This window comes from Balaenoptera borealis, assembly GCF_965194805.1.
Source record: "Balaenoptera borealis genome assembly, chromosome: 6".
Classification (NCBI taxonomy): domain Eukaryota; kingdom Metazoa; phylum Chordata; class Mammalia; order Artiodactyla; family Balaenopteridae; genus Balaenoptera; species Balaenoptera borealis.
Genome location: NC_138863.1, coordinates 18,063,954 through 18,200,644, shown reverse-complemented (window position 1 = coordinate 18,200,644; position 136,691 = coordinate 18,063,954). Strand labels below are relative to the sequence as shown.

Sequence of the window (136,691 nt, the reverse complement as noted above, 5' to 3'; positions counted from 1 at the left end):
GACATTCCCTAACCATTCGCTGCAATGCCATTATGTATAAAGTTTCACTGCTGAGTGGAACATGGAGAGAACATTCTTGTTCTCTGAGGAGCCAGAGGCTGGCTGCTGGGGAAGGGACACACTCAAGGACGGTGACAAGAGCTAAAACAGGGATACAAACAGCGGTAAGGGAGAGGGACTTAAAAATCTTTAACATTCTGATCACAAAAAAGAGTACATGTTCACAGCATTGCAAATCAACTATATTTCAATAAAAAAATAAGTGAAAATAAAACTTAATTCAAATAAAAATAAAAGTGCATTGTCTGGTAGTTAAAAAAAGAGTACATGTTAATGTGAGCAATTCAACTATCAACAAAATGCAAAACTTAGAAAGTGAAACTAAATGTTTGAAAAATGGAACAGCCGGTCTTAATAAAAACAAAACCAGGAATTCCCTGACAGTTTAGTGGTTAGGACTCCGAGCTTTCACTGCCAAGGGGGCAGGTTCAAGCGTGCCAAAACAAAAACAAAACAAACAAAAAAACCCCAAATCCTCTTAAGAAACCAGAAATCTACAGCAGACATTAGTAGGGAAATATAAAAGTGTCCCTGTTCAAATCAGAAGCAAGGTACTGATGAGCTATTATCACTGGTAGTCAGTGTGGACCTGCAGTCAGAGCCAGTGTCACAAAACAAACAATTATATATAGAAAAGCACAGTCTGTCACTATTTGTAGATTATTTGATTAGCAAGAAAATAAACAGACAAGCTGTTAGAACTGGAAGAAGGGGTGGCCTGATTGGAAAAATCATCGGCTTTCCTGTACAGTAATCAACCAGAAAATATAATAGTAAAAAGGTCTTATTTACAAGAACAAGAAATACTATTAAATTCCTAGGAATGAGCACATGCATGACCCAATCTCACTGTAACCAGGGAAATGCAAGTTAAAAATGAGATACCATTTTTGATTTGTCAGATTAGCAAAAATGAAAAAGATTGGTAATATCAAATGTCGGAGAAGGCTTGGAGTAATGGAGTATGCTTTTCTACCCAATTTCTGTGGTGTGAACTCTACCCGTGGCTGATTCTAAGCTGCCAACGTGAACTGAATGTGGAGTTGGGAAGGAATGTGGAAAGGTACACCATTGTGTAGATTTCCACCAAACAGATGTAATAGACACAAATAACCTTAGGAACATAGATTTATAGTAAAATAATTAGGAAAGTGATGATTTTTGAGTATTTATTATCTGTTTGTAATATAATTTATTTAATTGTAAGCTTAAATAATTTCATTTTTAATGATTGCTGTGTTTCACAATAGGACCACAAAATTCCTGGAAATTTGACAATCAGTTCTTATGAGCTGGTCCAAGTCAGTTCTACCACACAACTTCACCCATACTCCACACCTTTGTTCCTCAAGTTGTGATTCGTTGACCCGGGAATTTTTCAGAGATTCAGAATCTCAAGGTTTACCCCAGACCTACCGAATCAGAATCTGCATGTTAACAAGATCCCTAGATGATCTGAATTCACATTAAAGTTTGAGACACAGTGTTTCAGAGTACTGTATGGCAGTAAAAAACAATGTGAGGTCAATCTTTATGTATTATCATAGGAAAAAGGGCCAAATTTATTGAGTGAAAAAAAAAAGTAATTTCCAGAATAATATTTATAGGACAAGAGTATTTTGGTAAAACTCTCACAGTGAGCTAAATTCCTAGATTTTATATAAATATGTATGTAAATTCATGGAAACGGGTTTGGAAGGAGAGTGGTCATCTCTGGATAAGGAAATGGTATTGGGTATGAAGTGAAGAGTCAAGGAGGGACCTCGGCTATCCAAAAAAAAGTCTCTGAGAATCATTCTTGCCCTCAGCCTCCAGAGAAAACCTTCCCTACCAGCCCTTAGTTGGTGTTTACAATGCTACCATTATTCATTTATCTTCTTGGTTTAACAACTATTAAAGTGCAAATGCCTGTGAGTTAACATAGCAGTAGGTTACACATTTCAGTGTGAGTTGATTTGATATGTGGGTCCTTTCTGATCCATCAGTTTATGAGAGAAGGTTCCTAAGTAGTAATTTGTCACATAATGCATTTGGGATACAGAAGACCAAAGCAAAGCTGCAAGGAAGAGATGGCATGTGGAGTGTGTGTGTGTGTGTGTGTGTGTGTGTGTGTGTGTGTGTCCTGCCCTGTCTGCTAAAATGGATACAGTGAGGAGCTGAATCACATGATCTTGATTTCCTGATGCCAAAACAGCCTTGGGTATCTCATCGCTGGTAGATATCTTGGTTGTTTCAATAAGTAAATAATTTGCTTCTGGGTAGAATGATAGGGTCTTGCATAACACGGTACAGTTTGTTCTCTTACGTTGTTGTTGGAAGGGTAGTTTAGTTTCCAAAACGTGTCTTCTGCTCAGGTCCTGTTTTCCAAGTAAGACTCAGCTGAGTAAGAACTGCAAATCCCAGGATGCCTTGAGATGAGTAGCTCAGGCAATATTATAATTTTCAACCAATCATGTTCTAGGAGGGAGGTTTGAAAAGCATTTTATATAGTTACAAAGAATGAAGTGCCTCTACAGGTACAATTTCCAAGATATATTACTAAGTGAAAAAACAAGGTGGTGCAGAATAGCTGTTATGGTATGTTGTCATTTGTGAGTATAAATACACAGATACACACATATTCTTATGTGTTTAATGTATGTCAGGAGCCACAAAAAATGGTAACTGACTCTGGAAAGGAGAAATGGGGTAGCTGAGGGCTGGGGAGGTGGGTAGAAGAAACACTTCCTTTATCCTATAAAAAGGATTCCTATGAATCCTATGAACACTTTTGCACTTTTTGAATTTTTTTCCTATGTGTGTATGTAGAAAAACTTTAAAAAACTAAATAAGTAAAAACTAAATAAAAAGTTTTGAAAACTAAAACTTTAAAATACTAAACTAAAAAGTAACAGGTGGAAAGATGATCTTTAAATACTTTCTGTGACCATCATTTTTGTTTTCTTCTGTACCCTGATTGAGTTGGTAAGCATTTGTTGGTTAGCATTTAACCCTAAAGGCTTCAGTTTAAAAATACCTACTTAGGGGGTTCCCAGGAACTGAGATCCCACAAGCGTGCTGCATGGCCAAAAATAAAAAATAAAAAACCCCACTTAAAGCTGTATTATCGGGACTTCCCTGGTAGTCCAGTGCTTAAGACTCCGTGCTCCCAATGCAGGGGGCCTGGGTTTGATCCCTGGTCAGGGAACTAGATCCCACATGCCGCAACTAAGACCCGGCGCAGACAAATAAATAAATTTTTTTAAAAAGTTACATTGTTTATTTTTTTAAAAATCCATATTATCCTCTGATATAGAAATTGTGTCGTTTGTGTTGGATGGAATATTTCTTTTGATATTGATATTTTAAACAAAAAGTAAACTGCGAATGAGGTAGGGAAACCCTCAGAAAAAGGTACCCAACTCTATTAATTCCTCACCTACACAAAAACTACAAAGTATTGATCCTACCTCTTCCCTGTTCCTCACTCTTCTCGTCTCCACTCCCCTCTGACCCATCATAACTCATCTGTTCCATCTATAATCACTCCTTTGCACACACGTCCACGTTCCTTGCTTGCTCTAGGTTTGCTTACTTGTCTGGAGAAAACCCAAACCCTGACAGCAACCAGCTCCCCATGCCTCATGTCTGCACCTGGCCCATGGTAGATATACAATGAATATTTATTGAATGGATGAAATTTTTTAAAGTGATTGTTATTTGTGAGAAATGGCCCTTGTAGAATACTCCCCAGCAATAAAAAGGAACAAACTATTGATAACCGCAGCAACTTGGATGGATCTCATAGGCATTATGCTAAGTGAAGAAAATGACAAAATTATAGACGTGGAGAACAGAGGAGTGGTTGCCAAGGGCCAGGGAAGGTGGGGGAAGGGATGGGTGTGACTCTAAAAGAGCAGCGCAGGGAACATCTTTATGGTGGTGGAATGGTTCTGTATATTGATTTTTTTTTAAACTCTTTTTAGATCAGACTATTTTTTAACAAATATTTATTTATTTATTTATTTGGTTGCACTGGGTCTTAGTTGAGGCAGGCGGGCTCCTTAGTTGTGGCATGTGAACTCTTAGTTGCAGCATGCATGCAGGATCTAGTTCCCTGAGCAGGAATCGAACCCGGGCCCCGTGCATTGGGAGTGCGGAGTCTTAACCACTGCGCCACCGGGGAAGTCCCTGTATCTTGATTATAATAGTGGTTGTGTGACTACACATGTGATAAAGTTAGGGATGCCTGTTAAAACACAGGACACCCAGGTAAGTTTGAATTTCAGATAAACAAAGGATAATTTCTTAATATATGTGTGTCCCAAATATTGCATGGGATATACTTACACTAAAACCAAAATTTAACTGAGTGTCCTTTTTTATTTGCTAAGTCTGACAATCCTGGATAATATGGCATAGAACTGTACACACACATTTCACCAATGTCACTGGCCTGGTTGTGATACTGTACTGTAGTTGTGTAAGATGTAACCATTGGGGGAAACCAGGTGAAGGGTACACAGGACCTCTCTGTACTATTTTTGCAACCTCCTGTGAATGTATAATTATTTCAAGATAAAAAGTTTTTTTTTTTTTTTTTAAAGGCCCTCAAAAGAAAACCAACTGTTCCTGTGATAAAAGCAGAGATATAGGGAAGTGCTGGTGATTAACCTTGGGAGTTTTATGGAGCATTGTAAAACCAGCATGTCACATAGGTCTTAAGATGTTTCCCTCTCAAATGTCAATGACCTTGTGTAGTTATTGACAGTATAACAAAGTGGTTAAGCACGTGGGCTCAGGATCAGACACCCCTGGGTTTAAGTTCTGGCTCCTTCATTGACTGGCCATTTGCAGTGCTGTGACGGAGCCAGCTCACACTCTCACCCCTTCCAGCTCCACATTCAGTGACTTCAGGCTGGTGGCTTGAGACCGGCCTGGGAGTATTTACACCACCGCAATTGGCACATCCTACAAATCAGGGCTTTGTTCTTTTCCTCCAGAGAGCTGACTGTTAAACATTTACCATCATACCACAGACACTGAGCCTCAGTTTCCTCACCTGTAAAATGGGGGAAGATAACAGTAATAACCTTATAATGCTAGGAGGATTAAATGACATAATGCATGTGAAGTGCTTATCATTGTTTGTCAAATAATAAATGATCAGTAAATGTTAGCTATGATTACACACTACTATATAGAAAATAGGTAAACAACAAGGACCTACTGTATAGCACAGGGAACTATATTCAATATCTTGTAATAACCTATAAGGGGAAAGAATCTGAGAAAGAATATATATATATATATCTGAATCACTTTGCTGTACACCTGAAACTTAACACAACATAGTAAATTAACTATACTTCAATTAAAAAAAAAGGTTAAGAAAAAGTTAGCTATTATCATCTCTGAATCTTATCTCTCATAGTAAACTGTGAGTAACTTGAGGGCAGGTTTATGCCTTACTTTGATACCTTTAGTGATTGGCACAGGGCCTGAAACACAGTTAGTGCTAAACAAATGTTTAGGAAATTAATGAATAAACCACAAGTAGTAATGACTTGAGGGGCTACACCTCCAGAAAATGCACATTTCATCAGAGGTGTTTTAGGGCACACTTCTTGATCTTTAATCTTGGAGGTTTCAGGCCCTGTAGCAGGCAGCTGGGGAGTTCTGGGGAGCACTCACACCCCCAAGGCTAGTGGCTGCCCTTGCAGGCCTGGCCCTGACCTCCTAATGTGCCTCTGCAAAGCCGGCTCATGCCCCCAGGTGGCAGGGAAAGACCCTCACCTCATCTTCTAGGAGCCAAGATGGGGCGCTTCTGGCTCCGAACCTCTCTGACTAGAGGTCATTTAATCCTCGCTGGATTTGTCCTGTTTATTTTGGTGAACAGGGCTGTTTAATTTCAGTTCGTATTTCTAGGTGTGCCTGCTCATTTTTCTTCCCTATTATGTACTCTTTGCAAGCACTTGGGTTTGAGTAAATATGTCTATAAAGATCCAGGGACTGGCTTATTCTTTGTCTGGTATTTTAATGGCCTTTAAACAGTGTCTGCTCAGGTAAGCATTTTATAGATGAATTGAAAGTTAGAGAATTCTGTTCTCAATGGCTACTGACTCCTTCCAAGCTGACAGCTGGCCACCAGCAGCCTCTGAATCACAGCTTTTCATCAGTAATAAAGTATCAAAAGCCGACACCCATCTCTGGACAGAGAAACCAACCAACCCTGGTCAGCCAGATATGGGACCTGGGGACCATGGTAGGTATTTCCACTCCAGGGCAGTGTTTAGGATAAGAATACCTAGAGTGCTTTTTAAAGTGCAGATTCACGAGCCCCACACTTGAAAATTCTTCTTCGGAAGATTTGCACGAAGGCCCAGGGGATGTGCATTTTTAACCATGCTGCAAATAATTCTATCTTTAGACCATTCTGAGAAACACTAATCTAGATTCCCCAAACCACGAGTGCCAATGGGTGGGCTGCCCTTGAGCTCAGTGCCCTGTTGTGGGGTGACACGGAGAGAAGTTAGGGAGCTAGATTGGGCTGTTTGGAGCATTTCCTTTTTTTTGGCCTCGCTGTGTGGCTTTCAGGACCTTAGTTCCCCAACCAGAGATTGAACCTGCGCCCTCAGCAGTGAGAGTGTGGAGTCCTAACCACTGGACCGCCAGGGAATTCCCTGTGTGGAGTATTTCCATCACCACTTAGCACACTGTTCTGCCAAAGTTAACCAAGAGGATGATGAATATGTTCCGGTGAGCCACTTGCTCAGGGTCTAAGTTGTCAGCAACTTGAGGACAGGAACGAAGTCTTGTTCGTCTTTTTATCCCCCCAGTCCCCGAGCCAGTGCATGGCTCACAGCTGGGCGCTCTGCGCTGGCTGGGACCTTCCCGCAGGAGAATACAGGCCTAGAATGCAGCCCTGGTTACCTCAGGGTAGCCTGGGAGCCAGTTGTCGGGAATGGACGTGGCGGAGAGGCTGAGCGCCGTGGTCACCTGCTGGCCTCCTCCCGAGCTGAGCCCGGGTCTGTCAGAGGCTGAATGGGCACCACCAGCCCCTCCCCTGTCTTGACCCCTCTGCTCTGAACTGCAGGGTCCTGGTCTATCCCACAGGGCCCATTTTGATATCATCAATGCAATTTGAAACAGTAAGGTCCTCACAGCACCCAAGGGTCAGTCTAGCCTACTGTGGCCAAGGGTCTAAATGATGACCCTTGACCTGGGGAAGGCTGTCCTGTATTCCAGGAGGCTACAGAGGTCTGTTTCCCCTGCTCAGACTGTGAGCTCCAGGAGGGCACAGCCCACGTCGGCCTTGTTCATGCTGAGTCCTTAGTGTCTAGCACAGTGCCTGACAAGTAGTAAGTGCTCAAAGGTGTTTTTGGGTGCATGAGTACATGAATGAGAGGCTTGGCTGGCTCCAGCCATCCATTCGTTTATTCATTTGACAAATATGTTTTGTGCACCTGTTGCGGGTCAGGCTCTTGTCGATCTGAATAAAACTCCTTTTCTGTCCCGAGGAGCTCCCAGCCTGGTGGTGGGATGCCAGAGACAATTCCTTTGTGTAATGGTCCCTGACAAGGGCTCTATCCGAGGTCTAACGGAGGTGGGGTTGCAGGGAGGAGCACACGATGGCAACGACAGGCTCTTAAGCCAGAGAAATGGTACGTGGTCTGGCAGGATTTCCCCGGCCTGGGTAGGCGAGCCCCATCGGCCCCAGGGCTCTGCCCGTGCGGACGACCAGGCTGCTTGTTTCTGCTAATACTGCAGCAGGGTGCATCTATAGAAGCAATCTATAGCACACCATTTACAGCCATAACGAAAACACAAAAATCAATCCCCAGCGCTCACTCCCATCAACAAACGTGCTTGCAGAGCCTTGTGAGTGTGGCGCACAGCTTTAAGGTGCCACGGGAGATACGGGGATGAAAAAGTGAGGACTCTGACACAGGGGACTTTGAATCTCCCTGGGGAGACAGGACACATGGAAATGAGATGATCAGTCACACAGAGCGAAAGAGTGTATGCCAAGTAGTGAATGCAGGTTCTGGAACTGCACTGCCCAATACACTAGCCACCAGCCGCCTGAGCAGCTTGAAATGTGGTTAGTCCGAATTGAGAGGTGCTGTACATATAAAATAATGTATACATCAGATTATGACAAAATATTCATATATCTCAATTTTTGACCATTGCTTACATGTTGAAATAATAATATTTTGGATACATTGGGTTAAATATATTGATCTCACTTGTTTCTTTTACCGTTTTAAAAGGTGGCTACTAGAACATTTGAAATGACATATGTGGCTCCTGGTTACATTTCTGTTGGACAGCACTGGTCTAGGAGTTGAGGGGACCCAGCGAGGGCCCAATAGCCTGTGCTACTACAGTTGGGAAGAAGTCTGAGGAAATGAAACAATTAGGAGCAAGCAACAGAACACTGAGGAAGGGTGTGGGAAGACATTTGAGAAGTTTGATCATGAAGGGAAGGAGGGGAGATGGCAGCTTAAGGAGGCAACAGAGTCCCAGGAACCATGTACACATCACCGACCCAGCCCTTCCTCCCGTTCCTGACGTCTTCCAAAAACATGGTGGTACCTCCAGTCACCCTCCCATGCAATGACTCTGGAGGAAGGCTCCTTCCTCTCAGTCCTGGACAATGGGGAGTTGGCCTGTGAGCTGGGTTTAGATGCTAAGTATTGGCTGATTCTCAGCCCCGGAGAAAGGGAAGTGGTGGGGGAAGGGAAGGGAGCTCAGGGACCCCCGTGCTGTTGGAGTTAGGAGTTTGGTCAGTGTTTGAAATGGGGAGGACTTCTCAGAGGAGCAGAGTGGGAGGAGGAAGCCAGCCCTCAAACCTGGTCAGACAAAGCATCCACTGTGGACACATTTCATCAGGAGAAATCAGGCAGCCTGGACCTGATGTTCCTGCCCCTGCCCTCCCACTCAGCCACACGGAGAAGCCGTAAACACTCAGATACAAGGATTAACTCTGCGTGTGGTGTCTGGGACATTGTGAACAACTCTTGGTAGCTGTGTTAAAATTGATCTTTCTAACCCCCAGCACCTAGGATGTGGGGCCTGGTACACAGCCAGTGTTCAACAAATATCGATAGATGGAGGAAGGAAGGAAGGAAGGAAGAGAGGGAGGCCCTGGGCCCACAAGCTTTGAGAGACAGTGTCTGTCCAGGCTGTAGCCTTCCTGGGTTAAAGCTCTGCTCCTAGTCTCTTATCCTATTAAGTACTTTTTAAAAGCCTCTTACGGCCTCTGTAAAAGGAAAGATAATGTGAAGAATTCCAGGAGGGTTGGACGAGCCTGTACCGGGCTGGGGGTGGCTGAGTTAGTTCCTGGACCAGCAAAGGAAAGACTCCCGAAGCACATCAGAAGCCTGCAGTTTTCCGATATGGCCACTGGAGGGCACTTCAACCAAGTAATACCAGCTCTCCTCCACCTCTCTTGTCCTTGGAGAGCCCAGATTTCAACAAAAGTTTAAAAATCATCACAATAATGATAGCTGTCCTGGTTGAATATCCAATAAGGGGCTAAACGCCTTAAACATATATCATCTCATTTAATATTCACTACAATTGTGAATTATTTTAGCTATTTAGGAAAAACTGAGGCTTAAAGGAGCCGAAGAATTTACTGAAAACCCCCTAGCTAAATACAATTTGGGAGTAAGAACCTGAAACCAAGCCCTTGGGCACCGACCATAAACAATGAACACACAAGAAGCTGAAAAGGAGACTGGATAGAAGCAGAGAGTCTGCTACACAAATATTGTTACTGAACAACTTACACATATATGAAATTGGAAGACGGCTTACAGATAATTTGTACGTTTCATACAGTAATGTTTCTTTTCTTCCCCCGAAATGATGTAATTAAATAAATGAAGTGTTTCACAGTTCATGGTGTCTTAACTTGGAGGAAATAAAGTCATTGTAATACAAGGCAGGAAAAGATATTTTCGTTTAACACTTAAATAGCACTTACCATGTACCCAGAACTGTTCTCAGCACTCTATGTAAAGTAACTCAATCCTCGTAGCCACCCTCTGAGGGATGCACTATTATGATCCCCATTTACAGATGAGGAAATGGACACTTGGAGAGGGAAGCGACCTGCTCAAGGTCACATGGCTGGTGTGAGGCAGACCTGGGATTAGGGGCCCAGGCAATCTCTGGAATTTGGGAAACCAGGCTGAAGCTGGCCCTTGAGAGGGGAGAGGGTAAGAGTTTCAAAGGAAGAAGTGCACTGTGGAGATGAGGGTATTCCAGACAGAGGGAATTAGCATGGGCAAAGGCTCTGAGGAGGTGGGAAAAGACGAGGTGAGGAATCAGGATCGTGTCAGGCCTGGGCTACAGAGTCCACATGGCAGAGACTTGTGCAGCCAGAGCTCCCTGGGGCCTCCTAGGGGTGGGGAAAAGAAGAGGGGAACAGCAGGAGTGCCCGGGATGGGGCTGGGTGGGGCGGTGCTCCAGTGCAGGGAAGAGCGGAGGCCACCCTGCCTCCACCCCACCCCTCTCCAGGGACTGGCAGTTTGGGAAGTGCAGTGTGTGCTCAGGAAGCAGTCGGACTGGATTACAGGGAAGATTAAAGGAGCTAAATTGGGCCTGAGGCTGGGGGAGGTGTGCGAGAAGGGAGCAGCAAAGGGCCAGCAGCTGGAGGACCAGGAGAGGCTGCCGGGAGCCGGGGTGGGGGCGGGGATCCCACATCGGGCAGGAAGCCCTCCTGACCCCAGTAAGGCTGGAATGTGGGGTCACCAAGCAAGGGCATCCTCACTTAGAGGGAGCTGGGGGAGGGATGGGGGCAGAGACCCAGCAAACCCGGCTGGGGGTTGGGGGACAGGGGCCCTGGGGGAGGTGGAGACAGACCTGGAGGGGGAGGGGGAGGGGAAGAGGAGTGACCTGGAGAGGAGGGGAAGCTGTGGGCAGAGACTCAGCCGGAGCCCCGTCCTGAGAGGGTGTCTGGCACTGCAAGGCCGTCCAGGCTGTGGAGTGGGGACACAGGCTGCCTGTCGGGTGTTGGTGGGGAGCCCGTTGCACTACACTGGGAAGCAGCTGGAAGTGGCCTGGGGCCCTGGAGCACCCTCCTGCAGCCCCAGCTCCCCCTTCCCAATCCCCTCCCCCAGCCTGAGTGGCAGCGCCGGCTGTGGCCCCTCCCAGCCCCCAGGGCAGGTGGTCAGTGGTCTATTCTGGTACCCAGGATGGCTGGGGAGCCTGGGGAAAGGCAGAGGGAGAGCCTGGCCCATCTTTTTGAGGCTGGATGGGGAGGGGGCAATGGGGGAGGCTCTCTGGGACAGTTGGGGAGATAGAGTTCTGAGCACTGTGGGTGGGGAAACAAAAATTCCAGTGTTCTCCGTTTTCAACAAATCGTATCTCTCAGGACCTTTAAAATTGGGAAGAGGAGTGTATCTGGGATGTCTTTAGGCTCTGGGGCCTGGGAGCAAGGCAGTGGGAATCCCCAGCAGCTGACAGTGGACCCCAGAGTTTCTTTAGAACCTTGAGGCCACAGGACCAAGCCCAGCCCCCAGTCCCAGTCTTCCAGGCAGCCTCTTCAGGACAGGATTGTGGGTGCTGTTGCCTGAGGCCTCCTCCCAGGCCTGTTGGGGGCAGTCTGGGGCCAGGGTGCCCTGAAGGGAGCCTCTCCAGCCTGAGGGGGAGCCCCAGTGCCTGACTGGCCTGACGGTGGTACAGGGCAGAGTGGCCCCTATATTCCCCAGACAGGAAATCTTCAGTGCCCCCCAGCTCCTGTGGGATGAAGGCCAGATCCCTCTGCTGCTGGTCCCTAACTCCCTAAAACCTGCCCCTTCCAAGCCCAGCCCCCTCTCTGGAGGGCAGTGGAGTTGGAGACAGGAGCAGGGCAGATTGTCAGGAGGGATTTGTCCACTACTGGACAAAGGACTTTTCAGTGGAGATCCCCGGGTAAGGCCAAGTTAAAAGGGGAAGGACCTAGAGCTGAGCCTGCCAAGTCAGTCTATGGCAAGGCCTTAGCGACCACACAGAGAAATGAGCTGGGTTTCTAGGAGCCATGGACTAAGGCTCAAAACCAGACTTTGTTTTTACTTGCTGTGCAACCTTAGGGAACTTACCTAACCTCTCTGAGCCTAGTATCCATAACTGTAAAATGAGGTTAATAGTTACTTCCCAGTGTTGTGAAGATCAGAGATGCAGTGATTTTATGTGGCAGGTGTCCAGAATACCATGCCTAGTATACAGTAAGTGGTAGCTACGTTATTATCAGAGGCAGCATAGCCTGTGATAGATTTGGAGTTAGGCAGTCTCGGCTATGAAACTTGGCCCTCTATCTGCTGTCCTAAAGCAAGGACTCAAGCTAGTTCCTGGACCTCTGTGAAACAGTTTCCTTATCGGTCCAAAGGGGATAAAATATTTTAGTAACGGCTGGCACTTACTGAACGCTCACTGTGTGCCGGGCACTGTGCTAAGTGCTTTACGGACAATTTCTCATTTAACCTTCCCCAAATCCTATGCTGCTTTATCATTTTACAGGTGAGGAAACCGAGGCTCAGAGGGGTGAAGCAACTCACTGAAGAGTGGTAGATCCAGTTTGAACCCAGGCAGCGGCCCAGCAGCTGCTCCCCAAATTCCTTCCCTTGTCCTTACCTCCGCAGAGTCAAATGGAACTTAGACCATTGACTGTCTATCTGGACAGGTGTGAGAGGGTAGACGACTGGGGCTATAAAAACACTGAAAGACTGGGGGCTTCCCTGGTGGCACAGTGGTTGAGAATCTGCCTGCTAATGCATGGGACATGGGTTCGAGCCCTGGTCTGGGAAGATCCCACATGCCGTGGAGCAACTGGGCCCGTGAGCCACAATTACTGAGCCTGCGCGTCTGGAGCCTGTGCTCCGCAACAAGAGAGGCCGCGATAGTGAGAGGCCCGCGCACCGCGATGAAGAGTGGCCCCCACTTGCCGCAACTAGAGAAAGGCCTCACACAGAAACGAAGACCCAATACAGCCAAAAATAAATAAATAAAAATAAATTAAAAAAAAAACAAACACTGAGAGACCAAGAATAGGTGTCTTCTGGAACCCAAGACTCACTTTCACTGTGTATTTGGATGATTCAGAGAATAAGCATTTGAGCCAGCAGTAAGAACAGCCCAGGGTGCTGTCATGGGCTGTGGTCTGGAGTGGCAGAGAAGACCCTGGGGTCTGAGTGGACTCCGAGCTGACTGTGACTCAGTTGGCTGGAGGAAGAGGAGGGTGAGCCTATAAGGCTATAGATAGCAACTGTGCATAGCGGCCCTGTGAGGTCATTGCCAGCGTGCTCAGCCCCTGTTTAAAGCACTCTACAGCCTCAGAGGGATGTAGAAAACCTGGAAAGCACCCAAGACAGCAGGGATATGACCAAACTGGAGGGGCTGAAACCAAAAAAAGCCTATGAAGAAAGATGAAAGGAATGGGGATAAAGCAGGGAGAAGAGAGGGCTGAGTGATGGCACTAAGAACCTGGCAGAGAATTCCAGGGAAGAAAGGAAGCTGCTTTTCTCTATCTGGGTTAAGGTCTAAGAAGGAAAGAAGGGGCTTACATTTCAGCAGAGGGATTAGAGTTAAGCCTTGAGCGACTCTCTAGGGTGTGAGTCTGTGGGCAGGTAGAGAAGCCCATGAAATCCCCTTCCACGGAGGTGGGAGCAGGTCTCAGTGCCACCTTACACCTTCTCAGCTGCTCCCAACTCACCCTGACACCTTCCCACTCCAATTCTCACACCCCTGCCCCTCTTCCACCCAGATATACCCTGGTCTGGTCAAAGAGAGTTTTCTCTTGTTCTTCTTGGGGGTTTCAGCTGAGGGGAGGGTGCGTGTTTGTGCTGGGGAGAGTGGGCTCCCCTGCCTCTTTAGGAAATGGCTCAGGACTGGGGGGATTTGGAGAAGTTCAGGGGTATCCTCCACAGATAGCTGGGAATTGTGGGGAGGTGGCTGGATGTGGTGGGGGGAGAGATGTGCGGGGACAACTGAGACTCCAAGAGCCCAGGAGGGGGTGGGGGGCTGCATCCATTTTGTTGGGCAGGACCGAACGCTCACACAGTCAGGGTGGGGCCCAGGGGAGAGGGAGGAGGAGAGGCCGGCCGGTCAGGGGGAACCTGGGGGGAGGGAGAACGTGTGTCTATGGAGGAGGCTGATTCCATTTCTGCTGGCAGGTGTAGCCACGTCTCATCAACACAGGGTGGGACTGGGTCTGTTCTGGGGATGCGCCAGTGTCTGGGTTTGGCTTGATGATGAGTCTATCTGAGCAAAAAGGCTTCAGAGAAGGCAGCCCAGGGAGGCAACTTTACAGAAGAAAGGGCCTCTCTCACTCCTCTTTTGGGGGTCAGAATTGGGGGGGGGGGATGTCCAGGATATTTCATTTTAAGCAAGGAGAAACTGAAACCCAGAGAGGGGATGCAACCAGTCCAAGGTCACTCAGCTTATCCAGGGTTGCCCAGGACTCCGGCCTCCTGACTCCCAGCCATATGCTGCTTCCAATGCACCAGGATGTCTTCCTGGGGACCTTCCCTTCATGCTAGCAAAGCCCCCTCCTCTGCCTTCAACCTGACTTCCGTCTCCATCCTCCCCACCTCAAACCTCTTACTGATTCAAATAACACCTGAAATTTACAGGATGCTCGGAGTCCACAAAGCACTTTCATCTCCACCATCTCGTTAGCTCCTCCCCTTGAGGCTCAGCTTCCCCCCCCCCTCCTCCCCCCCCTCCTCCTCCCCAGTGTGCAAGGCATCCTATTTGGTAGAAGTTGGGAGCTGGGAGGAGGTGAGATTAGCCTCAGACTTCTCCTACTTTGGCAGAAAACCTGCAGCGCTCCATGTCTGTAAAAGGAGTGTGGGGCTGGAGGGTGTTGGAGCCGGGGCTGCGGAGCCTACCCAGAGAACGAGCTAGGTCAGGGGGGTGGGGTGCCGTGAAGGAAGGGGCCCAGGAGAGGGTCTGGGGTCAGGAGGTGGAGAAAATTGGGAGAGGGAGGCTAGGAGGCCTTAAGCCAATGAGATGTGGACGGTGGCAGATGAGAGGGGGTGGATTGCTGGCTGAGCGCGTGGCAGGGGGGCCAGTGCAGCGCGGGGGGGATGAGATTCAGGGATAATCCTGACGCCACCCTTCCAGCTGGGCCCCCCAACTCAACCTCCCCCTGGTGATATCAGGATGAAACAATTGCCTCTGGACATTCCTTCCCTTTTACAGTCACTCCCGGCTCCTCAGCCGCCTGTGGAGCTGAGAGGAAGATGGGGGTGGGGCGGGCAGCACGGAAGGGGACCGTCATGGGGAGGGGCTCTGGGAGCACTGAGCCAGGGAGGGCTCAGCCAGGGACCGCTCCATGTCCCACCCTCTGAGCCCAAAGACTCAGGATGTCAGAAGCTGTGAGGGCTCCAGAGATGACCCAGCCTGATCCCCTTTCACATCTAGGCATGACAGGGCCAGAGAGGAAACAGGAATTGCCCAGGTAGTTCAGATGGTTAGTTGGTGAACTTCCAGGATAAGCACCCACATCTTAGCCTCTGGCTGACCACCCCACCTCCACACCCCCTTGCTTGGGCCTCCTACCTCCCAACAAAGCTGAGGCAAGAGCCAGGTCTCAGAGTTCATACCTGCTACACTGTCCCCAAGGCTCTCACGCAATGGCTGTCTCCTGGCCCAACCCAGCTTGGGATGGAAGCATGAGGATGCTGGGAAACAGAAAGAGGAGGAGGATGGGCCCTGGACAAAGGGACAAAGGCAGAAAGAGGAGGATGGGCTCTTGATAAAGGGACAAAGGCAACCCTGGAGGTGGGGGTCAGTCAGTGGAAGGAGGGCGCACCGTGGGGAGGCATCAGCCCCGTCTCACATCTGGGATCCTGGAGCAGACCAGGGGTGGATGTGATACTCCCTGACAGTGCAAGGTGGAAAAGTTACTTCTGGTTCTCTCCTTTTTGACCTCTTTCAGTTTTTTCCTCAATCCAAATGCCCTGTGCTGGCCAAGTCCGTGTCCCCATCCCAGCGATCTACCCAAAACAGCCACCTGCCCCCTATCCATGCCATCTATGGGGTCTGGGAGGTCCTTTGGGTAGCCAGAGCCCTTGTCTTCTAGGGAGCCCTCTGTGAGGTTCAGAGATCTGCCCAGGCATCCACAGCCCTCTAGTCACTGAGCTTAGGGGAAGGCAAGGGAGAGCTTGGCAGTGTCACCCAGCAGAAAAGAGGCTGTGTGGCTGAAGTGAGGTGAACCCAAAGGAGAGGTGAGTGAGCTGAGGTTGGCAGGATGGGCAGGGCCAGTTCTGTGGGGCCTTGGAGGCTATGATGAGTTTGGGTTTTGCTGGTTCATTAGTTCAGGGAAGGGAGAGAAATTGGGAATGGTGAAACAGGCAAAGTCTCCAAAAGGCGTGAGCACTGCCCCCAAATATTTGAAGAGTGGATCTCTGAAAGCAGTTTCTTCTTGCTCTATTTGGCTCCCAGGGCGAAATAATAGGCATAGCAGAGACATCTCCTGGGTTCAAATATAAGGAAATGTTTTCTAACAGCCAAGCTGTCCGCTGTCCCATAACAGAGGCTTGTTAGGTACCCAATACTCTTTGTGGAATGGAATGGGCTGCCTGGAGTTCCCAGGCAGTAGAGGGGTTCAAACTAGAGCAGTGCTTGCTGGAGTCACAGTAGAAACTAGTTAAGCCTTAACTGAGAAGTGGGGGTGTGGGATTGGTCGACCTCATGACCTATGAAGTTACCTCCAACCTTAAGTTTCCAAGATTCTCCAAGGTCAGAGTAATCTGGGAAGATTTCAAGCAAACAACAGGACTGACTTCCTTCTATAATTGATTCAACAAAATATATTGGTAACATCCATTGTACAAGGGACCATACCATGTGCACACATTTATGAATTGTCCCCTTTTCCCAGCAAACCCTGAATGAAATGGTTTGTCTTGGTGGACCTTCCTGTTTCCAATATTATTTAGCTCAGGTGAGAGGTGTGACCATAAAATAATGTGAGTGCTACATTTTTTTTTTTTAGACACCTTACCAAAATTTATATGTTCAAAAGTTTATCCCAAGGATGTTCATATCAGCATTGTTTATAATAGCAAAAGAGTGGAAAAAATATAAATGTCTATCAGTAAAAAATTGGCCAATTGGCCAAATAAATTATGGTAAATCCATTCAGTGAAATACAAATGAGGAGGGACTTCCCTGGTGGTCCAGTGGTTAAGACTCCGTGCTTCCACTGCAGGGGCCACGGGTTCCATCCCTGGTCAGGGAACTAAGATCCTGCATGTTGTGCGGCATGGCCAAAAAAAAAGGAAAATAGATACAAATGAGGATATTAAGAAGAATGACTCAATACCTCCCAATAAAGAAAAAAGTAGGACAAGACAGCTCTCTTGGTGAAGTCTACCAAACATTTCAGAATTAACACCAACCCTTCTCAAACTCTTCTAAAAATTTGAAAAGGAAGGAATATTTCTTAACTCATTCTATGAGGTCAGCATTAGCCTGATACCAAAGCCAGACAAAGACGTACAAGAAAATAAAGCTACAGATCTATATTCTTTATAAATATTGATGCTAAAATTCTCAACAAAATATTAGCAAACCAAATTCAACAGCATATTAAAAGGATTATACACATGATGACATGGGATTTTTTTCCTGGAATGCAGGGATGGTTCAACATATGACAATCAATCAGTATAATATACCACATTAACAGAATAAAGGGAAAACCCCTCATGATCAACTTCATTTACAATAGCAACAAAAAGAATAAAATACTTAGAAATAAACATAACCAAGGAAACATAAGATTTGTACATTGAAAGCTACAAAATATTGCTGAAATAAAGAAGACACAAAAATATTGAAAGACATCCAGTATTCACTGATTGGAAGACTTAATATTGTTAAGCTGTCAATAATACCCAAAGTGATCTGCAGATTCAGTGCAATGCCTATCAAAACCCCACCAATGTTTTTTGAAGAAATAGAAAAACTCCTTCTATCTAAAATTCATACGGAATCTCAAGGGACCCTACATAGCCAAAACATCTTGAAAAAGAACAAACTTAGAGGATTCACACTTCCTGATTCCAAAACTTACTATGAAGCTAGAGTAATCAAAACAGTGTGGTACTGGTGTGAGGACAGATATATAGGTCAATGGAATAGAATAGAGAGCCCAGAAAAAAATCTTCACATATATGGCTAAATTGTTTTCAACAAGGGGAAAAGGACAGTCTTTTCCACAAATGGTGCTGGGAAAACTAGATATTCACATGCAAAAGAGTGAAGTTGGACCCTTACCTTATACTATACATGAAAATTAATTCATAATGGATCAAAGACATAAAACTGTAAAGCTCTTAGAAGAAAACACAGGGGATAACATTCATCACATTGGATTTGGCAGTGATTTCTTGGATATGACACCAAAAGCACAGGCAATAAAAGAATACATAGATAAACTGGAGTTCATCAAAATTTAAAACTTTTGTGCATCAAAGGATACTATCAAGAGAGTGAAAAGGCAACCCACAGAATAGGACCTCTTGAATTATGTGCTAAGTACATTACCCATCCAGATAAATTATCATTATTTTTAGCAAGTCCAGTTCTAAGCAGTCCTCAGGGGAGTCTAAAATCTTACTCCAGTGGTGCTCCCTGCCTGGTTCAGAACATAGTTTGGAATGCTCCTCTTTCACCTGCCTTCCAAGCCTCAGAGTGTTGTTTTGCTGCCCTCCATGGCAGCAAATCCTCAGGGGTGGAACCAAATTTTGGAAGTAGCTCCAAGTGGTTCAGAGCCAAGTCTGGTAAATGTTGATTTTGACTAGAGAATAGATGGCGTAATTTATTTATTTGTTTTCTACCTCATTTCACTAAGGAACTGAGGCCTTGGGCTTGTCCGAAGGGCAATTTCCTTTTGTGGTCTGGAGACTATTCACAGAGAAGAGTCCCAAATATGTTCTGTCCTCCCTAGTGTTGTGGAAATGGTTGCACAGTCTCCTACAGAATATTAGCCAGGATTGTTCTGGTTACAAGTGACAGTAGCCATTACCAAGTGTCTCAAGGAAAAATAAAGGAAAAGTTTATTGGCCCCAAAGCCAGGAAGGACACTGGGGAAGCTCACAATATTGAGGGGAGAACTGCAGAACCAGGGCCCCAGGGGATGGAATTTAGGACTTCTAGCCCTGCGTTCTCCTCCTCTCTGGGTGTCTCTGTTTCTCCTGACATGCTGACCTCTCTTTCTTCCTATGCCAGAAAGAACTCCCCAGTGGGCAGGAAACATGGTTACCACAGGCTCCAGTTTAGTAATTCCAGTTCCATCTATAAATTCCAGGGTAGATCTCTGATTGGCCCCACTCAGGTCTAGGCTTGCCCCTTGAGCCAATCACTGCAGTCAGAGGGATGCAGTTATAAGACTGACTGGGAGCTGAGTCACCTGTCCACTCATGGGGTGTGTGTGTGTGTGTGTGTGTGTGTGTGTGTGTGTGTGTGTGTGCAGCAAAATAAGAGGATGGGAAAGAAAGCTGCCTGAACTAAAACAAGGACAGTGCTGCCTGGGATGTGCTAAGGATTCACATGATCTCCAAAATTCTCCAGGAGCCTACAGTCTACTTTGGGAGACGAGACACAAAAATAACCAGAACACAACAGATTGCACCGACTCTAAGGCTGGATAAGAATACCTGGAACTCCCCACCCACCTCATAAGCTCGTCTCTAGGATAAAAATTAGAAACTGAATGTGAAAGGGCTTTGCAAATACAGCAGCAACAAAGCCCATTGCAGTTCACCTGGCACCTTCACACCCACTCTGGGGTCAGACTGCCTCAGCCTCCTGAGCTATAAAATGGGAATGGTACTACTTCCTACCTCATAGGGTTGTCAGAGAATTGGGGATCATGGGTGGGGAGTGCTTAGCAGAGTGGCACACAATGGGTGCTCAGAATACATAAGGTGTTATTATCTGCATATTGTTACCTGAGCCCCTTCAAAGCCCTAGACGGTAGACACAGCCAGGCTGACCACTCCCACTTTATAGTTGAGGACACAGAGAAGTGAAGGACCTGCCTGCTTGTAATTACATCTGCTGGTAATGGCAGAGCTAGGGTAAGACCAGTCCTCTATTTCCAAGCTTTGCCTTCCAAAAGGGTCAGGCCTGAGAGAGGCCTGTAGAGTGCCAGGTGAAGGTACAGAGAGACAGCCAGCATTCATGGAGGAGTAGGGATGTCCTTAGGGGTCAGCCAGGGCCTTGTACTAAGGAGGAGGCCTGTGAAGGGATGGACAAGCCCTCTGCAGGGCTCCATTCCTGCTGGGGGCTTGGAGCATTATGGGGGTGGGAAGTGATTGGGGCTCATCACCCCAAGCCTTCCTCCACCATCTGACACCCTTGTCTCCTCAAGTACTCGGCCCCCACCCCCCAGAGCTCCTCTCCTGTGCGCTTGTTTCCCGGACTGATGCATTCTCCTCTATAAATACCAGCTCTGGTATTCGGGGTTGGCAGCTGTTGCTGCCAGGGAGATGGCTGGGTTGACATGAGGCTCCTGACAAAACACAAACCCCTGGTGTGTGTGGGCGTGGGTGGTGTGAGGAGGGGTATGAATCAGAGAGGGGGTGGGGGAGGGCTCAAGGGGGGCAGAAGGCAGGCGAAGCTGGTGGTGCAGGGTTGAGAGTGTGCAGTTATGTTATAATTGTTATAATTGGAAACTGAGAGCCTACCAGACCCTTTCTGGAAATCACCCTGTTGTTTATAAACTTGAGGCCCTGCCCTCACCCGTAGGGGGGAGGAAAAGGGCCTTCACTAGTTCAGAGGGAAACTGAGGCTGGGAGCTGGAACCCAGGGGCTAGTGGACACACCTGAGCAGGCGGGCTCTGGCGGGGATGGCTGAGTGCCCCGGGCTGGTCCCCCCCATCCTCCCTGCCTGTCTAGAGACCCTCCCCATCTAGGCCTGGCTAGTGGGCTCCTGGTCTTTGCCTGAGCCCTCCTAAATGTTCGTCACTTTCAGAGACTCTTTAGAAAAAAAGGTGATTTGGAGCCTTTCTTGGAAATAGGCCTTGTCCCTTCAGGAAATGACCCAAAGTATCTGCTTGCAGCAAAAAGGAGCCCCTCAAACTACATGGAAGCCTCTCCCCTGCTCTCTCCCCTGCCCGCAGGCAGGCGGGCCTACCTGGGGGCTCCAGACATGCTTGAGCCCTGGTGAGGCGGTTGGCAGGCCTGCCCATCTTCTGCCCCCCTAGGTCCACCAGCCTCTCCCACGCCCCTCAGGGGTCCCGCACCCGCCGGCTGAGGGGCTCAGGCTTCTTGCGGGGGAGCTGGCCTCCCTGCCCCCACGCCAGAGGCCGCCCTTTCCTGGCAGGACAGCGGGATCCTGCAGCTGTCAGGGGAGGGGCGGCGGGGGCTGATGTCAGGACGCATACAAATAGTGCCGACGGCCTGGGGCCCTGTCTCCCCTCGCCGCAGCCACTCTCCGGCCGGCCGCCCGCCGCTTCCTCCTCCGCGCCGCGCCGCCCAGCCTCGCCCTCGCCGCCACCATGAGCCAGGCCTACTCGTCCAGCCAGCGCGTGTCCTCCTACCGCCGCACCTTCGGCGGGGCCCCGGGCTTCCCGCTCGGCTCCCCGCTGAGCTCGCCGGTGTTCCCGCGTGCGGGCTTCGGCACCAAGGGCTCCTCGAGCTCGGTGACATCCCGCGTGTACCAGGTGTCGCGCACGTCGGGCGGGGCCGGGGGCCTGGGGTCGCTGCGGGCCAGCCGGCTGGGGTCAACCCGCGCGCCCTCCTCCTACGGCGCGGGCGAGCTGCTAGACTTCTCGCTGGCCGACGCCGTGAACCAGGAGTTCCTGACCACGCGCACCAACGAGAAGGTGGAGCTTCAGGAGCTCAACGATCGCTTCGCCAACTACATTGAGAAGGTGCGCTTCCTGGAGCAGCAGAACGCGGCGCTCGCTGCCGAGGTGAACCGGCTCAAGGGCCGGGAGCCGACGCGGGTGGCCGAGATCTACGAGGAGGAGCTGCGCGAGCTGCGGCGCCAGGTGGAGGTGCTCACCAACCAGCGCGCCCGCGTCGACGTCGAGCGGGACAACCTGCTGGACGACCTGCAGCGGCTCAAGGCCAAGTGAGGACCCAGCGCTCCCAGAACCCCCCTCTCCATGGGCTGGGCGCGGGAGGCTAGGCCTGGGGCTGGGTCCAGCTGTCAGCACCCTGTCGTACCCAGGGAGAGGGTCGTCTACCTGTGTCCCCCCAGGAGGGGAGAGGGACGCCAGGTCTCTCCCCTGTGCCCGCAGTCTGCAAACGAGGAATTTTCTTGGGGACATCATGGGGTGGAAACGGGAGACCTTGGGAGACCAGGTGCTTCTTAAAAAAGCATCTTAAGTTGCTGGGGGTTGGGCAGGCACATGGATGGAGAAAGGAGGCCCATGTGCAGTCAGAGGGAGAGGGGAGGTTGGTAGGAGACAAGGAAATCTGGGGCCAGCAGTAGTTCTCAGCTCATCTGTGATGAGGCCCTGCGGATGGGGGTAGAGAGGGGATCTTGGCCCCTGGGCCCGGCTGAAGCTTTCCAGGGGGGACCGATAAGCTAGAGGAAAGTGGAGAGTGGGTGGGGGCCGCAGCCCTCAGAAAGCTTGGAGGACCAGATGGTGGGCTCCACCAGGCTCCCAGTACGTACAGGCAGCAGGTGTAGTGAGCCGAGTCACTGGCCCACTACCCAGGTCACAAATGTTAAATGAGCACCTGCATGGGCCAGGCTGGGGCTGGGGCCTGGGAACGCAGAGGTGGATAAAATAGACATGGTTCTTGGACCTCCCTGGTGGCGCAGTGGTTGGGAGTCCGCCTGCCAGTGCAGGGAACAGGGGTTCGAGCCCTGGTCCGGGAAGATTCCGCATGCCGTGGAGCAACTGGGCCTGTGCGCCACAACTACTGAGGCTGTGCTCTAAAGCCCGCAAGCCACAACTACTGAAACCCGCAACAAGAGAAGCGGCCACCTCAATGAGAGGCCCGTGCACCACAACGAAGGGTAGCCCCCGCTCACCGCAACTAGAGAAAGCCCATGTGCAGCAACGAAGACCCAATGCAGCTAAAATTAAATAAATTAATAAATATTAAAAACAAACAAACAAAAAATAGACATGGTTCTTAATCCCAGGGAAGTCACAATCTGGTGGGGACATAGACTTCCAGGGTGTGGCTCCAGGGCAGAGATTGGGCCACTTCCTGTTCCCTCCCTGTGTGGGCGGGGCCTCCTGTCTCTATCCAGCAGCCAGGCCTCCTCTCTCTGTCCTGAGCCCACTCCCTGGGCAGCCCCCAGTCAGTCTTCTCCACTGCCAGTTTTATCCCCACCAACTGTCTGTCCTTCTGCCTGTCTCTGCCAGGATGCAAGAGGAAATTCAGCTGAAAGAAGAAGCGGAGAACAATTTGGCTGCCTTCCGAGCGGTGAGCCCTCTTTGGTCCCCCAGCAGCCTTACCCCTTCTGTCCCCTCTGTGTCGCCCTTGGTCTCCCTCTGCCCTGACCGGGTGATCAGTGACCCTCTCCCTCTCACTTGACCTTTACCAGGATGTGGATGCAGCCACTCTAGCTCGAATTGACCTGGAGCGCAGGATCGAATCTCTCAACGAGGAAATTGCGTTCCTTAAGAAAGTGCACGAAGAGGTATGCCCTTGTGAAAGCAGCTGGAAGGGGGGTGGTGGTGCTGGGCTCCGGGAATGGGGGTGTGAGGATACGTGCGGGGCCTGGTCGGGGACTGAAGCCCAGCTGTACCCTGCAGGAGATACGTGAGCTGCAAGCCCAGCTTCAGGAACAGCAGGTCCAGGTGGAGATGGACATGTCCAAGCCAGACCTCACGGCCGCCCTCAGGGACATACGGGCTCAGTATGAGACCATCGCAGCTAAGAACATCTCGGAAGCTGAGGAGTGGTACAAGTCAAAGGTGGGACTCTGGCCCCTCTGTCCCCCTCAATCCCAGTTTGGAGGTACTTCCTATGGCTCGCTCCATCTTTGGGGAGGAGGGTGATCCTGGGGTCTCCATGCTCCCTTGCCCACCCCTACCTGTGTCCTGGTCATCTCAGGGCCCCTCTCTTTGCCCTTAGGTGTCTGACCTGACCCAGGCAGCCAACAAGAACAATGATGCGCTGCGCCAGGCCAAACAGGAGATGATGGAGTACCGCCACCAGATCCAGTCCTACACTTGCGAGATCGATGCCCTCAAGGGCACTGTGAGTCCCTGCCCACCTTGCCTGGTCTAGCCCTTCCTGTCTGCAGCTCACACTCTGTGACCTCGGGCCCATCAGAGTCTCTGTCTGCTCAAATGTACCACAGGGATAAAAAAAGATAGGTGGATTCCCAATGGGGCTCTCAGGAATCATGGGACTCCTGCATGGAGGCGAGGAGGCCAAACAGTCATGCTCCCTTGTATCAGTTCTGTTCTATGAGTTTCCACATGAGACTTCATTTGAATTTAGAGTTTCCTGGCTCAGAAGAGTTTGACAAGCCCTAGACTTGGCCATCTGGGGTTGTCTCCCAGCCCCGAGGCTGTGCCTCTCTCCATCCTGGGCCCCGAGTGTCCCCACCCCCCACCACCACCGCAGCCTGTCCTTGACCCGGGCGCCCCTCCCCTGCAGAACGACTCGCTGATGAGGCAGATGCGGGAGCTGGAGGACCGCTTTGCTAGTGAGGCCAGCGGCTACCAGGACAACATCACTCGCCTGGAGGAGGAGATCCGACACCTCAAGGATGAGATGGCCCGCCACCTGCGCGAGTACCAGGACCTGCTCAATGTCAAGATGGCCTTGGACGTGGAGATTGCCACCTACCGGAAGCTGCTGGAGGGCGAGGAGAGCCGGTGAGGGGCAAGGCAGGGGCTGGCCGTGGGCTCCTGGGGGGTGCTGGGGGCCCATTCCTGCCCTAAAGCAGGGCTCAGGATCACCTTCACAAGATCTGGAAACAATATTATATGAGTCCACCACTCTGCTAATTGCAGAGAATTAACCAAGGCCACCTGGGTAAAAAGTGATTTAATTAATAGCTTTTATAAAAAGAGAAGTATAAGTATTCCCACATCCATCTTCAGAATTAAGAACCAGCAGCATAAAACCATATTCAGCAACCAGTAATAAAACATTACTGCCAGTCAAGAGAAAGATGGAAGCAGAGCGGGGAATGATGAGGAAGGAAAGGGAGGGGGCAGATAGAGACAAACAGAGACAGAGGGGCTTGGACACGATAGGCTAAGAGAGAAGGTGCAGAGACTTGTGCTCAGAGGGTGCACACATACGCACATGCACATGTATACACACACATATGCTCATAGGAGAAGACACAATGATACGCTCAGGGCAAATCACCTCTAGACACAGAAAACAACATACAACCAGAAAGGGACACGAGGGAACCTTCTTGATTGATGGAAATGTTCTATATCTTGATTTCAACTGGTGGTTACATGGTTGTAGACACTGATCAAAACTCACTGGATTGCACACTAGAAATCTATGCATTTCACTATGTAGACTTTTTTTATATAAATTTATTTAATTTATTTTTGGCTGCGTCGGTTCTTCATTGCTGCACGCGGGCTTTCTCTAGTTGCGGCGAGCGGGGGTTATTCTTCGTTGTGGTGCGTGGGCTTCTCATTGCGGTGGCTTCTCTTGTTGTGGAACACAGGCTGTAGTAGGCGCATGGGCTTCAGTAGTTGTGGCACGTAGGCTCAGTAGTTGTGGCACGCAGGCTCAGTAGCTGTGGCACACGGGCTTAGTTGCTCCATGGCATGTGGGATCTTCCCAGACCAGGGCTCGAACCAGTGTCCCTTGCATTGGCAGGCGTATTCTTAACCACTGTGCCACCAGGGAAGCCCCTTCACTATGTAAATTTATCATCAATTAATAACAGGTCAATTACTCAACAAAATGATGCCCATTGATACTCACAAAAATGATAAAATCTGAAGTTTAAAAAACTCGGCAGACATATTTAGATACAGATTTATACAAAGAAAGATTTCAGATATTGTAGAATAACATCTGCATATAATGACCCCTTAAGTGGCATTGCATTTTCCCAGCACTAGGCATAAATGGGGGTGGCAGCTCCTGGAACTTGCCCTCAAGTGAATAATGGGCTAGAGGTTCCCAGCCTGACTGGAGGGTGGGCACACACAGTGGATGTCACCCACAGCTGCCGTTGATACACCCTGCAGTGCCAAGGGCAAGAAGCAAATCCTGGTACAATGGAGGGTGCAGTGGTGTCGGGGGTTCTGGTGTCACACCAGCAGGTCAGAGATGGAATGGGTGATCCTTCCAGAAGGGAAGGTTCCTGGGACAGCTGGAGTTGGCCTTTGGCCCCATGCCCCGAGCAGTGTTGAAGTCAGTGGGACTGGGACAGCTGAGGATGGTGTTTACAGAGGACCAGGGCAAGCTTTGAGGGGTGGTCACAGAGAGAGATGGAGGGTTCTAACCCTTTGGGGGCTTGGTCTCTCCCCTTTCAGGATCAACCTCCCTATCCAGACCTTCTCTGCCCTCAACTTCCGAGGTGAGTGCATGTTGGCAAGTGGAGGCTGGGGTGGCAGGGGATAGGAGTCCAGCGTGGGCACTGCCCAAGGCCAGCCAGGAGGGGAGGATAGAACCGTAGGGACAGGGCTGGGGTCTGGGGAAGAGAAAGGGGGCTGCTACAGGAGGACGGGGGAGTTTAGATAGAGGCGCCTTCTAACAGAGGGAGCTTTTAATTTTATTTTATTTCATGGTATTGTATTGCATGACCATGCCCCCTGCACCTTCTGGGAGTATTGAATGGCCAGTAGTTTCTGTTTCCTAATATGCCCAAACTCCAAGGTACCAGGGGTGTCCTTGGAGACCAGGCAGCAGGAGCATCTAGAACCATATATCCTGGGCTACAAGGCACCCACCACTCATTGTCCGTTTGGCAAGTTGCCAAGCACTCCCCCCCGCCCCCCCACCCCCAGCTGCTTGTTGAACACCTCCAGTTTGCTGGAGCAAGGTGTTGGGTGCATGTTTTAAAAAATGAAGCCAAACCTTAGCAAAGCCAAACAATTAAAAGAACGAACTCCTAGGGCATTCTGCCATTCTGATGTTAGTAATATGCACATAGAGTGGTTTCCAAACCCCGGAGAGCAGAAAAACATGCTATAATGATACATTAGGAAAGCAAGCTGGAGCCCTTGGCAGCTTCGCCTTTCCTAGATCAAACCTTTTATATATTCGATGTTCATTTTCATCAGGAAAAAATACACGCTGTGCTCCACCGAGTTACAATGTTCATCACAGGCTGGTTGCCTGCTAAGGAGATTCACCAACACCAAACTCATAATACCAAGGACCTAAATTTGACCCTTCCTATAAAACTCAGAACGTCTCTTTTCAGTTAGTAGTTAATCCAGACACCAAGTGTGAGCCTTGCATTTAAAATCGCTTAATGCTTTTACAAGCCAATAGTTCTGGGCCATTATAGGGAAAGTACCATTGTTACCATTTAATAGTGGGGAAACTGAGGCACAGAGGGACAAGTGACTGGCCAAGGGCACAATGAATCAGTGACTGACTCCTCTCCATCTCTCTTTTATTAAGACATCAAACTGCTCATCTGGGGTCTTAAGGGGGCTGGGCACCATGAGGTCCTCCAAAAGAGTATCTTGGTTCTGGGCTTTGGAGTCCTGTCAGGGTACAAATTCATGCAGGGCTCTCCTGCAGCCAGGGGTGTAGAGGGAGCGAGGAGGTGTGTGTGGGGGTGGTGGTGGGAATGCTGGGCGGCCTGGGCCTCGGGGATCCCCTGCCGTCCTGAACCCGCCGGCACCTGGAGCGCATCTGTTGGCTCCTGATCTTATCCCAGCCCTGGGACAGGTCCCTGGGTCTGCAGAGCCACCTGTTGGGTGCTGGGCTTAAGGACAGGTGAGGACATTTTGCTGAAAAAGTAACAGGCCCATCTTGAGGGGGTGGGCGTCTTCCGGGCTCTGCCGGGTGGGACCAGGGAAGGACTCCCAGCCACAGGAAGAGCCCAGGTGTGGCCTTGGTCAGTCTGAGTATGTGGATGGATCTGTTATAGAAACAAGCCCTGAGCAAAGGGGTTCTGAGGTCCATACCAAGAAGACAGTGATGATCAAGACCATCGAGACCCGGGACGGGGAGGTGAGTGGCCTGCCTGGTCCCCTTACCCTTGACGGGGGCCTCTGGGGTGTGTCCGGGGGGCTGTCAGCCAGGTGCTTTCCACCAGCTGTGCTGGTTCAGGCTCCTGCCTGGGGGCAGAGGGGATCCTGCTGTGCTGGGGTGGAGGTGGCCCGGGGCCATGGCTCCATTCTCTGGCCAGCACTGGGTTAGACTGGGTTTCTCTTCCTCTCCAGGTCGTCAGTGAGGCCACACAGCAGCAACACGAGGTGCTCTAAAGCCAGAGACCCCTCTGCCATCAGAGACCGTCCTCACCCCTGTCCTCACTGCCTCCTAAAGCCAGCCTCCTTCTATCCCAGGACACCGCACCCAGCCACAGTGCTCCCCTCACGGCCTCTGACCCCTGCTCACCGACCACCCCTCATGGTCCCCACAGGGGACGTGGCTGAACCCTCCCAGGCACAGGGAGCCCCCTGCTGTGTGAGGTGTGGATGTTGGAAGTGAGTGAGCCTGGCCCTTGGCTGCCCTTGTAGTGTGCTGGGCAGAGCCGGGATGGAGCCAAGGCACAGCAGTGGCCCTGCCCCTCCCACATCCGTGACCTCAGGCTCTAGCCTCTGGCTTTGGAGAGGACTCCAGAGCAGGGTGTAGGGACCCCGCAGGGTCAGGCTCAAGCCCCATGGACCTCCCCCACCCCCTCTCCCCAGCCTGAGTCAGAAAGGGCAGCATCCTCAGCAAGCCAGGCAGGTAACTAGGGACAGAGCCCTCTGTGGAGACTGTGGGGCTTGAAACTGACCCCATGGTCCATTACTTTCCCAGGGTGGGCTTAGAAAGCAGGGGCTGCAAGAGGGAACCCCCGAAGGTGCCAGATGTGGGAGCAGGAGATTCAGAAGGAGAGAGGGTGGGCGAGATGCTAGAGAGAAGAGAGGAGAGAGGCAGAGAGCGGTCTCAGGCAGGTGGCCGGGGTGCCCACTTCCCTGTGCCTGCCCCTCCCTTGCTGCAGAGGCTCTGGACAGAAACAATAAAAAGATAAGCACAAGCCTAGCATGGCCCCTGCTGTCTTGACTGCCAGGTCTCCTCTGGGGAACCCCAGGGCCCTGTCGCACCACCTCTTGAGATGGACTGTGTGCTGCCTTCCTGCCCAGCTAGACCGTCCTCCAGGGCCTGTCACCCCTTCTGTCCCCAGAGCCTCCCAGCCTTGCTGTATGTGTGTGGCATATGGGGGAGGGGGCTGGGCAGGGGGCTTTGGTTGGGGAATCACAGATACCTCTCGTTAGGCCCCAGTTCCAGGACTGACCCCACAGACTGGCTCTGAAGTAGGGCTCCCTCAGTCCCTTCCCTAAAGAAGCTTACACTTTCTTTCCACTAAACCTGCATCTTTTAAGCTCAAAGCCAGATTCAGGAAAAATAACAATGTTGAGAAAAATAGAAAGCTCTATCTTGTTCTTGGAGAAGAAAACTCAGTACTCTGAAGATGTGATGTCAAGTCATCCTATGTTAATTTATAATTTCAGTGCAATACAATCTCAATTAAAATACCAAAGGGAAATTTAGGGAGAATTTGGGAAGATGGGAGGGGAAGGTAGGACATATTAAAAAAAAAAGGAAATCATGGAATGAAACATTAACACAGGTACGTTAAAGGTTTCTGTGGGGAAACCTTAATTATTCAATATAGGGCGTGGGGGCGTTTGGGTAGCCATGGGCAAGAGCAGGAGTGAAAGCTGGCTGTCTTATCACTCCTTCCAAAAAATAAATTCCAGGTGGATCAGAGATTTAGGAAGCTTGATGGATCCACATAGGTCTCAGCCTTCCAGCCACTCCTCAGATTTAAGGGATTACACTTCAGAGGTGGGGAGAGGGTAGAGATCACAAACATGATAAATTCGGACAGTCTGTAGGTGAAATAACTCTAATGCGGTTTTACTCTTAAAGTCCCTAGTGTGCCATTCCTAACTGGCTTTTTCCAGAAGCTTCCAAAGCCTTTCTGGTGTCACTTTCTCCCCCTCTTTGGATGTGGCCTTGGCTCACCAGTTGCCAGGCTCCCCCTCTAGCTTGTGTGGTCCCTCCCTCCAGGAAGGACCCCTTCTTCGATGTATGCTATCCTTCACCTTGCCCTGGGAGCATCTGGGGCTACACCCCATGTCCACACCCTCTGCCACTGGTGACTAATGTCCCTTTCTTTCCCCCAAATTCTCCAACGGAGTGAACCCTGCAGGCCCCAGAATGCCCCCAATCAACTGGTGGTGGAACTCCAAATGAAATTAGAAGTAGCATTTTCTGTGTCTTCACATTGGGATCAAGGAGGAGGGATGGGTGAGAGGCTTCTTAACCTCGAGCTTGTTGGGGGCACTGGAATCAGAGCTAGTCTCTCTGTGAGAGAAACACCTGGGTGAGGTGGGCCCGAGTGGATAAGTGGTGGTGTGTGTGTATCTGTGAGTAATCTCCGGAGCCTCTCGCCTCTTTCTTCTTTCCCCTGAATGAGTTCCATGCGCTCACCTACCCCACAAAGGATAAAGGGACCACAGAGGTCAGAGAAGGTCTTAGAGTCATCCCTACCTTCCCATAAAAGGCTTAGGTGCAGGGACTTCGCTGGTGGCGCAGTGGATAAGAATCTGCCTGCCAATGCAGAGGACACCGGTTCGATCCCTGGTCCGGAAAGATCCCACATGCCGCAGAGCAACTAAGCCCGTGAGCCACAACTACTGAAGCCCGTGTGCCTAGAGCCTGTGCTCTGCAACAAGAGAAGTCACCGCAAGGAGAAGCCCGCGCACCACAAAGAAGAGTAGCCCCGGCTCACCACATCTAGAGAAAGCCCGTGCGCAGCAACGAAGACCCAACACAGCCAAAAATAAATAAAATTAAATCCTTAAAAAAAAAAAAAAAAGCTTATGTGCAGACTGGTCACTAAGAAGGAGGGAGTGTAGGACTTTTAGACTCTCAGATCCAGACCTCAGAGTCCCCCAAGCAATGACCTCCACAATGTGGAAATCCCCTCCCCGGCCTTGTCCCACACCTTGATGAGCAGTCCTCAGGCTCTGCTTGAATGTCTCTGGGTCCGAGAACACAGTGCCTCCTCGGTAGCCCCTTCTAGCTGGGACAGCTCTGAAGGTCAGAAAGTCCTTCCTTCTCGGCACACATCTGCCCCTGTGACGGCTATCCACCTGTCCTCAGAGAAGAGGGGAGGCCCAGGGGAAAGCATTCTCTGAGCAGAGCCTTGCTGGGACTGGAGATTCTGGAGATTCTAAGCCCTCTGCTTTGTCTTTCTCCTTAGGAGCTGAGCAGTGACCCAGGAATCTAGGGCAGAGGAGATGGATGTGGGGTTCCCAGAGAATGGACAAAAATAAACCAAAAAAGATCTGGGTCTCATGTGGTCATACACATACACCCAGACCTTCAGTGTGCCCTCACCCCATGCCCACACATACACGCCATCACCTCCATGGCAAAACCTCTCCCTGCTCCTTGGGACACTGGCATCTTCTCCTTCAAGACTCTGCAACCACCAGGTGTTAATTCACCCTTGGCATTGCTGGGTTTTACCTCCTTCAGCCATGAGTCATGGGGGAGGGGGAAGGGAGTTAGAAGGTCAAAGTAGTGGTGCTCTAGTGAGAGCATATGAGGGGGGTTGAGCCCTCGGTCCTGTCTTCTGCTCCTCTGTACCCTACCCACAGCACCTCTGGACCTTCTGCCCTCCTGAGCCTAACCAGAAGACAGTGGGGTGTGTGACAAAACCATAAATCGTGCAGTTGGAAGTATTTTATTTTTACTTTTGAATACAAGCAACAAAAGGTTTAATGCTGCATGATGTTTGTTTAATTGTAGAGTACAACCGTATAAATAGAAGGTAACAGATGAGGTCTTAATATGTGTTTGATTCAGTATTTTTTTTTTAAAATTATTTATTTATTTATTTATTTATGGCTGTGTTGGGTCTTCGTTTCTGTGCGAGGGCTTTCTCTAGTTGTGGCAAGCGGGGACCACTCTTCATCTCGGTGCGCGGGCCTCTCACCATCGCGGCCTCTCTTGTTGCGGAGCACAGGCTCCAGACGCGCAGGCTCAGTAATTGTGGCTCACGGGCCCAGTTGCTCCGTGGCATGTGGGATCTTCCCAGACCAGGGCTCGAACCCGTGTCCCCTGCATTGGAAGGCAGACTCTCAACCACTGCGCCACCAGGGAAGCCCTGATTCAGTATTTTTTGAGCATATAGACTGTTTTCTAAAGTACTGTGGAGGAAAGTTAAGCTAAATAAAATACACCCTGCCCTCTAGCAGCTCAGAGTCAAATACTTAATACAGTTCTTATGGAACAGAACCCAGTTGTTACTTGTGTTGTTAAAAAAATGTGAAACTCCATGAGAAAAGCAAATAAAAATGCAATATCAGCATGATTATTTTTAAATCTGTAATCAGAATATTGCAAACTGTTCTTAGAAAATCTAGGAAATACAAAATTTATTAAAAGAAAACCAAAATCACCCTACTCAGAGATAAAAAAAAAAAAAAAAAAAAAAAGACTCTAAATACTGGGAAATGAGAGGACTCAGAGAGGGCTAACCAGCTTCGCACTGGACCGGTGGGACCAGTTCCAGACCAAATCAGGCCCCACTTGAGGAGGTGGAGTGGGAAGGATTGTGGAGGCAAATAGGTCCCTAAGCCAAGAACTGAGGCCTCAGTGGGTACTTTCCTACCCTGTCTGTCCACTCTGGCTACCCTGCCACCCCTCTCCCTGGAGACAAATCATTCCACCCATTCACCGCCTCCCTCATTCCTCCTCTGACCACAAGCCTGACCAGGACACATATGCAAATATATCATAGACCTTTAATTTGACACCTAAAATGTCAGCTACCCAAGGGCAAGGTTTTCATTCATTTTATTCACTACTACATTCCTGGTGCCCAGAAAAGGGCTTGGTCCACAGAAGGTGCCCATCAAATATTTAAATACTTGTTGAGTGAATACCCAACTGGGCCCTTTTATTTACTTTTCTCTAAATTAAATATTTATCAGAAAGGCTGATGGTCCCCACTTCATTCACTGATTCAACAAACAGTGAGCTTTTACCATGTGCCAAGCACATGGTGCATCATTATGACTTGGAGGAAACTCCCCATGGCCCAGAGAGGTGGAGTGAGCTGTCAAGGTCACTCAGCGTATCAATGGCAGAGGAGTACCGGGGCCCCTGCTCCTTGGCCTCCAGAGCGCAGATTTCTTTCCATGACACCACAGGCTTGTGACTGCAAGGCAGGGCAGACTGGCAGTACACACCAGCCCGGTGCCAGGCCGCAGGGCACTGTGGGGCCATTCTGAGGGACAGATGAGCGCCTTGCAGCCAGCTGCTCTGGGTGAGGGCCCTGGTTAGGGCCTGAGGGCTTCCAGTGTCACAGCTAGTTCAGGCTCCTCCAGGAGAGGGCGTCCGCGACTTGCAAGGGCCTGTACCCTCCCTACCCAGGCCCACACACTCCTGCCCACACTTCAGTGAATGCCCCCATAATGGACATTCAAACCGAAGAGGCACAATCCATGTTCCAGGCTCTGTGCCAGGCCCTTTTAAATAGTTAATATTCATTTTAATATTTAATATACTAATTTAAAGCCATCACAACAACCTACGTCAGATCATGTGATTCCTTGGCTCACAAAATCCTCTGAGATGACTTCTGTTTTCACTAGGAATAAAAAAGCCATGGCCAGGCTTCCCTGGTGGCACAGTGGTTAAGACTCTGCCTGCCAATGCAGGGGACATGGGTTCGAGCCCTACTCTGGGAAGATCCCACATGCTGTAGAGCAACTAAGCCCGTGAGCCACAACTAGTGAGCCCGCGAGCCACAACTACTGAAGCCCGTGTGCCACGAGAAGCCACCTTAATGAGAGGCCTGTGCACCGCAAGGAAGAGTAGCCCCTGCTCGTTGCAACTAAAAAGAAAGCCCGCGTGCAGCAACGAAGACCCAATGCAGCCATAAATAAATAAATAAATAAATTTATTAAAAAAAAAAAAAAAAAAAGCCATGGCCTACAAGATTCTAGGTTACCTGGCCCCTGCTGCTTGTCCAACCTCTTGTCCCTCCAGTCTCCCCCCTCACTCCCTCCAGCCCTGCTGGCCTCCTGGCTCTTCTGGAGCCCACAAGGCATATCCCACCTCTGTCTGAAGCAGTCCTGCCCAGATTTCTACCCCGTTTGCCTCCCTACTCCTTCAAGATTGTCTCAACTGCTCCTAGCGAGGCCAATTCCCACCATCACCCTGTTTGAAAGTGCAAGCCCCCACTACACTCCCATCTCCCTTATCCTGCTCCATTTTCCCACAATACTCATCTTCTTCTAATGATTTCTATCATTTCTTTATTTCTTTATAGTTGTCTCCTTCTTCGAATATAAGCAACATGGGGGCAGGAACCCTCATCTGTTTTGTTTGCTGCTATTTCCCTAGTGGCTAGCACAGCACCAGGCACACAGTAGGAACTCAAAAATGTTTGTTGAATGAATGAGTAAACCCTGAGTTGGGCTACCCCCAATTTATAGATGAGGAAGCTGAGGCTTAGAGATGTTAGGTGACTTGATCAAGACCATACAGTTCATTTATTCAACCAACCAGCCAACCAGCCAACATTTATTTGCAGACCACCTACCATTTTCCATGCAAATTGTTGAGGCACAGTGGTAGGAAGTTTTGGATTATTGGTTTTTAAAAACAGTCTTGAATCCTTTGGTCTTTTTTTTTTAAATTTATTTATTTATTTATGGCTGTGTTGGGTCTTCGTTTCTGTGCGAGGGCTTTCTCTAGTTGTGGCAAGTGGGGGCCACTCTTCATCGCGGTGCGCGGGCCTCTCACTATTGAGGTGCGCGGGCCTCTCACTATTGCGGCCTCTCTTGTTGCGGAGCACAGGCTCCAGATGCTCAGGCTCAGTAATCGTGGCACACGGGCCTAGTCGCTCCGTGGCATGTGGGATCTTCCCAGACCAGGGCTCGAACCCGTGTCCCCTGCATTGGCAGGCAGATTCTCAACCACTGCGCCACAGGGAAGTCCCAAATCCTTTGGTCTTGGTGTTCCATCTGCTTACAATGTCTTCCCCCACATTTTTACTTTTTAGAATTCAATTTACATTTAAGAATTCAATTCAGCATCAGTGGGTGCCTCGGTTGGGGAGGGGGCGAGGTTGACTACAAAGGGGAGGCTCCAGACGATCTTTAGGGTGAAGAGACTGTCCTGTACGGTCCTGGGGTAGCAGATGCACAGTTGTCTGCATGTGTCAAAACCAGGAGAACTGTACATCGCAAAGAGTAAGCTTTAATGTATGTAAGCTAAAACCAAAGGTTTTATTCCTCAAGGCTCTTGGTCCCTGTAGGCATAATTCAGAATTTAAATTGTTTCTTCTCTGACCTCTCCATGCACACACAGACACAAGCACACTTTGACTTGGGCCTCCCAGAATGACGGGGTGGGGGGCATGGGGGGTGAATAAGAGTACCTTTCTCCATCTAATGACTCCCGGCTCCTCCTTTGGCTCCTCCCTGCCTTTCCCAGGCTTCATCCCTCAGGGCTCAAGGTCAGGCCTGCGTCTCTCACCTAAACATCTTTTTTTTTTTTATTTAATTTTTTATTTATTTATTTATTTTTATTTTTGGCTGTGTTGGGTCTTCGTTTCTGTGTGAGGGCTTTCTCTAGTTGCGGCGAGCGGGGGCCACTCTTCATCGCGGTGCGCGGGCCTTTCACTGTCGCGGCCTCTCTTGTTGCGGGGCACAGGCTCCAGACGCGCAGGCTCAGTAGCTGTGGTGCACGGGCCTAGTTGCTCCACGGCATGTGGGATCCTCCCAGACCAGGGCTTGAACCCGTGTCTCCTGCATTGGCAGACAGATTCTCAACCACTGCGCCACCAGGGAAGCCCCTAAACATCTTTTTAAACTTTTTGTGATAATTGTAGATTCACATGCAGTTATGTGAACTAGAAACAATACAGAGGGACTTCCCTGGTGGCCCAGTGATTAAGGCTCCACACTCCCAATGCAGGGGGCCCAGGTTTGATCCCTGGTCAGGGAACTAGATCCCACATGACGCAACTAAGAGGTCGTATGCTACAACTAAAAGATCCCACATCTGCAACTAAGGCCTCGCGCAGCCAAATAAAAAAATACTTTTTAAAAAACCCAATACAGAGAGATCCTGTATATCATTCATCTGTTTTCCCCCAATGGTTTCCCCCATCTGTTTTCACAACCAGGAAACTGCCATTGATATAGCCCACCTTCTTCAGGTTTTACCAATTTGTGCACTCAGTGTGTGTGTGTGTGTGTGTGTGTGTGTGTGTGTTTGCGTGTGTGTGTGCGCACGTGCATTTAGTTCTGTGCAATTTTATTGCATGTGTAGATTCATATGACTACCACCAGAGTCAAGATACAGACTGTCTCATCACAAAAGTCTCACTTAGACTTTTAAAAGCAGTAATGTCCTATCTTGATGTTTCTCAAGGTACAACTCTTAGATGCATCAGAGTCACTGGGCTACTGATGTACCAGTTCCTGAGCCCTCCCAGCGCCCCACATTGAACCTGCACCTGTGGGAGTGGAGCCTGGAAATCTGTATTTTTAACAGAGGCCATATTTTGAGAACCATGGGTCTAACTGCCTTCCACATCTCCCATCTCGAATCCACCCTCCACACTGTGGCTGCTAGAGGGATCCTTCTAAAACACACCTCTGACCACATTCTCCTACTGTTTAACGCCCTGCAGTGGCCCCCATCAGCCATCAGGATAGAGACCTTAGCAAGCAAATGTCCTCTTGTCAGACCCCACCTCTCACCTCTACTCACCTCACCCCACTGCGGTTCAATCCCTCCAAACTCCTCTGATTCTTTTTTTGGCTTCGCCATGGGGCTTGAGGGATCTTAGTCCCCCGACTAGGGTTCAAACCCTGCGCCCTCGGAAATGAAACCGCCGAGTCCTAACCACTGGACCGCCAGGGAAGTCCCCAAACTCCTCTGATCCTTAGCACACGTCATCTACATTCATCATGCTCTGATTTTGGTCACGCTCTTCCCTCTGCCTGGAACATCCTTCCCACTCTTCTCTGCCTGTTGCAACTCTATACAACTACTCATTTTTTACAAATGAGGACTTGGAGGTTGAGAGAAGTTTGATGTCACCCAGTAAGTAAGGGCAGGACTAGCTGGGAGCCAGTCCACCTGACTCCTGCTCCAGGTCTTACTGTTCACCACGGCTGTCCTGGAGGCTGTGGGAGGCCACTGGTCCCTCTTCCCCAGGGTCTGCTCACCTCCGCTTGGGCCTGCCTGCCCATCTGCCTCTCAGAGGTCTCACCCAGGACCTCCTCTCCCTCTCCCGCAGCCGCGTGGGGCTGGGAATCAGGGGCCTGAGAGGAGGGAGGCAGGGAAATGGGATTGAGCCCAAGGGTAACCTGACTCCATGAGTGGGTGGCTGGGGGGTGGGGCACACCACGGGGGAGGGGGCTTGGAACACGTCCTCGGGGACCCCCTTAAGCCAAGGCGGGCGATGGGGGCTCCTAGAGGGGGAGAAGGAGCAGAGTGGAGTCCAAGTCCCCTCCTCTGCTGCCCCCTCCCTCCACAGCTCCCTCGGCAACCCGAGACGGGGGGCCTAAAAATAGCCCCCGAGGCGCAACCGCGGCCGCCCTGGTGACCTTCTGGGTAGCACAGGCCGAAGGCGGGCGGGCAGCAGGAAGGCAGGGCGCCGGTCCCCCAGGACTCATCTCCCAGGGCAACAATCCCCCGGGTGCCCCCGTGGCCGTCCGGTTCCAGCGTCCCCCCAGCCCAACTCGCAGAGACCATGCAGAAAGCCCGGGGCACGCGAGGCGAGGACGCGGGCACGAGGGCACCCCCCAGCCCCGGGGTGCCCCCGAAGAGGGCCAAAGTGGGGGCCGGCGGAGGGGCGGGGGCCGGGGCGCCCTTCTTCCTGCGGCCCCTGAAGGACGCGGCGGTGTCTGCGGGCAGCGACGTGCAGCTCCGGGTGGTGGTGAGCGGGACGCCCCAGCCCAGCCTCAGCTGGTTCCGGGATGGGCAGCTCCTGCCCGCGCCGGCCCCTGAGCCCAGCTGCCTGTGGCTGCGGAGCTGCGGGGCGCGGGATGCCGGCGTGTACAGCTGCAGGGCGCAGAACCAGCGGGGCCAGGCCTCCTGCGAGGCTGTTCTCACAGTGCTGCCGGTCGGAGGTAATGGGGAGGTGGGGGCCAAGCCTGGCAGGGAGGGGTGCCCACAGGTAGAGAAGGGTTACCTGGGCCACACCAGGGAGGTACCTGTTCATCCAGCCTTCTTCCCGCATTTCTGGCTTGTCAGCTGTGCTGACCCAGGAGTGCCCATCAAGAGGAACGTGCAGGGAAAGGGGTGTCAAGGTAGAGAGGCTCCCCACAGAAGGTCAGAGGTTAAGGGTCAGCATTTGGTAAGCAAAGCCTGAGCCCCACCCAGGCGTTTCTGGGAATTCCATAGTGGGAACCCTCCTAGTTTCCCTGTAGAGGGAGGCTTCCTGGGGAAATTGTTTTCATCGGCTCTGATAATTTAGACTGGAGACTCCTAATCAGCCTCTTACAGGTGCGTGCATGTCTGAAGGACGAGGCCAGCTCCCCTGGTCTGCTGCGATGTTGAGGGGATGGGTCAGAACTCCTCACAGGCCATTGCTAGGGCAGGTTGGTGTGGTCAGCACCAGGCCGGTTGGAGGAGGCCAGTGGGTGGACACGTACGAAAAGGGTGCAGAGCATCAGGGAGTAGAGCTAGGGCTGGGGGCTCCTAGGCATGTATGGAGGTGAGTGCTTGAAAATCCACATGCAAGCACGCCTGTGTGCATATGCGTGTGCACGTACAGGCTGTGCGGGGGTCTGGTGGTACCAGCAGTTGAGGGGTTTGTGGAATTGGTATAGAAAGTGCATGGGCCATGTCTGTCTGAAGTTCAGAGGGCATGGAAGGGGGATGCTTAGGCCGCTGTTGGGGCCCCTGCCTGTGTGGGTGAAGGGGTGGATGATCCCCACATTCCAAGGCAGAAGGGGAGGGGTATGAGACTGGGCCTGGTGCTCAGGGTCCTGCTGGGGCTGATGTGGGTGCAGGCCAGGATGGAATCTCCTTGGGTCAGTGTTTGGGCTTTCTTTTTGACTTCCTCAGCCCCAAGCCAGTTCTTCTCTAGGCTGAAGACATAGCCTCAGCAGACTGAGTCTTAAGAAATAGAATTCTGAGGAAGTAGGCTGCAGCTGGAGGAGATGGCAAAGAGCTCGGGGTCACTGAGTCTGCCCTGGATATTTTCAAGAGGGAATTCTCACTCCAGCTGGGTAGTGTCATATAGGGTACATCCTTGGGGGCTGAGGGGGAGGCATACCATGCCACCTGGGTTACAGTGGGACTTGGGGGCTCTAGCATCCTGAAGGAACTCAGCAGCTGGAGGGAAAAGAAGGCCGCAGGGTGCAGCTGTGTCAGGAGCTGGAGCAGGGGCTCAGCCTCCCTCTGTCAGCATCTCCACTGTCTCCCTAGCCCTGCCCTGCCCACCTTCCTCTTCAATGACAGAGAGGGCCAAGGCTGGCTTCTCTTGGCTGCCTTCGCACTTGGCCAGGTAAAGGCTTTCCTTGCACCCTTCTGGGGTCAGGGGCTGGGGCCCATCCTGGCAGAGCTCTGAGCTGGGGAAGGATTGGACTCCTTGGGGGTCTTTGCTCTGATGCCCTCAGGGGCAAAGGGGACTGAAAATAGAACATAAATAAAGGCAGAATAGATAGATTGATGAGAATACAACTTGGAGGAGAGAGATGTTGGGCAGAGAGAGGAAGCGCTGAGAAGGAGCTTGGTGTCATAACGTTTGTTTAGAGTCAGAAAGGACCACAGAGAACCGCAGGTGCAAAGGCTGCCTTTTACAGGTGAGGACACTGTGGTCCAGAGCAGAGGGAGAGGCCATCACTAGCTAACTAGCTGAAAGACAAACAGCTAGTTATGTCCATCCCAGAACTCAGAACCCAGTCCTTTTGGCTTGGGCTCTGGGGGCATTTTACCTCTTAAGTTCTGGAGGGAGGAGAGAGAAAAGGGAGGGGGAGCTGTCCATTGTATGGAGAGTAGTAGCCCAGCCCTGGCCTTTCTGAAGATGAGAGGCTCCTAACCTGTCCTTGTCCCCCAAAGTGGGGAGAGTGACATCATGCTAGAGCTCCCCAGACCCTCTGTAATCCGGGTGGCATGGTCGGTAGAGCTGAGCTGTGGCTGGGCATACCTAGCCAGAGGCTGGGAGGACGGTCTCCAGGCTGCTCTGGCAGAACAGCATGTTTGAAAGGCTGAGGTGAGGAAAAGACCCTGGGTGCTGGGGAACTGGATTGGGGGCCTTTTGCCAGTCATGTTAAAACAAGAAGAGGGTTGGGCTTCAGCAAGTCACATTTGAGAACTTTTTCATGCTGGTAAAATCTTTGCCCCAAGAGCAGGTTTATAATTATGATTAATTGGTAATAATTCTTAGTAGTATTGATAATTCATAATAATATGAATAGCTACTATGCTGCTGTGTGGTAGGCAATATGCTATTGTATCCTTTGATATATCATTTAAGTCCCAGAGCAACCCTAGGGAAACTGAGGCCCAGAGGGATTAAATGAAGCATCTTGGTTGTACTGATAGGAGGTGGCAAGGCAGGGATGGAAGCCTGGGTCTGTCCCACTGCAAAGAACCACATGCTTAACTACTATGCCCCTCCAACATGATTGGCAAGGGAGGGGCTTTGCTTTGGTGATGTTGAGGGACTGACTGGGTGAGTCTGTCTTCCTCTTCTTCCTATTGCCCGCCCTCCACCAGTCCCTGCCTAGTGACAGGTCCTGGTCAAGGTCAGTTGGGCAGGCAGCTCAGCATTGCTCAGACTTACTCATGGAAAATTTCTTGGTTGGGATCAACAGCAGGAGGACTTCAGGGTTCTCGAGGAAGTCCAGCCAGGACCTGGCTACAGAGGGAAGAAGACAGTATCCTGGCTGGGATTGCTGTCTGGCTCGGCAAGACGGGGTGATGCTAAGGTTCCTGGCACTCCTGAAGCCTGAGATGTTAGCTCAGGGATAGAGGGATATTGGCATGGCTTGGGGAGGCTGGGGCCTTGAGGAGACAAGAGGGCTGCAGGCAGGAGAGTTTGGAGGATGGGAAACAGGAGGGTGGGATTTGGGGTGCAGAAATGAGGAAAGACCAGAAATAGTGAAGATGGCAGAGATGCAGGATACTTGCAGAATATGTCATGTGTAAAGCACCCTATCTCATTTTGGTATTTAAACTTCTAAGCCCCAGGTTACTGTTATGACCATTATATGTATAAGAAAACTGGGGTTCAAAGAGGGAATTTACCCCAGGTCACATGGCTAGTGAGGTGGCAGGACCAGATCTGAAAGCTGGGTCTCTGGGTCTAGGTCCACAGTGCCTGTCCTTAGAAAGAGAAGTGTGGGAAGACTGAGGCAGGGATCTGTCATCCTGACCATCCTTCTGTCAATATCCCCAAAGCCGTCTTCTGCCTCAGTCTCCAAGATAGGCAGGCATGCTTCTCTCTCAAAACATCAGGCTCCCACTTGCATGGGCTGAGGAGCCATGTGCCAATCAAGTAACCAGAGCAAGCACCACCATTAAAGCTTGGGGCATGTGTGACCGGAGCGGGAGGCCTGCACTGAAGAATGGGGGGTAAGGAGGAGAGAGCACAGCCAAGGGAAGGCACAAGCTGACAATGCTCACCGTGTTTGGCAGTTGGAAGTCTCACAGCCAGGGCCTGGGAGACCCTGGTGCCAATCAGAAGGACCAAAGGTCAACAGATGGTAGTGAACCACGCAGGGGACTTGAAGGCATGGAGAGGAGAGATTAGAGAGAAGGAGAGAAGGCCAGTTAGCAAGGGAAAGGTGGGGAATACACCAGGAACTGCATGCGGGTAGATTGTGCAGTATCTTTTTCACCTACAATGTGGAATGTCCGGATGAAAAGCCAGGAGGAAACTAGTATGGAGTTGGGAATGGTTATTTAGAGTGGCCCCCTTCATTCATGCCAAGCCCTAATTAGGGAGAGGAGGAGGGGCCAGAGAGGGAGCGGTGAGGAGCCCTGGGAGGGAAGAAAGGGAAGAACAGAGAGCCCATGAAGTCAGCCACAGCCTGTGCAGGAGAACTTTCCTGAAGCTAAGGCAGGCCCTCCCAGGAAGATCCTGAGTGGAAAGCAAGATTGTCACTTCTCCAGTTTCTGGAAAAGGGTCTGCGTCAGAACAGAGAAGGAAGGGGGGAGAATGAGCTGCTCCGGGAAGATTTACAGTCCCCATCCCCCCATCCCCATCCTCTCCACCAGCAGCTCTGTCGCCCCTTCCCATGTGTATTGAGTGCCCACCGTGTGCCAGTCACTGTGCTAGGTGCTTGAGATTTATAAGTGGGGGAGGGGGAAGACCAAAATTCTTGTCCTCCTAGAGATGACATTCTAGGGAGGGGACATAGCTTATATGCAATAAACATAATAAATATGTGAAAATGATATAGTATGTCAGAAATACAGAGCAGGGTAAGCAGGAGGAAGGAAGGGAGAAGACTGAAGCAAGGCAGGAGAGAGAGAGGAGTGGGGGTCTGGCTCAGAGGAGGGTCTGTGTGAGAGATGAGGCACGGCATGATGACGGGTTTTCTCTGGTTAAGGAGAAATGCTGGCGGGGCAGAAGTTGGAAGTCTGGTTTGGGGAAATGGCGGGGGAGCCCAGCTGCCCAGCCTTGGAGGGAAATGGGACATTCTGGGGCCAGCTGGGGCCCTGAGAGCATGCCCCAGGCTGGCCTATATGGGTGAGCAGTGCAGGCCCAGAGCAGGAACCCAGAATCTCATGGGCCTCTCCTTGGCCCAGCTGTCCCGTCACTCAGGCCTGCTGCCCATTGGTTATTTTTGCTACGGAATGTGCCAGCCCCTCGGATTCTCCTGGGCAACAGGGGCTCAAGTTACCCCCTCTCCTCAGTCAGCTCTCCCATCTGTGAGTGGGTGTGTTTGGGGGTGGGCAGGGAAAGCGCCTGTGTGAGTCCAGGGTCCTCTGGTTGGAACTGATGTGGACACGCACACGTACCTTCTCATTGCATGTCCTGTGCGTGTGTCTGTAGGCGCAACCTCTGCTTCTGGGGGTCTGGGAAACAGGACCACCTGTAGGCACTGAGATTGTACAAGACATGACCTAAAACTTTAAAGGGCCACAAACTCAAATAACTTCAGGAGCCAAGTAGAAACTGAAAAGGAGCGAGGTGCTGTTGTCAGCAGCTGAATTTGAGCGTGTTTGCCACACAAAATATTGGGCAGGCTGAACAAAACTCATCAGTTAGCTCTGTATTTATTTTGGACCCATGCTTTAAAGAAAAAAAGTTAGGCGTCCCACTGACCAATCAGCACATGAGGCTTTCTTTATAGCACAGTGGTCAGTAACTCAGTCACAGTGCCTGGGTTAGAATCCTGGTCTCCCAATTACCAGCTCTGTGACCTTGGGCAAGTAACTTCTCTGTGCCTCCGTGCACAGATTAAATGAGTTTATTTATATCAAGTGCCTAGGACATTGCTCGGTACATACTAAGCATGCTGTCAGCATTAATGATAATGACTTAGTAGTCACATCTCAGAAACCAGATTGGCACTACTTGTGCAGGCTGGGGTGGGAATTTGGATCTGGCGACACGTGGAGGCACAGAACCTGTGTGGCTTTGGCTAAGTGATAGGACTTCTCTGAGCCTTAGTCACTTATCAATTAAATGGAGTCAGTTACATGTTCATAAGGGTTTCAAGCTCACCGTGTTGTTGTCAATAAGGTAACGTTTATAAAGTGCCTGTCATTTAATAAATGCTTAAGAACTTAGTTATAATGATTGTTGGGGCGGGTAGTTTTGTGTAGGCAAAATATGCATGGTACCAAATGAGAGGAGGACAAAGAAAATTTGGTGAGTGTGCGCACCTGTGAATGAGAAGGTGGGTTATATGTGTGAATAATAGGAGCATCTCTGGGCACCTTAGTTCGTGTGTGTGTGTATGTGTGTGTGTGTGTGTGCGCGCGTGCGCCAAGATGCACAAAGTACATATCATCACTGAACTCGAGGGCCCTCTCTGGCTTTCCTAAGCAGCCTGGGGGGATTCGCATTCTGGGCATATGTCACTACGAGGATCCTTGCCCTGTGTATGATCTGAGCGCCCCCGCCCGGCGCCAGTGCCTTGCGGCGTGTTGGGTACTGCCTAGCAAGGCGGACGCGTGCGCATGTTTGTGGAGTGAGCCAGTGGGGATGCGGCTGACCTTCCGGAGCAGCCCCGCTGGAGGCGGGTGGGGGTGGCGTGGACGCCGCGTTGGGCGGCCAATGAGAGAATGGCCCGAACTCTCCTAGGGGCCACTGCACCCCTTTCTGTGCCTCAGTTTCCCCAAGTGCCGATGCGGGGCGGGGGGGCCGCGAGGCAGGTGATCGTCGCCCCAGGGGACGCAGGGGAGCAGGCGAGGGAAGGGGCGTCCGGTGGGGGGGGTGCGGGCTGGCGGGGGAAGGGCCGGCTCCGGCCGCCGCCGCCGCCGCTGCCGCCTTCCCCCCGCCTGGGCTCCCGCGGCCCCGAGGCTCCTTCCGCCACCGGCGCCGGCCCCCGCCCGCTCCCCGCCTCGCCCCCGGCCCCGCCTCCGACTCCGCCCCGCCCCCGCCCGTCCCCTCCTCGCCCGGCCGCCGGCCCGGCCCCCTCCCCCGCCATGAAGAAGCTGTGGGTGAAGAAGCGTTTCCAGGTGAGGGCTCTGGGGGCGGGCGGCGCAGGGAGGGGGCAGGAAGGGCTGGGCGCCCCGGAGGGAGGGCGGGTCGCCGCGGCCGGGCCCGGGGAGGGGGCGCCGGAGCCGCGCCTGCCCAACCCCGGTCCCCGAGGCCGCGGGCCGGGCGCGCTCCGGGGGGCTCCCCAGCCTGCGTCAGGCCCCTCCCCTCGCCCAAGCGCAGACCCCTCCAGCGCCCGCGATCCCCGCGACCACCGGGGAGGCCCCCGCAGCAGCCCTCGGCGTGGAGCGCCCACGGGCTTCTGTGCCACCTCTCGTCTCTGTCCAACCCCTGGCCCCCGTCTGGCTCTCCCCAGCCCCCCACTCCGGAGCCTTCCATCTTCCGGTGCTCCTGAAAGCACCGCGCAGGGATCTGCGCTGAGCTCAGTGCATTCCCCAAGCCCTGCCCCGTCCTCCGCGGACCCGGGCCTCCTTCCTGCTTTCGTGAGGCTCCGGCCCTTTGGGGGATTTTGCCCTCTGCCCCTTCATCACCCTCCCTGCCCTCTTGACACCTATCCCAGGTGTCTGTCCTTCCCCCAGCAGGAATCTGTGTCCTGGTCCCTCCATCTCCCAGTCATCCAAGCATGTCCTCCGCCCCCCCCCACCCAGTCTCTTCCTTCACATCAGTCAGCCTCTGTCTCTGGGGGGTGTCGCTCAGGTCCCCAGTCCTCCTTCCAGCCTGTGGCCCTTAGTCCTCTCTCCTTCCTCCCCGCTCCTCCCCAGAGGCATGCTGGAGCTCCAGCTGGGAGGGCTGACAGGCAAGGAAGAGTGGAGACATTCCCTACAGGGGAAGCTAGCTGCCCGGGGTCTCTTCCACTTTCCCCACCCACATTGGCCCCTGGAATGACTTTCTGTTTGATATAGAGGTTTGGACGAGAGGTATAGGGAGGTCAAGAGCAAGCCTTCCCCTCAACAACTCATCCTGGCTTTTCTCTTTCAGAAAACCGGCCACTCCCGCCGGGCCTTTGGCCGACTCACCCATGGTGCGTGGACCATGAGCTGCCTGCTGTAACCCATGAGCACTCCTCCTCTTGGGTCATGTCCCTTCATGAGGCACCCAGGCCTTGAAGATGGCCCATGAGATGCGGGACCCCCCACATGCCCACACTCACCCACCCACCCAAGAAGGCCCCTTGCAGCTGAGAGAGGACCTAGCAATGGGGGTGAGGGGTTAGCTGGCACACCCCATCATGGGCCTGGGCTTACTGTTCACCAAATGTGGGCCCTGTGGGGATGAGTTCAGTGCCATGCTTCTATAACCAGTACACGGCTCCTGCTTGTCATGGCACCCGGGGAGAAACTGAGGCACAGAACCTGATAGAATTTGGGGAAGTTAAAAAATGTGCCCAGGAAACTTTGCTCCTAGCCTGACCACATTTCTGAGGACCATTCAGCAGTAGAAGAGAGGGATCGGGAAGAGGGTGCCTGTCACATCATGATGCAGAACAGATGGGGAGGTTCGTTTGAAAGGAGAGGTCTCAAGGCAGATGCACAATGCAGATATTGTAATAGAGGGTGGGCCTGACCCCTAATGGGGGCCTGGGTCTGTGGCTGGGCCGAGCACAAGTAGGTGTGTGTATGTGTGTACATGTGTGTGTGTGGCCAGTGGGAGCACCAGTGAAAGTGCCAAGGATGCCAAATCGCTTGGGTAGTTAGTTGAAGAATCTGCCAAAGCACATGGGCTCCCCAGTGCGGGGCCCTGTGGAGCCTGCAGGCAGTCAGTGAATGAGAGATGCTTTGCCCATCCCAGGTGTCTCCCTCCCCCGACTCCCATCCCAACAGGGCATCTCTGGGCACTGGGTAGCCTCATGGCCCCTCTGTCCTGCCTGCCCACCGTGCCCTACCCCACAAACCCTCTGATAACAGTCTGTCCATGTCTCTCTCCTGCTGCTCCTATGGAAGCGAAGTTTTCCGCTCCTGCAGAAAGCAAAGTTACGGTAGGAAACTGGCTCCTGCCCTAGCCCTCCACTTCCCCACTTCCCTGCCCGACCCCGGCCTCTCCTCGCCCTGCCTCAGCTGCACCCTGATGTGTTCCGGCTGGTTTGGGGTGGAGGACAGGCTGGCCCTGCGGTTGGTCGAGTGCCCTGACAGTACGACTCTGAGGTGACTCCCCTTTGTTCCTGGGGTGCCAGAACCCAGAACTTAGAGCCTTGGAACCTAGGACCTTATTATTTGGGGGGCTGCACAGGAACTTAAGTATCACTGACAGGGGAGGAGGGAGAGGGGCTGCAGCTCTGCAGTCCGTTAAGTGGCCGGGAGGGGGGACTGTAGGTAGCTTTGAGGGCACCACCAAGGAGGCAAGGGTGAGGAGCCAGGGGCCCAGAGATGGAGCCAGGGGACTGGCACGGGAGGGGTTACCCTGCGCCTCTCAGGATGGGCAGCAGGATGTGGGGAGAAAAGGGGGGGAGGAGATAGATGCTGGAAGCCCTGCCGGTGGCGATACGGAGCCTCCTGTGGGGGAGGCAGGAGGTGACAGAGGGAAGAGTTGGAGTCGGAGGGAGGGGAGCCCTGCCCACACAGACCCCTTCTGCTCCAGACTCGGAGACGGGCGAGGATGACATCAGCGACGTGCAGGGCACCCAGCGCCTGGAGCTTCGGGATGACGGGGCCTTCAGCACCCCAACGGGTGAGCTCTCTGGGGCACTCACAGAGCCGGCAGGCGGCCTTCCCACAAGAGGTGCCTCGCTTCACTGTGCTCCTTTCTCTAGGGGGCTCCGACACCCTGGTGGGCACCTCCCTGGACACACCCCCGACCTCCGTGACAGGCACCTCAGAGGAGCAAGTGAGCTGGTGGGGCAGCGGGCAGACGGTCCTGGAACAGGAAGCGGGCAGCAGGGGTGGCACCAGCCGCCACCTGGGCAGCCCAAGGCAAGCACAGGCAACCGGGGCCGGGCCACGGCACCTGGGGGTGGAGCCGCTGGTACGGGCGTCTCGAGCTAATCTGGTGGGCGCAAGCTGGGGGTCAGAGGATAGCCTTTCGGTGGCCAGTGACCTGTACGGCAGCGCATTCAGCCTGTACAGAGGACGGGCGCTCTCGATCCACGTGTAAGTAATGGCCTCACCTGGGCCCGCACTGTCCCACCTTACCATGCTGTCCTGCACTGCCCCTCACTGCTCGTCAGCCTCCACCCCCCCCATCCCCTGCACCATCCATCCCTCTGTGCACTTCTCCACCCCCCCCCCCACTGCTTCCACTCCTGGCCCCCGCTACCCACTCTGTCTTCCCACACGGCTCCATCCTCCTCCTGTGCCGTCACCACCCACATCCTCCTGCTGCCACCTGTCCTGGCTCACTGTGCCATCTCCATGGTCTCGTGGACCCCTCTCTCCCTTCCTGGTCTCCTCCAAAATCTCCACTCTCCCGGGGGCCCTCTCCAGCCTCACCCATTCAGGCTCCAGTTGTCCCCAGGATCCCCCCCACCAGGGGCCCCCTCCGTGCCTGCTGTCTCAGCAGCTGCTGCCTTTTCATCTCTCTGCACATTCCTGTTCCCATGTGGGCCTTTTTCTGGGAGGAACTGAACCTTTCCGCACGGCAGCTCCCGGGAGAGCAGGAGGGAGCAAGAGCACAGCCAGGAGACAGAAGCGAGCGAGGTGGTCAGGGGGTAGTTGGGTCCAGGGGCCTGGGAAAGCAGGGGGATGTGAGGTGGGTGGAAGGCAGGGGGCTGGGGCAGGGAGGAATGGCGATGGGGGGGGCCTAGGGTGGAGGCAGAGGGCTGGAGTGATGGAGGTGGAGGCATGTGAGGATCTTGCGGGAGATGCCCAAGGGTGGGGTTGAAGGTTGTCCTGGTAGGCGGTGGTGAGGAGCAGAGGTGTTGGAGGGAGGCATTGGAGCCATTTTTGGAGATTGGAGGCTGGCAGATACAGGAGGGAGTGCTATGGTAGAAGAGGGGAGTGGCTGATGAGAGAGGTATTAGGGGGCATTTGGGGAGCTGACGGGGGGCCTGATTCGTGCTGGGTATGGGTGTGTGGGGGAGGTACCATCATGGAGGAGAAAGAAAGGGCCTGGTGGGGGGAGGCCTTTGTGAGAGTGGCTGAGGTTGCTAGCGGTAGGCAGGGGAGAGGTCCGGGGCAGGCGCAGGGGAGGCACCCTTGCTTTATCTGGTTGGCGCTAGCCAGGCACTCCCGTGCCCTGGACTTGCCTTTTCCTTCCCTGCCTTTCTTTGCCAGGCCCCAGCCTGAGCCTGGAGTTGCTATGGCAACTTCGGAGGAACCCATTTCCTTAGTGATATCTGTGGTACAGAGGCTGGCCTAGAGCTCGACACTGCCGGCAAGAGGCCTCCTCTGCTGTCCCCAGTTTCTCTCCATGCCTCACCCAGTTCCCAGAGGCCATTCCTCAGGGACTTTGTTGTCCCTCACCCAGAGTAGACTCTGCCTCCCTGTAGGTGGCTGGCTGAGGTTCTGCTCCCTAGGGCACTCTGGATTGCATCCCCGCCCCCCACCAGAGGTGAGGTCTGCAGTGTAGGTGGCTGACCCGGGTAGTTTAAAACATCCTGACACTCGGGCATCCCTAGAACTTCTGCTCTTGGCCAGTACCGTACTATTTCTCCTCCCTTCTGTGCCCCCAAAATCCCATTTTGCAGGGAACAAGGGCTCAGAAGCCAGACTACCTGGGTTTCAACCTAGCACCAACCATTTACTAGCTGTGTCACCTTAGTAAGGCACTTCACCTCTTTAAGCCTCAGTTTCTTCATCTGTAAATGGAGATAATAACAGCCCTATTGCAAAGGACTGTTGTGAGGATTAAATGACTCAATGCATTTTAAGCATTCAGTACATGCCTGACACATGATAAGTACTCAGTGAGCCACTTGATAAGTTTTTTTTTTATAAATTTATTTATTTATTTTTGGCTGCGTTGGGTCTTCGTTGCTGTGCGCGGGCTTTCTCTAGTTGGCGGCGAGTGGGGGCTAGTCTTCGTTGCGGTGCGCGGGCTTCTCATAGCGGTGGCTTCTCTGGTTGTGGAGCACGGGCTCTAGGTGCGCGGGCTTCAGTAGTTGTGACTCGCAGGCTCTAGAGCACAGGCTCAGTAGTTGTGGCGCACAGGCTTAGTTGCTCCACGGCATGTGGGATCTTCCCGGACCAGGGCTCGAACCCGTGCCCCCTGCATTGGCAGGTGGATTCTTAACCACTGCGCCACCAGGGAAGTCCCCATAAGTTTTTATTAAGCTGTCTCTTATGTGTTAGGTATGACGCTAATATCTCAGATTCCTTTTCTTGCTAATTTTTATACTTGATGTGCCCCTAAGAGTCCAGATGGGGGAAACTGAAGCCCAGCTCTTGGGCATCAAAGCTCTGAAGGTGAGAGGGGCACTCTGGGCTGACCAGCTCCTTCCCTCCTCCTCTCCTCCCACACCCACCGTTCAGGGCCATGCAGTAGTTATTCAGGAGCCGAGTTATTTCGGAGCATACCCCTCTGGGGAGTTTCTGTGTTTCTTAGGGGGGTTTTCAAGGACTCAAGGTAACTTTCCCAGGGACAGGACAAAGTCAAAGCCCTGTACTGGGGGCAGATTTATCAAAGGGAACAGGAACCTGGGTTTCCCACTCCAGGGACCCCAACTGCCTGCCACCTGCTGTTAGCACTGCTGAGGGGCTCAGGTCTGACGAGGTGCTAGGCAATCTCAGGGATAAGGGCATTGCTCCTGGAAAGCTTATGCCTGTTCTTCCAGGGGCACGGTGAAGGGGGTATGTCCTGCTGAGGATGGGCAGGGCTGTGGGGGCCAGCTGGGGGCAGGAATGAGTGGGAGGCTGCATTCCTGAGAGGGCCCCTCCCCATCCAGCCCTCCTGCCTTCCCTCACCACTTCGTCCTTCGGGTGCTAAGCCTCATTCTTTTCTCTCCCACCACTCAGTTATGTTTCTGCTGTTTCCCAGCTTCTGGGGCTGGGGGGAGGGGGCTGGCCAGAGCCCCTGGGACTGAGTCTGTACCTGGACCCAGCCACCAGCCCAATCTTCCGGTGCCAGAGCTGCCAGCCTCTCCCCAGCACCTGCTCTGGCTGTGCCTTCCTCTTGGGGGCGGGGGGAGGAGGAGGGGCTGGCCCATGTCACCCCCAAGCCTTCCCAGCATGCCCACCGCCCGATTCCTGTCACGACCTGAAGGTCTAGGAGGGGAGACCCCCTGAATCTTCTGCCCCTCTTCGTCTTGGTCCTGCAGCAGTCTCCCTCAGAGCGGATTGCACAGGGAGGAGCCTGACCTTCAGCCTCAGCCGGCCAGCGAAGCCCCACGTCGCCCGGCCCTCCCGCCTCCCTCCAAATCCGCCCTGCTGCGCCCACCGTCCCCTCGGGTGGGTAAGCGGCCCCCACCGGGACCCGGCGTCCAGCCCCCAGCCCCCCCCACACCGCCCCACCGGCGCACCCGGGAGCCGGTGCCGCCCGAGGACGCCACCGCCGAAGAGAAGCGAGGGAAAAAGTCCAAGTCTTCGGGGCCCTCGCTAGCGGGCACGGCGGAGTCCCGGCCCCAGACGCCCCTGAGCGAGGCCTCGGGCCGCCAGTCGGCGCTGGGCCGCTCTCCGAGGCTGGTGCGCGCCGGCTCCCGCATCCTGGACAAGCTGCAGTTCTTCGAGGAGCGCCGGCGCAGCCTGGAGCGCAGCGACTCACCGCCGGCGCCCCTGCGGCCCTGGGTGCCCCTGCGCAAGGCCCGCTCGCTAGAGCAGCCCAAGTCCGAGGGCGCCGGGCCGTGGGGCACGCCCGGGGCTTCGCAGGAGGAGCTGCGAGGGCCGGCGGGCAGCGTGGCCGAGCAGCGACGCCTGTTCCGGCAGAAAGCGGCCTCCCTGGACGAGCGCACGCGGCAGCGCAGCCAGGCCTCTGACCTCGAGCTGCGCTTCGCCCAGGAGCTGGGCCGCATCCGCCGCTCCGCGTCGCGGGAGGAGCTGGTGCGCTCGCACAAGTCCCTGCGGGCCACGTTGCAGCGCGCGCCGTCCCCTCGAGAGCCCGGCGAGCCTCCGCTCTTCTCCCAGCCCTCCACCCCCAAGACCCCGCGGGCCTTGAGCCCCGCCGCCGCCGCCCAGCTGCCCCCTCCCAGTGTCGCGGGGAAGCCGGGGGATGAGCCAGGGAGGCCCCGGAGCCGCGGGCCAGCGGGCAGGACGGAGCCGGGGGAAGGCCCGCAGCAGGAGGTTAGGCGCCGGGACCAGTTCCCGCTGACCCGGGGCAGAGCCATCCAGGAGTGCCGGAGCCCCGTGCCGTCCCCGGCCGCCGATCTCCCCGAGACCAGGACGAAAGCGCCCCCGGGTCGGAAGCGGGAGCCCCCGCCACAGGCCGTGCGCTTCCTGCCCTGGGCCACGCCGGGCCAGGAGGGCGCTGCTGTGCCCCAGACCTTGGAGAAGAACAGGGCGGGGCCTGAGGCCGAGAAGAGGCTGCGCAGAGGGCCGGAGGAGGACGGCCCTTGGGGGGCCTGGGACCGCCGAGGGGCCCGCAGCCAGGGCAGAGGTCGCCGGGCCCGGCCCACCTCGCCTGACCTCGGTAAGGCCTCGGGGAGGGTAGAAGAGGTGCTGAGACCTAGGTGGGAGCGTGTCTGGGAAGAGCGAGGCTGCTAGGCAGCTGCAAGGGTGCGGTTTCCCAGGGAAGGCATGCACCCACGTTCGGGTTTGAGTGAAGGGTTGTGAAGGCCCCTTGTGTATAACCTGCCCGCTGGTGACGCAGAGTGTGAGAGTGTTTTGATGGAGGCTGGGCGGAGCCGAGGTGTGAGCAGAGACCTGGTGCCCAATGTTTGCTATAGGCCCCCTGAGTCCAGTGGCCTGCTGGCCCTAACGGTGAACCTAATGGTGGGGGGAGGTACTGTGGGAACCTAAGGAGCCCCTCCACCCCCCACCCCTCTGTGGGGGAAGAGACAGAAGCCCGTCTCAATAAATAATTGGTCATGTCCCTATTACAGGTGAGCTTTGGGCCAGCCAGTTCTCAATGTTTACCTTCCCATCCCGGCACCATCTCCTGAGCCATCATAGCTACTAAGATCTGACCCAGCCTCCCTTCTAGCCTCCTCTCTCCCATCTTTGAGTCCCTGCATGACTGAGCTGACTGTGTGTTGTCTCTCAGTCTTCCCGTGGGTGGTGGCCAATAGCCAGAATGCCCTTGCTGCCCCTTACTCTGCCTAACTGAACATCGACTTGGGGCCACTCCTGGAGCGAGACAGAGGAAGCCGTCCTTGACTCGCTCCCACCTCAGCTGTTTTCTCAGGCCAGATACCTCTACCCCCTGCTCCTAGGATGCCCTGTCAGTATCTCTTTTAGTGCCTATACCACCCCTGGTTTTTTTTTTTAATCACGTTATTTTTCATTTTAGTATTACTGTCTCAAAATCTTTAGAGATGATTAGAGATCTTTAGAGATGATCATGGTCCTGCTAGCCACATTGTTGCATATCCACAGCCATGTCCCAGGCATTGTGTTAACTGGGCACTTAAGGATGTTACTTTATTTTAATCTGTATGTCAGCTCTGCAAGATGTTGGGTGTTATTTATCAGCTCCATCTTACAGATAAAACTGAGGCATAGAGGTTATCTAATTTGCCCAAGGTTATGTAGCCAGGAAACAGCGTAATTGGAACCCTCACTGTTCTTTTGGCTACATACGCTGTGCTTTATCTAGCTTATAGAATGTCAGAATTAGAAAATATCCAAAGAGAGCCACAACAGTGGAGTTTTATGATCTCTTTGTGTGTACAAGCTTCCTGTAAGCAGGGACTGCATCTTATTTCCTGTTGTGTCCCTGGTACCTGTACAGAGTAAGCAGTAAGTGCAGTATTACTGTTTGATGAATGAACACAATCTAAGCTGATCTTCATGAGTCCTCTCAGATGGCTACCGGAAGCACCTGCCACTCCCTCTTTTGAATCCAGTGGCATCACTAGTTTGATAGTTCACCACGTGTTGCCCTGTGACACTATCATTGCTCAAGTCTTGGTTTGCTGTTGGCTTGTCTGCTGTCTGTTTGGAAGCTTGTGAAGTCTCGTGCCCCTGAGAGCACCTTACACAGGGCCTGATCTACCAACCCTGATGACTGATTTGTGTAAAGACATACACAGCACAGTCCTTGTCTTCCTTCAGAAACCAGCACTCTTACTGTGGCTGAAATTGAGCAGCCAAACCATTGTAGAGTCTAGGCCGCCCTGTCCTGTTTAAGAACTCCCTTCTGTCTTCCTTTCTTTCCTGTCTCAGGACATTCAGGAGAGAGGCCCTTTGCTCCCTAACCCTTGCCTTCTAGAAGCCCCTCTCTCTGGGTTTGCCCCCTCTCCCCCTGAGTCATCCCCACAGGGACCGTGTCCCCTTACCCTGTCACCCATGTCTCCGGCAGAGTCTTCGGATGACTCCTATGTGTCTGCTGGAGAGGAGCCCCTGGAGGCTCCAGCCTTTGAGATCCCCCTGCAGAATGCGGTGGTGGCCCCGGGGGCGGATGTGCTGCTCAAATGTATTGTCACCGCCAACCCCCCACCCCAAGGTGAGCTCTAGGCCTGGGGCCAGGCTAAGATGGAGAGAGGGAGGGGAGATCCCCCCCCTCCCTGCCCCCCACCCCAGTCCTCAGAGGGCGGGGTAGGGTGGGTGAAGGGGGGAGATCATCTGCTCCATGGGGCTGGCTGGACTTCTCTGTGTGTGTGTTAGGGGAGCTTTTCCAGAATCCCTTGAGAGAGGGGAGGGCAGGCCTGGGCTTCTGTGACTGAGGGGCATTCCTCGGGTTTCCCTAGGGTGGGAGAGGAGTGCCGTGGGCTCTGTGTGGGGTGGGGCGAGCCCCCGTGGGCCCCTTTGGGCAACGGCAACCTAGTTATCCCACTGCTTCCGCACAGTGTCCTGGCAGAAGGATGGGTCCTCGCTGCGCAGTGATGGCCGCCTTCTCATTCGGGCCGAAGGCGAGCGGCACACCCTGCTGCTCCGCGAGGCCCGGGCAGCCGACTCAGGGAGCTATGCAGCTACTGCCACCAACGAGCTGGGCCAGGCCAGCTGTGCTGCTGCGTTGGCCGTGAGACCTGGTAGGGAGCCCGCGGGCCCTGGGGCCGGGTGGGGTGAGCAGTGACCCTTCCCATTCCTAGCCTGGAGCTTGGGCTCTCAACCAGTGTGCAGTCTGTTTTCCTGTGTTGGCTGCTCTGGTGGAAGCATTTTAAATGGCCCTGGCCTCAGGGCAGGGGCCAAATTCCCAAGGCACACGCCAGATGGGCCAACTCATGAAGTCATTGAAATTTGTCTTTAGCATCATCTAAATGCCATCCTCCCATGGCATTTCCCTGATCAGGGTCCTGTGGAGAAAGCAAATTATTCTTGAGTCTCAGAGAAAAAGAATCTCCCAGCTCAAAGGGCTTAAAAGCCATCAGGAGTCTTCTGAGGCCATGTCCTGTCTAGAACGGCCACCCTCCCCACCCCCACAGTAAAAAGAGATGCTTTTAAGTGCCACAACCTTCCCCCACTCCCTTGCACCTTCTGTTGAACCCAGAGCCCTAAAGAAGGTGCAGCTGAGAGCGCCTTTCGGGAGGTGGCAGTGGCTGAGGCTGCCTCGTTTTCTATTTTTATGAAAGTCCTTTCTTGGTGTCGGACTACTTCCTTTGGGTTTAAGCCCACTTTCTTTCAGGTTGAGGACTGGTGTCAGTGTGCATGGCCAGTTCAAGTCATTCAGGTTGCTGGACCTGACAAGGTGCTAGCCCTGGGCGGGGAGTGGTGGGGCGGGGGATAGGTGAGGCTGGGTAGGGGGTGTTCCAGAAGGAAAAGTCACAGACTCAACCCTTAAGGACATTATCACTGGGTAATGAACTTAGATCAGAGGACCTGGGTTGGCAGACAGTGCAGGGCAGATGAACCCAGTGCCTAGAACAGCCAAGTGGTTGGTCAGTGTTGTGGGATGCTGGACTGAGAGACATCAGAGCCCTGAAGGAGCCTGGGAATTAGGTGGGCAGGGGGCGGGGCCGGGCATGCCTGGAGAGGGAACAGCACGCACTGTTCTGTCCCTTTCTTTCACTCAGTGCTGCAGGAGACAAGATTACAGAGCCCAGTTTGCTGTGGTCCTGGGGCCTCAGCACCTTCACGATTAGGGAGTTCTTGGTGGCATCTGACCTGAGTCCCAGTCTTGCATTAGATCCTTTGGGCCGCACATGTCTGGCTTTGCAGAACTGCAGGTCTCCCTCTTCCTTAGCTTACGTACACCTCCCAGGACCCCATGTGTTAGGCTTTCTCCTCCTCACCCCTCCCACCACGCTGAATCATACCCATCCCTCCGCTGCATGCTTCCGTCCTTCCATCACCTCTGGGATCTGCCTTCTGACTCAGCTCCCAGCTCCCCTTAGGTGGCTCGGACCTGGCTCCAGGACTCCGGTCAATACCTGGCTTGGGCTGAGATTTGGCACGGGGTTGTGGGCGGGTTGCCCCAATACTGGCTTGGGGCCATTTGGGAGCCTTTTAAGGTTGGGAAGGAGGCTTGGGCAAGGCAGCTGTCAGCACTTGACTGGGAGTTCTGCATTCGCTACGCCGAAGCTCCCTGCACTTCAGTTTCCTCGTTTGTAAACCAGAGATAATTATACCGTCCTTACGAATGAAGGCAAATGTGTGAACGAGCTTTATGAACTGTAAAACTGTAGACAAATGTTAGTTGTTAGCGTCATTAAGGGGTGATGTGCACAGGAGCATGGGTCTCCACGAGGTTCCTGGGAAACTGCCTCTTCCTCTTCTGCCCTTTCTTCAGACTGTCTGTGCCTTGGGGACTCCTCCCCTGCCCTTGCCAAGCCTGCAGTCCCTCCATATTTCCCAGTCCCTGGGTCTTCAGACCATCACAGCATCTCTGCGCCTCCTCCACCCTGGGGAGCCAGAAAGCTTCATCCCAGTAGTCAGCTGTACCAGGTGTTGTGGCCAGGCCAGGGAACAGCTTCCGTAAGTCAGGCTGGCTGGAGGGCCCCAGGGCTTGAGGGGCAGGCATGTGAGTCTAGATTTGGCTGTCGTGGAAAAAGCAGATTTTCTTACCCTACAAGGCACTGTTTGGTCCAGAGCAGCTGGACAGGGACCAGTGGACCCAGAGAGCAGCAGAAATGGGCGGAACCAGTGGGTGGCACAGACATTTGGCAAGGGAGGGGGTCCCAGGCCTGGAGTCTGTAGGGAGTGAGGGGGCGGAGCAAGGGAAGGGGGTGTGCGCTGTGGCTGGGAGCAGAGCGGGTTGGGGGAGGGAGTGTATAGCGTCTTGTGGGAAGAGGCCTCACGGAACCACCTCCCTTTCTTGCTCCTCACGGCCCCCCCTGCTAACCAGGGCTGGCTTCCCAGTGCCCTCTTGGGGTTCCCCCCTCAACAGGACAAGCTTTTGAGATCCCACAGATCTCAGTTCCTGGTTGGGAACTTCGGGAACAGGGAGAACTGAAGAGGTAGTTCCCTGGGTGCTGTGATTTGGGGGGCAGAGCCTGTCTTCACTGCCTCTGACAGCCCCACCCCAGCCCTGGCTCCCTCCCAGCCTGCCCCACCCCACTGATAAACTCTGCGGAGACCATGGTGACGCTCCCAAAGGGGGTGTGTGGATTGGGGCGGGGGGTTGGGGAGTGTGGGAGGTGTGCTTAACCGAAGCTAAGCATTCTCAATGCTGCCCGCATCCATCACACAAGCCTTTACTGAGCACCAATCGGGTGCCGAGTGCTACATATCTCTAAGCAGTTTCTTGTGTTTGGAGAGTGCCAGATACTTTTTTCCAAACCCTTTCACATTTCTTCCCTTACTTGAGCTGCACTGCACCACATATACCCGTTGGAGAGGGACATCTCAGGTAGTAATATTACCATTTTACAGATGGGAAGATGAAAGCATAAAGTGACAGAGTTAGCACAAGGCCAGCAGCCTTTACTGAGCATCTATAATCTGCCTAAGAATGTTAAAAGCAATAGGTGATTTAGGGTGATGGAAATAGTCACCTGTGAAGCAGATAAACTTAGTGTGGATGGCAGAATAAGATAACATGACTCCTTAGCATTTACTGCATGCTTCGTGTGTACCAGGCCCTGTGCTGATGGGGTTATCACATTTAATCCCCCACTGGGAGGTAGCCTCTATTATCATGCCCATGTTACAGATGAGGAAGCTGAGACTTGGAAAGCTTTAGCAAATTACTCCAGAGCATCACTAATCATAGAACCGATGAGAGAAATGTTCTTACATGCACTAAAAGGGTAGCCATTAGCTACATGTGGCCGGCCGGTGAGCACATGAAGTGCGGCTAGTGTGACTGAAGAGCTGACTTTTCCATTTTATTTAGTTAAAGTGCACTGAAATAGTCTAAGGAAGCTAGTGGCTACCCTACTGGGGTGCTCAGCTCTAGGAGCGGAAGCCACTGGGAGGCTGGGTCATGAAATGAAGCCCTGTCCCTGGGTCTCCCAAACCTGTACTCCAAACTACTGTGCTGTACCATCCCCTTTCCCACTACTCTGAAAGGGTTCAGGGTTAAGGTAGAATTGTGAGCATGAGCTCCTGGGGCAGGGGGTGGGGAGGCAGAGACTATCGGATGCCCTCTGTGGGTGGGTCAGCCTCGGGGGAGGGTTCCTCTCCTTCCTCTCTGAATCCCCACCTTCCCCGTGGCTCTGGTCCTGCTTTGTTTCCCTGAGTGCCTGGTGTGCCCATGCTCAGCTCACCCCCACCGCGGGCTCTGGTCAGGAGTAGCGGGAATATAGGGGATTCGTGCACCCGGGCCTCCATCCTGCTGCCTTCAGTCCTCCCCTCAGGCCCAGGTCTCATATGTTTGAGCCCAAGGTTCTAGAATTTTCCAGCTGAGACCTTGGCTTCTATACTTCCCCTCAGCTGGCCACCGTGTTCTCATCTACAAAGCAAGGGTCATTGTAACTCCTGGGCTACTTCCTTGATAAGATTTGTGAGGCTCTGTGGGGCTAATGATTTAGCTAAGGACATTTTGGCCAGAGGATAAGGCTTAACAAAGCTCATTCTGGTCCCACCTATAGGACCAACACCACCATAACAGAAAAGAGGTGGTTTATTGGAGGTCATGAATATAAAAGGAAAGGAAGAAGAAATCACGGCACCAACATCTGCCCCCCTCTTTTCCTGGCCCGGGTCTTGGCCGGCTGCTGCAGAATTACAGGTTTTCCCTTGGGAAGGCAGTGGCTGCCCATGGAGAGGATCTTGAAATGCCTCACGGCCCTTTTGTCCATCCTTGATGGGGGTTTGGACAGCATCTAAGAAACCAGTGTGGTCCCTTGACCCGACTCAGCCCTCCCTCCCCACTCCTGTCTACCAGAAGCAGGTCGGCCCCAATCGGTGCCTTCCCCCAAGGCTGTTACCTCAGAATGGGGGTCCTCACGCACAGCTGTCAGAAGAATGAGGGTGGGGAATTCCCTGGCAGTCCAGTGGTTAGAACTCAGCGCTTTCACTGCCGAGGGCCTGGGTTCCATCCCTGGTCGGAGAACTAAGATCCTGCAAGCCGTGCGGTAAGGCCAAAAAAAAAGAAGAAGAAGAAGAATGGGGACCTAATCTACCATGGGCGCCAGTTTATCTAAACATGCAGCAACCCCAAGTAACACATGTAGGGAGTTAACCGCTTCCATGGCTAGGTCAGGCTGCCCAGGTGAAATTCTCTCCGCTTCCTTGTCCATTTTAAGCCAAAACGGAAACATTCTCAGCACAGCCCTTCTCCTTTTCCAAGGGGAGATACTCACGGCAGCACCTGCGGAAATTCCCAGCTGCAGGCCAGCCTGTGCATTCTTTTCCCTCACTTCCGTGGTGGGATTGCACAGCAGACATATATAGAAATCCTGAGACGGTGTGTGTGGAGAGCCGGCTGTGAACAGCCAGACCTTTTATGTACGTGCTGTGAACCTCCAGCATGTTACTCCTTCCTCAGAAACCTCACGGAGCTCCCCTTTGCCTTCAGAGTGAAGGCCACACTCCTGGCCTCGACCACCTGGACCTGAGGATGACCCAAGGGTGGCTGGAGGCACCTGCTCCAACACTGCCATGTCCCACTTCTTTCTTGTTTACCCAGTTCTGAGCCAGAAGGTTGAGCTACAGTTCTCTGCACACACTTTCTGCCTTTGAGCATTTGCTCAAGTGGTTTCTTCTGCCAGGAAACCTGCTTTTTCCTGCTTAAACCAAACTCTTAATTCTAATACCACCCTTCCATCAGTTTTCCCTTCTTCCCTGAGCCAAAAGCAATGTCCTGCTCTCTGTACTTGTCTGGCCCTTATCTGCCCCTCTCTTGCCGCCTTATTCGTGCTTGCTGGTATAGTCGTGTGTGTATCTGGTTTGTCATCCCAACCAGCCAGAAGGTTCCTGAGGACATCACTATGCCTTCACCACTGTCAGCCCTTCCAGCCATACCTGAGGCCCTCCTGGACAGTCAGGGGCTGAGTGGACCGCAGGGACTGTGTGTGAGGTGGCACAATGGGGGTAGAGACTTTCACAAGGCCCTGGAAAAAGCTGGGTCACATGCAGAGGCTGGGCGGGACCTGCGTCTGCAAAGGGTAACGAGAGAGTGGAGGTTGGGATGGCAGAGGAGACCACAGAGTAGTGGTCCTCAGAGTGTGGTCCCCAGACCAGGAGCGTCGTCAGCACCTTGGGAATGTGTTAGAGATACGTGATATCAGCCCCAGCCAGACCTACTGGATCAGAAACTCTGGGGCTGGGGCCCAGCGAGTTGTGATTTAAGGAGCACTCCACACGATTCTGGTGCCCGGTGAACTCCGAGCGACACTGCCGTGAGTCAGGGGCCTTGCGCCAGGTCGCAGGCCCGGTGGTGCAGTGCGGAGCATGTGGGCTGTAGAGCCAGGCCTCCAAGGTTCGGAGCCTGGCCTTGAAGTGTGTTAGCCGAGTGAGGTGAGACTTAGTGATACTACCTCTTTGGGTTGTCCTCCTCCCATGAGGGTCCCAGGGGTCCCTAAACTTTTGTGTGCATACGAATCACCCTGGGGGGTGCCTTTTAACAAATTTCCCGTGTTTCTTCAGGTCAGAGTAAGGCCCAGAAATTTATAGTTTAAACAGGCTCCCAGGTAGTCCTGATGTGGGTGGTTCAGGGACGACTCTGAGAAACCCTGATGTAGAGGGCCCTGTGTGATGCCTTTCATGCAGGTGGCTGTGACTATATCCATCCTGGGGACACCTTAGGGGATGTTGAGATGCACTGGTCTGGAGATGAATGGCTTCCCAACTTGTGGGCTCCCCAATGCCATTATTTCCATTAAATGAATCTGACCTGGAAGCAGTGTTGAAAGGCGAGACAAGGGCACAGAGTGTGTAGGGGCAGCACATGGCGGGCATATGTGCATCTTAGATTTGGGGGGCACCTGCTGCCGTCTCCCTGGCTGGTGTAACTATGTTTCCCACAGTGAGAGCCAGGCTTGTGGGTGGAGCAGGGCTGGGATATAGGGACAGAGATGGTTTTGGCAGTGGAGCCAGTGAAAAGTAGGGTGGCACCAGGGCCTGGTGTGGAGCCCCAGAGGCTCTGCGAGCTGGAGACAAATCCTTGATCAGCCTCCTTGTTCTTGCAGTTCTGGGGGTACAGAGGGGTGAGGGGCCACTGCCTTGTTTTGAAGAGGCCTAGTTCTGACTCCTTTGGAGCCTGAGCGTCCTGCCTGGGCTGCTCTGACAGTTCCCCTCTCTAAGGGGCTTGAGGACTCCTGAATCACTTGGTCCCCTGATGCCCCTAGGGTGCTATTCCCCCAGACACCACCAGGGGTCTCTGGCTCCCTGCAAACCCTGCCCATCCAGCTCTAATCTCCGCAGTCCCTCCCTGGGCCCTTGAGCTGCTTCAGTGCCGTGCAACCTGGAAGTGACCCCAGAGGGGGAGGGAGTGCCTTCCTCCAGGGACCATGCCGGTGATCTCAGCATCAGCTAGTGGCCCAGCCCGGAGCAGAGGCTCATCAAGTGCCATCCTGACTTCCCTTTCCACCCCCATGTCAGGACAGCCAACCTGAATGGTGCCTACCCCCGCCCTTGTTCACTGGGAATGTTGGGAAACACGGGTCACAGCTTGGGAATGTGGCCCTGGGGCATGGGTGGTAGGAGGCGGGAGAAGGCCATGTGACCTCTCCTCAGCGGCTCCCCTGCTGTGCTGCTCTTTCTCCAAGCCCCGTTGCCACCAAGTCCAGATGGGTGCTAGTTGTGAGGGGTCGCTGAGGGGAGCAGCCTCCATCCTCCTGACTGTTGGCTCTGGTGGGGCTGACGGGGTGAGGGACCGTTGCCAACAGGTCCCTGATAGAGTCTGTAGGAGGGTGGTTGGGTGCAGACCCAGGAACCCGGGGGGCTGCTGGGCCAAACCTGCCATGGCAGGAACGGGGAGGCAGAGGTGGGATTCTGGGCTCCTCAAGTTGAGGGGCCAGCATCTCTGGGAAGGAGGCCGAACAGCTCTCTGATTCTTAGCACCAGAGAAGACTGGGTATGGCCCGGCGCTAGAGTATTTGAGGCTTGTTGGTGTGGATTCCAGCATCAGGGATCTTGGCAATTTGGTCAGGGAAAGGGGCACCACAGGGGCCATTTGCCGTCAGTACCTCCTCTGGTGGACACATCAAAACAAATGGGTCAGTGCGAGCATGTTGGCTGCTGCAGTGAAGTGCCACCCCCATCTTCCCCTGGGGACTGAGGCCCCCATCCTTTGAGTGGAGGTGCCTCTGAGGGGGCTTTGTTTGTCAGGGTCCAGAAGCTGTAAGGAGAGAAAAGGCAGATCCCGCTGCTTGGGAATGAGCAGGGTGGCTAAATACAGCTGGCCGCTCTGCCCCTCCCCTCTCCCGCCCCCTCCACTCCAGGGCCCAGGCTGCTTGTGGTCTCAGCAGGCACCACCTCCCCAGCCAGCTGCCTGCCTGCCACCCAGCCTGTCCCGGCCTGGCCAGCCCTCACCTCCTCCTTCCCCCTCCTCAGGCTCCTTCCCCTCCCCCAGGACCTCGTGCAGAGCCTCAGCAGAGTGAGTGGGGCTGGGCAGGCTGGGCTCCTGCTCCCTGGGGAGCCGGCCGGCCGGGGGTGGGCAGTGGGCAGGCAGCCGGAGGGCCTGGTGCCAGGACAGAGCCTTCGGGGCAAGCGCAGGCTGGGGTCCGTGTGCAGAGTCTCGGGGTGAGTTGGGGTGCAGCCCTGCCCCTGGCATAGCCAGAGGGGCTTGGGGTGGGGGGTCAGGAGGAGGGGCCAGGGGGCTGCGGCAGATTCATGTCTGTATTTGGCAGTCGGATAGGAGCCAGCTCAGTGAGGCTGGGCCCCTGGCCAGTTGCAGGGGAGGGCACCAGGGCTCTGGGGACACCCCTCCCCCAAAGCAATGCTGGTGCCCCCTCCTCTTCCCCAGGCTGAGCTGCCCTTCTCTGTGGATGAGTCAGACTTTGCTTTCCCAGCCCCTGAGAGTTCTGGGGTCTCTGCTGTAGGGATGGGGCCAACAGGTGTCCCTGGGGTATCTGGGGCAGGAAGCTGAGAAGGGAGCGGGGGAAGGGCTGGCTGGACAGTGCCGCCTCATTGGCCCTGGCACTGAGGTCAGGATAGGGCTTGTCTGAGGTGTGTGTTCCTCTGCACCAGGCCCGGCTCACCCGAGAAACAGGTGTCCTGGTTGTGCCGCTCTGGGGTCCAGAGATGTGAACCACCTGCATTGGGAGCCTGCAGTTCTGTACCGGGAATGTGGGTTCCCTGCTCCAGTGGAATTCCAAGTCTCCCACAGGGCCCAGGAATGGCCCCTCTGGTGCCTGAATCCTTTGCCCCAGGCTGTTCCCTATGGTTCCCCCACTCAAGAGGATTAGAGTCAGGGTTGGGAGAGTCTGTGGCAGAGCACGAGTCAGGGGCTCAGGGACAGGAAGCACCTGGGCAAGGTTACTCAGCGAGTGAGTAGGAACCCCGGGAAGTGAAGTCAGGGCAGGGCTGGCCTGTGGGAGCTGCCTGAGCTCCTGGGTTCTGGGACATTGCAGACCTTATCAGGACCTTGACCCCAGGCTGTTCCATCCAGTTCTCTCAGTCTCCCTGCCCCCCTTTCTCCCCTGGCATCTCTACGCCACTACCTCTCCTGTGTCTCTCCTCCAGGCGGGTCCACATCCCCTTTCAGCAGCCCTATCACCTCTGACGAGGAGTACCTGAGCCCCCCAGAGGAGTTCCCAGAGCCCGGGGAGACCTGGCCCCGAGCCCCCACCATGAAGCTTAGTCCTGGCCAGAACCGCCGTTCCTCCGACACTGGCTCCAAGGCGCCCCCCACCTTCAAGGTCAGAACCCTGAGGCCAGCCCCCAGATCCCTGGGTGCCCCTATTCCTTTGTGTGGCCCCTTGGTCTTCGGGCCACACCAGGCTCCAGTAAGGCCTGGAGCCTGGTCCCATTAACCCTTCTTATCCAGAGCCAGCCTTAGACTGGTGTGGAAGAGGCCTCTGTCCCAGATCCCCCTGCCCCTAGGAGCCAAAGCTGGGCCTTGTCTCACCTGACACTTTGGGGTCCCCCTTCAGGTCTCACTTATGGACCAGTCAGTAAGAGAAGGCCAAGATGTCACCATGAGCATCTGTGTGCAGGGCGAGCCCAAGCCGGTGGTCTCCTGGTGAGTAGCGGTCACTGGCCACCATCTGCCAGCTTCCCCCACTCCAGGCTGGGCCCTGTGAAGCCTGGCTTTGGGTGGAGGGCAGTGGACCCTTTGTGCACTTCCCAGTGATCTGCCCGGGGGGGCCTCACCCCAGGTGCAGTGGTGCCACTACCCCCAACATGCCCCTGCCCCTTGCCTGGTGTTCATGCTCATTCAGGGCTTCCCCTCTGGGGAGGGGTTTGGGTAACACATGGTCTCCTGTCTGTCTGCTTGGCATGACTAGCCAGGAGTCATCTCACTCCTGAAGAAGCCTGTCCCCTGCCATTCCCACCTCAACACCCATCCTTTGACAATAGGGTGATTTTTGAGGCCTGTTCTGCGCCCGGCCCTGTGCTAGACCCACACACAACAATTTGTGTCTGAGCTGCCAGAGTCCAGAGTTAAACTCGGGCCTCAGCTGCAGTGCTTCATCCCAGGTGCCATTTGATTATTCAGTTCACTTAGCTTCCTATTGGTTTGGGTTCTGTTTTTCATTTTTAATTGATTATCTAGTCCCCAGTGCGATCTTTTAACATTCATCGTCCTTTTGGGAAGTGGGAAAGCTATCTGTTCATTAAAATAAATAAAAACAAAACATGAAATCTAAGAATTGTTAAGATCTGAATAGCTTTGGTGCTGCTCTAAGTGCAGTTAGGTTCCAAGAGGGGAGAGACCCAGGTGGGCAGAGGGGGCTGGAAGTTCCTGGAGGGGGTGGGATGGCAGAGTCAGGGTGAAAAGCTAGCCCCGTAACCCAGGGGTGAGGGGTGCCCACAGTCAGCGGGATAGGTCTGAGGAGTGGACAGATGATGTGGAGGGAGGGGAGGCCTGCTTGGCTCTGCAGCCCCACTTCCCCACGCCTGCAGGTCAGGACCTTGGGCCCAGGGACTGAGTTCTAGCCCCTCTGACAGGCTGAGAAACCGTCAGCCCGTGCGCCCAGACCAGCGGCGCTTCGCCGAGGAGGCAGAGGGTGGGCTTTGCCAGCTTCGGATCCTGGCCGCTGAGCGGGGCGACGCCGGCTTCTACACTTGCAAGGCGGTTAACGAATATGGCGCTCGGCAGTGCGAGGCGCGCCTGGAGGTCAGAGGTGAGTACCTCACACTCTCTACGAACCCCCTGCCCTGGACCCCGCCTTGTCCCTGCCCAGTTGTCAACTTTGACACAAGCTTAGTTATAGCATGCCACAACTGAGAGGGCCTTCGAGGTCCCGAAGTTCAGCTGCTTATGCTGTAGTTGAGTAAACGGAGGCCCAGAGAGGGGAGGTGATTTGCCCAAGGCCACACAGCAAATTGTTCAGTGCTCAGCTTCCTACACAGTACTGCCTCCCCTACGCTCAATCACACCTGCCCTGGTGCCAGCCAGAGAGACCCTGCTTCCTGTTGTCGGCCGTCCTCCTCCCACACTCTTCTAAGCCTTTGTCACCTTGCCCTTGCCAGGCCCCTTCCTCACACCCACTCCCCACTCATCTCTCGCCTCCTCTATCCATCCCACGACTACGCAGAAGATACTGTGGTTGGGGGTGGCAGTGGGGAGTGTCTGATAGTTGGACCCGTCCGGAGGGGCCCTTGGAGTGACTTGGGCATGGAGCATCGCAGGGCCCCCAGGGGTGTCAGGGTGAGCAGAGCTGGGAAATGTGGAGAGGGCTGGGCCCCCGGACTCGGGGCGTAATGGCGGGTGGCCTTCTGGGCGTCAGGGACGGCAGGCCCTGGCCAGGCTGCCCTCGGGGGTAATGGTTTTCCTCGTGAGAGCAGGCCGTCTGCCTCACATTCTACTCACCCTTCCCCGTGGGCAGTTCAGGGCCAGGAACCCCTCCCTAGCTCCACACTCAGCCACCACCCCTCTCTTCCTGGCAGAGGCTCTGAGGAGACCCCCAGCCCCCTGTTGGAGCCTGGACCCTGAGAGTCATGTTCATCTCCCTGGGCCCCCCCAGCCTCAGTTCCCCTGCCCTGTGCCTCCGGTTCCTGGGGTTGCCACCTCCTCCGTCTCTGAACTCTTCAGCTCTCACCCCCCTGAACCCAGCCCCATTCTCTGGCCTGCTCCTTCCCCTCCAGGGTCTGGCTCTGCCTTGCTTCTCTGTGTTAACCCCCATCTCGGTGCTTCTCTCTTTGGAATTCTTCCCACTATCCCCCAGGCTTTGGGGTGCCCCTGACGCCTAGGAATGCCTCTCCCTTGGTTGCCCAGGGCCTCTGCCTGCCCCGGAGCCCCGGAGACCTGGCCTCTGGCTGACTGCCAGCCCTCACCCCAGCGCTGACCTTGGGGGAGCTGAAAGTGGCAGTGCCGCCCTGGCCGTTTTAGAGGGGCCCTAGCCAGGTCTGCGTGCGCGTGCGTGCCTGTGCGTGGGTGTGCGTGTGCTGCACTAACCTGCCGCTTGCTGACTGAGGTTTTTGTCTGTACACAGGCGAGTGAGCTCAGGGGCCGCCTGCGCTCCCCCCGCTACCCTCCGAGCCGCGCCCCTGTCTCAGGCACCTCTCGGACCTCGCTGTGTTTCACTGCCTCCTGCCCACAGACCCTGCCGGCCCGGACCCTGTCCCAGCCTCCCCTCCCCTCCCCACCCACGCAGCATCCTGGGATAGCCCATGAGCCCCTGTGGACCCTTCCTCCCCCAGTGGACATATGGCTGGGCAGGCTGGGAGCCCCCCCCCCACGGACTGAGTGCCAGGAGGGGGCGGCCCTGAGGGGTATCAAGACCACCCCCCAGTCTGTCCCCGAAGGGGAGCACCCAGCGAGTGCATGTGCTGCCGCTGCTACAGGCCCTGTCTGTCTTTCCGTTTGTCTGTGTGTCTGTGACAGTCAGGGAAGGATGCCTCCGAGCTGGTGTGGGGTGAGGCAGAGGGGGAGAGGACAGGGCATGGCATCCGTAGGATGGAGGGGGCCAGAGGGGCAGGGGGCTGTGGACAAGGGGATCAGGGGGCACTGACCATTCCAGAAGAGGGGGACATGGGCACTGACCATTCCCGAAATGGGTTTCAAATGGCACAATACTTTTTATTTCACGAGAGACCAAAAGCCAGAGGCCCCTGGGCCTTGTGCTGATGAAGAGGCCTGGCTGAGTTCTGGCCCGGGGCAGGCTTAGGGCCCATTTGGGGCTCCCTTGTTCACGGCGAGGGCCAGGGATGCTCTGTCTGGGAGTGAGGGAGTTAGCCAGGCTTGGCGCAGGAGTAGGGGCCTGCTGTAGTGGGTGTGGACATGTTCAGAAATACCTGTTTCTTAGCTCAAATAAAGTCCAGTTTGTACCCAGCTGGTGTGCTGTGTTTTCTTTTTCCGCCGCCGTCTCTGCCCCTATGTGGCCCTCTCAGTTTTCATGCCTTTGATTCCCTCCCACTTTCCCTGAGTTCACCCTCTCTGTCCCACGTGGGATTGCCATCCTGAAGCCAGGCCTGGGAGCTCCTTGCTGTCTTGGCCTGCTGGGTGGGCGGGCTTTCCCTGTCTCCAAAGGAACAAAATGCATCTCTCTCTCTGTGTCTTGTCTGTCTCTCTGTGTGTGCGTGTGTGTCTCCCTTGCCCCGTGTTTCTCTGCTCCACGTGTGCCCCTTGTGGCTGCTTTCCCCCAGCGCACCCTGAAAGCCGGTCCCTGGCCGTGCTGGCCCCCCTGCAGGACGTGGACGTGGGGGCCGGGGAGATGGCGCTGTTTGAGTGCCTGGTGGCAGGTCCTGCCGACGTGGAGGTAGATTGGCTGTGCCGAGGCCGCCTGCTGCAGCCCGCACTGCTGAAATGCAAGATGCATTTCGATGGCCGGAAATGCAAGCTGCTGCTCACCTCTGTGCATGAGGACGACAGTGGCGTCTACACCTGCAAGCTCAGCACGGCCAAAGGTAACTGCCTGCTTGGGCCAGAGGGCTGCCGCTGGCACCCAAGAGCTGGAGGGAGGGGAGTGGAGGTGAAGGACCGGGTGCAGAATAAGATGCCCAGGAAACGGGGCTCCATCTCCTGGGAGAAGAGCGGTGGGGTGGGAGATGGTGCTGTACACCTGCCTCCATAAATCAGCACTTGTTGTCGCAGCTGACACAAAGCACGTTCTGTGTCAGTGTTCGCTCTGGTTCCTGTTAGGGAGCCAGCTGCTGAAGTGTGGTGACCACACCTGCGCTTGGGTTCCAGTTCTTGCCCTGCCATGTACCAGTCACGTAACTTTGGACAAGTCACTTCATCCCTCTGAGCTTTAGACTGTTCATCTGTAAAAAGGGATCGTGATAATACCTACCTCGTAGGGGGATCGATAAGACTAATGAGATAATGTATGTAAAGAACAAAGCACAGCACCTGGCAAAGTGTAGCACCTCGTAAATGTCAGCCATTGTTATTATTAACGATGTCTCTGACCTGGTCTTCATCCTCATTTGAAGAGCTGAGATAATGCCTCATCTGGTCGTGGTGATGAGCACCTAAGGTGACACTAGAGGGGCTTTGTAAGCAGGAAAGGATCAGGTCAGCGTAAGGGGCTCTTATTTCCCCCAGAAGATTCTGTGTGGGGTGGTAGAGTGGGGCACAGGGGCATTTGCTCTGGGTCTGGGGTGCGGGTGAGGGAGTGTGGGCACAACCCAGGGGCAGAGGAAGGTTCCAAGGGTAGGGGAAAGGGGTGTGGGGGAGGGAGTGGGCTCAGCTTCTAGACCCTTCTCCTAGTGCTGTGCTGAGATTCATCCTGGGTGGGCAGGATGAGGTGACGGGGGGAGAGCCAGGCTGGGCCCTGGAATCCTGCCGTATCCCCAGCCACCGTGGCAGCCTGCCGCCCACCCTTGCTGACTGCCAGCCTCCTGAGATGGTCCGCTCTTTAGATCTTGCGTATTGCCTCACTCGGGTGCCCTGGGACCTCGCTGGGCTCTTGCCAGGCTCCAGGTTCTGGCCCAGCTCCTTTTTCCTGCCCAGCACGAGGGCAGGACCCACGGGTCGGGGTGCCTGGGGCTCTGTGGCCCTCCCTGCCCCAGTGCTGACCCATCCCCACCAGATGAGCTGACCTGCAGTGCCCGGCTGACTGTGAGGCCCTCGCTGGCGCCCCTGTTCACGCGGCTGCTGGAGGATGTGGAGGTGCTGGAGGGACGCGCAGCCCGCTTCGACTGCAAGATCAGCGGCAGCCCTCCCCCCTCTGTTACCTGGACTCATTTTGGTATGGCCCTCCGCCCTGCAGATGTTGGGGGACCCCCCCCACCAGGGCCAGAGGGCAGGGCCCCTGGCTGAGGCCACTCTGCACGCCCGCCCCTCCCTCCCAGGCCGCCCCGTGGTGGAGAGCGAGAACTTGCGACTTCGGCAGGAAGGAGGTCTGCACTCGCTGCACATCGCGCACGTGGGCAGTGAGGACGAGGGGCTCTACGAGGTCAGTGCCGCCAACGCCCACGGCCAGGCCCACTGCTCAGCCCAGCTCTACGTGGAGGAGCCTCGGACGGCTGCCACTGGCCCTAGGTACCAGCCGGGGCCCCCGGTGCTGCCGGGGCTGCCTCTGTAGGGCCCCGGCCCTGTGGTGGGAGGTGCGGCTCCGGGCCTCTGGGCAGTTGTGTGGTTCTTACAGCTCGAAGCTGGAGAAGATGCCGTCCATCCCCGAGGAGCCGGAGCAGGGCGAGCTGGAGCGGCTGTCCATGCCCGACTTCCTGCGGCCGCTGCAGGACCTGGACGTGGGACTGGCCAAGGAAGCCATGCTGGAGTGCCAGGTGACCGGCCTGCCCTACCCCACCATCAGCTGGTTCCACAACGGCCACCGCATCCAGAGCAGCGAGGACCGGCGCATGACACAGTGTAGGTGTCCGGGAAGGGACCCTGCGGGTGTCCCCTCCAGCACCGTCTTTGCTTGCAGTGCCCGCCCCCTCTCCCTACCCTCGGGCCTTCCTTTTCTCACCTGGTCAGGGATGGGGCGTCTGGGAGAGGGGAGCCCAGAGAGGCTATGGGGTCACTGCCTCCTTCCTTGAGCCCACACGGCACCCATCTGCTGGGTCACCACACTGGGCCTCGGTGTCCTGTTAGCACTTACTGGACTGGCAGTCCAGCCTGCTGCTGGCCGTGGGCAAGTTACAGAACCCCTCCAGGCCTCAGTTTCCTCATCTGTGGTAGGCTTGTTGGGAGAACTGAAGCAGTTAATACACAGAAGCACTTAGAGCAGGGCCTGGCAAATAGCGAGGGGCCAGTGAGTGTTAAATCTTAGCGTTACTGCTGTTATTGTTGCTGCCATCACCATCCGTGTTGATGAAGTGATGCTCTCACGCCCCCCTGGAGAAATTCCAGTGAAAAGCCTGATGTGGGTCGTGTCTGCCGTCAAAAGGATGCTTGGTCCAGGGTTGTTCAGTAGTAGATAAAGAAGACAGAGCAGGGAAAAATCCTTTCTCACGGTGTATCTCAGTTCCATCCTTGAAGGAGTCTGAGTCTCGTGTGAGAAAGTCTACCTATGCCTCATCAGACAGTGCCACCCCATGACCCGTGGTGAGCTCCTCTTACGGCTGCCACGTGACAAAACTCCCCTCTCTTAAGCGCTTCCTGAGTGCCAGGCCCTGAGTGCTAAAGGCCTGACGTGATGATCTCACCTTCCTCACCACGGGCCTGTAAGGCAGGTACTATGACTGCTGTTCACAGATGGGGAAACTGAGGCTTACAGAGGGACAGGGGTTTACCCAAAAGCAGACAAATACCGTCTGACTTCCTAACCAGGACGTCCCCTGTCACCCGCGCCCCACTCTCCCCTCCCATCTCCAGTGTCACCACTGCGGCTCTGACCCTCCCCTCGGCCCCCTCTGCCACTGTCTTTGCTCAGCCCACAGGCTTCCTATCTCTCAATCTGCTCTGAGACCCCCGGTGGGTGTCTGTCTCAGGATCTGAGCCGGCGCCTCTGCTTCTCTCTGTATCTGGGGCCAGTGGCAGCCCTGGGCTTCTCTTCCTTTATAAATAGTGTCAGCAGAGATGAATGAATGGGTGGGTGTTCCATGCAGAGATAACCGCTAAGAGAAGGGAGGGGTGTTTGGGGATGGCCCTGACGTCAAGGAAAGAGGACAGTGCAGATCTCTTCCCCTCCATGTCCCGCCAGGAATGGCCTCCTGACCATCATTCAGGAAGCACGGTGTAGGGAGAGGGCTTTGGAATCAGAGGGAACCAGGTTCAAGCCATGGCTTCATCATTTGTTAGCCGTGTGACCTTGGGACAAGTTTGTTAATGTCTCTGACCTCACTGGTAAAATGAGGATACTTTTGCAGGGTTGCTGAAAGGATTATGGAGGAAAAATGTATGTCAGGTATCTGGCATGGGCTGGGTACAATGCGAACAACTCTTACTGTAATTTATAATCTAATGTATACTGTGGGCTGGGCGCTGGAGGTCCCGGGGAGGGAGTCAGAGATGGAGGTGCAGAGGGGACCAGGGGCGTGGAGAGGAGTTCCCAGGGCTGGCAGTCACTTGAACTGCATCTTGAAGGAGAAGGAGGCCTTAGGTAAGAGAAGAACAGTCCAGAAGGGAGGAATTTTGTTAGCAAAGGCCTGGAGAAGGAACTCATGTGGCTTGTTCAGGGACCTGATGGTGGGTCAGGGTCAGGACGTGTAGGAATAGCAGGGGACCTGATGGTGGGTCAGGGTCAGGACGTGTAGGAATAGCAGGAGACGAGGCTGGACGGGGGTTTGGGCTGAGGGCTTTGGAGGCCACCTAGTTAGCAGTAGGTGCCATTAAGGTCCCTAGATCGAGAGATCACATGCGATGCTGCTGGTGGGGTGTGGACCGCATGCGTGGAGGCTTTCATGGGCTCTGAGCTGGAGATGGGACCGGCAGTGGTTGTGAGGATGGAGAAGAGGAGGCTCTCCAGGGCAGGAACCCACAGAGAGTGAACTGGCGTGGGAGGAAGATGAGAAGTGGCTGGGCCTGTAGTGCTGGAGGGACAGGCAAGAGGTGCAGGGCTGCAGGTGTGCACTTGGTAGCCTGGACCTAGAGTGTGCTGCACGATGGACAGCCTTCTTGTGTCTGCCCCACCCTTCCCTTCCACCTGTAGCGGGGTGGGGTGAAGGGCCAGGCCTGGGTGGCATGGGCCCACCCTCCAAAGTATCCTCCTAGCTCAGACACAGTATCACTGTCCCACCCCGCCCACAGACAGGGATGTCCATCGCTTGGTGTTCCCTACTGTGGGACCTCAGCATGCTGGCGTCTACAAGAGCGTCATTGCCAACAAACTGGGCAAAGCGGCCTGCTATGCCCACCTCTACGTCACAGGTGAGGCAGGTACCCTCCCGGTCAGCTGTGTGCACAGCCTAGCCTCTGGCCCACCCAGGGGCCTGGGTGAGGGCGGGGCCTCCACACCAGCTCCCTCCCCCTCGGTCCCCTGGGAAGCCAGCTGGCCTTGCCTCTGCCCCCGTGGCTGTGCCCCCGGCCCCCAGTCCACTGCCTGGAGGCCTGGTGATCCTGCGGGGCCATTGAGCCCGAAAGGACCCAGCAGATGTCGGACCTGTGGCTTTCAGATGTGGTTCCAGGCCCCCCAGATGGCGCCCCACAGGTAGTGGCTGTGACCGGAAAGACGATCACACTCGCATGGAACGCCCCCAGGAGCCTGGACATGGCCATAGGTGGGTCCAGCCACACAGGGCTATGGGTGGGGGCGGGGGCACTGAGGGGGCCAGGAGAGGAGGGCAAGGCCCAGGAGGACATACAGGTGCGGGTAGGAATGGATGGAGCACTGGGGGCCTGGCCAGGAGCGGCTTTGTGGGCCTCCTCCCCATGGTGGACAGAGCCCTGGCTCTGGGTCAGGAGAGGAGAGAAAGGGGGGCTGCCACGTGCCCTTCTTTTCTCAGAGGGACTGGGTGCTTGGGTCGCAGTCCCGGGGAACCCCTCTCCTTCCCTGTGCACGATCTCCTACTGCTCTGTGCCTCAGTCTCCTTACCTCAGGTAGTTGCAAGGAATCGGGGCTAAGTCAAGGTCCCTCCATGCCTGTAACTGGATGCCATGCCTGACACCTCGTGGGCTCTGAGCCTGGCCAGGCCTGTAGCTGGGCAGGAGCAGATAGGGGGCGGGCAGAAGCGACAGGAGAAACTGAGGCAGGTCCTCAGAGCAGACTGATGATGAATCCCTGAGTCCTGAGCCAGCTGAACAGGGGCGGGGGGCACCCCAGCAAGGCCCGCCTCTAGCAGCTGCCTCCCCACCAGACCCGGACGCCCTGACCTACACTGTGCAGCACCAGGTGCTGAGCTCAGACCACTGGACAGCACTGGTCACGGGCCTGCGGCAGCCTGGGTGGACGGCCACCGGGCTGCGTAAGGGGGTCCAGCACGTCTTCCGGGTCCTCAGCACCACCATCAAGAGCAGCAGCAAGCCCTCGCCCCCCTCTGAGCCCGTGCAGTTGCTGGACCGCGGTGAGCCTGGTGTTCTGTGGGGCGGGGGCGAGAGCTACTGGGCCAGGGAACTGGGTGTCCATGGAGGAGGCTCCAGGGCTGGTGTGGACGTGATAACTAGGGCGGGATTGGCGTGGCTGGGCGCGACCCCTGCCTGTCAGAGTGCTTCCTTCTTACTCCTAAAAGCAGCACACGCAGTGGGCAAGGCTGAGGCTCTGGTGTCCAATCCCAGCTCTGCTGCTTGCTTCTGGCTGAGTTCCCTAGACAAGTCGCTAAACCTCTCTGAACCTCGGCTTCCTCATCTGTAAAAATGGAGCTCGCATGGCGATTGGGAGGGTTCAAGGAGCAGTGGGTGCTGAGGATCTGGTGTCAAGCCCAGCATAGAGCCAGCCCTCCTGCTCCCAGGCCCGCCCCTGGAGGAGGCGCCCGCCGTGCTGGACAAGCCAGACATCGTGTGCGTGGTGGAGGGACAGCCTGCCAGTGTCACCGTCACCTTCAACCACGTGGAGGCCCAGGTCGTCTGGAGGAGGTGGGGCCCACCTGGCATGCCCTACTCCTCACATGAGGCAGTCCCGCTCTAGCCGGCCAGGCCGACCTCCCTGGGGCTGGATCCTGGGTGACCTCTCTGTGCTGTGTCCCTTAGTTGCCGAGGGGCCCTCCTAGAGGCCCGGGCGGGTGTGTATGAGCTGAGCCAGCCAGACGATGACCAGTACTGTCTTCGGATCTGCCGGGTGGGCCGCCGGGATGTGGGGACCCTCACTTGCACTGCCCACAACCGCCATGGCACACAGTCCTGCTCGGTCACACTGGAGCTGGCAGGTAGGTGACAGCTGCCTCCCTCCCTCTGAGGCCCACAGCCCTCTCCTCACACCCCCAGGTGAACACATCCACCTGCCAATCCTATGTCTCCCCTCTCAGGCCTGTCCATCATTAGATAATACTATAATTAGATAGTACTGCCATAATAATAGCAGTATTAGTAACAATAGCAGTACTAATAAGATACTTATTGAGCACCTAGTATGTGCCAGGCTCAGTGCTAAGTACCTTACGTGTATCACCTCATTTAATATTTACATCAACCCTGTGAGATGGAGTCAGTTATTATCGCCATTTTACAGATGGGGAAACTGAGGCCCAGAGAGTGTGCTAAGTAACAGGCCCAAGGTCACACAACCTAATAAGTCAGGAGCTGGGATTCAAGCCTGGATGCCCCACAAAGCCAGCCAGTGTTCTTAGATCCTGTGTTAAACACAACAGGAAATAGTACTTCAAATGAAACAAACTGGGAGGAGGTGGGGGACCAAGTCAATTTAAAAAAGAAAAAGGCCCAAGTGAGGCATCTTATCCCCAGACTCCCAGCTCTGGGGATCCTGGCTGCTGCCCTTTCACACAAGCCTGTTTGACAGGGCCTTCCAACCTTTGCAGTGAGGACCCTTTTTATAATTTCTCCTTTCGAGATGTAGTCTCTCAGACTGTAACATGCATGAAGTAGTAATTATCTTGTTTTCCGGTTTGTTAATTAACTCTAGACGTATGTAACTGCCACTCCGAACGTCAGATCAGCGTGAGCTAAACAGTGTTACCTGCTGAGTAGATAAGATTCCAACCAAATGCAAAGAAAGTGACATTTTAGTTAGCACAGGCCATCTTATCACGGGGTAAATGTACATTTTCTAGTGCTTTAAAAAAAATTGTTGAAGTTCACTTGAAACCTTCTGATCCTTTGACCTTCATAGACTGACCTCTGTCACTGCCCCCATCTCCACTCCCAGCAGACCAGGGACCAGATTCCTAGAGGGCAGGGCAGGCAGTCTTAAAGTAGGAGAGAGGTGGCAGTAGGGTGTGTGAGGAGGAGATGCAGGGGTGCTACTGGCCCCGCGGTAGATGGGGTACTGGTTTCCCTTTTATGTGTCTTCCCCTTTGCCCAGCTTCCCCCCACCCCACCCTGGCACTTCTTACTCAGCCACTGCTTTGCTCCTTTGTGTGTGTGTGTGTGTGTGTGTGTGTGTGTGTGTGTGTGTTTTGTTTCGTCGGCCGCACTACGTGGCTTGTGGGATCTTAGTTCCCCGACCAGGGATTGAACCTGGGCGCCCCGCCCCGCCATGCAGTGGAAGCACGGGGCTAACCACTGGACCACCAGGGAATTCCCAACCACTTTGCTCCTTGACTGTACCATCTGCAGGACTCATCTTTCTTCCCAGATATAGGAGGAGCCCTGGGGTTTGGGGAGGCTCTGGACACTGAGAGCCCTGCAGCCAGCCTGGCTGGGACAGTGACTGAGGGAGACCGAGTCCCAGCTGGCCAGGGCTAGAGCAGGCCTGGGGCTTGGATCCACACCCCCTCCTGCTGTGCCCCACCCCCTACCCCCCAGGTGGGTGGAATGGCCTCTTTCCTCCACACCTGCTCCGCTGATGCATCTTCCCCAGGATGACCTCCCCCTTTCTCTGTATAAAAGTTAAGCTGTGTGCCTGTGGCCGGGTAGTGCTCCTTGCCCAGCACCCCTGCTTTTCCCTCAGGGCCTCTCTCCCACTCCCTTTAAAGCCCAGATCCTCAAACATTCTCAGAGGAGGGGGAGGGCACCAAGAAGTCATAGGCTTCTCCGAAAAGCACAAGCACATTGGAATATGTATTTAATTCCATCATGAGAATTAGAAGCTGCTTTACCAGGAAATAACACAACCGCATGTTATGTGCAGAGAATAAAATCAGTCACATGTGGGAGAACTAAACTGAGAATCGGTACCCGTGGATTCATCTTGCCATCTCCCAGATGGTTGAAGGCCCCTTAAATATTTAAATAAGATTCAGAGAGAAAACTTCAAGATAGAGGCAATGCCCTCCGTGAACTTGATTCAGGGTCACAGACTGAGCCGCCTGCAGGGCCCAGAACGGTTTGAGTTCGAGAAGCCCACGGTAGGACTGTGCTGAAGGGCCACCACCCACAGGGGGCAGTGCCGGCCACTCCTCGCCAGCCCATTAATGCAGTGAGGAAAGCAGCTCAGGACAGCCAGTCCTGATTTTCCAAGAGAGGCAGGAAGTCCAGATTTCTTTTGTGTGTGAAAATCTCCTAATTTCAAAGCTGGCAAATGAATACTGAGAGCCAAACAAAGCAAGCCTGCACCCCCGGCTTGGGTTTTCTGAGATTTGGAGAACGTCACGTTTGGATTTGCAGGGACACCATTTGGTCCAAGCCAGGAACTCATGTTGCTGGGGGCGGAGTTTGAGAGCCCCAGGGTGGGCTGCTGGGGCTCTGGCGGGGGGGCGGGAGGGGGGTCTGGTGTTCCGCCTGAGCCAGTTGCTGAGGGAGGGCTTAGAGAGGCAGGCCCCGTGACCCCCATATTCTCTCCCCTCCCTCCCCCACCCTCACCCCTGTGTGTTTCAGAGGCCCCTCGGTTTGAGTCCATCATGGAGGACGTTGAGGTGGGAGCTGGAGAAACCGCTCGCTTCGCCGTGGTGGTTGAGGGGAAACCACTGCCGGACATCATGTGGTACAAGGTCAGAGGCTGATGAAGGCCTCCATGGAGTCCGAGCTGGGGCTGGCCAGGAGCCTAGGGGGAAGGGAGGCGTGATTTCCTGCGGGTGTGGGAGGGGTCAGGGGAGCCTGGACCGAGAGCAGAGCAGTTGCCAGAGGTGTGATAAGGAGGAGGAAGTGGGACCCAGAGGTGCTGGTGACCTGGGAAGTAAGGGTGGAGCTGATCCTGGGTCTGAGCAAGGCCCCTAGGGCGGAGATAATGGTGGGCCCTAAGGTAGGGATGAGACTGGGTCTCTGGCGTGGAGGTAAAGCTGGGTCCCAGGTGGAGGGGAAGCCAGGCCTGGACTGGAGGTGACGGCCACCTCTGCAGGACGAGATGCTGCTGACCGAGAGCAACCACGTGAGCTTCGTGTACGAGGAGAATGAGTGCTCCCTGGTGGTGCTCAGCGCGGGGTCCCAGGACGGAGGCGTCTACACCTGCACGGCCCGCAACCTGGCTGGCGAAGTCTCCTGCAAAGCAGAGTTGGCTGTGCACTCAGGTGAGCTGGAGTTCAAGAGGAGTAAGGCCAAGTGCTCACCCAGGAATCCTATGTGAGCGCCCTCCCACCAGGAATCACTCACCCGGCCCTTCACTCCAGACCACCACCTCCTCCAGCCCCAGCAGCTCTGCCTCGGGCGCCAACATTCTTGCTTCTCTTCCGTGTCTTCCATCTGCCCTCCCTGTCCCAGTCTCTTGCCCTCGTTCCTTCTTGCCCTCTCCACCTAACACCAGGCATCTCTCCTCAGCTCAGACAGCTATGGAGGTGGAGGGGGTCAGGGAAGACGAGGAGCAGCGAGGAAGGAGACTCAGCGACTTCTATGACATCCACCAGGAGATCGGCAGGTGTGGGGCTAGGAGGGGGTGTGGTGTCCGGGGCCCAAGGGAGGCTGGGCCTGAGGCTCAGCAACGCCTGAGCCCTGTCCGCTCCCCGTGTCCTCACCCAGGGGTGCCTTCTCCTACCTGCGGCGTGTAGTGGAGCGAAGCTCCGGCCTGGAGTTTGCAGCCAAGTTCATCCCCAGTCAGGCCAAGCCAAAGGCATCGGCGTGGCGAGAGGCCCGGCTGCTGGCCCGGCTCCAGCATGAGTGCATCCTCTACTTCCATGAGGCCTTCGAGAGGCGCCGGGGACTGGTCATTGTCACCGAGCTGTATCCTGGGACAGGCTGGGCGGGTGGGGGACACATGGCCTGAATGACTGGTCCTTGTAACAGCCAATTAGCAACACGTTTCACACTTTACAAAATGGTCCCATTGACAACTGGGAGTTGAAGACATCTTATAAATACTTCACAGAGTGGAGTCTGGAGACTTGTGTGAAAAACAACATTTTTTAGCTTAAATTTACATAGCGCTTGATGTGTGCCTGGCAGTGTTCTAGGAGTTTTACAGATATTAATCTATTTAATCATCACGTATGCTTATCTCTTGTAATTTTATTATCCTCGTTTTATAGATGATGAAACTAAGGTATAGAGAAGTTAAGTAACTCACCTGAGGTCACACAGGTGGCAAAAGGCGCATGATTTTTATCATGAAATGCAATACAGTATATCTGAACATTGGCAGTGACCCCATTAATACTTGGCTTTATTTGAGAGGCTCTTCTCATAAAGAATGGATTTTATCCTTTCATAAGAGCTATGGTTAAACAAAGTCACACTGAGGTAAGGATGCTGGATGGTTGGCTTGTCACTGCCACTAGCAGGGTGACCGTGTCCTACATGCTACCCTCCCAGTCTGTACTGTTCGAACCCAAACCTCAGTAAAATGACAAATTATTATGTGTCCTGGGCCTTCTGGGTCATTCTCAAATAGAGTCAAGGAGTTCCATCCACAGTCAACAAAATGCTGCTCTAACTTGATCCTTATAGATACTTCACAAGGTGGGTGAGAGGAGTCTTATCCCTGTTTGACACCGGAGGGAACCTAGGCTCAGAAAGGTTAGGTGACTTGCCTGAGATCCCACAGCAAGTGAGAGTTCAAGCACGGTTGTCCCATCTAAGCACCCAGATGACAGGGGGAAGAGGGAAGGTGCAGTTGCTCACTGGTAGCAGATGTGCTTTTCGGGGAGGGAGGACCCTGTGCTGAGCTGGGACCCGACTTGAGCTCTGGGGGTGGAGGGCACTGCCTAAGGCAGGCCCAGCAGTTGGCACTGGTCACTGTTCTCCTTGATCCAGGACATAGCTGCACAGAGGAGCTGCTGGAGCGAATGGCCAGGAAACCCACCGTGTGTGAGTCTGAGGTGAGGGCAGTGGGTGGTAGGGGCCAGGTTGGGCACCAGTGTTCACCCACCTGAGCTCTGAGACCCGAGGGGTGCGTCCTGGGCATGCCATCTGTGCCCGCGAATAGGCCAGGGGTGGTGGTGGAGAGCACTGTTAGGTAGGCAGCAAAGCCCCCTTCCCCCATCAGAGCACACCCCCACGCTGGGACTTAAATTGTCTTCTGAAAATTTCGGCACCCACCCTGGCCCCCAACTCTGTTGTTTCCCAGTATTCCTCACATAAAGGTTCCTCAAGCCTTACCCCAGAAGGAGCCCCATCTAGACTGTGTTCAGTCTCAGTGCTGTCCTGCCATGTAGGGCTGTACAAGTTGTGCACTGCACAATTCTTTTTATTATCATGCAAATGGCGCCCTCCTATAATGGTGCTGTGCCCAACTTGTGCAGTTGTATATGGAAGCCCTGAATCTCAGTAAGCCCAAACCTATGTTTCAGCCCCCTCCACCAGCCACCTGAAGGCCACTTCCCAAGTATGGCCTGGCTTCTTGCTACAACCCTGGTGGTGATCAAACATAATACCCCCCCCGCCCCGGACTCTGGGCCTCCTGTTTCCACAGATCCGGGCCTACATGAGGCAGGTGCTAGAGGGAATATGCTACTTGCACAAGAACCGTGTGCTGCACCTGGATGTCAAGGTGAGATGCAGGTGTGGGGTGGGGAGCGGGCAGCGCCTGTGGGTGTCCTGTGGGAGCCAGGGACTGGGGTGTCCTCCCCGCTGCACTCAGCTCCCGTGTCTTGCCTTGTGTCCCACAGCCTGAGAACCTGCTGGTGTGGGATGGTGTGGAGGGTGAGAAGCAGGTGAGGATCTGTGACTTCGGGAACGCCCAGGAGCTGACTCCGGGAGAGCCCCAGTACTGCCAATACGGCACACCCGAGTTCGTGGCACCCGAGGTTGTCAACCAGACCCCTGTCTCTGGGGTCACTGATATCTGGTAACGTTGGCATACTGGGCTGCTGGGACGGGTCAGGGCAGCTTCCCTCAGTGCCATGCTGAGGGCTCGCTCAGTGGCAGAGAGGAGCTTTACTAAGCCCGGATGCCTACTGTGACAGTTGGCTGGTGGCATTGCTCACGGGGGTCTCCTGCCCATGTCACTACCTCCCCCTCATCCATTAGGGCTGACCCAATCACTCAAGGCCTCAGCCCTCACAGTCCTGGGTGCTGGGCCTCCGTACCTACAGCCACCTTGTCGCCCCCAGTGAGGCAGGCACGGTCTCTTGGTCCCCAGACTCCTCTGGGCTTCCTAGGCTGGCCCTGCCATGACCCTTGAGTCCTCCAGGCATGTCAGGATCTCTGGGTTCAGGGTCCTCCCCCAAGGAGGCAGCCCTGTGCCCATTTGTCCACGGCAGTGTTCACAGGGAGGACCTTTCCTCAGTAGATCAGTGGTAGCAAGAGGACTGCTCACTTGTGGTGGGACCTGGGCTGTCCTCTTATCCATCCACTCTCCTTTCCCCTCAGGCCCGTGGGTGTCGTCGCCTTCCTCTGGTAAGGACCCCTCTGCACTCAGGACCCCATCTCCTAACAGTCTCGTAGCAGGCCCACCCCTAATGTTTGCAGAGCCTGGGGCAAGACAGAAGTTGGGGGCCTGCAGCCTGCCTCTTCTCTTCTGCACCCTGGTTCCTTCCTGCACTGGGAGGGGCCTCACATGCATGAATATGGACGCCCAGACTGAGTGTCCAAGCTCTGTCCGCCACCACACTCCTCCATAAGGGGTGGGCACACGTGGCGTGCTTGGGAGGCCAGTGCCGGCTCAGTGCCATTTAGGCAGGGAACTAGTCCAGAACGTGGGCTACAAAGGGAAGGCCCAGGCTCCAGGGGCATATCCCCTTGGCATAGGCTCCTCACCTCAGGGACAGGCCGCGGCTGGAGGAGGGCTGGAACAGGTCCTCTAGAGCACAGGCCTGGGATAAGGACCTGGTCGCCCAGGTCACAAGGCAGTACTGCCTCCTTGCCCATTCAGGGGATCGAGTAGGGGCAGGACAGGCAAAAATCTGCAGGATTCTGCCCAGATTCACCCAGCCTCCGCCTGTCCCTGGCCCTGTGCTCCCACTGGCACCCCACTTTGTCTCATCTCAGCCCCAGGGCCCACCTCTCACTCCAGCCATCTCCACCCCTGCAGCCTGACGGGAATCTCTCCATTTGTCGGGGAGAACGATCGGACAACATTGATGAACATCCGAAACTACAATGTGGCCTTCGAGGAGACCACGTTCCTGAGCCTGAGCAGGGAGGCTCGGGGCTTCCTCATCAAAGTGCTGGTGCGGGACCGGCTGTGAGTACGAGGCCCGAGGAGCCTCCCCCATGCAGAGTCCCCTCACGCCGCCCCTACTCCTGCCCAAGCCTCCGCCCATAGACAGTCAATCCCCCAACTCCTTAGAGGCCCTGTTTTCCCAAACATTTATTGAATGAATGAATGATAAATCCCTTCTTAATCCTCTTTCCTTTGCAGGAGGCCTACCGCAGAGGAGACCCTAGAACATCCTTGGTTTAAAGTGAGTCTTGTCTTGCAAAATGGTGATAGAAGAGGTGGAAGGAGCGAGAACGTTATTAACAGCTCCATTTTATTGAGTCCCTAGTGTGTACAGTAACCATGATAATGCATTTTATTTACATATGATCTGTTAGCCTGACAATAGCTCTACAGAGGAAGGTATTATCACTCCCCTTTTGCTGATAAGGAAACTGAAGCTCAGCTTGGGGTATCATGGACTCCGAGGCACAGGTCTGGACCCCCACCCCTCGTCCTAGGGATGCTCATCTGTGTTCTCCCTGGCTCTCGAGACCAGCCCCAGTCCTCCTCACTCCTGTGGCTCGCCTCCATCCTGCCCTGGTCCCACACAGTGTGCTTGGTGGGTGGCCTGGCTGTCTTGTCCTCTTGGTTTTGAACTCCCTATGGCAGAGTTCTCACTCATCTTCAAACTCCAGCACTGCAGGGCACAGCGCCAGGCAGAGGGAGGGGTTCAGCAAATGACCCAGAAAGAGCGACTGAACAAACCGTCCAGGGAGCATTGTGCTGGGTCAACAGAAGGCTGAGGTCATTCTGGTATCTGTCCTTGGGGTACAAGCCTGGTCTCTCAGATCAGAAATGAGCTCTGAAAAGGTGGCTAAGGGAAGCATCTGAGGTCTGGCCCCCCAGGGTTCCAGATAGATGTCTGGGGCACTGTCTCTACATGGAGACAGATGGTGAGCTGGGGAGCAGGGTTCAAGCTGCGGGCCTGAGCACAGGCCTCCCAGGGCAGCCAGTGCACCAGGACAGGGCCTTGGGCCCTGGTGTAAGCTCTGAAGCCTAGGAGCCACCGATTTCCTGCCTCTCCGCTTAGGTTCAGGGAATTTGTCCACACGTGGGAACCTTGACTGTGGGAGTTATTGTGACAGATCCCCTGGGAAAGGGAGCCCCAGGAGCCCAGACTCGACGCTGCTCTGTCTACTGTCCCCTCCTGTGGACGTTGTCTCTCCGTTGCCAAACCTGGAAGGTTAGGGTTGACAGAGGACTTTCCCTCAGGCCCTCTTTCTTGGTTTACAGGCACAGGCAAGGGGCGCAGAGGTGAGCACGGATCACTTAAAGCTATTCCTCTCCCGGCGGAGATGGCAGGTGAGTTTGGCTGGGCCCTGCTCTGTGGCTTCATCTTCTCATTCTACAGCCTTCTCTCTCTAACCCTGCTTTTTCTATCAGGTGCCCTTACTTCTGCTCATCTGTCTTCATCCACCTTTTTTTTTTTTTTTTTTAAATTAATTGATTTGTTTATTTCTTTATTTATGGCTGTGTTGGGTCTTCGCTTCTGTGTGAGGGCTTTCCCTAGTTGCGGCGAGCGGGGGCCACTCCTCATCGTGGTGCGCGGGCCTCTCATCATCGCGGCCTCTCTTCCTGCGGAGCACAGGCTCCAGACTCGCAGGCTCAGTAATTGTGGCTCACGGGCCTAGTTGCTCCGCGGCATGTGGGATCCTCCCAGACCAGGGCTCGAACCCGTGTCCCCTGCATTGGCAGGCAGATTCCCAACCACTGTGCCACCAGGGAAGCCCCATCCACCTTTTAATTCTCTCAGCTCCCACTTCTGCCTGCCGTAGCCTTCTCCCCCGGGGATGAGGTGGGCCTGAGTGGGTCAGTTTGGCCCCATGGGTCCCTCAGGTCTGACTCTAGTACCCTGTCTCCAGCGCTCCCAGATCAGCTACAAGTGCCACCTGGTGCTGCGCCCCATCCCTGAGCTGCTGCGGGCACCCCCGGAGCGTGTGTGGGTGGCCGTACCCAGAAGACCACCCCCTAGTGGAGGGCTGTCGTCCTCCTCCGATTCTGAAGAGGAAGAGCTGGAGGAGCTGCCCTCAGTGCCCCGGCCGCTGCAGCCTGAGTTCTCGGGCTCCCGGGTGTCCCTCACTGACATTCCCACTGAGGATGAGGCCCTGGGCACCCCAGAGGCTGGAGCCGCCACCCCCATGGACTGGCAGGAGGAAGGAAAGGCCCCTTCTCAGGACCAGGAGACCCCCAGCCCTCAGGTCCTCCCCTCCCCAGGCCAGGAGCCCAGCCCCCGGCGGGGAGAGCTCCGGAGGGGCAGCTCGGCTGAGAGCGCCCTGCCCCGGGCCGGGCCGAGGGAGCCGGGCCGGGGCCTGCACAAGGCAGCGTCTGTAGAGCTGCCGCAGCGCCGAAGCCCCAGCCCGGGGGCCACCCGCCTGACCCGAGGAGGCCTGGGCGAGGGCGAGTATGCCCAGAGGCTGCAGGCCCTGCGCCAGCGGCTGCTGCGGGGTGGCCCTGAGGATGGCAAGGTCAGCGGCCTAAGGGGCCCCCTGCTGGAGAGCCTGGGGGGCCGTGCCCGGGACCCCCGGCTGGCTCGGGCGGCCTCCAGTGAGGCAGCACCCCACCACCCGCACCCACCCGAGACCCGGGGCCTGCAGAAGAGCAGCAGCTTCTCGCAGGCTGAGGCGGAGCCCGGGGGCCGGCACCGCCGAGCTGGGGCACCCCTCGAGATCCCCGTGGCCCGGCTCGGGGCCCGCAGGCTGCAGGAGTCTCCCTCCTTGTCCGCCCTCAGCGAGGCCCAGCTACCTAGCCCTGTGCGGCCCAGCGCCCCCAAGCCCAGTGTCCCTAAGGCTTCAGAACCTCCTGTCGCCACACCCAGTGATGCTGCACAGCCCTCGGCACCCCAGCCTGCCCGAGAGAAGGCCCCAGAGTCCACGCCAGAACCAGCCCCCAAGCTTACACAGCCCCCCCTAGCTCCGCAAACCCTAGCGGCCCCCCTCACACCCTATGCCCAGATCATACAGTCGCTCCAGCTGTCAGGCCACGCGCAAGGCCCCCCGCAGGGCCCTGTCCCATCGCCGTCGGAGCCCAAGCCCCACGCGGCTGTGTTCGCCAGGGTGGTCTCCCCACCTCCGGGAGCCTCCGAGAAGCGGCTGCCTTCGGCCGGGTCTCCGCCAGGGCCATTCGAGAAAGCCCGGGTCCCTACGGTGCCCCGCAGGCCAGGGAGCAGTCTCAGCTGCAGCATCGAGAACCTGGAGTCGGAGGCCGTGTTCGAAGCCAAGTTCAAGCGCAGCCGTGAGTCGCCCCTGTCGCGGGGGCTGCGGCTGCTGAGCCGCTCGCGCTCCGAGGAGCGCGGCCTCTTCCGCGGCGCGGAGGAGGAGGATGGCATGTACCGGCCCAGCCCGGCGGGAACGCCGCTGGAGCTGGTGCGACGGCCCGAGCGCTCCCGCTCCGTGCAGGACCTCAGGGCGGTCGGGGAGCCGGGCCTCGTCCGCCGCCTCTCGCTGTCGCTGTCCCAGCGCCTGCGGCGGACCCCACCCGCGCAGCGCCACCCGGCCTGGGAGGCCCGCGGTGGGGATGGGGAGAGCTCAGAGGGCGGCAGCTCGGCGCGGGGCTCCCCGGTACCGACGGTGCGCAGGAGGCTCAGCTCCACGCTGGAGCGGCTGTCGAGCCGCTTGCAGCGCAGCGGCAGCAGCGAGGACTCCGGGGGCGCGTCGGTCCGTAGCACGCCGCTGTTCAGCCGGCTGCGCAGGGCCACGTCCGAGGGCGAGAGTCTGCGGCGCCTGGGCCTCGCGCACAACCAGCTGGCCGCCCAGGCCGGCGCCACCACGCCTTCCGCGGAGTCCCTGGGCTCCGAGGCCAGCGCCACGTCAGGCTCCTCAGGTGAGGAGGGGCCCAGGAGGGGAGAGTGGAGGGCGAGTGTGTGAACGAGTGTGTTTGGAGTGCGGGTGTGGGGCTGGGATGACAGGTGCGCTGGAGGGATGCTCTGGGAGAAGGAGAGGGCCGGGGACACCCACCGCAAAGAGGCTCAGGCGTTTCTGGAGGCCCTGAGGACGGAACTGGCAGGGCTGGGCTGACGGGAGGCCGAGGGGCAGAGGCTGGTGTGCGAACAGGCTAGAGTCGGGGCCAGAAGTTCTCTATTCTCTCGTACCGGCTGGGCAAGTGCTCTTGGGCCTGGTTCTTAGCAGCTCCTGCAGAAAGCCGAAGCCGCCTGCGCTGGGGCCTCTCTCGGCTGCGGAAGGACAAGGGGTTGTCACAGCCAAGCCTCTCTGGCAGCGTCCAGGAGAATTTGGGTCACCAGTATGTGCGGAGCGAGTCAGGTAATAGAGGCCTGCTCTGTGAGTAGTCCCCTTTGAGCTGCCCGGGAAGGTCACAGCCGGGTGGGGAGATGGCCCACGTTGGGGGAGCCCTGGCAGCGGTGGAGGGAGCCTGGAGTCAGGAAACGACAACAACAGCAATAATAGCAGCAGCTACCGTTAATTAGCAATGCCAAGGGTCCTGTTAAGCACTTTACAAGCATTGCCTCACTCAACCCTCCCACATTGCTTAGGAACTATTCTCATGATCTCCGTGTCTTACAGGTGAGGGAACAGAGGCTTAGCCATGCTAAGTAGCTTGTCCAAGTCACAGAGCTGGTAGTAAGTGGAGCAGCCAGAGGGCTGGACTGTATGACCCCCTGCAGTCAGAGCCCACAAGTGGCTTCGAGACATCGTACTCATGCCTTTCTTTGGCCAGCCTCCTCCCCAGAAGGTCTCTGTCACTGGGTGTGGTACTGACGGAGCTCGGGATAGGGCTCCCTGCCTCTCAGCCCCCCTGCAGATGTGTGTATGCATGAACGTGCTCCCAAAGACACCCTTTCTCTCCCAGCCTAGCGGCCCGCAGTCTGGACTGTGCCTCCAACCTTCCATTTCTCTGTAGCCCCAAACACCCGATCGCCCCTCCCTGTCCCCTCTGCCCCTACAGAAGGCACTTCGCACAGATAAGCAGCCTCTAGGGCTCTTTGCTGGGGGGAGGGACACCTGGGATATGCCCTGGTCTGTTTCTCTTGCCACTTGTCCTGGGGCTGCAGGGAGGGAGGTATTCTCCACCTGGGTCACCTCAGTCCTCTACCTGAAAGGGGGGTGTTACTCAAGGACAACAAGCAAAGGTTCAGGAGGCCAGGGTTTCCAGACCAGCCTGCAGAAAGCAGCAGGCCCACCAAACCGGGCTGCGTGCAGCACCTTTATCAGTCACCATCTTCTCCAGTTTCCGATAAAACTCCTCAGAACTGTCGCAGACGCGCCTCAGCCAGGCTTGCTACTGGACACGTAACCGTGTCTCGCCTTGGCCAGAGGAGCCAGGGCATCTCACTCGAGGCAGTAGACGGTGGGGCTCTAGTGAGGGAACAGGAGGGAGGGAGGCCAGCTGGTGGGGGCAGTGGTGGAGAAGGAGGGGGGAGAGAGAGGGAAGCCAGCACTGAGGCCTGGGGACAGCTGATCCCTTCCCACCTGGGGCCTCCCTCCCACCTCCGTTTTGCTTGTGCAGCTGATTTCTTGCCGAGGTGAGGCCGTGTCCCCTTACTTCATCCTCTCCCCGCTCCCCGCAGGAGGAAGGCCCCATGTCCACTTTACCAACTAGGGCTGGCCCCTGGGGAGGTGGGGGTGGGACTGGCAGAGCTGGGCCAGGGTCACCTTTCACCTCTCCTCCTCGGCTCCCTCTCTCTCCCCCCTACCCAGTACCCTCACTTGGTCTGAAGGCAGCCCACTGACGAAACTATATTCACTTAATGTTATTGGAGCCTCGGTGTGGGACCCCTCCTTGGGGAACACTGGGGTACAGTGGGAGAGGGGGCACGCTGCTGTCCTGATATCCACTTCTGCAGATCCTCTTCGGCCCAGTTCATCCGTACCCCACTCCCTCCTGATTCCGCAGACAGGCAGCAGCTGGGGCTCCCAGGGGTATCTACCTCTCAGCTCTTTCTGCCCACATGAAAGAAATCCACCGCCCCCACCCCGCCCCCGCCATCCCTGGACCAGAATGGGATTTTTCTAAAAAGACATTCCCAGGGAGCAGGAGTGCAAATCCTCATGGCACTAAGGAGCCACAGGCCAGCAAAGACCTGGAGCAAAGACATTGGCCATCTGCAGCCCTGCCGTGGGCCCATTCACCAGCCGGCTGTGAAACCAGCTTTGCTGAAACAGCCTCTTCCCCTGGGGGTCTGTGCCTGGCTTCTCTACTGGGCATATTAACAAGATAATAATCACAACAACAATAGAAGCTAACATCTTTGAGCATTTATTATATGTTAGACATCTGCTAAGCGCTTTACATGCCTCTTTGAATTCTCATAACAACCCTCTGAGCTGGGTGTTATTATTTTCCTCAATTTACAGACATGGTCCAAGGTCATGCAGATATTGTCTGTTTCCCCTTCAAAAGCTCTCACCACTTAGCTGACCTGAGGGAGTGCGTAGAAGGTCTGGGACGGGCTCCCCAGACCCCAGGGGGCATGAGGGATGGGGGAGACTGACACACACCTTCGGGGTCTGCCTCGGGTTTGCCTTGACTTCAGGTCTTTTGAGATTGCACATTTTGACTGAACATTTGTTCACTCCTGGGAGTCTCAGCTCAGGTCACCAGCTCCTGTCACTTGCCCTACGGTGCCCCAGAAGTCATAGGTGTTGCAGGAGCTTAACCACTGTAGTTTTTCAATATTTGTTTTTGCTTTATCTAGTAAGTTCTTACAGAGCACTTACTTAGTGCCAGGCCCTGCTCAAAGTGACTTACAAACATACGAGGTAGCAGCTACCAAGCATCTTCAATAGTCAGTAAAAGATAATTCTACACACAGTGAGTGCCTGGGAAACTGATGCTTGCCCCGAAGGAGATTCTCAAAGGCAAGGCCTTCTACTTCCCACCTCTGACCGGGAAGAGACGGCCTTTCAGGCTGCTCCCTGAAGGCAGCGCCAGCTCTCACATGCATCCTCCCGTCGGTCAGCAGCGAGCGACCCAGGGTCCCCGCAGACACATGGCTGTCTTTGCTCTCCCTCCAGACTTCCCCCCCGTCTTCCACATCAAACTCAAGGACCAGGTGCTGCTGGAGGGAGAGGCAGCCACCCTGCTCTGCCTGCCAGCGGCCTGCCCTGCACCCCACATCTCCTGGATGAAAGGTGAGGAGACCACTTCTCCCCCACAGAGAGGGGTAGGCAAGTGGCCCCAAGGCCAGGGGATGTTCAGTGGGAAGTGGCAACCGGGGGTGCCCAGAGGGGGGCTTCACTCAGCAGCCCCTCCTGCTCCTCCTTTGCCCCCAGACAAGCAGTCCCTGCGGTCAGAGCCCTCAGTGATCATCGTGTCCTGCAAAGACGGCCGGCAGATGCTGAGCATCCCCCGGGCGGGCAAGCGGCACGCCGGCCTCTACGAGTGCTCAGCCACCAACGTCCTGGGCAGCACCACCAGCTCCTGTACCGTGGCTGTGGCCCGTGAGCCCGGGGCAGGGACCAAGGGGGATGTGATGGGGGATGGGCCCTAAGCTAAGGCACAGGGGCTCACTGTGGCTCCCTTTCTCTTGCCAGGCATCCCAGGGAAGCTAGCCCCTCCCGAGGTGCCCCAGACCTACCAGGACACGGCGCTGGTGCTCTGGAAGCCAGGAGACAGCAAGGCACCTTGCACGTACACGCTGGAGCGGCGGGTAGATGGTGAGGGACCGGCAGGCTGGTTGGGGGGGGGGGGGGAGGGCGGGTGGAGGGCAGAGAAGCTGGGGAGACAAGTGCCTTCCCTGGGCACAGGTCCCCAGGCTCCTCACAGATGGCACTGGGAGCTTGGGCCATCCCTTCTGTGGCCTCAGCCCCTCCCCCATGCTGCCTGTAGGTGAGTCTTCCTGGCACCTCGTGAGCTCGGGCATCCCTGACTGTTACTACAACGTGACCCACCTACCAGTTGGCGTGACTGTGAGGTTCCGTGTGGCCTGTGTCAACCGTGCTGGGCAAGGGCCTTTCAGCGGCCCTTCTGACAAGGTCCTCGTCAGGGGCATGCGAGGTCAGTGGGACAGGGTGGGGGATGTCCAGAGAGGGCAGGGACCCTGAGTCCAGGGTCCACCCCCTCCTTGGAGCACCCGGTTTTGCCCTTGGGGCACCACGGTGATGATTTTCTCTGTCTCCACTTAGACTCCACGGCTCTGCCATCTGCTGCTCACAGAGACGCCCCTGTTACCTCAGGGCCAGCCAGGGCCCCGCCTCCTGACTCTCCTACCTCACTGGCCCCTTCACTGAGCCCCTCCCCAGCTCCTGCTCCCCCAGTCCCCCAGTCAGCCCTTCTCAGCCCCTCATCTTCCCCAGCACCCCCCAGCCAGGCCTTGTCCTCACTCAAGGCTGTGGGTCCACCACCCCAAACCCCCCCACGAAAGCACAGGGGCCTGCAGGCTGCCCAGCAAGTAGAAGCTACCCCACCCAGTGCCCAGGTCCCCCCGAGTGAGCCCAAGCCTTCCGTCCCCGACACTGGGACCCCGACCACAGCTTCCACCTCTCAAGGGGTGAAAACAGCATCTTCCTCAACTCCCCTGTATATGGTGACCTCCTTTGTGTCTGCACCACCAGCCCCTGAGCCCCCAGCCCCCGAGCCCCCTCCTGAGCCCACCAAGGTGACTGTGCAGAGCCTCAGCCTGGCCAAGGAGGTGGTCAGCTCCCCTGCGGGTGGTCCCCCCAGTGCTCCCAGGCCAGAGGGCACCACTCTTCGAAAGGGCCCCCCTCAGAAGCCCTACACCTTCCTGGAGGAGAAGGCCAGGCAAGCAGGGCCAGGGCTGGGGAAGAGAAGGAGGACAGAGGTGGGGAGTGTGTGGAACTTTGGCAACACGGGGATTTGGAGAGAAGACCAGCCTGCTGGGGCCTGGGGAGGGGGCAGGGAGCCAGGGGAGGGGATGAGATCTGGGTCCTTAGCATGATTAAGTTCAGATTTTCTCTGTGCCAGGCACCGTGCTAAGTGCTTTGGCCATATGATCTCATTTAACATTCACAACTGAGAGGGAGACACTGCATTATTCCATTCCACAGATGGGAACACTGAGGTTGGAGAGGTTATGGGATTTGCCTGAGGTACTGAGCCAGTTAGTGGCAGAGCTGGGGCTCAAACCCAGGTTCCTGGGATTGAACTCCAGAGCCCCCCTGGGAACCACAGCATTCTTGCCCCCAGCAGTTGCCGCTACTCCCTGCTTAGCCCACAGAGTGCAAGTGTTCCCCTCTCTCCTCTGAGCCTATGATATCCCCCCCAACACACAGGGGCCGCTTTGGTGTAGTGCGCGCCTGCCGGGAGAATGCCACCGGGCGAATGTTCGTGGCCAAGATCGTGCCCTATGTGGCCGAGGGCAAGTGGCGGGTCCTGCAGGAGTACGAAGTGCTGCGGACGCTGCACCACGAGCGGCTCATGTCCCTGCACGAGGCCTACATCACCCCACGTTACCTCGTGCTCATCGCTGAGAACTGTGGCAACCGGGAACTCCTCTGTGGGCTCAGCGACAGGTAGCTGGGCATTCTGGGGGAGCAGGAAGCAAGGATGGGGGGAGCTGAGCTGGGATATCACCTGATCCCACCCCCATTCCTCTAGGTTCCGGTATTCAGAGGACGACGTGGCCACCTACGTGGTGCAGCTGCTACAAGGCCTGGACTATCTCCATGGCCGCCACGTGCTGCATCTGGACGTCAAACCAGACAACCTGCTCCTGGCCCCTGACAACGCCCTTAAGATCGTGGACTTTGGCAGCGCCCAGCCCTACAACCCCCAGGCTCTGCGGCCCCTTGGCCACCGCACGGGCACGCTGGAGTTCATGGGTGAGGGCACCATGCCAGCCGGGGGGGAGGTGGGGTACTGCCAAAGGGGCAGCAGCCAGGGCTCACCCCACTTCACTCACATGTGTGCCATTTATTGAGTGCTTACTGTATGCAAGCAATGAATTAAGTCCTTTCCATGGATTTTTTTCAGTTTCTCTTTATAATAGCCCTGGAGATTGGCATAATATTACCCCTGTTTTACAGATGAGGAAACAGAGGCGCCGTGAGGTATTTGTTCAATATCAGACAGTTATAAATGGTAGCACCAGAACTTGATAAAGCTAGAAAGACAGGAGAATCAATTATTAATTTATGTAAAAAAGGGGAACCAGCTACCATTTAGCTACCTGCTAAATACTTTCTGTTGGTCATCTCCATTCCTTAGAGTAATTCTGCAAGCCACACTTTACAGATGAGAAGATGGAGAGCCAGACAGGTTTCGTACATTGCCCAGGGCCCTGTCGCTAGAAGGGGCAGGCTGGGCTTAGAGCCAGCCAGGCTGATTTCAAAGGTGCTTAATCTTGGTGTGGGCCACACCCTTTGTGAATGGGCGCCCACCTTCGGAGCTGATCCAGGAGAGCTTGTGACCCTGGTTCTTAGCTCCTCTGCAGTTCTGGGGACCGCCCACCATTCAGTGCCTGGGCTGATTCCTCAGGTGCCCCACATCTCCCCTGGGGGCCACTCTGCCCACTGGCATCCAGGGCCTCCTGCTCTGGTTGTACCAATGGTCTGGGGCCTCCTCTGCCTCTCCCTGGTCCCTTGCCACCAGGAAGCTGGTTCAACTTGGCCTCTTGTCTCCTGTCAGCTCCTGAGATGGTAAAGGGAGACCCCATCGGCTCTGCCACGGACATCTGGGGAGTGGGTGTGCTCACTTACATCATGTGAGTGCCCTCAGGACCCACCCTCTGCCTGTACCCTCCCCCCCGCCTCCCCAGCCACACATGCATGTGCACACTCGTGCACGCACCCACACACACACATATACACACACGAGTACCCAGGTGCGGGTAGCCTTGTCCCCGAGCGCTGTGCCCCTAAGAACCTCCACACTAATGTCCCCCTGGACCTGTGAGTTGACCCTCAGTCTGCATCTGTCAACTGAACTGTCTCTTCCACAGGCTCAGTGGACGCTCCCCGTTCTATGAGCCAGACCCCCAGGAAACGGAGGCTCGCATTGTGGGGGGCCGCTTTGATGCCTTCCAGCTGTACCCCAACACGTCCCAGAGCGCCACCCTTTTCTTGCGAAAGGTCCTCTCAGTACATCCCTGGTGAGTGGGTCCCACATCTGCCAACCTCCCAGCATTACCTGCCTCTGGCCTCAGACTACCCTGGCCCAGCCCATGCCTAAGCCCCCAACTCCTCCCCCGCCCCAGTAATACACTGCTGCTGCTACTACTACTACTTTTCCTACTCCTACTCCTCCTAAGTGGCTGCACTACCACCATTTAAAGCCCATAATAGCCCTATGACGTAGGCAGAATCACTGTCCCCGTTTCAGAGACTGGGAAACTGAGTCCCAGAGTTGTCTAAGCTCACTCACTCGGGGCAAAGCCCTCTGGGAGGGTGGGGCCCCCTCCCTGCTCTGGGAGCCATGCCTGCAGGCTCACTGTCCCTGGCTTCCCCTGGCAGGAGCCGGCCCTCCCTGCAGGACTGCCTAGCCCACCCATGGCTGCAGGACGCCTACCTGATGAAGCTGCGCCGCCAGACGCTCACCTTCACCACCAACCGGCTCAAGGAGTTCCTGGGCGAGCAGCAGCGCCGCCGGGCCGAGGCTGCCACCCGTCACAAGGTGCTGCTCCGCTCCTACCCAGGCAGCCCCTAGTGGCTCGGACCACAGCCCGGCCTCGGGCTTCGACTCGGGGTTCCTGCTGACGGCCCCCGGACATTCCAGGGCCCACGCTGAGCCGGGTGGGCCCGGGGCTTTGGACACCAGCAGCAGCAACATCCGACCAGGCTATTACCTCATGGACCTGCGGGGACAGAGACCCCGGGCTTTGGCCAATGCCACCCGGCCAGAGCCAGAGTGGGAGACCCGTTGTCCAGGCTGGGTGGGGTCAGGAACAGGAAGAGGGGCAAGAAGGGAATGGGCAAGTGACGAGGAAAAGAAGATGAGGAATAGGGAAGGGGAGACTCTCGGAAGGTTCTGGGGGAGGGAGACAGTGCATCTGGGGGAGAACCAACCCAGGAGGGTGTGAGTGGCTGAAGAGGAGGAAAAGGGGGGAGACCAGGGTGTCTACGGGCCATGGGCTGGGAGTGTCAGTGAAGCAGGGACAGGACATGTAGACGGTGCCAGGAAGCCAGAGCCAGTATGTGAGAGAGGGCAGTGAGGTGGGGGAGGGAGAGGAGAGATGACTCAGGTGGGGCTGGGGTGGCCAGCTGCCAGCATCCCCAGAAGGAGAAGCATGGAGGGCTGAAGGCTGGAAGTAGTGGTCTCTTGAGCCAGCGGTCTCCTCCTATCCCAGTGAATGCAGCTCTGGGCACTGTGCTGGCCCGAGGATGTTCTCATCACCTCTCCGTGGCCTTCGCCCTTCTTCCCATTAATATTTATTTATTTATTGACTTTTATGAAGTCTCTCTGCCATCCAATCCCTACTGCCTATGTTGTCCTGACCATCCCCCAAGCCATTCAGGTGTCTGTGCAGCTGTCTGTCTGTCTGTCTGTCACAAGGAAAATAAAAACGGCAAGCAGCAGGACCTATGTGTGTGGTCTATGGGGAGGGATGGCTAGGGGTACAGGGGGTGCACGATGCTGGGGGTACTGGGACAGGGGCATTCCAGCCTTCTCCGGGCCAGTGAGAGCCAAGGTATACTAGCTAGCACCTTGGGAGCTTCCTACCCCACCCCTTGACCCTCCTGGACCCTCACCTCTCCCTTATTCCTAGAGGGATGAAAGATGTAGGTCTGTTTCTCCACCTAAAGTTTCTGGAATCCTGGCAGGACCACTGAATCCCCACCACTGCCCTCTAACCAGACTGGTGGCCCCCACCTCTTCTCACATGTTCCATCATCACAACTGGGAGGACGCTGGGCTCTGGAATGGACCAGCCCACACCCCAGTCCTGGCTCAGCCTTCTGCACTCTGCCCAGGAGACAGGGCAGCTCTGGTCCTGACCCCTGGGGCAGAGGGGGTTTCATCATGATGATTGGTCAGAGCAGGATGTGTGAAGAGCTATAGAGGAAACCAGGACAGGCCCACGTGCCCACGCTCTCAGTGTTGGAGCACCGATCAGGACACATGGGGTACCAGCTGCACAGGGCAGCTGTGAGTGCTCTGGTTGGCGTGTCTGCTGTGATGGGGCTGTAGACGAGCATTTTCCTAGGGCCCAGGGACACTCAGTCTGGACCTTCTTAGTCCCATGGCAAGCCAGGGGTCCACTGGGGGCTAAGGGGCCTTGACTCTAAGTGCCCCCTGCGGTGCCACAGAAGGGTCACTGGGTCCTATAACTGAGCTGCCCTGCCCTGAGGTGGGGGGAGGGGGAGCCAGTTCTTGTGTCCGGAGGGACTTTTCCCCCCTGCCCCTCCTCCCATTACAACTCTGCTCTTGGCAATGTAAAAGGAATAAAGGCTTTCACCATGAGCAGAGGGAGCTGGTGCTGGTGTGGTGCTGATTGAGGTTGAGGGCCCCTTGGATGTAGCCCAAACAACCCTTTGCCCAGCCCACCCCAGTCTCTCTGGCTTCCCAGGACCCCAGGGAAGAGGCAAGCCCCATCATCATAAAATAAGAGGATATTAAAGCCAGCTGGAAGGGGCCAGAGGGACACCTTTCCCACCTGCCATTTTAGCGATGAAGATATACAGTTTGCCTGTGAGAATCTCTAATCCCCTACACACTGCAAGTGTTTTCATATAAAAATCAGGTGCCTGAACTCATATCTTGATAAACGGTAAAATTCTTCTCCCGTCCCCCCTCTGATCTTGAGCTTCCTTCTCATCTCCATTGGAAATGGCATGTGAACTGCTTGTTCCAAACCCGGAGGAGCAAAGGTAATTTATGTCAGCAGAGCCATGTCAAAATTGCTCTGATCAAAAGGTGACAGCGCTCCGCACCTGGGCGGGCAGTTACAATGAATAGAAGCAAGGCTTACCTGGTGCCCTGGCCTGGGCAGACTGGACTCCAGGCAAGTCTCAGAGGGATTAACCCCTTCATCCCAGGTGCTCTGATGCCCCTATGCACCAGCTGATGTCCAGAGAGGGAGCTTGGGCAGACCTAGAGTTTTAGAGTCAGTATTAGTGCCAATCTCCAGAGACAGTATAGCGCACCAGACCCGACCATGTCACATGGAGGGGAGTGAGTGGAATGGGGTGGCAGGAGAGGATGCTGTTCTCAAAAATCTTTAAGGTCCCCTCTAGGTTTATCTCAGTTTACCACCAGGAGGCACAGTGTGGAAATGACAACCCTAGACTCCTGGGGTGGGGGGAGTAAGGCGCTTCCGGATTGGTTCTGACTGCCACGTGGCCCTCTCATAATTGGCTAGATGGACAGTGAAGTCCATCGCTATTCTGGCTTCAGTCAAGGGCACCTCCACAAACACTCGCACCCCTTAACTGACTGTGTCCAGGAAGGACACGTTGTCCCACTGTCCAGGGACTGACCTGAGTGTAAACTACCCCAGCAAAGGGCTGAGTCTCTTGTCAACCTGAGGCCTTGTCTGGTCCTCCTGGGAGTGGGATGGCTACCTCCTGCTCTGGGAGGGCATGGGGCCACATCCAGCTGCCCAGCTGTCAGGGCGCTGACGTGTGATGCACCCCAGAGCCGCTCGGGTTTCCCCCCGGGGCTGCCCCAGTGGCTGAGTTAGCATCCCAGGCATCCTCAGGCTAAATAAGGAGCCTGTTTGGGTCAGGGGGCGGGGGCTGGGGTCCCCAGGGGCTTGGGGCAACCACGCCAAACAAGGCAAGGAGAGGAGTGATGTATAAAACCTGGGCCTGGGGCTGAGCACCTGCCCGCGCCCTTGCTGTGCCATCTGGAAGGGCTCCGTGCCTCCTGCTACACAGCCAGTGGACCCGAGTCCTGAAGTCGATCCCTCACGGTGAGTTCAGATCCTCAGGTCAGCCCTAGACACTCCCACGTCGGGAGATGTTCTGAATCCGCAGGGAAAGGGCTGAAGTTTGGAGTCTCTGTGTCAGCCTAGACCCCTTTGTTTTCTGTTCTGCAGATGTCCAAAGCAGCTCCTGCCGAAAAACCAGTGGCTGCAGCCCCGCCTCCAGGATGTACCCTGGATATCAAGGACCCCCAGGTCCAGAGGGCGGCCATTCGCATCCAGGCCTCTTACCGGGGCCACAGGTGAGGGGGAGCCCTGGAGAACCTCTGGAGGAAGGGAGCTGGAGCTGCAGAACGCTCATGACTGCATTTGGGGGATGGACGGGGGCTGAGCACAGTGTCATGGACCACTGGGGTCACTGGACTTAGGGGAGAGCAGTTACTGAGGTGTGGAAGGGTGGCTGACACAGAGTAGACAATTTTATTAGGGGAACAATTCAGTAGCCATCACCTTCCCTACCCAGCTCCATGTTTAAGGGTCTAGTGGGCTGAGGGGGTGGGCAGGGGACGCTGTACGGATGGACAGGGCTGCAGGCCGCCCGGGGCCGTGTCATGGGAGCTCTGGGCCCTGACCTGGGCCGCGGGTAGGTCCCGGAAGGAGCTGCGCGAGAAGGGGCCGCCGCGAGTGCTGGAGGCGCTGAAGGATGTGGTGCTGATTGAGGGCAGCGCGGCTAAGCTGACTTGCCGCATTTCGGCTTTCCCGGACCCATTCATCCGCTGGAGCAAGGACAGCAAGGAGCTGCGCGACGGGCCCAAGTATCGCTACGTCTTCGAGGACCCTGACGTAGTCGCACTGGTGGTGCGCGACGGCGAGCTGGCAGACCTGGGCCAGTACAGCATCAACGTAACCAACCCCTTCGGCCAGTGCTCCGACTCGGCACGCATCCTCGTGGAAGGTACGCGCGCCCTGGGTGCAGTGCCACCGTGCAGAGCAGCGCCACACAGCGGGCGGCCGCAGCCGGCTCCAGCCGCGTTTACCTCTGAGCCTTGCCGAGTCCGGATGGGGATGTGGCCCAGCCCCGGCACAGCCTAAGGCGCAGAACAGGGCGCAGCGCCGGCCGCGCGTAGTCCTTTCCTACCCCAGACTTCTGTCCCATACAGCCTAAGGAGTCCGCTATGGGCTTCAGTCACTCGATTCCAGGGCCTCAAGGTCACAGCGAGCCAGAAGCAGAGCCAGGGTTAGAGCCCTTGTCTTCTGGCTCTCAGCCCAGGGCAATTTCCAAGGCGCCGCGAGATGTGTGAACATTCCCGGACTTTCACCACTAGAATCTCTTTTGATCCTCCCTTCACCTCTGCGAAGGGCAGGATTAGTCCCGTTTGACAGTTGAGGAGATGATGCCCCAGAGAGGCTAAAGACTTGCTCAACGTCACACAGCGAGCTTAAATCCATCTCCTATTTAGAGCCGGGTATTAGCTGGGGAGGCGATGCCCCTGCCCGCCTCACCTCTAGGTTCCTCACTGGGTGGCCCTTTCCCTTCCTCTAGTACCGGCGAAGATTCAGAAGGGACCGGATAACACTAAGGCGCGCAAAGGCACCACGGTAATGCTGACTGCCGAGATCATGGGCGAGCCTGCGCCCGACGTGGGCTGGACCAAGGACGGGGAGGACATCGATGAGGACGACAGGTGTGGGGGGGGGCGGGACTTGCAGCAAGGACAGCTCCTGGAGCAGGAGCTTGGGCGGGACGGGGCCCGGAAACTGGAGGGAGTGGGATGGGGGCGGGGAATTTGGGAGGCGAAGAACAGAGCTGGATAATTAGCCCGACCAGGGCGCGCGTAAACTGACCGCAGGCCCTGCTCTCCCCTTCTTCCCACCTAGAGTGTTCTTCGAGATCGGCAGTACCACCACGACGCTGACTATCCGCCGGGCCACGCCTGAGGACAGCGGCAAGTACGAGGTGTACGTGGAGAACAGCCTGGGCATGGACCAGAGCTTCGCTCGCGTGGACGTGGCCTGAAAGGGACCCTCAGACCCTTCACCCTGGCTGGAGCCCCGGGTGGGTGGGACAGACAACCCTCCTTCATCTTGTTTAATAAAGCTGCTCTCGCTGACCCTCCGCGTCTATTCGGTTCTTTTGAGACGCCATTTCCCCTGCATTTGCACCCACACTTTATTCCCAGACCTACACCCCAAGGTCACAGAATGTTGGGGTCAGAATGTTTGGGGAGTGCCTAGTCCAGTGCTTCATTCTGCAGACAGTAAATCTGAGACAGAACTTCTCTCACGGTCAGAAGTTCCTTCACTTCCCAGACAAACTGTCAGAGGAGTCTACGACTCCGCCTTCTCTCCTTTTGTATACCTCAAGCCCCACCCTCTCCTGGGGGTTTGCACTCTGGGCCCTCCCATTTCAAGGCTGGCCACACCCCCCTCAGGTCTCTAGCCTCGCTCTTCCCTGTGACCCGGCTCTAGGCTTTGGCTGGTACCCCTGGGCCCTTTCCTAGACAGCTTAGGTCCTAATCTTAAATTCCAACCTCTGCTTCTCAGGCGCCATCCCTCTTATTTATATCTGCCCCTAGATTCCTTGGCCACGCCCCCGTACTTTCCCATAAATCCCACCTCCTCCCTCGGTTAGAAAGCAAGGAGATAGTAAGAACTACAATTCCCGGCAGACTCCGCGAAGGAGTTCTCGCGACTTGCGAGAAGACACGTGCGCGGAAGGAGCAAGAAGTAGTGGGCGACAGATCTGGCGAAAGGGAACTAGTGGCAAAGGGAGCCAGTGGTAAAGGGAGCCGGTGGAGGGGCGGCGAAAGGGGTAGAGGGCAGAGGACGGACGGTAGACCGAGAGAGGCTCGGAGGCCTCGGCTGGCTTTCCGCACTTCCGCTCTTGTGTTGGTTCCACAACCCCTGGCTACGCGAGGCTAGGGTTTATTAGAGTCAGTTGTGGGGTTCAGAGGGTCAGCAATCAGTTCTCCGAATCCAGAGATTCAGTACTTGTCGTCAGTATCGGTACTCAGGGCTTGGTAGGTTGGGTGTTTGGGATGCTAAAGGAATCTTGTCTTTTGAGTCGGAGTTAACCTAGAGCTTGGTTTTAGGATTCAGGTTCAGCCTATATAGTTTTTTTTGCTAGGATTTGGGATGCATCAGATGCGGATCTGCACTAGTTCAGTACTTGGGATTCATTCTTAGGATTGTAGTTAAATATTTGGGGCTCACTCAGGGTCTGGGGTTCAGTATTCAGGGTTCACTGTTGGGGTTCAGGGCTTAACATCTAGAGTGAGGATGCAACCATTGGGAATCGGTGGGTTTGGGGTTTTTTGAGGTTTGGGGTCTGAGAAGGGCTTCTCCTGCTGAGTTTCTGAGTTTGCTGAATTTGTGGCCAGAGGGAAGTCTGTTAGGGGTCAAATTGTGGGGTGTGAATTTCAGAATTTGGATGAAATCCCTGTGGGGTTTGAAGGCTGGCTGGAGGCTGGGCTAGGATTTGAGTTGTGTGAGATTTGTGAGGTGTTGTGTCCGGGGCAGGTCTACATTGAACTTCGGATTTACATCCTCCGAGGGGACTAAGTGTTGCTATTTGGGGTTTGGGGGCTTGGTTGGGGTATGAGTCAGGTTCCTGGGTTGGGGTGTGAGATCTGAGCCTGACTTTTCTGTTGGGATTTGAGGTTTAGGTAGCAATCGCCATCATGCTCAAAGCTGTGATCCTGATTGGAGGCCCTCAAAAGGGTGAGGAGCCAGGGGAATTGGGGGAGGAGGTTGGGCTGGAGTGGTTGGTGGGGTGGGGACAGAGGGAGGCAGGAAGCTGAAATGTGCTTCTTTCTCCTCTCCCAGGGACTCGCTTCAGGCCTTTGTCATTTGAGGTGCCCAAACCACTGTTTCCTGTGGCGGGGGTCCCTATGATCCAGCACCACATTGAGGCTTGTGCCCAGGTAACCCCATAGGCTCCCCTCTCCCACCTCACTTCCTGCTCATCTCCTTCTTGCTGTATTTCCCCCTTTTCCAGCCATGACCTTCCCACAGGGACCACCATTTAGAAGTGAAAATGTGAATGTCGCCCCCTGGAGTTGTGTGGTACAGCTGCTCTGCTGTCTTCCCCTAACCTAGTGTCTCCTCTGGCCTCGTGCTCAGATTGCACTCCTATTTTTAAAGCATGGAATGTGGGATCAGGCAAGACTCTTAGAGACAATTTAACACTGCAGCAGGGGGAACCTTAATGATAGCAAAGCACAGAACTCATACCTTTGCTCACTGTGGAGCTAATTTCTTTATTGCTTTTGGTATTGAGGCAGGCATGGTTTTATTTGAATCCAGTCTCTGCCTCCTGTAAGGACTTGAGCAAATTTCCCATCCTTTCTGAGCCTTAGTTTCCTTATTTGTAAAATGGAGGTGATTAGACCTGCTTTGTGGGGTGGCAAAGCTTGCAATGATGTTTGTAAAGTGCCTTGTACAATGTAGGCGCCTGATAAATGATATCCTCATCTCAAGCTCAGATTGACACATAATAAATATGGGGGGAAATTATGGGTTATTCTTTAACGCAGCTTGGTAGGCAAAATCTTCCCTAGGGTGAGCCCCAATTCAGATGTGAGGGGGCAGGGGATAATAGAATAATAAAAGGTTAAAAGATCAGGGACTGAGACTTCCTCCAACTTCCTCATTGTCCAGAGGAGAAAACGGGCCAGAGTGGGAAAGTGAGTACCCAGGGGCCCCATAGCTGAGAATGAAACTGGTCTCTCCAGACTTATGGGCCAGTACCAGGGATTTCTCCCTCCTTTCAGATATTTTTTTCTTCCAACCTCTTCCCTTGTCCCCAGGTCCCTGGGATGCAGGAGATTCTGCTCATTGGCTTCTACCAACCTGATGAGCCCCTTACCCGGTTCCTAGAAGCTGCCCAACAGGAGTTTAACCTTCCGATCAGGTATTTGTGCACACATGCTGTATGGGCTGGGGGGGTCAGTGCACTAAGCCTCTGGTTCTCAGGAGTGGGGTAAGTCAGCATTCGCCAGGCTTCACCCTCACACACTAGGAGGATTCCTATTTGGGCATCTTTGAATCCCTGAGTATATTGCCTTCTCTGTGGGCCTCGGGCAGGTATAACCCTGGGAGCAGGAGGAGTCAGGTGCCCAGGCTCCTGGTATCTGTCTCCTCTGATCTCACTGAGCTGGCCATGTGGTCCCTGGGGACAGGTACCTGCAAGAATTTGCCCCCCTGGGCACAGGGGGTGGTCTCTACCATTTCCGGGACCAAATTCTGGCTGGAGGCCCCGAAGCCTTCTTCGTGCTCAACGCTGACGTCTGCTCCGACTTCCCCTTGAGCACTATGTTGGATGTCCACAGACACCAGCCTCACCCTTTCTTGCTCCTTGGCACCACGGTGAGGGGGCCAGGGGGGCTGGAGGGTGCAGAGGGGGTGATCCAGGAAGGTTTCTGGAGTGCAGGATGTCAGGGAGGCAGGGACAGCCCAGGCGGTGGGATCAGGCATCAGGAGGGAGATGTGCCTGAAACCCCAGCAGTGGTGGAGGTGGTGGTGGAGACCCCAAGCCCTTCGGCTGCTCAGCAGTAGGGAGTGGGGGAGGAGTGGCGGCAGCTGTCAGTTCTCACCCTTGCTGAAGCCCTGTCCACAGCAGCAGAGATGCGTGCCAGGTGCTATAGGAGAGGGAAAGAAAGAAAGAGAAAACAGACCTTGCTGCCGTGGAGCTGGCAGGTCACTGTCTCGGTGTGTCTGTCTTTCAGGCTAACAGGACACAATCCCTCAACTACGGCTGCATCGTAGAGAATCCACAGACGCATGAGGTGAGAGCAGAGAGGGGGCTGGCTGGGCGCTTGCTCTGTGTATCATCATTCCCACTCCACCTCTAGAGAATGCTGGAGTGCTTTGGGATGGGCCCCAGTCTTGTCAAGCAGGTGGGGCATACCCTCAGTTGTTCATCCTATATCCTTTCTACAGAGATCGTCGAGAGTGAAGGGGTAACAGTAGATGAATGATCAGGGTGCTATGAGAGCACAAAAGGAGGCCCAACCCAGCCTTGTCTGGGTGGGGGAGGGGAGGGCTCCCTGGAGAAGGCAAGGTCTGAGCTGAGTTTTAGATTTGTTTAGATGACGGAGACAGGAAGGCGTTGCAGGTAGAGGGACCAGCATGTGCAAAGGCCAGGAGGCAGGAAACAGCATGCGTCCAGAATTATGGAGGGAGGAGCATAATCATCAAGGCAGAGGGTCTCTGTCCTTGTTTGTGAAGCTCCCTGCCCCTGAGCCTGACTGACTTCCATGCACCCCTTTTATTTGTTCAAGCTTTAGTATTAAAAATACATGTAAACACACACACACACACACACATGAATTTTTTTTTTTGAAGTTTTGTGCTAGGCACTAGCTAGGTGTGAGGGAAACATAGCCGAACGACAATCCCTGCTTCTCAGGAACCCTTGGACTAGTGGGAGAGACAGTCAAAAACCAACCATCGCAAATGATACAAGTGCTACCGGTGAGGTGTGGCCAGAGGCCAGGGGTGCCCAGACCTGAGAAGCCAACTCTGGGGCAGAGTGGACTCATAGAGGAAGTGACAATGCCAGCTGGGTTTTGAAAGCCGAGTTTTCCAAATGAAGAGTTGGGAAGGAACATTCCCAGTGCAGGCGTGCAGTAGCATGGAGTTGTGTTCTGGAAGCTCTGGGAGGTGGGGAGGAGACAGGCCTGTAGTTCAGACTTATCTTGAAGGTGAAGGCCAGCGGCAAGATGCAGTCTGCATTTTAGGAAGACCACTCTGGCAGCAGGGAGGACCTGGAGGTCAGAGGGTCTTAGGGGGTGATGGCAGTGGCCTCTCCTCCACTGATCCCAGCCCACTGTGTCCTCAGGTCCTGCACTATGTGGAGAAACCCAGCACTTTTGTCAGTGACATCATCAACTGTGGCATCTATCTCTTTTCCCCGGAAGCCCTGAAGCCCCTTCGGGATGTCTTCCAGCGTAATCAGCAGGATGGGCAACTGTGAGGCAGGCCCCATGGCCCTGAGACCCCAAGTGCCCCCGGTCACAGACCAGCCCCCCGGCCCCAGTCTCTGCAGGCTCCACCTCCACCCGCTCACCTTCCTTCCCCTTCTCATCTCTACTTGTCCTCTCCAGCTGGGCCTCCCAGTCCCTCCCTTCCTAACCTCATTCTGTCCCTCTTCCTTATCCATCCCAGTTCCTCTTCTGTCACCGCCTGCCCACTCCCCTTCTGGTCCATTTCTCTCAAGCCCTGAGTGTCCCAGAGATGCCTTTTAGAACAGACGGCAACACACACAGTTGGGTGCACACAGGCTTGAGACACACACACACACGCGCGCGCGCACACACACACACACACACACACACACACACACACACGTGTACTCTCAGGCTGAGTGCCCCAGAGCCCTGCTCACCACAAGCCAAAGTCCAGGGTCATCCTCCTAGGCCTGGAACCTGTTCCTTTCTGTGGATCCCTGCCTTTGCTCCCGCCTCCCCCGCCCATCTCCCCATCTCAAGACTCATTCACTCATCACCATCTTCTCACTCCCATCCATCTCTCTGCTTCTCTCTCCATCTCTCCCGGCCTCTCTGTCTGTTTCTGCTGAGCTGGCATCTCCACCATCTCTCTCTTCTCTCTCTCTCTGTGACTGTCTCTGCCCCCACCAGCTGCCTTCCTCTGGGGTGAGTCTGTCTGTGTTTCATTCCATCCAGTGAGTGAGAGGGAGGGTGACCGGAGGCGGGGTTCAGAGGAGTGGATGGGGTGGCGGAGAATGGGAAAAGGGGGAGGAGCCAGGTCTGGTCGAACTCCATCTGGATGTGGGGCAGGATGAGCAGCAGGTCTGTGCCTGGGGACACCGACAGCTCAGGGAGGAGAGGAGGTGATGTGTATGAGGGTGATGGGAGAGCTTCCTGGGATGTGAGCATCCTTTTGGAGCAGATCTGACCAGACCTGGAGAGGTGGTGGGATTCACTCTCATTCCTATCCCCAAGAGACTGTTGGCCCCCAGTTGGGCTCAGCTGGGGAACTGATGTCAGCATCCCTTCCTCTGTGCCAGGGAGGACTCGTCAGGCTTGTGGCCTGGGGCAGGTACCATCCGCCTGGAGCAGGATGTGTTCTCCGCCCTGGCCGGGCAGGGCCAGATCTATGTGCACCTCACTGATGGTATCTGGAGTCAGATCAAGTCTGCAGGGTATGGGAGGGGCCTCTGATGGGGTGGTTGGGTCACCTGGAGGTTGAAACTTTGGGGTGGTGGGCACAGGCCCTGCTGGCCCCTGAGCCCCTGCACCACTTTCTGGCCCCCAGCTCAGCCCTCTATGCCTCCCGCCTCTATCTGAGCCAGTACCAGCTCACTCACCCAGAACGCCTGGCCAAGCACACCCCAGAGGGTCCACGGATTCGAGGTACCCATCCGGCCCCAATTCCTAACCTTTGCCCCCCAGCCCAGCCCCCTCTCCCCTCTGAGCTGTGACTCCTGACCTTAGATCCAGATGTGAAGTCTCAATCCCTGCCCTCCCTGAACCAGATGTGGTTTGGGGTATTTGCCCCCAGGTCCTCTCTTCTGCTTCTAGGAAACGTTTACATCCACCCAACAGCTAAGGTGGCCCCATCTGCTGTGGTAAGTGGTGGCCCAGCCCAGGGGAAGCATGGGTGGGGCGGTACAGATACCTCCCGTGCTCGGAGTAGCGGTCTCTCCACTTTGTCACAGCCTGTCCTATGGCCTCAAGCCTTATGTGTTTGATGAGGGGATTGGATTTGGGGCCCTCCAAGGCTATGGTTGTGCTCTTCTCCACAGCTGGGCCCCAACGTCTCCATCGGGGAGGGGGTGACCATAGGCGAGGGTGTGCGGCTCCGAGAGAGCATTGTCCTCCACGGAGCCACACTGCAGGTAGGCACCCAGGCACACCCAGCAGCCGTGGCGCCCCAAGAGGCTGAGGGGAGGGGTGAGCCCCGTGGGCTCTGCACCTGGCCCCTTCTCACCCCCTCACCTCACATCGTCCTGTCTGGCAGGAACACACGTGTGTCCTGCACAGCATCGTGGGCTGGGGGAGCACCGTGGGGCGCTGGGCCCGCGTGGAGGGTACCCCCAGTGACCCCAATCCCAACGACCCCCGAGCCCACATGGACAGTGAGAGCCTATTCAAGGATGGGAAGCTGCTCCCTGCCATCACCATCCTAGGTATGCTTCCCAGGGCCCTAGGCTGTGAGAAACCTCCACAGGTGATGGCCGTGCCCTGTGGGAGCATTTGTGTGTGTGTGTGTGTGTGTGTGTTTATTCCTTTAGCAAACATTTACCCAGTGTCTGCTCTATGTGAGTCACAGGGGGTATGAGGCCAGGGCACAGATGGGCAGGGAGGGATCCCTCCCGGATGGCGGTGGCCCCCAGCTCTTTGCCCCTCGCCTCCCCTCCCCACGGCCTCCCCCTGGTGCCCTTGTCCACACTGCAGGCTGCCGCGTCCGGATCCCTGCCGAGGTGCTCATACTGAACTCGATTGTTCTGCCACACAAGGAGCTGAGCCGCAGCTTCACCAACCAGATCATCCTCTGAGAGGGGCTGCCTGAAGTTCCCCCCAACTCTGATCCGCTCCCCTTGAGGCTCCTGCCTGCATGGCCAGCCTCTGTCCAGGAGGGACCGGAGGAAGCCAGCCAGGCTCTTCCTGCGCGCACGCGCACACGGGGAGCAACGTGGGTGGCCGGGGGACTGGTGGCCTCCCTCTCCACTCCCTAATAAACCCGGGTGAACCTTGGAGCCAGTAAGGACTCCGCTTGTGCCTGGGCTGGGGGTGAGAGTGGAAGCGGGGTGGCTGACTCAGGCCCCCCCACATTAGCATTTAAATTGGAGTCGTTGCTTTGGGCTCATGAATAATGAATCTGGAGCCCTGGTAAATCTCCCCCTCCCACTGCCTCAGCCCCTCGCGCTGCTCTGGAGGAAGGCCCTCAAGGCTCCCAGCCGGCTGGCCCCCGCCTTCATCCCTACCCCGACGCCGCCTCCCTGTTCCTCTTCACTGGGCCTGGCTCAGGCTCCAGAGTGGAAGGATTCCGAAGGGAAGGGGGGAGGATTTCGGTTGGGCAGTGGGGTGCGGGCTGGGAGCCCTGGGCCCGAGGTTGGATCACCCGGAGCCGCTCTCCTCGGTGGCTGCTGAGCCCCGGCCCGGCCTGCTTTCTGCTTTGCCAGCTCCATCTGCTCCCAGCCTGGCTTTTGGCGGGGTCGGGGATTCTCTCCCGCCCGAGGCCTGGTATCTGCTTCCTAGTCCCTGGCAGGCAGGGTGGGCCTGAGCTGGTGCCTTTCTCTCCGGAAGCACAGTGGGAGCTACTCCATTCTGGGAGGGGAGGGGCCCTGGCCACCTCCCACCACCCTGGCTCTGCTCTTTGGGGGGAGTCTCAGTCTTCCTTCCACATTCCTGAAGCCCCAGAGATACCCAGCCATCTCTCGTGGTTGCCCATGACCCCCGTGTGCCCCTCCCGGTGCCCCCCTTTCCCCAGCTGTGGGTGCAGAGCTTAGTTGCCAGATGAGCGGGTAATGATGGTAATCTGCTAATTGAGAGGAATCTAATTACCTGAAGAGAATGGGGGGGGAGCAGGGCGTGGGTGGGAGGGAGGAGGGGGTCCTGGCAGCAGGCAGGGTGGCAGGCAGCAGGGTGCCGGGGCCTGGTTATCAGCACCAGGGTCTGGGACAGAGCCCAGGATTTCAGAGCTTCAGAGCTGGGCTGTTAGGAGGATGCACTTTCTCAGGAGCTGGGCCGAGGGCGGCCCGGGGATTGGGCTAGGTGTGACCACCCAGCCCCTGGAGGCCCTGCAGGCTGTGTCAGAGCGCACGTGCATGTGAAACAATCGGGGGTTTTAGCGGTCCTGACCTACAACCTGCCTGGACGCAGCCCTTTTCCTGGTTCCCGTTCCTGGTCCCTCCAGTCTCTGCCTCCAGCCCACACCTTCCGTCACCTCGGTGTGGGGTCCGGAGGGGTCTGCAGATGCCTCCTCTGGGCTGGGGTCAACCCCCTGAGGGCAGGGCTGGGAGAGGGGTGGGCCACAGGGCCAGGGGCTGGGTCCCTTCCTCTCCTCCCCCGAGTCCTGACCCTTCTGTTCCGAGTGGTTGGCAGGGGCCATGGCAGCTTCATCATAAATATGATAATTTAATTATTTTCTCAGCAAAACACTGTGAAATCCAATAAGTCTGTGTCAGGCCCTGGCCCCCGGGACCCCCCCTCCTGGGCCCAGTGGGGGTGGGGATAGGCACTGGACAGGGACGGGGTCAGTGTTTAAAGTGAAGGGGGGTTAGTGAAGCTGAGGTCTCTGTGGTGCGCCCCCCCCCCCAGCAACGCGGAGGATGTTACTGATGTATGGGTGCTCAGGTGGAGCGGGGTCTAAGGAGAGAAGTTCCGATGCCCCCCACTCCTCTCCAGCCTAGTCTGCCCTGGGAGGGCCTAGCATCCCTCCACCTCTGAGGGCACAGCCCAGAGCCCAGGATGTGGGAGTACCCTGCCCCCGGAGGGGAGAGGGCAGGGAGCCCCCTTCACCACCTCTGGGACCTCATTGGCCCTGTAAGGGTAGGAGGGTGCTGGCCCTGCGAGAACAGAGGGAACTGGGGTGGGAAGTAGGGGATGAGGGGGGAGGGATGCGGGGGAGGGGTGCGCTCCTGCCATTAGTGCTTTTTTCAGTTTCCATAAAAAGATTATTCTGTAAAATCAGCGAGGGGGAGCGAGCTGGGGGCCGGGGAGGGGGGCGGGTCCCTGGCACTGAGCTGGATGGGGTGACAGAGGAGGAGAGCTGGGGACCGACCGGGACTGAGCGTGGAGAGAAATTTGGATGGGCTTCGGGAGCCAGCTAGGGGGAAGAGGCCGAGCCAAGAACGCAGACTTGGGGGAGGCTGGCCAGGATGGGGTGGGGGGAGTGGCAGGGCCCTCATCTCCCTCCTGCCTGGGCCTCCTTCCCACCCCCATCCCCATCCCCTCCCCCTGGCACTTAGCAGCCATCGTGGGGGAGCAGATTGCAGCCCCCTCCCCCTCTCCGGGAAGCAGGCACAGCTGGGGCCCTGCCACATCTGCCGCATCAGCACGGAGCACAGCTGGGTGTGCCCAGAGCCGCGCTCCCCAAAACAAAAAGTTGGGGCGGGGGCCAAGGAGAACCCAGACCCCTGAGACAGACGCACTGACACTTCTGCCAACAGACACAGACTCGTCGAGGCAAAGCTACACTCACCACCACACACGCTCCCTCGTGTGCAGAGACAGGAGAACTGACAAACATGCAATTACTCTGCCCTGCCTGCCGCCCTCACCCCTTCCTCCTCCTTCCCTTCCTTCCCTCCAGGCTCCCTTCCACCGCCTTGGCCACCTCTGAACCGCTCTCGCCCTCGTCTGGAGGGAACAGGGGCTTCACCCTCCCCAGGCACACGCTTCTGGGAGGCTTGGAGAACAGGAGAGCAGGGGGTGGTAAGGGGCATCTGAGTCCGAAGCTTGAGCCTCGGGAAGCCAGTGCCCCCCTCCGTGCCCATGCCCCTCCCCAGAAAGAAACCCCCTCTGAAGCACTGGTCCTTGCCACCCTGGACGTGATGGGGTCTCCATCCCAGGGCCGACTGGCTGGGCACCCTTGAGTGTGGTCAAGGTCCCCGTGACACTCTTGTGTTCCACTGGCCGCCTCAAGGAGGTGATGTCCTGCACGTCCAAGTTCTAGCCAGAGTTCGGTGGCTCCCAGGGCCGGGCCCTGGTACTCCCGTCCCCAACAATCTGCAGTACCCTCCGCTCAGCAATGCACCCCTCTGCTTAGCTTTGCTACCCCAAAAGGCACACGGTATGGGGCCTCCGTTGGTGGCGGAAAAGTCCCCCCTACTCAGCCCGGGTGATCAGGAGTCCCTTCTCCCCGCCTCCACCATCCCGCTTCCCAGGCGATGACCACCTCTGGCCTCTGATTAAATCCTGCCCCTTTGCAGCCCTCGTTTCTCGCTCTCATCTCCTTGGCCCAGGTGTCTTGCCCTCAACCCTCTCCTCCCTGCCTCCCCCCACCCCGGTGTCCCACGCCTCGTCCCCGTCCCTGCCCCTCAGAGCTTTAATCCCTGCTGCTACTGTGCCGCCTTATCTGCTCCCAGCAGCTTTCGCTGCTGCAAAGCCCTCTCCCCCTCCTTCTCGGGATCTTCTTCCCCCCTCCTTCACCGGTTCTCTCTTCTCTCTGACCAGCACCCCCTGGCCTGTCTCTGCCTCTCAGGCCCCCCATAATGACTCCTGGCTGACACTAGATCTGCACCCCAGTGTCCTTTGCTCTCTCTCCAGCCTCAGCCCCGAGGTTGCAGCTGCCCACCAGCCCCACACTGATCTCCTTCCGCCTCAACCCTCCCCCGCAGGCCCCACAGACTTGGTCAGTTTCTGACCAGCCAAGATTTTCCATCTTTCTTCCTTCCCTGCCCCCTCCATCTCCTGGCCCCCTCCCCCGGTTCCTCCAGCAGCCCCTCAATCTTGGACATGGTCCCCTTCAATCCCAGTAACCCACTGCCCCGGATTGGGTTGTTGGTGCCCGCCACAGTAGAGGGCTCAGGGCTGGGCAGGGCTGGGCTGGTCCTTGGATAGGGTAGGGTGTGCAGAGTGCTGGCGGGCAGTGGGGGCAGGGCCCGGCAGCGGGACGCTAACCCTCTTCAGTTGCCTCAGATCACGTCCGGGCCTCCCCACCCCCTTTGCTGGAACTCTCATTAACCGCTTCTCCTGCCTCGTCCGCAGCATAAATAACCCAGATAAATCAGCCGCCGTCCGCCCCCCGCCCCTCGGCCCCCGCACAGCCCGTTTGTCACCGCTGCTCGCTCACCAGCCAGGCCTGGCCCAGTCCCGGCCTCCGCCTCCCCCATCCGTGTCCCTTCCCACCCACGTCTGTCCCACACTGGCTCATGCCTTGGTCCGCAGCAGAGCCAGGCCTGGGACAGGTGTCTGAGCTGGGCAGGGTGGCAAGGGGTGTACTCTGTGAGCAGGGGGAGACTGGGGCCTCCCCCTAGAATGCTATCTAGGAGTTTGGGGGTCATGTCATTTAGGAGTGGGGCCACCCAGGCTGGAAGTCTAAGGCCCACAAATGGGGGGAAGGGGCAAATGCAGCTCAGCTTGGGGGTCCCTGCTGGGAGAAGAGGCAACCCCAGAGCTCGGGGTGCAGGATGGGCCTTGGAGCCTCCTTGGAGCCCCACAAGCAGGATCCTGGGAGGTCTCCAGGTCTGCCTTTTGGAGCATTTTGCCCAAAGAAAACCTCCGTGCCCCCTACCAGGTGTTCTGAGTCAGAACCCTCCTGCCCTCCCTACCTCTCTGCCCCCCATCCCCATGCCCTGCCTTGTCAGGCTGTACAGATGGCACTCTAATCTCTGCCTCTCAGTCCATCCACCATTCTCTCTCTGTAAGGAAGCCTAGTTCAGCCCCTGGGGGGTGGGTGGAGAATTGGACTGCGAACAAATCTGGGGAATGGGGACAACTGGTGGGCAGAGGATGCCTGGCTGAGGCTTCACATCCTGACCCTGCACCCCACACTCCCCCCCCACCGGCCCCTCCGGAACCTGCACCCACATTCCCACCCCCAGAGTCCTTGGCAGCCCCTCCCCCTTTGCTCACACCCAGCTTGGGTCCTGGCTAGCCACACTTGGCCCTGATGCTCACTGCAGGGGGCAGCTGGTCCCCTGGGAGTGGGTGGGGGAAGCGGGGAAGGGATGGGGGAGCTTGGGCGCAGGGCTGGGCGTGGGGGTGGGGAAGAAGCTGGGCTGGGCCCCAGGGACCAGCTGGGCAATGAGCCGGGGAAGCAGCCGGGAGGCTAAATGAGGGAGATTATCACCCAACTGCAGCCGGGCAGAGAGGGAGGCAGGCAGGGAAGCAGGGAAAGGGAGGGGAGAAAGGACAGGGGCCAGAGGGGAAAAGGGTGGAAGGGGACAGGGTGGGTGAGAGAAGAGGCTGGAGGAGTGGCGGGAAAAGGCCAAGGGATGGTCTGAAAGGACATGGCGGGGGGGGGGGGGGCTCCCACTGAGCACAACCATATCCCTGGGGCCTGGGAGACTGGAGGATGAGGACTTGGGGACAATTGAAGACAGCTTGCTGTAGGGCAGCGGGGGTGGAGGGGGGGCATGCAGCTAACTGCTGCTCCACTTCCTGGTGGCCTGGAACTCCCCTCACCACCCTGCCCCTGCCCGCCCCCCAGTACCGGCTTACCACCCAACTTCATTCCTTCTAGAGGCTGAAGGCTCCCCGACATGCCCTCAGGAGAAAAGAGGGCGTGCTTCGGGCTCGTGATGGAGGCCAGTATGTTGGGGAGAAAGACCCTGTGATCTCATTGGATGGCAGGACAATTTAGTGACACACACTGAGTCCTGGGTGGCAACCAGTGCTGGGGAGAGCTTGGGGGGCAGTTCCCCGCTTTCCTGGCAGAGCCCCAGACTGAAGTAACCTTAAAAAAGCAATTAAATCACCTTTAAAAAAAAAAAAAACCCAGTAAAGAAAAATCAATACCAGGAGAAAGGGGAAGAGAGAGGCTGGGGAGGATAAGGAGGTGAGAGAGGAAGTACTAGAAGGGTCTGGTAGTCTAGCAGGGAGGGGTGAGCATGGGAGGGGGCTGCCCCTGGGCAGGGGGCAGAGATGGGGACAGTCTGTCGTCGCTTGGAGGCTCTGGGTGCTAACTCAGCAGCTGCTCTCCGTGCCAGCCCCTTTCCCCTCTGGGATGCTGCCAGATGCAGCCCCTGACCCCAGGGGCCTCAGCTCCCCAGCTTGGGGGAGACGGCTTGTGGGGAAGCCCAGCCAAAGGGCCGCTGGGGAAGCTACGTTGATGAGAGGCTGGAGACAAACCCCAACAGGGTGCCCCAAAGGGCCAGGGTTGGTGGGCGGCTGCGTGTGGGTGGGCTCCGTGCTGGGGTGACCTGTGATGGACGGGGCCTGACCTGGCCTTGCAACCAAGGGTGAGCAGAGTGGTTCCCTGCTCCCCAGGGGAGCCATCCCTGGGCCCCTTTCCCAGGCCAGGCAGGGGCTGCGACCGGCAGGGCAGGCCCGCCGCAGGGGAGGGGTGGCCACTGGGCAGCGGGTGGACCTCGGGCTCTAATCCCCAGCAGCTGCTGTTTCCCTCAGATCGATTCCCTTCTCACTTTTTTTTTTCAGCTGCCGGTTCTGCGGCTCGGATCGATGGAGCCGCCTCCCCCGCCCCTCTGAGCTTCCTCTCCCTGCTGCTCATTAGCGCCCCGATTAATCAGCCCCCCCCTTTCCTCTAGGGGACGAGTACTTCCTCTCCCATGAGGGCTCTCGCTCTCACAGGGCCCCCCCCCCCAGAGCACAAGCTGCTCACGGTGACCACCCCCACCCTGGGGGCACCCAGGCATCACCTCCTCTCCGCTGGCCACCAGGGGCCCCATCCCTGCCTGTGATAGTAGCCCGCATGCCTGCTTCCTCCCCGCAAGGCGGCAGCCATCCCAGGGCTCCCCTGCCCCTCTGCCAGGCCCCCCTGCATCCGTCTCCTTAGGACTGCATTCCTTCCCATTCAAGCGCAGCACATCTCTGCTCCCTCCAGCACCCCCATTTGGGCTCTTCCTGACCTCCGTTCCACACCCTCTCACCCACATCATACCTCCTCTGCTCCCCGGCCTGTCCACCCAACACGCTCCCCCCGACCCCCGGCCTGGCCAGGGATTTGGGGAACATTTGGGGAAGCAAAGCGGTCACAGATGTACAAGTCAGCCAGGGTGCCCTCTGTCCCAGACACTCGAGAGACTGAGTTTCGGGGGTGGAGGTGAAGTCGGGGAGAGGGCGGCCAGCATCCCAGAGGGGGCAGGGGTATGGTGGGTGTTAAGTCGGGAGCAAAGCTATAGGAAAGCCAAGAATCTTGGTGGAGCCACCATTGTCCCCTTGTCTGTCTCACCTGCCCTTCTCTGCTCTGCCCTCCCCTCCCCTCCCTCATTCAAACAAGTGGCTCTCCCAAGGAGTTTCTGGAAGCCGCGGTGAGTGGGGTAGTGGGGTCAGGCGGCGGCTGGGTGGCTGCAGTCAGGAGTCAGGGAGGCCAGGAGGTCGGGGATGGAGTCGGCTGACCCCTCCTGGGGTGCGGTCCAGAAAAGTGGCAGAATGAGCGAAGGACTCCAGGTGCAACCCTTCTCTCCGGGTGGCCTGGGAGTGGGGCCATGCGGGGACCCCACAAATGGCTAGGGTGTAGCAAGAGTTTGGGGCTATCCCGACGAGGTCTAAGGCAGTAGGGACGGGCGATCCCTGTCCCGGGCTGGGGGCCGCCCCCTCCCCTGGCCTGGCTCCTGCCGCCCGTGCCGCCGGTGAAACGCTGTTGACATGTCCTGAATTATTAAGCACGGGGTGGGCTCCGGAGCACATGCTGAGCGGAGCGGCTGGGGCTGCGCGGCGTGGTGGAGCAGCGCTCGCTCCCTCGCTCGCTCGCTCGCTCGCTCGCAGGGACACACGCAGGGGCTGACAGCTGTGCCGGTGCTGATAAGGGAAGCCACAAGGAGACGATCGAGGAGAGAGACAAGCGGCGGCAGAGGCGGCGGCGGCAGCGCCAGGGCTGCGGAGCTGCCGGGAGTGGGAGTGACTCCCCCACCTCAGGCCCCCACCCTGTCCCCGTCCTCTTACCGTTTGCCCTGAGTTTAGAAGAGCAGCCGCTGCCCCCGCCGCCACTCCGGAGGGCACCGGGAGCTGCTGGCCAGAGAGGGACAGGGGCAGGGAGGCTCCGGCCAGTCCCAGCAGCTGGGCACAGATGCCGATCGAGATTGTGTGCAAAATCAAATTTGCAGAGGAGGATGCGAAACCCAAGGAGAAGGAGGCAGGGGATGAGCAGAGCCTCCTGGGGGCCGCGCGGGGGGCCGCAGCCCCCCGGGACCTGGCCACCTTTGCCAGCACCAGCACTCTGCACGGGCTGGGCCGGGCCTGTGGCCCAGGCCCCCATGGACTGCGCAGAACCCTGTGGGCACTGGCCCTACTCACCTCGCTGGCTGCCTTCCTGTACCAGGCGGCTGGCCTGGCCCGGGGCTACCTGACCCGGCCTCACCTGGTGGTAATGGACCCGGCTGCCCCAGCCCCAGTGGCGGGCTTCCCAGCCGTCACCCTCTGCAACATCAACCGTTTCCGGCATTCGGCACTCAGCGACGCCGACATCTTCCACCTGGCCAATCTGACCGGGCTGCCCCCCAAAGACCGGGACGGGCACCGTGCCGCTGGCCTGCGCTACCCAGAGCCCGACATGGTAGACATCCTCAACCGCACTGGCCACCAGCTCGCCGACATGCTCAAGAGCTGCAACTTCAGCGGGCACCACTGCTCCGCCAGCAACTTCTCCGTGGTGAGTCCTGCCAGCCGGCCCGCCCAGCCTGGGGTGGCCAGAGGCTGGCGGTGGGGGAGGGAGTGGTGCGCAGGGCATCCTCACCAGGGCTTCCCCTCCTGCCGCCGCCAGAGGCTGGCCTCGTGTCGCCCCCAAGCCCGGTGCTGCCCTCAGGCCCCCCAGCATGGAGCGGTGGACGCTCGTGGGGGCTTACCCTCCTGCTGCTGCCACTCTTCTTCGGGCTCTGCCGCCGCTGCAGTGCCTAGGTCTGGGGGCCGGGGGTCCTGGAGTGGACCCGGGGGCCCAGAAGCTGGTCGGCTTGCAGGGAAGGGACGCACCATGCCACAGCCAGACCAAGTGACCCCCGCTTTCCTCTTGCTCTCCTTTTCTTCTGTGGCCACTGGATTCTTCTCCCCACCCAACAGGGGCGATGGGGAGAGGGTGTTCTGGGGGCTCCAGCAAAGGAGGGACTCAGGGCTGCCTCTGGGGGAGCTGGCCTGGCCGGCAGGCTGGATAGAGCCGATCTTCGCATACACTGGGCGCCAGTGTCTCTTATCTGTCTCTGTGTCTCTCGCACACACCCCCTTTCACTGATTCCCTCACACATCCCTCTTTCATGCTGCCCCTCCAGCTTCTCCCGCTTTCCAGGCCCTCCCTCTGTTTCTTGGTTCTTGCTGCTCCCTTGCCCGGCTCTGGCTCTTACACTGAGGATCACTCATTCACTCTTATGTGCACGGCTCACCCTCAGTGCTGCCCAGCGTACACACACACACACACACACCCCTACTGCATGGGGACATAGTTTCCTGCACACTCTCTCACACACACTCAGTGCCCCTGTCACTACACTCACGTGCACACCTGCACACCCACGCACCTGGAGAGCTGCTCGTGCCCGTGCCACGTCCCAGCTCTTACTAAGCTGCTGAGGACAGGGTCACACCGTGGATGCCGTCCCCCCTTGTGACACCCCCATCTACCTCAGCCCCTGCTCCCTGTCTCTCCCATATGTGCGAATACACACACACACTCTCACGAGGAGTGGAGTGGAGTGCAGTGTCGGCTTGGGCTACCCTCCCATGCACACCTCCCACAATCGGGTGTGTGAGGCGTGTGTGGGGGGTGTGTCTTGTATGCTGTCTATCTGTCTGTCTGTCGGTGCTCTGTTCACCCACAGTCACAGGCTGTCTATTATTCCTGGTGCTTGAGTTGCTGTCCCCAGTCCACAGTTTACCCCCGGCATTGTGTATGTGTGGTGTGTGGGGTGTGTGTTTTCATTCTTGGGACCACCGCCCAGCGCATGTGCAAATCCATGGCATCGACGTGGTGCCCATCCAGCCCAGCCTCCAGCGCCAGCCCCAGATGGGGACCTTTTCCTTCTCATGGCCCGGTGCCCGCACCCAGGCTCTCATTCACTCACTGCCTCAGTAGCACCAGGAAACGTGCTCCACCCGTGTTCCTGCCCCCACCACGCCTGCAGCCTCGGGGTCCTACTGCCATTGGATGGCGGGAGTTGCGTAGAAATGGAGGAAGGGATGAGAAGGAGGATCGTGCTGGGAGAGGAACTGGGGCGGGGGGAGGGGGGGGGGCGGGGATGGCGCTGGCCTGTTGTCCAGCTGCACGCCCCTTCTTCCAGGAAAAAATCACCGCTCTCGAAGCGATTGTCCCTAAGGAGCAGTGTGTGAATGTGGCCTTTCGGGTCAGTGGGGCTCCTCTGTGAGACATCGTCACCCCTGAGTTTTGGGGGTGGGGACAGAGCCCATGTCAGCAGGTGCTGTTGGGGCAGAAATCAATGGGGGCTTTGTGTCCCTGAGTGGGAGTTTGTGTCCCAGGCCCCGGTGGGGGGTGGAAGGGCAAGGGGAAGAGTAATGAAGCCTCGGGGGGAGGGGAGAGGAGGAAGAGATGGAGGGGCAAGGAAGCAAGGTGAGGGAGGCAGGGGGTAGCTGCCTGGCCTCCAGGAAAGGAGGAGGTGCCTGGAGGATATGGGAACAGGGAGCCCCCTGATTAAAGCTGGCGAGTCCCTCTTAATCTGGGGATGGCCAGGCAGAGGTGAGGGTGGATATCCCACAGGCCCTTTCGTACCCTGAGGATGGAGAGAAAAGGACAGAAGTTTGTGGGTCTCTGCTCTGGGGCTGCAGCGGGACAATGGAGGGCAGAGGAGCAAAGCAAGCACTGGGGGCCAGGAATTCCCCTTGGACCCACCTGTCCCCTGGGGAATTCCGGTGCCCCCCACTCAGCCTAGTCCCCATACCCTTCTGCCCAAACCCCAACCCCCATCTGCTGAGTGTAACGCTCCCTTGGACCTGGCATTCTAAGGCTGAGTCTGCTGCCAGTTTACAAGGGTCTGGGATTACGGCTGGGATGGGATGATCCATGGTAACGGGGAAGATGGGGGTGTATGGTGTGGGCAAGACTGGAGAAGGGGTATGGAGACAAAGACATCAGGGGTCTCTGATGAGGACATGAGGTCCACAATAGACTCCGTGGTGAGAATATGGAGCCCATGATGGGGATTTGGGATCTATGGAGGGGTGATGGGTGCAGGAATCAGTGGTGGGTACCTGCCAGGGCACGTGTGCTGAGATGGTCAGTGACAACGACGCGCTTTGGGGAAGGTATGTGTTTTCTGTTGCTTTCCCCATTTCCTCCTTCCCACTCCCCACTCTGCTGTGACCTTTCTTCCGGAATCCAAGTTAATAAATGTCACATTTTCCAGCCTATTTTTACTCCGGGTAATGTGCCCTCCCCCAGTCCCCTCAGCTGCTGCTCTTGCTTCTGTCACCACTGCAGTCGCTCTCACCGCCATGCTCCCTAATATCCCCTCACCGGTTCCCTATCAGTCACTCAATCAACACGGAGTTCTGAGCACCTACTACATGCCAGGCTCGCTGCCAGGTGCTGTGGTGCAGAACAAAGAAGGGGAGCCTTGGTCCCCAGTCCCTGTCCTCAAGCAGCTTCCAGTCTTGTGGTGGAGCTGGGATGGGGACGCTTAAAAAGCTTAACCAATGGAAGAGTTAACCAGCCATGCAAGCAGTGTCAGGAGGAGCCGGGATTAATTGCCAAACGAGGTACGTGGATAGTAAGAGCCTGGGTTCAGAGAGAGAGGCCATTCTGGGCTGAAGAGGGCTGGGAAGGCTTAACGGATGAAGCAGGCTGGGCGAGGTTTGGAGAGGAGGGGAGGGGAGAGAGGCGAGAGGAGTGAGGCTCCCACCTCTCCACCCATATGCCCCTCCACCCAGCTCACCCCATCTCTTCTCTCTCCCGCCCCCTCCTCACCCAGTCTCATACCAACCCACTCCCACCTCCACCTCCTCCTTCCACCACCACTTATATGTTCTCTCTCTTCCTCCTCAGTTCCTACCACCATCCGCTCCCCTGCCCCAGCGCGCCAAGCCCCATCTATACTTCCCCCCCTGCGGCTGCTCTCAGCCTGCCCACTTACTAGAAGGCAGAAATCACTCTTCCTAGGCTTCGTTTCTTCAGCTGTAAAATGCGGCTCTAAATTCCAGTGTCTCCTCTCAGCTGGGGACTGTACGGTGGAGCGGTCAAGTGTGTGGGTTCTGGAGCCAGACCGTCTGGATTCAAACCTTGGCTGTGTGGCCTTGGAGAAGTTAGCTTCCGTGAGCCTCAGTTTCTGTCTTCGTGATATAGAATATTAGAACCTAAAACAATTCGGGTGGTTGTGAGGATGAAAAGAGATGGCTGTAAAGGGCGTAGCACACTGCCTGCCACACATGTGCACTCAGAGTGTCAGCTGTTAGAAATGCCACCACCCCAGCTCCTGGCTCTCTTTAACCTGACTGTTCTCAGCACCACCTGCTGTTTTCCAACCTATGTGCTGGCATCTTCGCTAGTTTCCATCACCTAGCCTTCCTCCTCTCTTGACCCTCAAGCCTCCGCCCCCAACCCTATTATAGCATCCCCATGCTTCCCAACCCTCCCCAGGACTCAGGTGTGCGTGTGCATGTGTAGTAGTGCATACACTTGAGATCCGTGCTGTCCCGCAGAACACTCTGTGATGACGGAAATGTCCTGCATCTGCGCTGTCCAGCGTGGTCGTCACTAGCCACACCGGCCAGTGAGCATCTGCAGTGTGCTTAGTGTGACAGAGAGAATGAATGTTCTATTCAAACAGCCGAGCGTGGCCAGTGGCTGCCATATCAGACACTGCTGCTCTAGGTGGTCCTGGGGACGTGGTTCAGGCTGCCAGGTTGGGCAGGGCTAGGCTTTCCAACTGGCATCAAAGGATATAAAGTGATGGTGGTGGGCTGTGATCAGAAGTCCGGCCATCTACTCTCCGGGCTGAGGTCCCAGATTGAGCTGAGGATGGGGCCTGTGTCTGGGGACATCGAGGTGTCTGGAAACACCACGTGAACAGATATACCTTTCTTCCCAGGTGCAGGACGTGACCTTGGTCTTTTCCATTCTATTGTCTGGAAAATGGAGGCATGGGGAAGGTAGAGGATCCATGAGGAGGCGGGGGGAGGGCCAGCCCCTCTCTGTGGGGTCCTCCGGGGTCCAGGCGGCCCCTGGAGGGGCAGGTGACCAGAGACCTGTGGGCGCTTCCCTGTTTCTATCCCCTCTCGGGCTCTCAGCCTTCCCTCCCCGCCTCCCAACCCTCCTTCCCCACACGCTGGTGACTGCCGAGACTATTAATCACTCGCCCTGTTCTCTTCCTCTCTACTAATCAGGCACAATTAGACAAGGCCTCTTCCAGCTGGGCAGTCCTCCTCCCTGCCCTCTTCCCTCCTCTCCCCGCCCCACCCCAGCTCAGTCAGGACGGCTCTGAGGCAGAGGGAGCTGCGTGCCAGCCCTCCACCACTCTCTGGCTCCCCCAGCCCACAATCCCAGGCTCCTCCGCCATCCCCTGCCTTCTATACAAGCTTCCTCCTGAGCCCGCCCCTTCCCTGGTGTGGTCAGGCCGGTACTGACAGTCTCTGCACCCACTCCTTGATTGTGGGAGGGGCTACTCCACAAACATCCCAACTCCATGCCTTCGCCACTGGCTCCGAGGGCCTGAGGGCTGCCCCTTGCCCCCGTGACTCAGGAAGGGAGAGGATTCCCACTGAGGCCTCTCATCTACCGGATGAGCTTACCTCTGACGCTCATTCCCAGCCCAGCCCTCCGTGCCCTCCGGCCCCACCTTCTCCTGAGGCGTGAACCTTGAGAACATTTAGTTCAACATCCAGTTCAGGGATGGTCCTGCCTTCGGGAGCCAGGCAGATCAGGTCAGAGAAGGCATCAGTAGGGAAGGGTGGGGTATGAGGAGAAGTGAAGGTCACTTACCCTTGAAGGGAGCAGCTGTTTCTCAGCCCCAGCTAACTGTTGCCCTGTGGTCAGGGATGCCCGGTGTTAGGGGGCCTTCCAATTTGTCCAGAGAAGCCCCGAGTCTTGATTATTTTAATTAAAAATTTCCTGAGTAAAAAAAATATTCAGAGGGCTATCTACAACTCCGACTGCAGGACCCAGCGTGCATGCCCTCGCCACCGCCTGCCCCACTGCTGGCTGCTGCCCCTCAGGCCCTCCTGGAGGGGGCGCTCTCAGCCTGGCTGCCTCCCATTGGCCGGTGGAGTTGCTGGAGGGGGATTTGAGCCCAGCAACCAGCGGCAGGGACTGTTACTGTTACCCAGGGCTGGGCTGCAAGGGCAACGGGGAGTGCCAGGAGGGACGTGCCCCGCCTGGCCCCCGCTCTGCAGCCCTGTGGCCTCTTCATTAATCAGGAATCAGCCCCGAGCTGGGCTCATTATCAGCTCAGCTTCTTGTGGCACTGCCGGAAGATGCTGATTAGCATTTGAAGAAATGGCCCCCGCGTTTCCCTCCTGTCCTCCCTCTTTCTACCCGTGCTCCTTCCTGGACCCCCACCCCAGCCCTTCTGCTTCTCGGGAGGAATCTGCTTCCTCTCGCGGCTGGTGGCAGGGCTGTCTCTGCCAAGCCCAGGCCAGGGACAGAAAGGACCAGAACCAGGACCAGGGGGCAGGGAGGCAGGAGCACCCCAAGGAGCAGCAGGAGTGCAGAGCTTAGGGACTACTCAGGCTGAGGTCACTGGGCGGAGGAGGGGGAGTGAATGCGGGGTGGAGACTCAGGGTGCTGGGGAGAGATGGACAGCCTCCCTGGAGGAGGGGATGAGAGGGCAGCCTCAGGCTGTGAGTGTTATCAGTGTTCCCCTGTCCTTCTCCCGGCAATGCCACCTCCTTGGAGCAGCTGGGCAGACGGGGTGGTGACAGCCAGAACCGTGGACAGGAGGCCTGAGGCTTTTGGGTTTTTGTTTTTTTGTAAATCCTGGTGGAGGCTTAGGGTCTTGGAGCCATCCCACATGAATGGGGGTGGGAAGGCAGGAGGAGGACAGAGACCCCATGGGTGGAGATAAGAGGCTTCAGAGTGCTGTGTGTTTTCCAGAAGAGGGAGGGGGTATCTGCAATTCTTCCCCGGCTCTCAGGCCCCGAGGCCGGGGCTGGCAGCGCTGAAAATCCACCTCCCCCCCGCAAATGATCACCATGCCCTTGGGACACCCATTTTGAGTCAGAGGGGGAACAGTTCCAGAAAGACAGGCATAGGCAGCAGCAAGAGAGTTCAGAGAGGAGCCACGGGATGATTAAGGGGAAATGGAGGATTGATTTAGGAGGAAAGATTAAAGGAGCTAAATCCATGGCGCTTGGCTCAGCGGTGACTAAGCGTGGACAGGATAATAGCTTACAAATGTGTGAAAGGTGTAAATACCAAACGGGGGGAGGGGAGGCGGCTCGGCGGGCCAGGAGAGCGGGGCTGGGGGGCTGAGGAGGCCCCCGGAAGGGCTGGGGGCCCTTGGGCGACTGCCCGGTAGGGCTGGCTCCTCTCCAGTAGGGGTGCGGGGGGAGCAAACGGGGTGTCGGGGAGCCCCGGGTTCCAAGCAGGGGTTCCATTTCGGGGCCGCAGCTTCGCCGGCCTGTGCTGACCTCTACGTCCCACTCCCGCCCCGCTGAGGATCTGAGGCCGCGGGTTCAAATCCCATCCGAGTCCTTCTGCGCCCCTCGGCACTGGGCCTTTCCCTCTGCATCCACCCGCTGGAGCCGGAGCCTCCGCCCCGCCGTGCCGGCTCGCGCCCCTCGCTCCTCCCCGGCCGCGGAGGGCGGCGGGAGGCGGTGTCTCCCTCCGCGGTGGAAGCCTTTGGCGCGGCTGTGTGCGGAGGTCACTTTGCCGAGGAGCCGGGAGCCGGGGGAATGCAAATGAGGCAAACCCAGGGAGGAGAGCGGAGGAGCCCAGAGGAGACGGGAGGGAGGGCGCTCGGGCGCCGTGATGGATGCCTGCCCCGCGGGAGGGAGGAGGGGGGCAGCGAGGAGCACGAGGCGGTGGGTGCAGCCTTCTGGGTGAGGCTGGGCCCAGCCTGGAGGCTTGGGTGCACCCGCGGGGTGGGGGCGATGGCGCACCCACCCACCGCCGCCACCTCCTCCACCTTCTCGGTCTCGGTTCCTGAACTCCCGCCAGGACACGGATGCGATCCACTGTGTAAGCAAGCTCTTAACGAATAACTTTGCATCGAGGGCTGGAACATCAGGGAAGGACTTCGTTACAAATTAAAAATATTCCCGTCTGCAAAACTGACTTTCTAGGGTTTAAGGCTTATGCGGTCGCTACCTGGGAACAGGTTTGGCTGTTTACCTGCATCCTGGAGGCCCCGCTCTCTCCTCTCCAGTGGAGACGCGGCGCTGCCTGAGTTCACCGTGTTCTTCCACGGTCCCAAGCGCTCCGGGCTCCCAGCTCCAGCTCGGCCTCAGCCTGGAGTCATACGGCCTTGACTCTCTCCTACTTCACTACTGCCCACACATTTATATTTGCTCAAACATCGTGCCCATTTCCTCCTAGACTCACAAGCACTTCTACCTTGGAGAAGAAGTCGCCTTGAAAAGCACCTGGGTGGCTGTGGGCTGGGGGGATGCTGCGTTGACCCTGTGGGGGAGGGCAGGCGCACTAGGGGCGGGGGGTGGGGTAGCGTGGGGGGCTAGTCTCCCTGTGTCTGACTGTGGTGTGATCAGATGCCTTTCCTGGGTGGATGAGTGCACTTGCTCCGGGAAGCTTTACTCTCCAACCCAAGTCGAATTCCTGTTCCACTCTCAAGGGACTTGGATTGGTCTCCCCATCATACCACCTATCCCAGCTAGTAATGATTTGCCTGTGCCTGGGATTGTTGGTTTTGTGTGCTTTGTTCACCACTGCTGTACACCTGGCTCCGCTGGGTGCTAGGTGCTCAATAAACACTTTTGGAATGAATGAATGCCTCTGGGGCCAGACAGCCAACTCCCTCAGGGCAGAGACCAGTGATTTTGTTCTCCGAATCGTCCCCAGCAGCAAGCATAGTACCTGGCATATTGTACAGGCTCAAGGAGCAGTGTTGGACAAGTAAGTGTCATGTGAACACCCACCGTTTCTTTTTTTTTTTTTTAAATAAATTTATTCATTTATTTATTTATTTTTGGCTGCGTCCGGTCTTCGTTGCTGCGCGCGGGCTTCCTCTAGTTGCGGAGAGCGGGGGCTACTCTTTGTTGCGGTGTACGGGCCTCTCAATGCAGTGGCTTCTCTTGTTGTGGAGCACGGGCTCTAGGCGCGCGGGCTCAGTAGTTGTGGCACACAGTCTCAGTAGTTGTGGTGCACGGGCTTAGTTGCTCAGCGGCATGTGGGATCTTCCTGGACCAGGGCTCGAACCCGTGTCCCCTGCACTGGCAGGCGGATTCCCAACCACTGCGCCACCAGGGAAGTCCCCACCCACCATTTCTTGAGCACCTACTATTCACTGGGGCTGTGCCAGGTATGTATCAGCACACAGTGGCTGTGAGCGCAGAGTCCAGTGCCAGATCACCTGGTCCCCTCCTCTGCCACGTCATGTGACTCTGGCCAGCTCCTTACCCTCTCTGGACTTCCATTGTCTTGTCTGTAAAATGGAGATGTTTAGAAACCTCCAGTAGAGGGTTTTTGTGAGAATTAAGGAGTTAATTTATATAAAAGGCTTAGGACTTTGCTTGCCCCAGAGTAAGCACTGAATAAATGTTAACTGTGGCTATTTTTTGTGTACATTATCTCTTTCCTCATAACACCTCCGACGATGCCTATTATTATTCCTATTTTACAGATGAAAAATGGAGGGTCAGAGAGGTTAAATGACTGAACCCGAATCCCACAGACAGTAAGGGCAGGGCTGCAGGCCTGTATCCTCCTCTGATAGGAGAGCCAGATCTCAAATCCTGGGGGGATTGCTCTGACAGAATTCCATCCTCTCCCACAATTGCTGAGAGAGCTTTTACCAAGGTGCATGATGCCATGTGAGAATGGGCCCAGTGGGGAGCCAAGATCAAATGGCTGCACCATCTTGGCAAGAAGATTCCCTAAATGGGCTCCCCTGCTTTCCTGGGCACCTTGCATGCATCGGTATGGACTTATCTCTGATCCTCACTACTAACCTTAGGAGGAGGAATTACCATTCCCCCTTTTACTGATAAGTAAACTGAGGCTCAGAGAGGTTAAATCGCCACCCAAGGTTGTTTGTCCAAGGCTGGTGGCAGAGCCAGGATTTGAACCCTATTCTGTCAGGCTCCAAAATGTGCACCCGTTTTTCCATGTTATGAAGTTTAGGTGGATCCTTTTCCAGCACCATATTCAATGGTCGATCTCTGCCCCAGGTTGGACCTTACTGGTCTCCACAACACTCTTGTTACTAATATTGAGGGCTCATGTGTATAATTTTACCTTGCAAATGCCTTTCACCTACTTCATTTCTTTTGAGACTTATAACCAACCTGTGAAATAAGTCGAGCAGGAATTTCTATCCCCACTTGACGGATGAGGAAACTGAGGACCAAAGAAGTCAAAAAAATCACTTTACTAACCAAGGTTACACAGCTGTCACTGGTGGAGCCAGAGCTGGCATCAGGGTCTACTGACCCCCAGGGGGGTGATGGAGGTTAATGGAGAATGCTGGGGCCCAGTGGGGGGCGGGGGACTGGGTTCTAGTTCTGAATGTGCCCTCTTCGTTCTGTATGCCCTTGGATATGTCCCTTGCCATCTCTAGGCTTCTGATTTGGCCTTTGTACAATGAGGGTTTGGACTGAGTTACCTCCCAGTTCTGACCAGCTCAGACACCCCAGGCATTCTGAGTTGGTTCTATCTTCCCTGGCGAGGACAGAGGAGGAGAAGGCTTTGAACCTGGATGCTTGGGCCACCCCTGAGTGAAGCTGGGGCCCGAGAGCCATCTGACTTGGGATGCTAGCCACAATCCAGGGCAGATGAAGATGTACCCGCTTCCATTGGCCCACTCTGGACCCCAGGGCACTGCAGGATTAAGAGGAGTTCGTTCCAGGGGCTTAAGTGAGAGGCATGGGGCTAGACCACATCAGGAGAGGGCTGATGGAATTTGGAGGGATAAAGCTGCCATGGAAAAGAGGGCTGGGGGGAGGTGCCAAGGCCTTGGCAGAGGCAGGGTGCCCAGAAGGCGCTGGAGATAAAGCCCAGGCTGCAGATTAGCGCTGGGATTAGCCCAGCCTTGGCTGTTCCTGGCTGCTTCTTATCTCCTGGAGGCCCGGAGCCCTCTCCCCCACTGCTCTGAGCCCTGGCCCTGCTAATTGCCTGTTAACCCTGTGGGCTCCGTGACTGCAGGGAGGATGAGGGGGTGGGGTGGGGAGGGGTGGGTAAGAATTCGAGCCAGCCAGCCAGCCAGTCAGCCAGCCAGGGAGAGCTTTTCAAGGAAATGGGAGCTGTGGACAGATGGAACTCAAGGGACTGAGAGAGAAGCCACTGCCCAGAGGAGCAAGCTCTGGACGGATCTCTCCGACCCTGATCATTGTCTAGGGCAGACCTGGAGGGGAGGGCAGGGAGAAGGAGGGAAGGGCACCTGGGGAGGGGTTCCTGGCTTGGGGAGGTGGCTTTAGGCCCAGGGAAAAGTCAAGAGGAGGAATACGAGAGTCAGTGACTGGACACCTAGACTAGGGAATAGACAGAAAAGGAAACAGGGTAGAGATGCAGCGGGCAAAAGAACAGAGAGACTGGGGAGGCAGCCAGGCCAACGGGAGAAAGGCGAGGCCAGGGTGATGGACAGGCTGACAGAGGGCAAGGGACAGAGACACAGGCCAGACGGATAATTGATCAGCTGCTGAGGACAGACAGGCCAGGAGGATGGAGAAAGACCTGAGAGAGAGACAGATCAGGCGACCGAGGCTAGGGAGATGGACAGACCCAGGGCAGGGTCCAGGCCAACACTAAAGGGGAGGTGGTCCGAGAGGGACAGGCAGAGGGCTGGCAGGAAGGAAGCTGGTCCAAGGGTCTGCCTGCAGCACGGACATAGACCTGTCTAGAAGCCGTCCAACCTAGGTCCGGAGGGGTTCAGCCCAGGGCCAGGGGGATGGACCTAGGAGTGAAGGCAGAGAGCAAGGGAGGGCCGAGAAGAGGGAGAGCCAGACGGAAGAAGAAGGTGGGCTCTGAGATGGGGACAGGGCCCAGAGGCTGAGGCTGGTTGGGGGGGGGGGGGCGGGATCTGGAAATAGCCCCTTGGCCCGTCAGGGCACATCCTGGCCCAGGAGCTGCCCCTTTCCGTGGCTGGACTCTGGACCCTCAACTCCTGTCCACACACCCTCCTCTAGGGCCATTCGGGAGAGAGCAGTGGACAGCCAGTGGGACCCTGTGGCAGAGCCGCCGTGCCGTCTCCATGGAAGAGGTTGTGGGCTGTGCTGCTACCAGAGTTCTGCCACTTAGGAGCTGGCGGCTCCACCCGCTGCTGCCTGCCTGGCCCAGGGACCGTCTCCAGGGCAACGCTCTGCTCTGCCCCGCAGTCGGGCCTGACCCGGGCTGTGCAGGTGTCCTGGCCCTGCCAGTCTGGCCTGTCCACTCCCTGCAGAGCATTGTCCATCAGCAGACCCAGAGTCCTTCCACCCATCTCCCTTTGTCACCCCCACTCTGCACAGTCGCCTCAAGGGCAGGCGTACCAAGGTAGCCACCACCATCTGAAGCCACTGGAGCCAAAGCCTTCCCAGTTGGCTCTGCCCTGCACAGGGAGAGGCTCAGTGTCATGTAGCCTGTGCCTGTGTCTATGTGGTGGAGGTATCCAGTAGGGGGGCTGCCCCAGCCCCACCCAGGTTCAGGAGACTACCAGACTCATTCATTCACTGAACACCTACCAGGTGTTTTATAAGCACTAACTCCGCTTTGGCATCAGGCTCAGTTCTGCTCGAATCTCTGCTGTCATTTACTTGCTGTGTGCCCTTAGCCAAGTCATTTTCCCTCTCTGAGCTTCCTCAACATGAAACAGGGGCTGCAATGCTTACCTCATGTGGTTTTCTTGGAGGCTCAAAGGAGAAAATAGATCAAAAGTACAGGACCCGGTACAAAGTGGGAATGTTTGATAATGTTCACTTTGCATTCCTTCCCTTGACCTCACTCCTCCTTCTGCAAATTGCACTGGGCTCTGGGGATACCAAGATGATGAAACGGGGCTCCCAGCCTCAGGGAGTCCATGGTCCCATAGGAGAGACCATGACAGTGCCCAGCGGTCAGGGTCAGCCGCTGCACACTGGGGGGCACGAGTGAGCAGCTCACTACTGGGATGCCCCACGCAGCTCATGCCTTGTTTAGCCTCCCAACTGGAGCACACACTGAAAAATGGCTGCAGCAGCAAGAGCTGATTCCAGCATCTTCTTGGCCCGAAATAGGAAGGGGATGAGTGCTTTGAGATTTGGGGCAAATACTTACATATTCCCCCCATCTGCCTTTCCCACACCACTGAGGACACAGGGATCTTGCCTCCAGCCCGCTTCAGGGCTCTCCTCCCTCCAGTGACATGTAAAAGCACAGGTCTAGAGTCAGGCTGTCTCGCTGGACTCTTGTCCCTTCGACTAGGGCCTTTCTACTCACGGTGCGGTCTGCAGACCAGCAGGTTGTTAGAAATGCAGACTCTCAGTCCTGCTCCCCAACACACGTTCACTGAATCAGAATCTGCATTTTAGCAAGATCCCCAGGTGCTTTGTGTGCACATTAAAGTTTGAGAAGCACTGATCCTGGAGATCTTGGCAAATCAGCCAACCTCTCGGAGCCTCAGTTTCCTCATTTGTAGGATGTAGGGTCATTGTGAGATTCGATTGGAAAGAGCATATTAAGCATTTAGTGCAGTGCCTGGGGCAGAGCAGATGCTCTGGGACTGTCAGTGATGGCCTACTCCTGCCCCACAGATCGACACACAACAGGGAGCTGCGGCAGGGGTGATACAGACAAAGTCAAAGACTGGAACCCAGAAGCCGGCGAGGGTGCAGAAGGAGGGGGGGAGGGACAGGTGAGGAATTGAATTGAGAGGCAGCAGATATGGAGAAGAGAGTAAGGAAGGTATAGAGGAGTAGAGTGCAAGGGAAGGAGGGATGGAAGAAAAGGGGTCGAGCATTGAGACTCCAGTCTCATTTCAGCTGGATGGGGCTGAAGCAGGAGCCAGGGCTTGGGGTGGTGTAGGCTTGGGTTGGGGGAGTTGCCGGTAATGGATTGTGGGAACACCTTGAGTCTTGCATCTCAATGAGTTCCACCTCTCCCCCTAAGCTGTGTGACCTTGGGCAAGTCACATCACCTCTCTGAGCTCTGGTTTCCTCATCTGTATTAATCAGGCTGATTAAACCTACCTGATACCAGAGTGACTGAGGAGATGAAATGGGGTGGCAGATGTTGCCATGTTTTGTAAACTGTACAGTTCTTGTTATTTGCGTGCTTTTGTTTTGGGAATCTGAGGCAGGGTGTTTGGGTGATAGAAGAACTGTCTTGAGAGGGGAGAATCAGCAGGGCGATTAACCTAGGGGGATGGGGATGGGAGACAACCCTGCCTCACAACGAGGGCACCCCCAGGTCCCCAGTTCTTAGAACTCCTCACTCCTACTGCCCTCCACCCAGCCCTCTCCCTTCCACAGCCTCCCTCTGGAGCTAGGCATTTAGGAATCTTTTCCCTTACACTGCCTCATGCCTTTTCTCCCAGCTTTCACCAGAGTGAAAATGTTCCCAAGGAGAGGGGCCAGGGAGAGAGAGAGTGATTGAGTGCGCTGACCTCCTTACCCCCAGGGAAGGTGCCGCCTGTGATGGGTTTGACCCGGGGGCTGGTCTCTGTGGGGTGAGCCTGGCAGGGGGGAACTCCCATCTGCCTCTCCCTCAACCTCCTCCCCACCCCAGCTGCTTGCAACTCCCAACGGCAGCTATGTCCCCGCCAGAGCCTCGGCTTCCATCTCCGGGGCTCCGGCGCCATCTGGTGTCCACATGGTAGGACTCTCCGCAGAGGAAAAGGGAAATTGGCAGCTTCTGCTCTGGCGGAACCGTTTATTAAAGTATCCCTTGTGCCCCGCACTGGGCCAGGTGCTGGACTCATTGCCCCTGTGCAGCATGAACTCCAGTGGGGGGAAGATGAGCAATGAACACGGGGGCAAACAGATAAGCAAGATCATCTCAGGTCTTGATGAGGACTTTGAGCAAACCCACAAATGTGTTTGATGAGGGGAGGCTGACGCTGGGAACGTGTGTGTGGTATATGAGTGTGCATCTGAAGAAGGGACACAACCTCAGGCTTAAAAGATGAGCAGCTATCCATGCCAACTGGGGAGAGGGGAGCATTCCAGGTGAGGGAACTGCGTGAACAAAGGCCTGGGGAGGGAAGTCGCTCCGTAAGTTTGAATTTGTCTCAGAGATCTGGGAGTGGAAAGGCAGGAGACAGAGGCAAAGGTCACCTCACGTGGAGACCTTCAGGCAAGGGAAGGAATTTGGCTTTATTCTCTGGGAAATGGGAAGCCATTGGTGGACTTCAAGTTGGCAAGTGACTTGATTGCATCTCCTCAGTTTAGAATGAGCACTCTGGCTACTGTGTAGTGAATGGCTTGGAAGGAGAGGCAAAGACAGATGAAGGACACCAGTTAGGAGCCTGCCGCCATGGCCGGGGAGGGATGATGGTGAAAGGGGGACATGAGATGGAAGGAAAGTAGATGGGTTCTAAATAGATATTGCCTGGGACAGCAGCTGGATTGTATGCCTGGTGACCCCTGTCCCATATCCCAGCAACCAACCTACAGGGAGAGGGAGATTTCAGGGATTCTGACTTGAGAAACTAGGTAGATAGTGGGACCCTTTACTCATAAGAGGAGAATGGGTCGGGGACAGGATTTGGGAAGACATCAAGAGTTCTGCTAATTTTTTAAAATCAATTTATCTATTTATTTATTTTGACCGCTTTAGGTCTTCGCTGCTGCACGCGGGCTTTCTCTAATGGCGGTGAGCGGGGGCTACTGTTCGCTGCGGTGCGCGGGCTTCTTATTACGGTGGCTTCTCTTGTTGCGGAGCATGGTCTCCAGGCATGCGGGCTTCAGTAGTTGTGGCACACGGGCTCAGTAGTTGTGGCTCGCGGGCTCTAGAGCACAGGCTCAGTAGCTGTGGTCCATGGGCTTAGTTGCTCCACAGCATGTGGGATCTTCCCAGACCAGGGCTCAAATCTGTGTCCGCTGCATTGGCAGGAGGATTCTTAACCACTGCACCACCAGGGAAGTCCAAGAGTTCTGCTACTGATATGTTAAGCTGGAGGTGCCTTTTAATCATCTAAGAGAGGATGTCAGTAGAAAAGATGGAGCTCAAGGGAGGCTGGGCTGTCGGTTGGTTGCTGGGATATGGGACAGGGGTGACCAGGCAGGTCTGGTGGCCCTCACAGGGGACAGGGAACCCTAAGCCTAAGGCATTGTCTTTCATCTCCCCGCCTCCACACCCCCGCCCCTCCCACTCCTGTCTCTTATCCCCAGGTCTATACTCGCTATGGGAAGTGTTATACCTTCAACGCGGATCCACAGAGCTCACTGCCCAGCCGGGTGGGGGGCATGGGCAGTGGCCTGGAGATCATGCTGGACATCCAGCAGGAGGAGTACCTGCCCATCTGGAGAGAGACAAGTACGCAGGCGGGAAAGGGACAGGGGCTCCGGCCTGGGTCCTCTGCCTGGGATGGGTTTCCAAAGGTCCCCATCTCTACCGTGCAGACGAGACATCGTTTGAGGCAGGCATCCGAGTGCAAATCCACAGCCAGGAGGAGCCACCCTACATCCACCAGCTGGGCTTCGGCGTGTCCCCAGGCTTCCAGACCTTTGTGTCCTGCCAGGAACAGCGGGTGAGCACCTCCAGCTGGGTCCTGGGTCAGGCACGGGGCCGGGCCTTTGGGCTCAGAGGGGATGCTGACCAGATCTGCCCCCCAGAAGCTCGCATCCCACCAGTCCTCCCATGGACTTTACTGGGGCTGTGGGCGCCGGAGGGCCAGGTGGGACGTCTGTGCGTGATCCCGTCATGCCCCACCTCTGCAGCTGACCTATCTGCCCCAGCCCTGGGGCAACTGCCGAGCGGAGAGTGGGCTCAGGGAGCCTGAGCTTCAAGGCTACTCGGCCTACAGTGTGTCTGCCTGCCGGCTGCGCTGTGAAAAGGAGGCCGTGCTTCAGCGCTGCCACTGCCGGATGGTGCACATGCCAGGTGGGCACCCCACCCCCCTGTGTCACCCTGCCAGGCTCCAGAACCTCCAAGGGCAGAACACTGCTCATGTGCAGGGGGGCAGGTGCATGTGTATGACAACGTTTGTGCACGTCTCTGCCCACGTGAGTGTACATGGTATGTGTTCGGGATTTTATGCATGCTTTCACGTATGCATATGGGATGCACACATGCATGTTTGTGTGCCTGTTAACATGTATTTATGCGTACATGTGCTTGTGCATATCTGTACTTTTGTACTTGAGGTTGTGTGCATGTGCTTGAACATGTGCTTGCAAATGCATGTGCATATGTGTGTGTGTGCAAGCACGCATGGATTTACGTGCATATATGCATGCGTACATCTCCATGCTTCTATGCACAGGCATGTATAAATTCATGTGTGCACATGTATGTGTGTGCATGCATGTGTGTGCCCACATTTGGGAATATGGGAGGGGAGAGTGGATGGAACTATAGACTCCAGGAATAATCTTCTCTCCTTTCAGGCAATGAGACCATCTGCCCGCCAAATATCTACATCGAGTGTGCTGACCACACACTGGGTCCGTGCTGCCTTCTCCCCTCCCTGCCTCTCCGTCCCCCTCCTCCTCTCCATCTCTCTGTGCACCCTGCTCCTCACTGCCTTGGCTCCCCTCCTCCCAGTCTCTTCCTGGGGTTTTTTCCCCGGGGGTTGAGCCTTATCCCATACCTCCAGGGGTCTGAGGACCTTTGCAGTTGTGGTGGAGGCAGCAGGGTGGGGGGTTGCAGAGAACTGGAACTGAGAGTGAAGGGCGGGGCTTCTCATCTTGGTTCAGCCAATGAGCTTGCCTCTCTGGGAAAGTGAAATGACTTCTCCCTTGGTATGAGGAAAGATGTATTGCTGGCTATCCGTGTGAGTAAGGCAACCCCATCTGTCCATAGGTCTCGCCTGATCCACACTTCATTCATTCATTCATTTATTCACTCTACAGATGTTTACAGCCTGCACTGGTGCCAGAGGTAAAAGTGGGAACAAGAGCCCCGCTCTTGTGGCGCTTACAGCCCAGCAGGGCTGTGGGTGGGCATCACAACACAGCGTGTTAGTCCTTGTGTAGGGGAACCTCAGCGATCCTACAGGGCCCCAGCAAGGGCATGCAGCCTCACCTGGGCAGGCAGGGAGGATTCCCAGAGGAAGTGACATATGAGCTGAGACTGGAAGGGTGTGGAAGAGTCAGCCAGGTGAAAAGGGGGGACGTGTTCTAGGCAGTGGGAACAGCTCGTGCTAAAGACCTGTGGCCAGAGAGAGCGTGTGTGTCTGGAGCCCTGAAAGGTCAGTGTGGCTGGAGGTCAGAGAACAAAGGAGGGCGTGGAAAGTGTGGAGGAGGCTCTGGGAAGCCAACAATGGCTTAAGGCAAGGCAAGAATGTCTTCTGATTTTAGGAAGGGGACTCTGATTAGATGTGAGGATGGACAAGCGGGGAGGAAGACTAGGAACAGGGTGACTGGTCAGGAGAGCACTGCGGTAATCCAGATGCTGGGGCCACGGGGGCAGGTTTGAGGTGCTGGGGCAGTAGAATCACACCTTCTGTGTCCCACACACCAACTACATCCGCCAAAGGGGTGATTGAAGCGTGTTTAATGAAGGAACAGATGTAAGTGGGGATAAGGGAACCACAAGGGGTGGTGAGACTCCACAGAACTAAGGAGCCTTTCTTCCCCCCGCGCCTGAAGGGGCAAAGGGAGGGGTTGCTACTGGCACCCAGAGAGGGACCTGTGGCTGTCTGAGATGGACAGGAGCCGGGAGCCGGGACCACAAGAGGAAAGACGCAGCCTCTGCCAACCTAAGCCCTGCAGTGAGGAAGCCAGGGAAGAAATACCCTGGCATCTCTCCCCTCCTTGCCCTGTGATACTGACGGGGTTTCCCATTGGCCAAACCCAACCCAAAGCCACAGGACAGGGAGTCTAGGTGATGCATTTGGCGGAGATCAGCATCCTGGGACAGAGCAAGGTGGGGAGAGTGGAGAGTGGATCTGAAGGGGCGAACAGAGAAAACCCAGCATACCGAGCATAATGACCCTGCCCATTTGTTCTTCTGTCCGTCCATCCATCCATCCATGTATCCACTCATCCATCCACTCATCCACAGGCATATGTGAAAACATGCATAAATCCCTTTCATCCCAGCATCCCCTCCAAGCCCCTCATGTGTCTGAGGCCTCATGTGGTTGATTAGCTCTGGTGGATGGCCCGTGCCCTCCCTCTGAGCCATGAGGACCTCTCTGTCCCTGGGGGCTGGGCAGCAGAGGGACGAGCCTATAGGAGTGTGCTGGGGGTTCTGCCTCCACCCACTTTCTTGGATGGTCTGAAGCTGGTCCAGGAAGGGACTCCCAGCCAGTCTCCTCCAGGCAGTGCCAGTGCTGGCCAGACCAGGCCCTCAGTGTGGGTGTGCCTGCCTCGGGACAGCCCCTAGGCTTCCTCCCTGCAGCTGGTGGGCCTCTGGGCCATCCCACCCCGCACAACAGCTGGCGCCTCTGTGTTGCAGATTCCCTGGGTGGGGGCTCCGAAGGCCCGTGTTTCTGCCCTACCCCCTGCAACCTGACCCGCTACGGGAAAGAAATCTCCATGGTCAGGATCCCCAACAGGGGCTCAGCCCGGTACCTGGCAAGAAAATACAACCGTAATGAGACCTACATACGGTATGTATGTGTGTGTGTGTGTGTGTGTGTGTGTGTGTGTGTGTCCTTTTCTCTGGTTAACCCCTACCCATCCTCCAAGTCACATCCTGTGTCTCCACCTCCAGGGCAGCCCTTCTTAGTCCAAACACCTTTCACCTGCACTCCCACAGCACCCTGTACATACCTCTGTCGTTGCATTTACCCACTGTTTTGTGTTTACATGTCTTTTGTATGTCTGTTTGCGTATCTTTCTCCCCCAGCAACCTGGAGCCGTGAAATGCATGTCCAGTGAATGCTGTGCAGAGGGAGAGGAACTGGAAGGGATGGGGGAGGAGCCAGGTGGCCCACAGGAGGGGTCCCACTGAGCCTTGGGCCTGGTACCCTGCTGCCAATCTACCAATGCTGAGCATCCTCTGAGTGCCAAGCCCAGCGCTGGCTCCTATGGGGACAGAGATGATTATAACACAAAACTCATGCCCCAGTTTGTGGATGGGGCCATGTTTGAAGGTGTGGTACTGATTCTTAGGCCCCAGGAGAGATGAATGTGCATAGGGGAAGCAGGGGAGGCATGAGCTGGGCCTCTGAGCACCCCGGGTTTGGGTTCGTGAGAAGAAGAGAGAGGGGAGGCATCCCAGTTAGAGATCTGTGGGCTGATGTCAAGACCAGCCTGAGCAGCAGGGAGGCTATGTGGAAAGAAGCAGATAAAAAAGCGGTCTGGATAAGAAGTACAGTGCAGCTGATCATGGGCAGTCTTGAAAGTCTGGAAGAGGAATTCTGGAGTAGACCGTCAAGCAATAGGGAGCCACTGAAGGTTCAAGAGAGGTATGGGGATGAGGCAAAGTGACTATTATTTGCTGCTTTAGAGAAGGCAGGGGGGGAATCTTGCCGGCCCAGGAGTTTTGTTTTATTCTCCCAGGCCCTTTGCTAGCCCTCAAAAGATGAAGCTGACAGGCATCTGGGCCTGTCTCCCCTCACAGCTTTTGGGAGCTTCTTGGCACAGGGGGGCCTCAGATCTGGATCTGCTGGGCCGGGGATGTCCCGCCAGCCGTCTCCTCAAGAAGACGACCCCTTAGGGATACCCTGCTTCCTGTCTCTGCAGGGAGAACTTCCTGGTCCTAGATGTCTTTTTTGAAGCCCTGACATCCGAGGCCATGGAGCAGCGAGCAGCCTACGGCCTGTCAGCCCTGCTGGGTGAGCCCCGGCCCCGATTCCACGGGGGTGGACCGGACCAGCCTGCCCCCTCTGACACTGCTCTCGTGCTCCCCAGGAGACCTCGGGGGACAGATGGGCTTATTCATTGGAGCCAGTGTCCTCACGCTGCTGGAGATCCTAGACTACATCTATGAGGCAAGGGGTGGGGCCCTGGTGGGGGCCACCCAGATGGGGAGTGGCGGGTAGGAGGAGGGGCTGGGGGGAAAGCAGAGGGGCAGCGCAGGCTTCCTGGTGGAGCTGGACTGGCGGGAGGTCAAGCTCAGGGTTATTTACCAGGGTCCCCTGACTGGTGGGAAGGCCCGAGCGCGCTGAGAAGTCAGGAGAGGGGGATGGGTGAGGAGGACTGGGGCATCCTAGTGGGGGTTTGCTGGGCCAGCAAGTCCTATGAGGTGGGCCTGGTGAGGCCTGTCCTTCTCCTCTAGCGAGTTTCCTGAGCCCACTGCTACCCCCCCACCCTGAACCCCCAGGTGTCCTGGGACCGACTGAGGCGGGCGTGGCGTCGTCCCAAGACCCCCCTCCGGACCGCCACCGGGGGCATCTCCACTTTGGGGCTTCAGGAACTGAAGGAGCAGGTGAGGGTGAGCGCTGTAGCGTATGCAGCCAGCGTCCTCTCCCAGGACTGAATCCCCCCATAACTTCTGAACTAGCCTGCGGGAAGGGGGTTCCTGGGCTCCCCTGAGGCCTCTGCCCCAGGGGACAGGGAAAGGCTGGCTGTGTGAGGTTTGGGGGTACCACTTGAGCTCTCCCTGTCCCACTCCCTCTTCGCCTCGCAGAGTCCCTGCCCAAGCCAGGGCCACGCTGAAGGCAGAGGCACCGGCAGCTTGCTCCCAAACCACCACCCCCCAGGAGGCCTCTTTGAAGACTTCGCTTGCTAGGATGGTGCTGCGTCCAAAAGGACCCAGGAGTCTGGGACTCCAGCCCAGATCCCCACCGTAGTCTCCCGCTCTTAGGACCGGAGGCTTGGGGGCAGCCCAAAGCTGAGGGGAAGAGGGCGGTGCTCACTGGGAGGGTGGGGACTCGGTCCCTGCTCTCACCCACCCTAGTGCCAGCTGCTTTGCACAAGGGTCCCTCTTGTCCACACCCTCCACCCCCAGGCTGGTGCCCAGGGAGGGCTGGGGACCAGGCCATGGGCCCCAGTGGAGGGGAGTGGAGGGGAGGAGAAAGGGAGGTGGAAAAAGGGGCCCACCCCAGAGGGGGTGGAACTCTCTGTACATTTGTATATATTTAGGGAGGACAGGGTGGGGGTGGGGATACAGATGTAGCAGGTGGGTGGGGCTATGAGGGTCGGTAATTTAGAGACAGCCGGGGTCCCAGCCCTAGAGTGTCAGCAGGAGAGGGCAGGCCCCCAGGACTCAGGACTGCGGGGCTGGTCCTGCTTCCTGCCCCTCTCCAGGCCCAGCTTCCCTTTTGGCAGGGGGAGTGTGTGGTCCAGCAGGCCTGGCCCAGCTCCCAGTTCCCTCTGCCCCAACCCCACTCCCAGAGTCCCCTCCACAGGGAGAGGCAGATCTTTCAGAACTTGGCTGAGCTTGGGGATGGGGAAGGGGGCCTCCTCAGGCCTCTCTGCCTCCAGTCTGGTTTTATAAAGTGCTGACAAAGTTGGGAATAAAGAGGCATAAAGAATTCTCTGTGTGTATATGTGACTAAGCTGGGAGCTGGGGCGGGGCTGGGCATATGCATGACTCGGTCCCTGGGAAAAGGAAATACAGGCCCCAGCCAGGACAAGGAGCCTCCATCCTCAAAGCCCTCCCTGTCCCCATGCCTGCCTTTCAAAAACTCAGGAATCACTAGCCGGGGCTTCCTGGTGGTC

General features: G+C 56.2%; 5 protein-coding genes and 2 long non-coding RNA genes across 34 annotated transcripts in view; 6 read left to right on the top strand and 1 right to left on the bottom strand.

Annotated features, from left to right (window-relative positions):
• The window catches only part of LOC309630876, a 13,164-nt gene extending 2,400 nt beyond the window's left edge, over positions 1-10,764 (top strand). The window contains exon 3 of one of the 2 annotated variants that reach the window (XR_014245964.1): positions 1-10,764. This exon is cut by the window's left edge and continues 1,406 nt beyond it. This is a non-coding gene — a long non-coding RNA (uncharacterized lncRNA). The other variant, XR_014245965.1, reaches the window with a different exon arrangement.
• A 10,678-nt stretch (positions 10,765-21,442) lies between these two features.
• DES (desmin) lies at positions 21,443-29,154 on the top strand. Its single transcript, XM_082396516.1, has 9 exons — positions 21,443-22,123; positions 23,376-23,436; positions 23,558-23,653; positions 23,769-23,930; positions 24,091-24,216; positions 24,622-24,842; positions 26,484-26,527; positions 28,055-28,137; positions 28,350-29,154. Exons 1-9 carry the CDS (start codon positions 21,546-21,548, stop codon positions 28,389-28,391), a joined length of 1,413 nt encoding a protein of 470 aa, XP_082252642.1. The 5' UTR covers positions 21,443-21,545; the 3' UTR covers positions 28,392-29,154.
• Positions 29,155-37,622: 8,468 nt separating this feature from the next.
• Positions 37,623-94,045, top strand: SPEG (striated muscle enriched protein kinase). 18 transcript variants are annotated; one of them, XM_082396489.1, is made up of 43 exons: positions 37,623-38,285; positions 45,758-45,800; positions 46,720-46,754; positions 47,354-47,443; positions 47,526-47,862; positions 50,967-52,270; positions 54,101-54,244; positions 54,588-54,770; positions 63,748-63,923; positions 64,158-64,246; positions 65,176-65,351; positions 67,816-68,076; positions 69,204-69,362; positions 69,466-69,655; positions 69,762-69,985; positions 72,308-72,427; positions 72,673-72,777; positions 73,354-73,560; positions 73,945-74,068; positions 74,183-74,358; positions 76,925-77,037; positions 77,385-77,553; positions 77,801-77,897; positions 77,999-78,199; positions 79,236-79,293; positions 79,887-79,964; positions 80,083-80,261; positions 80,786-80,812; positions 81,447-81,599; positions 81,777-81,819; positions 82,851-82,919; positions 83,480-85,436; positions 85,742-85,873; positions 88,586-88,702; positions 88,844-89,011; positions 89,105-89,227; positions 89,400-89,567; positions 89,696-90,311; positions 90,803-91,042; positions 91,128-91,351; positions 92,157-92,232; positions 92,470-92,619; positions 92,981-94,045. In XM_082396489.1, exons 1-43 carry the CDS (start codon positions 37,907-37,909, stop codon positions 93,171-93,173), a joined length of 9,873 nt encoding a protein of 3,290 aa, XP_082252615.1. In that variant the 5' UTR covers positions 37,623-37,906; the 3' UTR covers positions 93,174-94,045. The 18 variants fall into 18 exon arrangements, with proteins under 18 accessions (XP_082252615.1, XP_082252619.1, XP_082252618.1 ...); XM_082396490.1 differs by lacking the exon at positions 37,623-38,285 and adding an exon at positions 44,686-44,799 and having other exon boundaries at positions 46,725-46,754; XM_082396480.1 differs by lacking the exon at positions 37,623-38,285 and adding an exon at positions 44,686-44,799 and having other exon boundaries at positions 46,725-46,754; positions 85,739-85,873.
• Positions 94,046-94,134: 89 nt separating this feature from the next.
• On the top strand, positions 94,135-98,902 carry SPEGNB (SPEG neighbor). The gene is made up of 4 exons (XM_082396528.1): positions 94,135-96,632; positions 96,978-97,285; positions 97,874-98,015; positions 98,209-98,902. Exons 1-4 carry the CDS (start codon positions 96,505-96,507, stop codon positions 98,345-98,347), a joined length of 717 nt encoding a protein of 238 aa, XP_082252654.1. The 5' UTR covers positions 94,135-96,504; the 3' UTR covers positions 98,348-98,902.
• Positions 98,903-99,020: 118 nt separating this feature from the next.
• GMPPA (GDP-mannose pyrophosphorylase A) lies at positions 99,021-106,049 on the top strand. 9 transcript variants are annotated; one of them, XM_082396519.1, is made up of 13 exons: positions 99,021-99,093; positions 99,990-100,050; positions 100,156-100,253; positions 101,139-101,242; positions 101,511-101,697; positions 102,057-102,116; positions 103,172-103,302; positions 104,360-104,494; positions 104,608-104,705; positions 104,874-104,920; positions 105,098-105,190; positions 105,313-105,481; positions 105,750-106,049. In XM_082396519.1, the coding sequence occupies exons 2-13, from the start codon at positions 100,011-100,013 to the stop codon at positions 105,848-105,850; spliced, it is 1,263 nt and encodes a 420-aa protein (XP_082252645.1). In that variant the 5' UTR covers positions 99,021-99,093; positions 99,990-100,010; the 3' UTR covers positions 105,851-106,049. The 9 variants fall into 9 exon arrangements, 8 of the variants coding, with proteins under 8 accessions (XP_082252645.1, XP_082252643.1, XP_082252649.1 ...); XM_082396518.1 differs by having other exon boundaries at positions 99,065-99,350; XM_082396517.1 differs by having other exon boundaries at positions 99,043-100,050; positions 104,787-104,920.
• LOC309630813 lies at positions 101,726-121,364 on the bottom strand. The gene is made up of 3 exons (XR_014245944.1): positions 119,836-121,364; positions 117,992-118,211; positions 101,726-101,969 (listed from the first exon to the last, which is right to left on the bottom strand). It is a non-coding gene; the product is annotated as an uncharacterized lncRNA (long non-coding RNA).
• ASIC4 (acid sensing ion channel subunit family member 4) lies at positions 112,615-136,103 on the top strand. Of its 2 annotated transcripts, XM_082396514.1 has the most exons (10): positions 112,615-114,570; positions 130,308-130,452; positions 130,539-130,666; positions 130,857-131,019; positions 131,526-131,582; positions 133,540-133,693; positions 134,772-134,863; positions 134,940-135,019; positions 135,352-135,456; positions 135,658-136,103. In XM_082396514.1, the coding sequence occupies exons 1-10, from the start codon at positions 113,989-113,991 to the stop codon at positions 135,757-135,759; spliced, it is 1,608 nt and encodes a 535-aa protein (XP_082252640.1). In that variant the 5' UTR covers positions 112,615-113,988; the 3' UTR covers positions 135,760-136,103. The 2 variants fall into 2 exon arrangements, with proteins under 2 accessions (XP_082252640.1, XP_082252641.1); XM_082396515.1 differs by lacking the exon at positions 131,526-131,582.
• Positions 136,104-136,691: the final 588 nt, after the last annotated feature.

Coding starts and splice junctions, on each gene's coding strand:
- ASIC4 (XM_082396514.1), top strand. CDS start 113,989: ATGCCGATCGAGATTGTGTGCAAAATCAAATTTGCAGAGGAGGATGCG. Junction 131,020..131,525: donor CCGGATGGTGCACATGCCAG/GTGGGCACCCCA, acceptor CTCTCCTTTCAG/GCAATGAGACCATCTGCCCG. Junction 131,583..133,539: donor GTGTGCTGACCACACACTGG/GTCCGTGCTGCC, acceptor TCTGTGTTGCAG/ATTCCCTGGGTGGGGGCTCC.
- GMPPA (XM_082396517.1), top strand. CDS start 100,011: ATGCTCAAAGCTGTGATCCTGATTGGAGGCCCTCAAAAGG. Junction 105,191..105,312: donor TCCACGGAGCCACACTGCAG/GTAGGCACCCAG, acceptor CCTGTCTGGCAG/GAACACACGTGTGTCCTGCA. Junction 105,482..105,749: donor CCCTGCCATCACCATCCTAG/GTATGCTTCCCA, acceptor TCCACACTGCAG/GCTGCCGCGTCCGGATCCCT.
- SPEG (XM_082396489.1), top strand. CDS start 37,907: ATGCAGAAAGCCCGGGGCACGCGAGGCGAGGACGCGGGCACGAGGGCA. Junction 45,801..46,719: donor CTTTGGCCGACTCACCCATG/GTGCGTGGACCA, acceptor CTCCTATGGAAG/CGAAGTTTTCCGCTCCTGCA. Junction 72,428..72,672: donor TGCCCACCTCTACGTCACAG/GTGAGGCAGGTA, acceptor TGTGGCTTTCAG/ATGTGGTTCCAGGCCCCCCA.
- SPEGNB (XM_082396528.1), top strand. CDS start 96,505: ATGTCCAAAGCAGCTCCTGCCGAAAAACCAGTGGCTGCAGCCCCGCCT. Junction 96,633..96,977: donor GCCTCTTACCGGGGCCACAG/GTGAGGGGGAGC, acceptor GGCCGCGGGTAG/GTCCCGGAAGGAGCTGCGCG. Junction 98,016..98,208: donor GACATCGATGAGGACGACAG/GTGTGGGGGGGG, acceptor CTTCCCACCTAG/AGTGTTCTTCGAGATCGGCA.
- DES (XM_082396516.1), top strand. CDS start 21,546: ATGAGCCAGGCCTACTCGTCCAGCCAGCGCGTGTCCTCCTACCGCCGC. Junction 22,124..23,375: donor CTGCAGCGGCTCAAGGCCAA/GTGAGGACCCAG, acceptor TGTCTCTGCCAG/GATGCAAGAGGAAATTCAGC. Junction 28,138..28,349: donor TCGAGACCCGGGACGGGGAG/GTGAGTGGCCTG, acceptor CTTCCTCTCCAG/GTCGTCAGTGAGGCCACACA.